This window comes from Brachyistius frenatus, unplaced genomic scaffold (assembly GCF_029030835.1).
Source record: "Brachyistius frenatus isolate BFR_SWC_R1_liver_20210118 unplaced genomic scaffold, ASM2903083v1 Contig_7, whole genome shotgun sequence".
Taxonomy (NCBI): domain Eukaryota; kingdom Metazoa; phylum Chordata; class Actinopteri; family Embiotocidae; genus Brachyistius; species Brachyistius frenatus.
The window spans coordinates 8751237-8895415 of record NW_027210606.1 but is presented as its reverse complement, the minus strand read 5'-3'; the positions used below and the strand labels follow the sequence as shown (position 1 = coordinate 8895415).

Genomic DNA, 144179 nt, shown 5'->3' with positions numbered 1-144179 from the left:
CGGTCGATAAAGTGGATTTGAGATATAAATGTTTCCCAAAGCCCTCTCCATCACTTCGAGACACCTGCAGGCTGGTGCACGGTGACACAAAGGGAGGCTCTATTCTGCTATCTCTGTCACCCCCCTCAGAGCATGCTGTTTACAAAGTTAGTCCCATAATGGTGCTTACTACAAGTACAGCGTGTAATCTCTGACTGCTTTGGTACTTAGTTTTATCTCTCACCAAATTTCCCGAAGTAATTGAAGAGCTAAAAAAAAAATCCTTTGAGGGTAATATGCTTGGGAGCCACTTGAGTCAGATAAAACTTGAAAACTGAAAAAGTGTAGACAGCTTCCCAAATGGCAACAACAGTTCAATCCAGCACTACCTTTTTTGGGGGCGGTCAGATTATCAGTATCATTTGGTCCAATAGTCCTGAAATAGATGTGGTAAATCTGCTTAATAATAAGCAGGTCCAATTTTTGTTCGTGACTGGCTAATGTCATATTTAGCTGTAGTTTGTGACTTCTTACTGTACAGACCATGAACCTTTTTAATTACGTAACAAGATGGTCATTTTTCTGGCACCATCGTCACACCAAACTTTATATCTTGTTTCCCAACTAGTAGCAAGGATATAAGAAAAGTTTCCCTTTCTACTTTCCTTGTTACTACTTTGTATTCTGTTGTGTATTGAATCCTCACAGGGTCTTCACACTAACTAGTCTTTCACTCTTGTTTTTTGTTTTTTAAATTCATCTACTGTCCTGCTGCTCCTTTTTCATCTTTATTTTTTTGTGGTGAACAAAAAATGAAGAATATATTCTATTATTTACTCCAATTTGGTAGCCTAGTATCTATAGCCTTTTCTGCTGGCGTCCACCTCTCTCTCTCACACACACACACACACACACACACACACACACACACACACACACACACACACACACACACACACACACACACACACACACACACACACACACACACACACACACACACACACACACACACACACACACACACACACAGAGAGAGACTAGACACACACATGCACTCAGTCACCGATGCCTCCTGACCTCAGCTTGCGGTCGCTGCTGGCTGCCCAGAGCATATTAAAGGCTTAGATAAAGGGAGCTGGAAACTGGTTGGGGCTGGTCCATCGGCCCGAAAAAAGTGCTTGGAGCAGCAGATGCAGTGGCGGTTCAGGGAGCCCTTTTTCCATTAGGAGTCATTTCCAGGTCCACCCTCAGCCGGTGACAAAGTGGTCTCCGCGTCTTCATTTTCTGCTGATCCCGTGTGAGCCGGAGGGAGGGAGGGACTGTCATCAGTTACTCCTGCCGCCGCCCCCTAATTGCAGCCAACTGTCGATGCGTGCATTTGGACCTTTTTCAGGCCTACATTATTTATTGGGAGAAAAATATTGTATTGATTTTGGATGGCATCGTGAGCTATAAGTGATGTGGCTAAAGAGCTGACAAGACACTCTATAAACTTTTATAACAGTGTCATAGCTGTACTTCCCTCATATAAAATTAACACATTTGAATGTAATGTAGAACAGAGAATGACTGCATTGCAGGGAATCACAAATGTGAATCTTTTGTACTGCTGCCAGATTTGATTTCACCCTGTCTGGTCCTCACAGCACCGCTGGTGGCTACGCCTTCTGTTTTTGAACTCTTCTTGAGCAGAAAACACCAAAATAGAAAAAAATAAAAATAAAACACGAGCACAAAAAAAGCAGGTTTGCATGTTTCGTTAGTCTGTGGTCACAATTTTCTGTTCATAGCCAGAAGAGAAATTTGACCGAAAAAAGCCACCATTTGAAAATTAAAGGTAAATATTAATGACAGCCCAGTGAGTAAAGGATGAAACCCACTAACCGGTCATCTTTTGTAAAAACTATGCCCCTGATAACCTGTTAATACAGTTGCTCATTCACTAATTTGGCCACTCAGGTTTCCTCAAAGCACAAAGACTGAATAAAAACTTGGGGCTTCAGCCCACACTGATGCACAAGGTGATTTATGTTTACACTTCAAAAATGATGTGGTTATGGTAAGGAAAACATCATGGTTTGGGTTAAATGTAACACGGTCACTGTTTGGTCAGGTTTGGGAAAAGAAAGGCTAAATCTGCGTTGACTTTTGCTTTTCGTGGAGTTCAATGTGCACCGGTGTCCTGTGTGAAAGTCAGGTGTTTGAATCCATTCAACCACTCACGACCTCCTCCCTACACAGACATTGTGCGTATCTCTTTGATGTCAACAGCTGTGACTGGTATTACTAAAGATTCATTTTCCTCTGTGTATGAGTGTTTTGTAAAGGTTTTGGCTTGTTTGCGGCAGCATATTGTAGGCGATGCTGGTTTAAACATCATGGAGAGCACGGCTTGAGCAGTTAGGTGTATACTTGACTTGGGCATGGTCATGGAATAATTCATTACTAAAACAGTCCTATTTATTGAGAATTTATAGAGAACACATTGCCTTTTTTGTACAATCTATCTTGGGCACGCTGTTCAATACCGCTGCTCTTTATAGTCTAACAGAGTGCTGTGTTTCACAGATTGATGAGATTGGCTGTGAAACACGTTCTAACTATACTGTACTGGTCTCACCACCTTATCATAAACCTGGCTGCCATTTTTATATTTTGTGAACCCCTCAGTTTGCACCTTACCCGGCATGTGAGTGTGAGGTTTTCTTGTTTTTCACTGTACGTACTTGCCATACCATTTAATTCCCTCCAGTTGGGTCACATTATAGAAATGTGATCCTGATCCCTTTCCAATGCAGTGACCTCATTACCTGTAAAGGCTCCTGGTAGATGTGTGAGCACATTAGAGCTGTTTAGTGGTGAAGGGGCAGCTAGGTACAAGGCTTTATTTTGGCACCAGCTGTGGGCACTCCAGGAGTCCCGGGAATGATGCAAATAGCTAGAATGGTGCTCTGCATATTGAAGACCAGTCCAAGCTTCATAATGAAACACATGCATGTGGGGAGTGACACGTATAATCCAACTCTAATCTTTTCAGACATTTTAACAAGGCTGACAAGTCGCATAAAATCAAAGCAACCTCACTATAAAATACAGCATATAATAGTTAGCGCTGCTTCATTAAAGAAAAAAAGAGAAGAAATCACATTGTTACTGAAAACACAACTGTTTGCCAAACTACCACTTTCTTTTGTTTTACAATAGTTCTCAAATAAAACAAGGCCAGCTTTCACAGGCGAGGGAGGGCAAGGACTTTGTAAACCACTTTCTCCCTCCTTTTCCCTCTTTCAATAAAGACCCTGTGCCTAGCATACCTGCAATGTTTGATTCTATGTAATTGAAACAAGGCGAGAGTGGTTCCTTGCCAGCACATGGCCTCACCATTTAAGGTAATGTTTGCGCTGCTAAAGCCGCTAATGAATCCAAGTCTTGGGAGCTGGCACAGCGACTCCCCTCACCAGCGCCTGAAAGCGCCTCAGGATGCTGTCCCCTTCCCTTCCACACAGCTGTGAAAAGTTTAAAAAGCCCGACCCCATAACATGAAACGGTGAGGGCGAATACAACTACAATTAAAAGGGGGGAAAAAAATATTACTTTGGCATCCTGAGGTCATTATCCGCATTTTATTGCCATTTGTACAGTGCTTTTATTTTGCTTTATATGAGGAGGATTGGCCTTTAATTGCTGCATTTGCTTGTTTTTCCTTGCAGTGTTTTTAATTTCTGAATGCTTGTATGCGTCAGGGGGGAAAAAGACTGTGTACCTTCAATGACCCCACAAATTCCCAACAGAATGATGTGTCCTATCTTAAAAACTCTGATCTTGGGATTCTCCACAGAGTTGATGACACAGGATGCAGCAGAATATAAATAAAATATTATACTCATTGGGGAACAGCATGTTAGTCTGAATGTGTACTCGCTGACCCTTAACAGCCCCACATTGTATAAAGTCAGATTTCCATTTCTGTTTTTGTCCATAAAACAGTTCTTGGTGCTACAGAAATACTGGGATTAAAAATGCTCAGTCCACGTAGAAATGCACAGAGCCTGTAATCAGCAGTTGTTTGGACTTCAAAAAATTTTGTGATGTCACAAATTTGTGCTCATCACATGTCCGCCCTCAGCACAGCCGCCCACTGTCCAACCTTTTAGGCAGAAGAAAACGCCAATCGGTTGTTCTGTCCCAGAGCTTGCGAGCGACAAGACTGAAAAAAACCTGTGGTTGGCCTGGACGTGCGTCACTCAGAAAAGAGTCAACCAATCAGAAGAGGAGGGTCACTGATATCAATACGCCTTAAAGACACAGACACAAAATTGCCTGTTCTTGGTAGAGCTCCACAGAGAAGCTTAAGAGAGAAGTGAGAGAGCTGTTTTTTAGGGATGGGAATTTCAAACAAAAATACAATTTAATATTTGCTTGGACATTTTCTGACAATTATTCAATCGGCCCTCTCCCGTGCCACCACATGTACACACTTACAGAAAGAGAGTCACTAACGCTGAGCTCAGGCTCAACAAATGCCATCAAACTTTAAAAACCCTTGCCTTGGACAAATTCGATGGGAAGCATTACTCTGCTTGTTTAATATCAAACTTAATTAATCTGGTGACAAAGTTAGTCACTGACTGTGGATGGACTGTCTGCTCAGTGCTTCGCTTTCAAATGACTGTTCACAGTTGTGATAGTCTAATGGTATGCTAGCTTTACCAGGCAGAGTTTGCGATGTACCTTATTTCCATTTATTTTTTGAAGTAGTTCCACACAGAACTTTTTGACGGCTTTAGTAGTCTTTGCATAATTATTCTGTTTGTACTGTAGCTTCTTATCTCAAACAGATCCTGCTAGTAACACGTTCTTCTTGTCCTTCATTTGTTTTTTCATGGCGGTTGGTAAACAGCTTTTTGGTGCATCACTGCCACATGTGGCGGTAGTAATCCATTACTACCAGGTGCAGGTAAAAAAAACTGGAAAACAGGATAATAATTAGATTATCTTTTACAAGTATTGAAAATTCTAAAATCATGACTAATGCCAAATGGTTTTTGGTATGTATAACCACAAAAATATATTGTTATGAATATCAAGCATGCAAATAAAACACCAGAAAAGTGTAAACGATCGAACATTTAAAAGAAAGACGTTTTCGTTTTTGTTAAAGTCTTTTTTTTTTTTTCTTCTTTTGAACAAGTCCTGAATTGTTTATTCCACTGTGAGATGCAGGAGACAGGGTGAACTGTTAGCTGATATGATGAAGAACTTTGGATTATAAAGGATAACAGTTCAGGTTCAGGGGTCAGACCAGCATATCAAAGTTTCTGGTATTTATTTGTAGGATATATGGAGAATAATTGGAATTCTTCACATTGCTTTAATGTGATTACGTCCAAGAGGAGCAATGCTATATTATAAATACAACTCATTTCTCCCAGCTTTTCTGTGATGAAATGTAATACAACACAGGCTCGCTCCACACAGGACGAGACCACACTCACCCAACAGTACAACAATTACATCTGTCCTAGAAATTAAGAACACATTTGAGACCACAAGCCACAAATGTGTTTCAGAGAAAACACTACTTTTCAGCTACGCTACCTTTCTTGTGTGGCTTTCTCAATTGAGCCTTTTGAGCGAGGATCTTAATCCACTAACAAGACCAGAGAACACCCTAACTGGCGTAATCCAGACGCTCTCTCGGGCTCTCCCAGGTACTGACTGACTGATTGTTGGAGATAGATGTTATCTGGTGTAATGCAGTTCCACAGGGCATTTAAACAACATTAACGTCGCTGGATAGGCAGAGAGAAGCAACACATTATGAGCTATGAATGATGGGCTCATGACTAATAAGAATGTGCCGTGACAAATGTGCATTTTTAGACACTCTGGTCGCTTCTGTCAGCACAGATGACAAATATAGCTGCTGTGTTTGTATGTGGGGAGGTTGATGCATGAGTGTTGACTGAAGTCCTTAGTAACCGTCCTGTAATTTGACTGGTTCCTTCACATATGATGCACCGATATAGCCAAATCTTATTTTAGCCAAAATAACCTCTATTTACAGGATCTGGGTCAGCTTTGAGCATAGAAGTACAAAGCTGGTGAAATGTTATGATTGCTCACTCTTTCAAGCCCATTCTCATGTCTGAAGGGGTCATATACTGTAAGGATATGTGTTACCGTAGTTAATAATGATTTCTGCTCATACATTATAAAATCCTGCAGTCTCAAAATTGTATAGAACATCAATTTGAAGTAATGTTGCATGTTAGTTAGATTCACACAAAATTTATCCAAATTTTGTTCACATCTTTGTGACTCCCTGAAACATACACTCGCACTACAATTGCATATATGCCCTCTGTGTGAAAGTTGCATCCATATATTACACCAATAAAAATCATAATATGTAATACAAAATTTGTACAGATTATTCTTAAAGAATTTATAGTTTTTTGTCATAGGTTTAAAATTTTAATATTACTTTGAAATCAGGATGGCATATTTTGTTGTAAACATTTATCCATTTGTCCTTGAATTATCAACTATTTTTTGATTTTGAAACACTGAATTTGGAGAACTAAAACAACTTTTTCCTGTTTGTCTGATACACTGGGAATCATAGTTTGAATCAAATCTAAGCTTTGTGGGATTATATCCAAGAAATTCATCCCTCCAAGGTCTCAGTTCCCTGTAAAATATGTCTGTATCCTGTGCTCGGAACTCATTAGAAGAGCGTGTACCCACTGGAGTGTGCGTGCCCTCGCAGAGCTCAAGTCTTTGGGAGCACCACTGATGTAATTAGAAATAGGTTCACATCGCACATTATGGCAGTCTTTCCTTTGTGAGCAAAACAGCAAATGCAACTTTGTCTGGCATTATGATCCAAGCAATTTTACTCCCAATTTATTATTTCTTTTGAAACATCACAACATTTGACTGATTTGAAACAACAATTGAGATAATAAAAAGGAACATAAATTGCTGCAGCACAATTCAGCAAAGCAATATTGGACCCTAATTAAATTATACCCCTTCCCTTTCATAGCTAAATGATAATCATCACAAAGATTCACATGCCCATTTGCTAATAGATACGTTGAAGTTATTAAAGTAATCAGCAGCAAAGGAAATCCATTCAGAATTGATTGTGGAATATGCTGATTGAGGCTTGGTATTATTTGGAGGTTGAGTCCAGTGTGGGAGTGATCATTAAGAGATCCTCCAAATGAATGGGAATTATCCTTATTCTGGAGAGGGGGCTTACAGGAACGAGGGCTTCTCACTGAAACAGACCTTAATTAAGAGCTCCGATGTTATTATCAAGCAAAGGGTCTGTGCTATAGGACAATTCCTTTCTGAGTCAAGTTACCGGGATACAGTAATAGACAGATAAGTATTTCACTGGGCATTGATATCAGTTTGAAGAAAAGGAAAATTTGTATTTCCAAACTTGAAACTTCAAGTGCGATCTGTCCTTCAGGTTCCCTGTGTACACTGCTCTTTTCATGGTGAAAACGCCTCATTTTATTTGCATGGAACCTTTTCTATGCCTTGATCTGGGTAAAAATCAATGCTGATTAGCCCAGTAATATGATTATGTGCATCTGGAATTGATGTTTACTCTTAAACCAGTCAATGCCAGTTAGGTATGAAACCGTGCATTCCTTCACACTAAATCACATTAATACCTAATCATCCAGAATGAGGGAGAAATTCAATTGGTGACAAACTCTAAAACTTAAGGTTGACGTGATATTTCTAGGAGTCTAAAATATATCATATATTTTGGTTTTATTTGCTTCTACGGGGTAAGAAAAGCAATATCTCCAACAAAATTATCCTCCTTTACATTAACTTGTTATTTGTCTTCTCAACTTTGCATTTGTGGTTTAACATTTTTAAATTATATAGGGGATTCAAATGTCTCTGCTTGCATCCGTAGTGGTGAAAATTAAAAGGAAAAAAAGGTGGAAACATGCAAAATAACTAAGAAATAATAATACATAAATTCAGTAATTTTGATATACTTATTAAAATGACATTTCATAAATCAGAAACAATGTTTTATCATGTTTAAAAATAAAAATAAATAAACAGAGCAAACACAGTTACTGTTCTCAGTTTCTATTGTCTGTGCCTCATTTTTATGTTGCACTGTCTGAGCCACGTAGAGAGAACTAAAGACAGGGGTACAATAGCATCTCAGACCTATCGTATCTGCTTTGCATTACAGTACCAGAGAGCACAGATGCCTTTTTAACGTTTTGAGCGCAGAAGGTCCAGAAGAGCAAAATACTAAGAAGGAAGAAAAAAAGCGAGTGTAGGCACACAGTCCATTCTAATGAGATCTGTTATTCTGGCCCATTTTTTACCCACCTAATCACATGCTCAAATAGATTCTGTGAAACCCCTTCTTCCTTTGAAGACACTCCCACCACTCATGTGATCTGATTAGTATTTTACATGAGATACCAGCCCAGGCCAATTATGAGAGCTGACCAGAATGTTCCAGTCATTTGATGGGGTGGAGATTCACTGAGGTGGAATCATAATTTAGGGCAGTTAAAGACAGACCTCTGGATCAGTGGCTCCCCTAATGCACTGTAAAAAAAAAAAAAAAAAAAAAAAAAAGGTGGCCCAATTAGTGCCTACCCAGGAGAAATTTTAGTCTAACCTGGCTGTGCCTTCTCCCACAAAATGATTAGTCACCAAATCTTATATGGGAGTTTTTTTTTATTTTATTTGATCTTTTTTTAATCTTTTCAATATTTCCCTTAAAAACTTTGTTTTAATTTTTTATGATTACTACAAGTTGCAGTTATTTTTGTCCTTTTTTGGCAGAAAAAATAGTATTGATTGCAAATTTCTTGTAGGTTGTGATACTGAATGATCACATTGCACATTATATAGGTATATTTTAAAGAATTATAGAATTTGTCTTTAAATAAAAGAAAAATACACTTTGCTTATATTTTCTGAAAGACAGTTTATTTATTGGTGAAAGCTAGGGCAATACAAACCACCACATCACCACAATATGCTTAAATTTTGTGGCGCTCTCTGTGGACAGGATAGGCAAAGATTGTGGGTCCAGAAGAGGGTGCCATAGATCAGAATCCAAGCACGCTCTGCCTTTTCTTTTTCTTGCGTTTCTATCCGCTGGGTGCTGTTGGGCAACACACACACACACACACACACACACACACACACACACACACACACACACACACACACACACACACACACACACACACACACACACACACACACACACACACACACACACACACACACACACACACACTTGCAGATCTGATCAACTAGGGCAGCACGCTTCTAGGTAGCTGCCTGTTCTTCTGCAGAGTTCATAACTGTCAGCTCCTAATTCAGTAGAGAAGAGCAGTGTTAATTATCATCCAGAAAGGCTGGAGAAACGGAGGCGGCGGAGGGAGCACAAGAGGAAGAGCTATTGAGAAAACAGGAAAAATGTATTTTAGCTGTGAGGGAAGTAATTATGCTTTTATCCTCAACAATATATTTTTCTATTTTTCTTCATTCTATCCTCTCTGTCTCTCTCTTTCTCCTCCAAACCAGTGTGTATACTCTCCCGCAGGACCAAGGTGAGGAGTTATTTCTGCATCTGGCTTGAGGTTCCACTGAGCTTTTACATAATCAAATCAATATTGCTATGATTCACCCTCTGGCAACGACTGCCTCGTGCAAGTTTCACTGGTGATGTTTGGCAGCTTATGAGATAAAAAAAGACAGAGTGAGAGAAAAAAAAAAACCTTAGTTAAAAATCTCTCGGCTATTGATTTCTTGCCTTGTTGGTCCTCTACCTACCACCCGGCTTCTCTTCGCCCTGTTTTTCCCTCCCTCCCTCCTTTTGTTGTGTCCTCTGTGTTCCAGGTGTAATTTTTCAGTCAGGTAAATAAAGAAATGGTCCGACAGTGAAGTGCGGCGATGGGCCAAGGAGGGGCCTGAGGTGTGGCAAAGTTTTTTCTGTGAAGAGGAGAAACAACTCGCTGTATGATCTATCTTGATAGAATGACGGGCCACGGACAGGAGCAGCACACCAAACGAAACCTCCCCCAAAAAAAGCAAATATGACAGCCAAATGTTGAAAAGAAAAAAAACAAAACACCCACCATTATCTGAAACACAAAGACAAAGCTCTTGAAAATACACCAGTGAAGTGGAAGATCTCGGCATTATGCTCCTTATTGAACTGGGTGGTTAAGAAAAGCTGCAGAATGCAGTGCTGCAACAACATGATGAGGAGCAATGCAACCTGCTGCATTCACAGCAAACATCATACAAATTCAGAGTTGCAACAATGCACAAAAAAATGTCAAAGAGTTTGCATTTAATAACCACAAACACAAACAAGACTCATCAAAGTCAACCTCTGAGCAGTGAACAGCAGATTCACCAGAAAGTGTGCTTTGGTTCAGTAGAGTGAACACATTCAGATGTCCTCGAAGATAATACCAATTTTTTTTCTTTTTTTTTACTCTCATATCTTCATAAATCATGCCCAAATATGACTTATTTAAAGGTTTGAGCTTGAAGCTCCTCCACCCTTTTCATCTTAATACACTTGTGCTGTCTGGACAAGTTGAGCACAGTCCTGTTATTTGCCGCACCAGAGCATAAATCCTTTCCCTTTGTCACTTTGATCAGCCTCCCTTCCTTTCCTCAAGTGTCCATGTGGAATGTGAGAGGGTGGGGGACAGTCAGTGGAGAGGGAGCAAGGGGTGAGGTGACAGGAGGCGAAAGGAGGGAGGGATGAGTGAGTGAGCATGTGTGTGTGTGTGTGTGTGTGTGTGTGTGTGTGTGTGTGTGTGTGTGTGTGTGTGTGTGTGTGTGTGTGTGTGTGTGTGTGTGTGTGTAGGGGGGTGTGTATATAGCACATATCGCATCGCATTGATTCGGTCCATTTGGTGGACTGAACATGAACCCAATAATCAGATCTTGCTTAAGCACGCGCTTCCTCAGTAATTGACTCTCGCGTATTGATTAAGATGTTGATGTGTCCCAGTCCTGCTCCTGTGCTAATGCAACTGAGAATGAGCCTGACCCCCCCACACACACATCCCACCTGCACACTGACACCAACCCTGACACACAGACACATGACACACACACACACACACACACACACACACACACACACACACACACACACACACACACACGCGCACACGCACACACACACGCACGCGTACACTGCCGGAACTAGGCTGTCATTGGGCTCAGTCTAATAGATAAAGCTGTCATGCCGATGCTGCAGCGTCTCACCGGGCTCGCAGACCAAATTAGCCGGTCAATAATTTATGTAGAATAAGCAAAGAGAAAGAAACACTGACATAAAAGTGAACACCGGGTGGAAATGGAAGCGACATATACAAATTAAAGGCCAGTTTGATTGTTGCTATAAAAAGCTCAGTATTTTTGGGTCAGTGTTCATTTTTATCCTTTATTTTCCCCCTTCATCTATGAGGAGCTTGTTAAAGCATTTTACTTTACCAATAAAGATGCATATACACACTTTTATATTGATATATATTTAAGTAATAAACTTGAGATGGAATTTTTTTTATTGTTAAGCATTGGGACTGTGCGTGTACACAGTGTGTTGCAGGATTTGATCAATGGAAAATAAAAACTAAAAATGATATCCTTATTTATACCCTGAACCCTTATGATCTGACTATTTTAGTAATATTTATGCCATGCTAAAATATTATTTTGTCACAGTAACCTAAAACATATATTTGTTCACTTTAGGTAGATCTATATCTAATGATAATTCATTTAAAAAAAAAGAGCAATTTAGAAATCAACCAGTTAAAGAGGATGATTAGAGAAAGTTAAGGATTTTGAAGCTTTTCTGTAGCAGCCATGATGTACACTTTACAATTATTTCAGTGTTTTGCAGTATTTCTACATTCAGCAGTCTAAATCATATTTTCTTAACAGCTGTGGAAATTGTTTTTCTTTTACTACAATAAAATGAAGGCCCAAATCTGTGCCAGTTCTGATCAGGTGTTATTGCGAGTCAGTGGCAAAGCGAGAAAGTAAAAGGTATGCTGGCACAAGCCCCAACATCACGATTTTCCAGCTACAAAACAATTCTGTTTATACTGTCGCCATCACATAACAAATTTCCCTAAATTTGTAAATTATCGCCAAAAATGTAGCTCAAAATAACACCCTCTTCTTTTTACTTTCCTAATACTTCACCCCAAACCCTTGTTTTATTTTTCCTCAAAAACGTCTGCCATTGGAATTAAATCAAACACCAGTCATAACATATAAATAGGTAATTAGTATGATTAGGTGCTTTCTTAGTGAAGTATTTGTACACATTATTTCACAGTATTTCTCCAAACAGCTTGGAGGAAGTATGATTGGACACAGAGGTTTAAATGTATTTTTTATGACTGCTTCTATCCATAGTGCAGTGGTGTTTTTGCACCTCAAATAGTGCAATAGTCTGAGTTACAGGATTTGTGGCATTAAACATTATGTCACATTCATGGGGTTGATGTGTTTGTCCAACATGAGTTATATTTTGTATTCCATACACTTCTTTGTGTAACAAAGCTAACAGGTGACACAAATACTTGTGTACACCTTGTATTGTCAGATATTTTTCTCCTTTTTGACATTTAGAAGGAAGAAAAAAACTTTTGTTAGAGCATTGATAACTTGTTTTTATTTCCCACTTAGTTGATACAGTCAGACTGCAGCACTGCACTACAGTCTTTGCTTGGTGATAAAGGTTAAGGCTATGAAAGTAATACAAATTAAAATGTTACCACATAATGCAACTGGCAATAATTTAAGTTGGTCTGAGATACTGTTACTTGTTTCTCATTGCTTGAATTCATCCACAATATAAAATACTGCGATGCTGATAAATGTTATGACTGCATTTTACCAATCACACACAATCAGTACAATTTTGAGTGAAATGCGATCATCAACTACAAACTGTTCTTATAGGATTTGAGATGAATGTGAAGCAGTTTGACTCCTCGCACATAAAGCGTCTTTCTCGCAGATAACCGAATATATTACCTTCGCTCTGACATAGTTTATACAGATATTCAGTGTTGATGCCCCTCACATTTTACATATCTCCCATAAGACCATTTTGATGAGCTCTTGAATGACAGTAGTATCTGCTTATCCACGGTGTTGTTTTGTTGGACAGCGTAAATGATTTGTGATTTCCATCACCTTTTGAACAGAGAACACACACACAGTTAGCAGCGGAGCTAGTCAGACTTAACTATTCAACAATGCAGGGTTACAGTGGCAAAGCATACGAGCACTCTTGTTTGATATTAACCCTTATCTTGTTGGGACTGCAAGTCCCATGACAAGAAAAATGTTGCCAAGGATCTGGTGGAAGGATGTGTGTGTTTGTGTCTTTTGAAAAGCAAAATGCAAGTGTGTATTTCTGTGTGTGTGTGGCCTTCAGGCCTCTCCTAGCCTGCTCCTGCCCCAATGGGAGGGCTGCCTGTAGCGAGGTGAACCATCACTCTGAACCTCCCACCCCCTCCCTCCTCTCTCCCTTACTCCTCCATCTCTCCCAGGAGTGGACCGACACCTCTCCGCTGGCCAGAGGGAAGACCAGTGCCTCTCCTGGGCCTCCTTCTATGTCTCCAATCTGCCTGCGCTACCATGGCCCTAGGGCTGCTGCAATGTGATAATCTCTGCCTTTTGCGTTATGCATTGCCCTGATGAATTCATCTTGTGACCACCTGGCACTCGCTGTTAGGAATTCAAGTGTTGTTTTTGCAACAGAGGCTGGGGCGAACGCTGTGAGGGACTGTTTTCTGACTGTCAGAGAGACCCTCTTCTCCTGCCTCCCCCTTCTCTTCATCTCTCCTCCTCCAACATCGGCAGAATGTTTTAACCTCTCTGAAGACCTTGGCGTATCTGCTGTTGTGGTGGCAGGAGTGGGATTCTTCACCTCAGCAGGACCTGTGTGGGAAAAAGCCCTGCTTGGTATTTAAAAACGGAAGGGCTTTTTGCTGTAAGACAAATTGAAACGCAGGAGGCTAGAGAGGAATGTGGCTGTCAGAGTCAACAGCTGCTAGTTTTTTCCTGTGAATAATCACTGAGGTTGACCCATGGAAGCTGAGGATTGTGTAACACACATTTCACAAAATTAAAGGTCAATGCAAACATATGGCAAAGCTTGTGCCCCATAACTTTTGACTTTCTTCAAAGCTGCTTTTGTGACCTCAATTAAATTATGGAAATAGAAACTTGAGGCAGACAGAATCACTGCTGTGTTTCAGTGTTGGGTTTTATAATACAGGTTCAATCAAAATAATGAATTAATAGATGCATTTTTCATAAACCTTCAGCGAAAATGTGCTCCCTGATGCTAAAGAGTACAAATTTGAATATGGTCTCACACGTACACTATGTAGTCACACTGCACTTGAAATAGCTTGTGGCTCAAAACATTAGAATTTCATATTTTCTTCTTGGTTGCGTCTGTGTGTGCATGGGAAAGAGAGAGAGAGAGAGAGAGAGAGAAACAAAGGGGGAGTGTGAATAAGCAAGAGAGCAAAAGATTGTCCTTGGCATCACACCAAATCTATAATTTACACTTTTACATAATTGGACTTTGCCTTTGCTGCTTATTGATTGTGCATCCTCGTCTTTTCATTTTCTCCAAGTGACAGAACTGTGTGGGTAAATATTTAAATAACCCATTTGGACAAAAACATGCGACGGACTCCAAGATTTGTTTCATGTCTCAGAACGAGAAACACAATGAGAGACCACCAGGTGATGGCAGCAACCAGATATGTGTCAGTATTTTTCATTTCACATTTAATTGTATTACATTTGTGCCAGGCCGTGACACTAAACAGAGATGCGGTTCTCACCACTGGGTCTCTCAAAAGGACTTCTTTTTTTTTTTTCCAACCCTCAAAAATATATTTTTCCACAAAATGAAAAATAATCAAATGAAGGTTTGCCTTCCTTTTAATGTTCCGTTATGTTGTGCTGTAAGTGGATATAATAAACTTTGCTATGCCAGACACGCTCGCCAGGAAAATCTGATAAGAGAAATATTTACCTCCAGAGTTCTGCCAGTAAACCACCAGTGATGGATGAGCATAAGACAGAAGGCAGCATTGATTTGCCAGACACTGCAAATATTGGGCCCTGAAACACACAATGAAATTGCCTTTTTGTCTGAATTTCCAGACAATTTTTAAACAGTGTATATTTCAATTCTGTATTCCCACAACATTGTGTCGTTTGTGTGTTTTTTTTATTACAATGCAATATCCTATACACCAACAAAAGCAGTTATTTTGTTGGTGAAAACATTTGACACGCCAGCAAAAAAAGAGTTGCAAGAGATTTTAAATGGGGTTGAAGTCCCTAGTTTTTGTAGTCTCAGCACTAAGTCATCTAAAACTTACACAAGTATGATACATCTTTGGGCCAAAGTTCCAAGATGAAATATTAATCAGAGAGAGGTAGCTTGCCAGGCCGCTGTCACTCTCCTATCATCCACAGGACTTTGGACTTGTTAGCCAGGTAGCTACAGGCGAGGGCCCATGGCTGAAACTGTACAAGGAGTTGCTGAGTGGGCAGGTGTCTTTGTGTCAAACCTCTCACTTGTTTTCCTGGACTAACTGTTTGTATTGCTCTGCCTCTGATCATGAAGGGTAACCTTAATCGTGGAGTGTGAAGCCAATCTTTGTGAGCTGTCATTAAAACGGCCCCCACAGGCATGGTAGTGCGGTAGTAATTTTGTACTCAGGGCTATTGAAGTCGCCATCTAAAGAATCGCTCCTTTTTTTCTTTTCAACAAGCTAGCTTCAAATCTCTCCCATCTTAATCCTCGGAACAGTGTTTGATTGAACATGACAGCACTGTAACTAAACTTGAAAGGGGCCTCAGAATACATGCTGCTGTGGCTTTCTTTGGAAGTATCATCAGCTGCTTTTCAGGAAGTTTGAGGAACCAAAATTTACTGTTCAGAATCCTTGATGTTGGAAATCTACTCTTTTCATCGTGCACAGTCAGATTTCCAGAACAGCAAGGGCCAACATTTTGTTCAGTTTTTAATCATGCCTGCATGCTGGCGACAGCCTCAGCCAGAGGCAATATGTTTTCAAGTTGTCCCCCTCATATGTCAACGTACATCTGTCTCATTCTTGTGAACGTTATACTTCAGGATGGCCTTGAGGGAAATTCTACAAACTTGGCACAAATTCATCACAATAAATTTAATCAAACTTGGACTGAAGAATGAACTGATTAATTTTGGTGTTCAAAGGTCACCATGTGACCTCACAAAATACATTCGTGGCCATAACGCAAAAATTAAGTGCTAATTATGACAACATTTCCCACAAATATCTAATAGGATGAAATGATTTTATATCCAAAAGGTCAACTTCCCTGTGAAATCATAGTGTTCTGCAAAAACAATTTTCTGGCCATTATTCAACACTATAACTTTGGAACAGAAGGGAAGATTATGACCATGTTTCAAATTTGGTCAGATACTAATCTGGTGATGATCTTGGGTGTCCACCTTGAAACTGTGCTGATTGTGTTGATCTTTTGGGCTGTTAGGTTGAAGATGTGTGTGAAGTGTCCACATTTTTGAATTTGTAGCTTCTTTGCAGCAACATCCATGTTTGAAGCATCTGCTACGGTCATGGCTACAACTTTGTGTTCTAGCAGACATACAACCATGAGGTGTTAATTCTTCTTTATATTACAGTATTTCCACAGAAGCTACACTATATTCCCAGCTTGTAACTTGTATTTTTTATGACTCTCTGAATTACAGAAGGCTGTACGAATTCAATGAATAAGGTGGAGAAAACAAAAGTAAAGGCTTCACAGCAAACTGTGATTGACTTGGGCCAATTATATATAATTGGGTCCGACTGGTTCCCTTAAAGCTTGTCCACTCTCCTCCCAGTTGAGAGTGACTTGGCCGGGATTCAGGACTGGAGTGATGCCATTGCTCCTGGCATCTGGTGAACTTTCACTGAGCACTTTTGACTCGCATGGTTTCTTCTTAACCAACCCTCAGACTTACTGTGACGACTGCCTTTATGCCTCCGAGTTCACAGTTACAGCTGTGTACCTTTGGAAAGGACAGGGTGGACTAAGGAACATGAATTACAGCAAATGTGTGAGGTGTTAAAACTGACATATTTTGCCAAATAATTTAAGCTTTAAGGTCACATTATGAACTTATTAAAATGTTGTAGTTATTGGTCTTCAATTTTATTGACAGCATACATATAACATGATCAAATATGGTGAGGTTGTAATGTGTATTAGATCAGACATGAACAGTCCCACTGTGCTGCTGACTTCTAGTAATCCCCCACTATTTTGTGTTCTCATTTAGGGTCTTCCTCCTGCTCCTCAATGCTGCTGCAGACTAATAAGCTTGTCCTGTTATCACGTTAGCCGCCCTGTCGGCCCCAGCCAGGGGACCTAATTGGGACAGAGCCTTGGACAAAGTGAAAATTAATAACTTTTGTCAAGCTCCTGGTGCATTGTCTTATGAAGCAGCACAGGTCAATTAGAAAGCGTGATACGATAAGGTCCAAGCAGCAGAGGAGAGCTGACTCAATTAGGACAGGGACTGGACTGGTGAGCCCAGAGTCAGACAGGGAGATAGAGAGATTTCATCTCTAAACTGCAGGTTAATGTGCTGCAGAAATGTGCTGTTAGCTGCATTTAAATGTCTTTTATAAGTTAAGGGGACATGGCATCATGCAGATCCACTGGAGATGGTCTGGAAAAAAATGTTCTAGTCCACACCTGACAAGACGTAACGGTTTTGACTAGCAACCTTACTCGGTGTGTATCTGTGTGCATGCGTGCGTGTGTGTGGATATGTGTGTGTTTGTATAGAGCTTGTGGAGCTGTCACTTGGATAGATTGTTCCCATGCAAGCAGTACAAGCCCCTGAAGCATGTATCAGTGATGCGCATCAAAGGAATCGTGTGAAAGCCTTTATAGTCATAATAGATGGCCAGACGCCAAACTGGAAAACTCTTGATGTTTTCCCTTCCCTCCTTTATTTCTCCCTCATGAAAATGATGTGTGGGACTATATGTCCACAAAATATGTCAGTGAATCGGTGGCCAGGTTTACTGGAATCACTGGCTTCTTTTCCTTTATACTGTACACCACTATCATTAATGGTTTGCTTGTCGTTAAACGTTATTATCCCACCGTAGAAACATGGAAAGCTTCAACTGGATCAGAGCGTGCACACTGTCTCTCACGACTTCCTCCTTCCTCCCTCTACATGTGCTAATGATTCAGACTATCTCAAGACTGACACAACACATGTAATTTAATTATCAGCTTTACTTTGTGTCAATAGTGGCAGCAAAACACAACTGGCTCAGCCGCCAAGAAGCCAGGGCTGCAGATAGTTTTCTCCAGAGAGGAAGAACACACTTATCTTTGATTCAACATATTGTCCCCATGTTTCCTCCCTTCCCGTTACCTGCCTCCCTTGGTGCTTCCCTTTGTTCAGATACTGATCTTAACCTCTCCCAATTTTCCTGAATGTGCTTCTGCATGGTGACAATTCATTGTAACATTGCAGTGCTTATTGTGCCGGTGTAGTTAGGTGAGAGAAGCCATGGTATCTGGTTTGAATCTAACAAATGTTGAAATCTGCTTTTGAAATATTTCTAATGGAGGGAGTTTTTCACATGAATCACCTCTGGAGCTCACTGCTGCATTGTTATAGGCTTTCTGAAACCTTTCAAGGGTCTTCATTGCCAATTTCCTGAGTTTGACATAACATTTTTTGTGCGCTATGCTCAAATCCATGATGACATCACATACCAGTGGTCACAAAAAGACTTGTAACTCAAGTGCTGATGTCGAACAAGCAACATAACTTAAAAATACTTGCGAAGGTTATAGCTTTCCTCTAAGCAGTCTCTAGACTTTTTGATCCACCCTAGTAAAATTCAGGACTTTATAATATGAAAAAGCAGCAAAGGGAAAATACTTCAAAGGGTTATGTGTATGATCACAACAATATTTGATAAAGCAACGTGTTTCCTTAAATTAACAACTTGTTTCCCCTGGAGGGTGTGTGTACTGAGGGGAGTACTAAGGGGACGCTATGGCTGGCATTGCTGAAGTGTTGTGGGCCTAACTCGACCAAACACTGATGAAGGGAGGTTAGGGTGCCAAATCCTCTTAGAAAACCTGCAAACAGAGGCAAAGTGTATATGGCAAGGGCAAACGGTCAAAAAGGGATTAAGCCAAATAAAATATTTACCAAATTTACCAAACTGTGCTAAATTCAATTGAAATGATAGAGTGACTTGAATGATTTAGTATTGTGAGCAGAAGGGGATTGGATATGGTGGTATTGAAAATGTTTGGCAAAACCAATAGGCTGTTGATGTTCAGTCACTGCAGTCGGTGCTTGAGGCACTGCTGCAGCACCTAATCCAGCACCATGAAACTGATCAAATCGCCAGTACACGGTCGCATAATGTGATACTGTACGCATCACGCTGTAACATGAGGCAGATGTCTCAATCTGTACTTTCCAAGTATCCGAATTGTTGGCAATTCAATCTTGGGCTACATCTGCGTGTAACCTAGTAAGCAGTCCCTCCTGCCACCGCATTATTGTTTTCTCCCATCACTGTTCCTTCTCGTGCAAGTTTCAGCTCCCCTTCACACAGGTAATGCAGACAAATGGGGCTTTAATGCTATTCACAGTCCCATCCTACATTCCCTCGCTTTGTCATCAGTTTGCCTCGCCTTTAAACGCATTTCTCGACCTTAAGCAGCACTTTATTGTGGTGTGTTATTTTGGCCAATTGGATTAAATGGACAGCAACTAGGAATCCATTTGAACCTGATCCTTGCTCAGGCTTCCTCGGGCAGCTCCATTAACTGTCATACTTTGTCCAGAAGCCCTGCAGTGCAATGGCCAAATGTGTAAGTTGATGCATCATCAATAACCATGCAGGGAGAATTGCAAAGTCTTTAAAAAGTAAAACCATATATTTTACGTCTTTCCACTGAGGCAGCAGATCAAATCAGCAACAGTGCAGGCCCCGCTCTAATTTGTTTAAACACCGATGAGACGCAACTCTAGACTCCCCTGAATGGGACCACGGCACTCTCACTCTGTGTCTTAGCGTAAAGTGGTCTCATCTATGAAGTTATGAGTGGAGACACAGACACCAGTGCTAGTTCACCCACATTAAAGACTCCTTATTGGGGCTTTTGAAACCCATCCCCCTTCTTACATCCTCACTTTTCTTTTTCGATTGGACTGGTCTCCCTCATGCAGTTTTGAGAGGGGAGAGGCAGGAGCTCGGGAGTGTGAATCCCAGCGGTGAGCGCTCCTCTCTGGGCTTCTTCCATGGATCTCCCCCTGCTGTCTGTTGGGAGTCTCTCTTGATGCTGAAGAGTAAGAGGACATCAATGCCCTGAGCAGCCTCTCAGATTTATTGAAACTTCATGTCCTGTCCCGATAGCTCATTTGTCAGGAGACCTAATTTACACTGGCCCTTAAGACTAATTGCAAATTTGCAAAAAAATGCTGATGTCGTTGGAACTGAAGAGGGCTTCTTTTGCTCCTCCCTCAGTGTCCCTTGCCATGCATTCGCTAATGCGTTTCATCTGTAGAGCATAAAATAGACAGTGTGTCTTTCCTCTCTCTCTCTGTGTGTGTGTGTGTGTGTGTGTGTGTGTGTGTGTGTGTGTGTGTGTGTGTGTGTGTGTGTGTGTGTGTGTGTGTGTGTGCGTGCGTGCGTGCGCGCGTGTGTGTGAAGGAGAATGAGAGAGAGAGAGAGTGTGTAAAGAGAGACACAGGGGCAGCGTGTGTGAGAAGGAAAACGCTCCAAGATAAACCCCTAATAGTACTGCTAACAAACAGGAAATCGTGACAAAAACACAAACAGTATTTACTGTTTAATTCAATTCTGGGAGACCAATGCCCTGCCGTCTTCCCTATCAAGTTATCAAGGCCAGAAACAAACCCCAAGACACCAGGCCACATGGCACTGTCTATTCTTGGCAACCGGCAGACACCACATGACAATTAGCTGTACAATTATCCCAGCCACTGGGTAGCTTTATGTGCAGATGGCAATTTCTCCTAATGAGAGGACTGATATAAGGCAGAAAATATGCATGTAAAAAATACACAGGGATCTGTAATACTGCTGTTGAACACATTTTTAAACAAAGGTCTGTATTTCTGCATTTTATTTCTGCTATATAACTTTGCAGGTTCATCAACACAGATGTAGTTTTGGGGAAATGTCTTCATCATAGAGGAACAGATTCCTGAGGTTTCTGTAAATGCATAATGTTTCAGAGGGTAAAAATCCTGAGAAGGAAGGTCCGTTGTTAAAAACAGATCATGGTTTCACCCTGACCATTAGATTACATTTCATTTATATGTCTCCCAACAATAATGTTTATGTCCTTAAGAGGGTGTGAAGTATTCTGGGCTAAATGGCAGAGCTGTGGTGTGGCACAGATTTGAGTGTCCTGGGCAGACGTGAATGCAGAGCATATGCTGGTTGATTTGAGGGATAATATGCAACCACATGACTCAATCAGGAGATCTCCTCCCTTCATCAAGGTTTTGACACATTCAGCACACTTTGTGGCCGTTTTCACATGTGAGTATTTAGGAACTGACAGATTCTTGTCATGGAGAATGTGTTTCAGGAAATCTCCTCTGCATGTGTGCACACTTTTGAACGTGGCGGCTGTGTAAAATTTTGATTTGTGGGTTTCCAGTAATGTTTCCCATCTCTCATCTACAGAATTTATTTGTAGCTCTTGCAAAGTCTTGATACTGTCCTGATAGACATGTTGCTTAAAAATTAAATACAGCACACGCATATACACACATTTAGAAAAAAAAAAAACTCCTTCCCCTTTTCAGAACATGTTTTGATGAAGCAGTTTTGGTGCAACGCAGCAGTAACTCACAAACGCAAAGAGAAAAAATAAAACAGTTCAGGGGGATTTTGAAAGGTTGAGCAATTATCTGATTACGAAAAACATTATATGTCAAAAAGAACAACAACATGTAATTGGCTCTGTGTTCGAGCTGCAGAGGTCCAGATGTAGAAATGTGTGCATGCATGTCAATGTAATGGCTAACAGCTTGACCACATAGTCCATAAGGCTCACCACGAGGGCTCAAGTAGCAATAAAATCCAATGCTAGCATTTGTTAGTACTAGACACTCCAATTTGGTTGGTAAAATTCACACTGTAATGGGCTTATAAAGGATTTCTTGGGCCTAGAACAATGAGCTGGAGGGCTAGAGCAGTGCCAGGTCATGGACACCCAGCGATTCACAACATCCCCCCCTTCTGGGCATGCTTAGTTTCCTCCATATCCACCAGTTACCCTCTGCAGCTCTGTTTAAAAGCCAGTCGGGATGTTCCAAAGGTATTTAATAGTAGTGGTGGTGGAGGTGGGAGGGGGATTTCTGGACCTCCCACACTTAGGTTCAACCACAGAGCCATGGCTTTTCTGTTTTGCCCCACCCCATCTCTGCTTCTCTCTCTTTCTTTCTCCTGTACCACATGTGTAAGTGTAGAAAAAAAAAGCTCTTAAAACTAGAGGCACCTTTTTCTTGCACCTTGCTTTCTGGTGGAGACAACACAGAGCGATAGCGAGCCCACACATAGGGAACACATTTATCCAGGCAAAAGGCCAGTGCATTGCATTCCCATGGACATGCTAGAGGAAAGAACTGCAGAACACATTTTACACGTAAATATTCGGAATTGAATGTGGCACATCTCCCCCTTTTTTTTTTTCCTCTGTCCTCTTTTCTCCTCAGTTTCTCACATGTCTCATCTCCTTCACTCAAAACAGTCTTCCATGTTTTGACTGACCATGTTGGTCATGGTGGCCAAGACAGGAGAAAAGCCAAAGCAGAGAAGGGCTTTGGATTTGATTTTGATGTGCTTTGCATCAGAATTTTGGACTTAAATTTTTGAGCTGTTGTTCACAAAGGACAGTCAGCTTTGCTTCGTGGTTCTGATGTTTGTGGGATGCAGCAGGACAGCATGTTCAACACTACTTCTGTGAAACAATCATGTGTTTTGTGTGGATTTGTTTTTTGCTAATTTGTGCATACACGGTGTGTCGATCAAACTGTCAGGTGTGACTTAAGATCATTGTATGTATTTGCATGTCCAGTTCCTCTTTGAGATACTGATTTTTGTTTTTATTGTTATTCCTCCTTGTCAGTGACCGAAGTTATTTGGGCTGTCCAGCACAAACAATCACTTGGACTCAATGATGAACTGATTAAATTTTGGTGATGAACAACAACAACAACAACAAAAAATCACAAAACACATTTGTGACCAAAGTAAAAAAAAAAAAAGATGTGTTAAATATGACAATGTTTTAGAAAAAAGGCTAATAGGAAAACAAATTATTATGTGCTGACATTTCATACCCAAAGGGCCAAAGGTGAACTTCACTGTGACATCACAATGACACTTTTCTAGCCATCAATACCATAATTTAGGAGCAGAAGGAGAGACTGTGGCCATATTTAAATTTGGTCAGATACTGAATCTTGGGTGTCCACCTTAAAACTGTGGTGAGTGTATTAGGGATGGGCATTTCAGGCAAAAATATACTATTTAATAATGACTTGGTGATAGTCACTAATTGCCTAGTAATTGGCTATTAAATATAACTTTTACATTACTGCCATCTTCTGACAGGAGTACAACAGGAAATAAGGAAAGATGATATTCGCGTATATTAATTGATTGTTTTATATTTGAATGACTTTTCAAATATTCAAAAATCATGACCCATACCCAGGTTGTATAGATATTCTGTGTTGTCGGGTTGGAGATGTGTGTGAAGCATCCATGTTTTAGAATTTATAGCTTCTTTTCTACAACATTCATATTTGAAGCATTGTCTACTGTCAATTCATTTTATTGTCTACTGTCATGGCTACAACTCTGTGTTCTTTCAGAATCACATTTATCTGCCAATTTCCTTCAAAGTCATGTTATATGAGTTTGTACAGACATGGATGTATCTGCAACTTGACTGGTTGGCAGAGGCAAACAACCACGAGGTGGTACTTCTAGTTTACATATGGAAGTGGCACTATTGACTGCTCAGTTACAACTGTGTGCATATACAAACTCATGTTTTATGCTCCTTGCCTCAAACTCTCGATCAACACCTTGCATTCGTGGCTGTCAGCTATCTATTGTGGCTGTTTTGGACAAATCAATTTGCCAATAGTTCCAATAAAGTTTAAACTTGAACTTCAGCTAGGACTGTATCATTGTCAATGTCTATGTCTGCTTGTAATAGCAAGTTATTGTGTGTGATCTCAATTTCAGTGCGCAGTTCTTTCTCTTCCCCTGTGGTGGTGATGGTGGCATTGGTGGGATTATGGAGTGGGTGTTTGCTCCGTTTAAACAGTCTCTCCACATGGCCTCCTGCCTCTTTTGTCTTTTTATAGCCTCCTTCTGGGAGATGCTGCACTCTCCCTGAATGCAACACAAGCCAAAACACCTCTCTGTTCCTTCGCCAGAGCCCGTTACCCAGTGAATACTGCTATTCCTCCCCTACTTTTCTACACACACCTTCTCTCATCTCTCATCTGCCCCACCTCAAATCCTTCACTCTTCAGCCTGGGCTGGACAGATTTTAGTTTTTTGGAGCATGAGGGTGATATTTGAGTCATAGCGTTACACTTGAAACTCAAGCCTTCAGTTTCTAGTGTGACAAGTTTAACCTTATGTGTTCCTGAATTATTACAGTCAACTTTGAGTCACCTTCATTTCATCACGTTCATTTAGCAGTGGAAAGAATGTGGATTGTTCTTTTCACTATGAAATCGTTCAGACAACGTTGCTGATTTATTGTAAAAGTATGCTGACCAGCATGTGTGGTTCAGCATTAGTCTAACAAATGCAATGTTGTCAGCTCCACATCACTTTGAGAGAAAGCTTCTTGTCAAGTCGTCTTTACTGTGTGTGTAACATAATGTCGCATTTTGCTTTAAATGTCACGTTTATGTCAAAGAAACATAACAGAAACAACAAAAATGACACAAAAATGATACTTTTTGAGGGTGTGCCTGTTTGATTGACAGGCCTGTGCTGTCTTCAGGTTCCCCGTATCGGTGGGCGGGGCTTAGTGTCCTCGATCAAATCATACCCATCGCTAAATAAAGATATTTGTTAAAGAGCATACATTCAGGTGTTTCCAGAAGATTAGAGCTTCGTCCCCTGCACATCAAACAGTGAGCAAATTAATTTAGTCATTCCTTGCGTCATCAGAAAAAAACTGACCAGCATGCAGTAATATAGCATATGTATGTGTTGTTAAAGATTCATAACAATCAAAAGCACTTTTATGGGCTGTGCAAGTACTCCATGTTTTTGTCTTTGTTTTCCATAAAGTCCTTGTTAGTCACATTATCCATGGCTTAGTTTTGTTATTTCATGTGTCAACAGTTTAGATAACTTATGGCCCCTTGCTGGCAGCTTTGCACACCCAGCCCATTCCTAACCAGCTCTGGCCTTCTTCCTGTCTCGGTCCCTCACCACACCCACCCTCCACCTCCTGTGTGGCATCAGACATACAGGCGAGCCACTTCACTGACATGGTCGTTTGTCTTCTGACTGCCATGGCATATGGAGAGGGCTGGCACTGCACAGATGTCCACTAAGTGCTGATGAAGGGAGTGAGGAATGGATGGGCTGGGGCTAAGAGGATCTTTGCCGGTGCTGCTGGAGCCTGGTACTGCTCTGCCCTGCTGGTGTTATTAACTTTACTGTACTGAGGAGGGGGGCAATGAGGCTATTTAATAAAGTATGTGTTTCCAGATATCTAGGAACGTCAGTGAGCATGTGTTTGCATTTGCTCTCTCCCTCTCTTTCCCTCTGTGTGCCTGTATACCTCTACCTGTGTGTGTGTGTGTGTGAGTGCGCAGGGAAGTGGGTGCTGTGTAAGAGGGTGCTGTCTGGTGGAGCTCTAGTGTACTGAGGAGGGTGTGGATTAAAGCTGTAGGTAGAGCAGAGAGAGCCTGAAAAGAATAATTTGCAGCTTAAGGCCAATAGCTTCAAAGTCATGAATCCTCATGGGTGAGCCAGCCAAGCTCTGAACCTGTCAATGGTAACTTACTCCTCGGATAGCACGCCAAAGACTTCAATAATGACATCACCCAGGAATGGGGGTAGGCTAAGGGAGAGCTGAGAGACTGGCCAGTTTTCAGGGGTGCGAGCGCGGCCCTCCAGAGCACTTTGAAGTCCCGCTTGACGAGGGCTTTGCAGCTGCCTGATACCGGCCATGTTGTTCTCTGCGCAGATTGGCCACAGAAGCCACCAGGGTGGCTTATCAGATTTATTGAGGCTTAGCAGTTGATGTTCAGAGTCTGTATGTGTGATGAAGTGTGTGTGTGTGTGTGTGTGTGTGTGTGTGTGTGTGTGTGTGTGTGTGTGTGTGTGTGTGTGTGTGTGTGTGTGTGTGTGTGTGTGTGTGTGTGTGTGTGTGTGTGTGTGTGTGTGTGTGGAGGAGGAGGAACCGGGTGAATAGGGAAAGGGTCATCCCTGTAACAATCCACTCGTCCCAGTTAATTTAGACAGCACCCTGGGGTCTGACAGTGAAGAGGGAAGACTTTGCACCACCCTTCACTGGAGTCCTGAGGACTTGAGCCCAGCAAAGCACTTCTGTAGCTTCCTCTCCACCACTTTTGCCTTTTAATAATACTGTTGTGTTCATAGTCGTGAGGTAAAATTATATTTGACAGGGCTGTATTTATCACCCCATGTAAACCTACTGTATTTTATACCATGGGCAACATGATCAAATTCTGCACTGCTTAATACCACCATCTGCCTGTGTCCAATTGGTAAGTTTACCGCGAACTAATAGGATGTGGATAAGTTACCTTGAATCGCGGTGTTCTCGGGGAAGAAAAAGCGCACCACAATCTTGTCTCTGTCAGATTTCCCAAGCTAAGGTTTCAGACACACACTTCAAAGTCCCTCTAATGAGTGGAAAAACATTTCGCCTGCACGACATTAAAGTGTGCCATTTTGTGTGTGTGTGTGTGTGTGTGTGTGTGTGTGTGTGTGTGTGTGTGTGTGTGTGTGTGTGTGTTTTATGTTTCACAAGCCTTTCCTTCCAAATGTTAGCAAGTCATTTTCACCTCCAGCACAAACAAACAATGAAGTATCGCCTTTATGCAGCCCGTATCAAAGGCAGCATTTGTTAACAATAAAATCCTGGTTTGAAATAGTTCCAACACAGATTTTTGTGCTCAAACACCGGCCAACATTTTTTATGCCACAGAAATCAAAAAGGAGAGAAAAGGCTGGGAGAAAAAAGGCAATATATAATGCGTGTAAAGGAAACTGCCAGACAAACTACACGTAACATACTTCAGTTTTATTTAATTGCTCAATTGTGGAGGCTTTGTTCGTGCCGTTGTCATCTTTTTTAGTTATTTTTTCTATTTTGATTGGTGCTGTATTGTTTGGAGAACTTGGCCCCTATTAACAGCATATCGAATTTGGGGACGTGCTTCCAAGCCTCCGTAACAGATATGGACAATCAATAACAGCATTACAAGGATGCGACAGAATGGCCCCCACCACTGCTTCTCTCATGTCTAAAAGGGTGGCTGTGTGACAATGGGTCTCTCTCATGGTCATGAGATCCCATCCCGGAGAGATCACATTATCTGTCGGGTGGCATCATCGGTCATTAACCCTTTGGTGACAGTGTGGGCAGAGCGCAGTGGCTGTCGACGACATCTGACCAAAACCCCAAAATAAATTCATCCAGTGAGAGATCTGAATACACGGCAGTGTTCTGTTTCTGTTACAAGCTATTTTGACAGCTAGTTTCTGGCCTCATCAGTATCTGTTTCTCCACGGTCTCAGTCGCCTGAGCCGCATTTAGCTCCTTTAGCATCAGTACCAATTCCATTTAGGGGTAAGAATGTGAAATTCTTCCTCGACTCATTCCCAGGTGGTGTTTGTGAGAGAGAGCAAGAGGGGAATAGTTTAGAGAGACATACAGAGAAGACGGAGAGGATAAAAAATGAGCAGTGGGGTTTGTTCAGGTTCAAGATGCATTGTGTCTGTTGGCAGCCTGTTGGGCCAACATTGTTTGACGTTCTACCCCTAGTGCATTTGTGAGCCTTTGAGGGCTTTATGGCTTGGTGTGACTCTGTTGCCAATAGGTTCCAGATGCCTCCGGTGTGGGAACCGGGGAGTAGAGTGAGAGGGGAGACAGGGAAGAAGCATAACCAGGTGTGACCCATTGCAATCTGGGATGTTCTCCATGGATATTCAGACTAATACGAGTATGCACGTGTGTGTTGAAGAAATGGGCGGCTTTGCTCTCGATCTGACACTGGACCGACAAACACAGGTAGACATAATTGTGGACACACAAACTTATTTTTACGCAATCATTTTTTGTGTAACTTCTCCAGTCATGCAAGTAGCCCATGCACACACCCTCTGCCAAGGCACGGAGTTCATGGTTTGAGTCGCATTGTTCAGCACATTTACTGCTGGCACCGCTGAGGTCCAACATATGGCAGCACTCTGAGCCTTCAAGCCCAGCGTTGGGGCTCCGAACAGAACCTGCCAGCTCCACAGTGGCCTGCTATGAGGGAAAATTGTCAGCAGGAACATTTAAGGCCCCAAACCACAAGCGCTGATAAATGTCTGCATTTCTCGATGTAATTACCTTAAATCCGGTGTCCCTTTTCCAAGAGGCCAGAAACGAAACAACAGAGCTTACAACGGCAACAAAGCCTAACTAGCACAAAAAAAAATAGAAAAAAAGCAGACATGGTCTGAATGTTGGCTAAATGAAGTATTGTTTTGCTGTGAATGATTTAAAAGAAGAAGAGGGTGGGAGGAGGTGTGAAGAGGTGGACCTGAGTTCAGCCAATGTGTTTATCATTTAACTACTACTACTTGAATAGTAGAACTTTAGTAGCGCTTAAAATGGCACTTACTGATAGCACTTTGTAGTTTGGCTTTCTTGAAGAAATTGTATTTTCTTGATTCTTGTTGTTCTGGGTTTGTACCCTCATGGTTGAAATGCACTTATTGTAAGTCGCTTTGGATAAAAGCATCAGCTAAATGAAATGTAACAAATTTAATAATATACTGTAAAGGAAATTTACACTGACGTATAAATCTATGGCCTCAGAGGAGAGCATAAGTTGTCAGTTGAAGCTCATTGGATTTTGCTTTTATTGTTTTTATGTCAGTGGTCATAACATATACACCTAATGTGAACAAAACAAACAGCGCTGAAAAACACGGGTAATTTTGTTTTTATCCTAACATGAATTCACAGATAACATTTGTAGTTTAAGTGCAAAACAATACATTATTCCTTTGAAATGTGTTCTTTGACGTCTTCTTGGTAAAATGATTAGAAAAGATGAAAGTAAAAGCTTGTTTGTTCGATCAGACAAACCTTGTCATGAGGCATTGACTATGCAAGCCTGAGTCTAGACAGCAAATTAGAAAAATTATATGGTATATAGTATACTATGAACGTCGACGAGTTAAATCATCATACAGAAACCCCTTGGTTGACTGAAATGCCTTATTCATTCCCTATGTGACAACACATGTGATGACACAGTATTTCAACAAACAAATATTCCAAATCAACTCTCTAAACAGGTTGCAGGAAAATTGTAATAGATTAATGTCATGAGCCTTCAGTCCATACATTTTACAATAGCGAGAAAGTTCTATCTAAAGAAAAACTTTTCCTGTTTAAGCCTTTTTATAGCGAAATAGTACCTGCTGCTGTTCTTCCAGGGCAGCTACTGTTGTCGATAATCCCTTCCTCTTCCATCCATCATCTGCAAAATAAACACAGGCCACCCCCACCTGTGTCTGACTTAGAGGGGTGAGGACCCGTTAACCTGCTCACGCAGGCCACCGGCTCGGGCTGCCGATTCCCTGCATCTCTGTTTAGATTATTTCCACGGAGGCGGGTGACTCTCCTGTGTCACTGATAAGAGCACAGTAGGGTGGTGGCAAAGAGGGTCAAACCACAAGGGGAATAAAAACTCTGGAAAATACTGAAAAATATCTTTATCCCCTGGAAAAAGTGCTTTTTCCCCCCAAACTTCTTCACCATGGCACAAGGCTATTACACTGATAGAAATTCTTCTCCCTCCTCGACAGTCTGGCCCCTCGTGTGCTCAGGGCCAGAGTCTTAGCCACATCTCAAGCTAATTTACAAAGATCCCGAATTATTCTCTTATCTTGGGCTTTAAAGGTTGTAAGGTTGATTAACAAGGTCCTGTCCTGTTTATCAGTTTGGGGCTGGGTGTGGAAAATAGCCTGCGATAAGTGCACAGACCATTAAACATTCTATTTCCCCTAATATTTGTCGGCAACCATCTGCTTAACTGATCTCCCTTCACTTTAATTAAAAGGGATTCCCGTCTTGTTGGGGTCATTATGTGCTGGCGGACGCCAGGAGAGGGGTTTGTGATGAGTTCAGCGTTCCCTCTGTCCCTGGGTTGCCAGAGGGCTTTTTTCATCCTCCCTTCCACCCTCTTCTGAGTTAACCCCTTCCTGTCCCGCTGCACTTCCACCTTCTTATTTAGCGGGTGAAGCAGACTAAAGCGTCAGTAAGTCCAACAATTCTAAAAGACATCCAGTGTGTGCTGGTGAAAACTTTTCTCTTCACTAGGGAAGTGTGTAGATATTCACACTATCTCCCTTAACTCCAGGGCATGAGAATCTGGCTGTAATGGTTTGATTTGCCCAACACTAGTTGGATCGATGCGGCTGTTTACAGTTTCTCCCTCTCTCATCCCTTTTGTCTTTTTTCTAATTTAGTGTTCCCAAACCATGGACAGGGGTCTGAGTCTGTCTGCTGTGCTTGCATCTTCGCCCTCCTCCCCACTCTCCATCACTGTCCATTGATGTTTTTTCCCTCTCTTTCTTTTCTCTTCGTCCTCTCTCCTTCCTTGGTTGGTCTTGGAAAAAGAGCTGCATGCCTCCACACTTCTGGACAAGACTGATGGCTCGTCAATAGCATTAGCCAGCATTGCAGGCCTCACTGGTGTAGAACCAAATCAATAAGGCCCAGTAAAAAGTCTTATACGTGTATGCAGTCCATTTCAGCCAATGCTCATGTTACCACAGATGAGTTTTTATAAGAATCCAGGAGTAACTATCTATTTTATTCCCTTTAATTCCACATTTCCTCAGCCGTTCACTAAAAATTGCGTTGCTGCTCAGAGTCATCCAGTCTCTTTTAGTATGATTATGTATCCTGCCCTTCAAAAGGTGAAAAGAAATGTTTCTGTTCATTGTTACCTTAAATATGGATATTTAAATTTCGTAACTCTGCAGTGACATGAAATCTTTTTTTTCTGCTCTTACCTTCTTAATTCTGGTAATTTACTCTGCAATTACAATCAATTAGTCCTCAATGAAAATTGATTTCTGCTTTCAGGGAAGTGTCTGAATGGTGTGTGGGTATGTGTGAGTGTGCATAGCTACATTTTTGAAGATAAAATCACATGTTATAAAAAGATATCCTGTGTGCTACAGATTGGAAAGCTCCTTAAGCCAAATTGGTGATTGTTTTGCTTTAAAAAGATAGTTGAGTCGTCTTGACTTGACTATCTTCAGTTTGAAATAGAAATCAATTGAACTGTAGATACAGACTGTACTGTATAAAAGTAAATGATATATCATACCGTGTCATATACTTATATTATTATTGTTATATTATTAAGTAATTTAGCAGTATGTAGGATTTAGTAGCATCTAGTGGTGAGGGTTGCAGATTGCAACCTGCTGAACACCCCCTCACTTCACCCTCCACTGTCAAGCGTGTAAGAGAATGGACGATCGCCGTGAAACTAACAAAAAACATGAAATGTTCTCTCTAGAGCCAGTGTTTGGTTTGTATATTCGGAGCCACTGTAGAAACATGGTGCACTCTGAAGAGGATCTGCTCCCTGTAGCTATGAAGTGCTCATTCTATGGTAATGAAAACAGAATAATGGTTAGTTTCAGGTGATTACACGCTAATGAAAAAATAATTACAGATATTATTTTTCAGTTTTACTAACTGATTCCCCTAAATCCAACTGGACCTTTAATAAATGAAAATTTAGTTCTATCATTATAACTCTATCGCTTTAGTGTTTAGCATGCTGCCTGCACCTTGTTTCTTTTAGTAGAGTTCCAAAGTAGTCTTGAAAAACTAAAAAACTAAAATCTAAGCCTTAACCAGGAGAGTGTCATGACAAGCCAGGCCTGAAGTGTGATTCTTTCTTTTTCTGTCTGTAGCATGATTGGAGACAAAAAGCATTTTGCACAGTGGAAGTGTTGAACATATAAATAAATGTAGCAGGATTTTCCAATAACAACGTGAATATCAATTTCACTACATGTACAAATATATTAGTTGTCATTTTACAGAATCTAATAGTGATTTCTGTGGCAGTGCACATGTTTATGAGCTAGTCACCTCACTACAAAAGGTTGTGCACCGTGATTCTTCTACCAGCCTCTTATTGCATGGAGTTTGCATGTTATGTCTGTGTGAGTTCCTCCTGCTAACACTGACCTCCCACAGTCCAAAAATATGCACATCTTTTAAACTGAAGGTTAGATGTAACACATGCAGACATTTGCAGACAAAAATGTCACATTAATTCTTCAAATAACCTTTTCTTTGGTATTTGTGACTAGAAAAGAGAGTTGTGTCCTATTTATTTGTCCTTATATTATATTTTTCAGGGGATGTGGAGGTTGATGTGTTAATGATTTGTCTTTTTCCTGTGTAATGGTCTGCACTGTTTATGAAGCTTAATTATCCAGTCTCCTGTGATATTGTGGGTAAATCCTACTTAACACTTATAAAATGTTTACAGCATTGGAAACAGCATTCAAACTTTATTTTCAAAAAGAGAACCAAAAATCATTGACAGGACCTCCATGCTCAGTGGACTGATGGTGGACTTACTAATCCGGGAAATCTCTCAGGTCAGACAGACAAATAGTCTGATGGACATCCTTACTGTGTCAACCACTCCACCCTTTCCAGCTCACCCTGGCTATGTCTCAGTCTGTTTGTCTGTATGTATTCTCCCATGGCAGAGAGCTCCGGTGCTCAAAGGTCAGCAGAAGGCCAGTGTGTTTGTCAGGCCAATCAATGACTTGACGCTGCCAGAAATACGCTCAAGAGGAGGTTAACCTAGTCGTGGACAGCGCCCACCGCCCACCGCCAACTGCCCACCGCCCACCGCCTCCCACTGGCAAACGCAGGGAGCACACGCACGTGTGTGTGTGTGTGTGTGTGTGTGTGTGTGTGTGTGTGTGTGTGTGTGTGTGTGTGTGTGTGTGTGTGTGTGTGTGTGTGTGTGTTTAAAATGGCCAGCTATCTGTTAGAAGTGGGGGAGTATCTCTTACTAACCGTGCACATAATTCGGGAGGCTGTGGCTCAGATGGTTAGCTGTCCACTAATCAGAAGGTTGTTGGTTCAATCCCCGACTCCTCCTGTCCATATGCCTCAGTGTCCTTGGGCAAGACACTGAACCCTAAGTTGCGCCCGATGGCATACCGTGAATGTACTCCTAATGGCGAGCACCTTGCATGGCAGCTCATTAGTGTGTGAATGGAAAACAGTGTAAAAAAGCGCTTTGTGACCGATAAGGTGATAAAGTGCTGTACAAGTTCAGACCATTTACAATTTACATAATCAATACGGTACAGAGTTATCATTCTGAAGAGTTGCATGTGTTGTGCAGTTATTAACAACGATGGGATCAAAGAGCCGGTGTGTGACAAAGAGGATTGTGTCTAATTCAAGGTCAATAAGGGCCATGCCACTCCTTCACTTTCACAGAGGAGGAGGCATTATGTTACTGTTGGTTACCAGAGCAAACATGAAGTCCCTGCCGGAGCTCATATCAAATTGTAATTCGACCCTCGTCACAGCAAAAGATGTCAGCACAGGTTTCTTTTGTCCAGTGGTGTCATCACTGTCTGTCTTCAATGTCATGTTCTTGCTTTGTAATTGGACCATTTTATCTTTGACCAGTGTTCATAATCACAGATATGGTCAATATTCTTCTTCTTTCATGTTGAGTCAGCAATGAAAAGATTGATGGTTTTCTACCACTTCTAGCAAATCTTTCATAGAGGTATAAAAATGCTTTTACATTTTATAGCTGCTGGGCTTTTTGTCTTGTTCTTCATGTTTTTGATTTGAACTTAAACTTTAGGCTTGTTTTAAGCACATGTTTTTCTGAGCAGTTCCTTTTTTAATTTAATTTCAGCATATGATCTGACAAAGGTGCTGTATGTCCTTTATTTCCCCCTTTCAGTGACCGTCTTACTAATTTGCTAACACCAGCAGCACCTTCTCCTCATGCCAGTACATCTTTAATAACTCTATTAATCTAATCGTCCACTAATTGGTCAAGATAGCCTTTTCCCTGATGGTTTTTTTTTTTTTTTATCATAGGGTAATTAAAGAGCCCAGTAAAACCTGCTGAAATCTCAGTGTCTGGTTAGAATGGCTTGATTGACACATTGTTTCTCTGCTGTTATTTTTTTACATTACAGACAATGATCCTTTCAACTGCTTTAATTTAATAACATTTTCAAAATGACACTATTTAGAGATTATTATAAGTCAGGTTTCCTCGACTTTTAAATGAAATGCAATGACAAAATGCCAGTGACTGATAAATCTTTAATATAAAAATTGTACAAGAATTCTGATACAAATTACAAGAGGTATTTGGACAAAATATGAATAAAATTCCATTTACATCCCAAAACCCTTATGCATTTTATGCAAAAACCATAGACAGTTATGATACAGAAACAAATACAAGAAAGGCTAAAAAGAAAGGGGAAAAAAAAGAAACAAGAGTCTCTTAAAAAGGATAATTTTTTTCCTTCTGTCTGGGGAACACCTCTTTAGGTAACATACAGTATTCATGAGGCTTCCAAATCACCATTTTGACACAAAAGTGACGCAAGCTCCTTTGCTCCGTTTGTTCTTTGCAGTGCGACTATGTAGCCATGCAACGCTGTCAAGTGCCAGTGCCGTAACACAGGCTTTTTTAAGACACAGACACAAATGCATTGGATACACAAAAACACAAGTGAAAATAAAAATCTAAGTTCACCAGCTCTTCAAGCTATTTATACTTTAAGACTGTAAAATATATTTGAAAATACAATGAAAAACATTTTATGAATTTACAGCATTCTTTTTTCAGGATCATTGACATTTCACAGGTTCCAGTTCAAATTAATGAGGGTATTCTTTTAGAACATAAGACATGAGACTGAAGCATCTATACAGTCCCACACGTGTGTATTTTTCTTCTATCTGCATATTTCTAATGATGTCCCATCAAACGTTTTAACCTCACTTTGTTCCATTGGCTACATTAACTGGACAGTTTGCATGCAGTGTCACCTCTCATCCTCTCTCCTTTATAGCTATTGTGTACACTCCCTCTCTCTGTGACGTGAACAAAATGGACAGCGGTAAACAGGTCAGGCGTTTCAGCCGTTTGCCATCCCTTTCTCGCTCAGTATGCTGCGTGGAATTGCAGAATAATTGATGCCTGACGCTGCTCTAATCAAATATTTAAGATTCACTCCAGTGGTCTGGGCCGATGAGGCGCTCTGAGAGACGTGTTCCTGCCGTCCAGAAGCGCGGCCACTGGGTAGCAGAAAGCACCTGGACCCATGCGGGTGGAGAATTAAGAAATGCGAAGATTAGATTGGCAGCTTTCTCGGAGGAGTGGGAAATCGGCGGCCATTTCTCGTCGGAGAGGGGTGGAAATTTGAGGGGTGTCTCGAACGCTCTCCAACAGGCAATCGAGAGGAAGCTGGCGATGAGTCGTATGGAGTCCTAGCCCTGCTGCTTTCTTGTTCTCTCTTCAACCTGTGTTCCTCTCGTCTTCCACTACATCGTTAAGTGACTGCTGCGAGGCTAAAGCCAGACCACTTTCCAAGCCCAATCCCTTTCTCTCACCCTCTCTCAGCTGTCTTTCTAGTTATGAACAGTCGCTCTGCTGGCATGAGGGAGCCTGAAGTAGGTTGCAGAGAGGTGTTTTTTAAGGGAACCTCTTCCACAGTTTTCTGTCTCGAACACACAAGTACATGTGACATATCATGCTCTGCAGCTGCTACTTGAAAAAAGGACACTAATGAACAGGACATAAGGAATGTGTTAGACTGAAAAAAAGAGTTACGGCTTGAAAAACTGATGTTAATGGATAAAGCAGACTTACGTTAGGATAACTTTTGATAATTTGGGTATTAACAGGTCTCTTAATTCTAAAGATTTCAAATTAGTCAGTGATCTTTTTTAATAGATTTCCTAAGTTTATTCACTGGCTTTTTTGGGCAAAATGTGTTGAATCATAAGCTGTTGCGCAGGTTAGACTATTCAAAAATAAAGTAATATTCGTAAAAGCTGTGGATTTTCCATGTCTGACTCAATTCTCGTGCACACCATTCCTTATAATGGAATATTAGCTTTCTATGGAGTGGCTGGAGCTATAATGTTAATGCTAGAGATGGAGTTTCATTTCCTGCCTGCCACTGTCTCTTCCATCACCAGAGGTTAACAAGTCATCTAGGTCTTGTCATCCTTCTGAGTGTGAGCCACTCTCCTCTGTGTGTGTGTGCGTGCTCGTGTGTGTGTTTGTATGGTTGTGTGTTAGAGAGACAGCTGTCAGCAGGGTTCCTGGAGTAGCACTTTTTTATTTCTGCCAGAGCGAGGGCCGGAGGGATTGAATGAGTGAATGAGGCAGCGAGCGCCTCAGTGAAACCCACTCCTGGGAGAAGGCAGGGGTTCCTGTACTCAATTTTCCCTTCACTTGGGATAAACAGGCAATTACCCATCCCTTTTTCCTATGCCATGGCCGTCCGGTGAACTTAAGCATACACTATTAGCGTGTGTCCCTGTAGGATCTGCACTATGGCGTGTGGAGGTGGTAAGTGAGTGGCGGGTTGAAGAAATGGGTAAGGCGGTTGTTAAATGACTGTGCTCTGACAGACAAAGAGAAAAACAGTGAGAGAAAGGAATTGTATTGAATTACCGGCGACCCCGACTAAGAGTAAGCGCACATAGAAAATGAATAGATGAATTGAATTCAACTTAATTGAATGAGTCAAATTAAATTGTTCAGCACGCACACTCTCATTCCCTCTTTTTCTCCGTCTGTCAGTGTCACAGTCTTGTCAGCAACCTTGGCGTCTGGCAGTGTAACGAAGTGACAAGTGAGTTATTAGACAGGAGAAGCTGGAATGGCGGGACGCCTCCAGGTAACAGAGAAGCAGCACATTTTTAATGATCGTTGCTGTCATCCTTTCCTCCCTAGTCAGCCTTCCACCTCCGCAACCTTTCCATCAGCCTTAGCTCCCTGTCTCACCCTCTTTATCTCAGAGAAGAGAAGACTAAAAACTGCATGTGTCATATAGGTGGAGTCTTAAAAAAAAAAAGACATGAAGTATTTCAATAGAATAGGTCATGTCTGTATTGCAAAATGGCTTAAGTGTGAAATAAGTGGAACTGAACACTGTTATGGATGTAAGATGTGAATACTGTACAGCACACCTCATAACACTGCATATTTTCCCACTGTGTGTAGCACCAGTCAAGTAAGAGAAGATCTCCTTGTATAGTAACACATGGCATTGCTAATACATTGATAAACAAGTCAAACTAAGGAACAATCTCTATTTTTTGTCTTTTTACAAAAAATATTCTCATACTGGACAAAAACATCTCCGTGAAGATACATCACCCGCTAATAAATACCCCTTCCCTTGGCTACTTTGCCCAATTACTGGAAATATTTGTACCGTAAGACAGTCATGGACATGTTACAAATCGCTGCAACCAACAGCCAGAAAAATGGCAACATTTTTTTTATAGAGTATATTTTTAAGCCAACACTCAGCGATGGAAACCAATAGCGAAATATCACAGCAAAAGTTGTAAGACTCAAGTGCATCATATTAATCAAATGGGGCATGATTTAAGTACAATTTCACACTGAAAGAGTTTTTTCTTAAGCAAACACTTAGGTTTTGGTCACAGTTGAAGGACTATTTTCATCTTTTTTCTCTCCTTTTTCAAATCTGTGAGACAATCATATTTTATGAAGATGCCTTTTGTGAGAACAAACACCAGTTCTTGCATTTCTTTGCACAAAAAAACCAGCATGCTTTAGAGAGATTCACCCACTAAACCCTGGAGACTTTATCAATATTAACTTCTTGTGTTTCATATTTAGTCAGACCTGGGTTTGTTTTGAAGCAAGACACTTTGGAAACACTCTCTGAATACATTGTTCAGCAATGGGGGAAGATTTTGTTCAGGGTGGCAAGATGCTTTGTTGTGAACCTGTGTTTGAAACTGAGCGTGTGCAAAAAGAAACTGGCACAAGTATGTTGAGGGTACACTCACTTCCCTTGGCGCTGTAGCCACCAATGACCCCAAACAAACACCTAAACTCACCATTGCAAAAAATCCTCATTATAATAATATTACACATCCCCTTGTATAGATGCAAAGTGCAAAAACTGAATTGGTATACGAAAGCTCAAACATAACAGACAAAAAAAAAAAAATCAATAGAAATACAGAGAATGATATCAGTGTAGGAGCCTAAAAAAGCATGCCGGCAACCTCTGAATATCTAACAAGTAGATAAAACAAGTCACATGATATTCTTTTTTCCCTAGGACTCAGTTTAAATCTTGTCTTTGAAGCTAACATAAATGAGTCAAGCTAGTAAGATGCTACCTCTTTCTTGCCTATAGCTGGAAGTATTGTACTGGACTGTAACATAAAACCATAAAGAGAAGGGGAAAAAAAGAAGCAAACAACCATCAACACAACTCTTTTACACCAAAAGCCTCTTGGAACATTATTTACAAAATGAAGCTGTCATGCTTTTGTAAGGGGTTCATTTAAAAGCTATCATTACACAAGTACAACAAGAAGATTTTCTTTTTTTCATTTTTTTTTTCAATACTATTGTTTCTGCAGGCAAAGTCACAAATAAGAGTTTGAATGGATTCTTTGGAAATGGACATAAACGCAAAGTAGGGAGGAGTTAAGAAAGGAAAAAATGCTTATGAAAAAAAAACATCTGGAGTTTTGTTATAAAGCAAACTCCATGCTCAAGGGTGTCATCCTGTTCTTCCAAAGAAGGAAAAGTCAAAGGACACGATAATAAACTGTATTTGGAGTCAATTAATTTCATAGATGGAGATGGAAATGTCTTGCGATGATTTACAGAGGACGGGCAGGAGGCATACAGGCATTTAGCTTGTATTTGATGGCCTTGGACTGGGGGGGTTAAAAGCTTATCTGAGGAGGAATAAGGATGAAGAATGAAGGGAGGAGCGGGCAGACTGACAGGAAGGTCGAGTCACAAGTCATTCTTTAGTCTATTATTGTAGAGAAGGGCATGTTTTTATGGAGGTTGGGGTTCTGAGAGTGTCGGTTACGGCTGCGCACAGAGCTGAACACCATGTTGCAACCAGGGATTTTGCACTTGTGCATCTCGCGCAGGTGCACAGTCTTGTAGTGCACACGCAGGGTCCCTTTGTTGCTGTACATTTTGTGGCAGATGTTGCAGAGGATCCCACCGCTGCTGCCATTACTGCCCCTGGTGGACGAAAGGAGGAATGGTGAGGAGGAAGGGTCCAACCCCTCACCGTCTTTGAGTTCTCCAGTCTCATCCCGATGTCCCCCTTCAGCCCGCCCCTCGGCACGTTGGGAGTAGTCCTCTCCCTCACTGTTGCCTTCCTCCTCATCCTCTTCACCCTCCTCCTCCAGGTCATCCAATAGGATGCCTACATCGCTGCCCTCGTCTGACTCATGTGAGGAGTGGACGCTGCTGCCGGATTGAACACTGGATGTGGTGCTCAGGTCCAACACCATGTAGTCGTCTGGCTGGCCCCGGGAGAAGCCGTTGGTGTGGTGGTTTTTAAGGTCTTGGTTGAGGAGATGGTGGGGATAGTCATTGCTCATGGGGGAATGGGCATTGTGGTTCAGGCCGGTGAGCCCAAAACTGGCACCTCCGATGCCCATCCCGGCCATAGGGTCCAAGCCCATGTGGTGCCCAGCATAGATCTTGGCCAGAAACTCGGCTCGCAAGTCCTTGGGCAGTGGCGTGAGTTGGGGGTCCAGGACAATGTCGTCCAGCTCTTTGGTCAGCAGTTTACGGTGCAGGTTGATGTTGGAGCTGTGCCTAATTTGGAGAGACAGTCACAGTTGTAAATCAGGATACTGCCGGGCTATGAAAAAATAAAGATTACATTTCAATTACAAATAGTCACATTACTGAAACACATGTATTTGTATCTACAATCATTAATATTTCATATTTTCAAGTTATCTTACTACTGTTATATGGTACCAGGCTTTAAAGATTCAATACCTGAGAACCACTGCATGTATAATTATTGTTACTATCAGTCCAGGTACAAAAACACTCACACAGAGAGAAATCCACCCCTCAGCTCTCCTCAGAAAAAGTGCACTAAGATAGCAGAGAGAGAGAGAGCATCCTGCTAGTGTTTACCACTGTCAGCATGTCTGCACTGCACAGCCCTCAAATCCAATAGACTCTGACTCAATTAAATACTCCACCATATTGAATGGGAGTTTATCAATTGATTCGAGCTGTGGTAATGTGATAATCGAGGGGAACTGGATAGCATATTAGCACTAGACCCTGACAGCATTATCACATTCGTTCCCTATTGGAGGTGGCTTAATCGAGCACCTCAATGAACATGTCGTTATGTAGCCCTGGATTTAATTAAGATGGGCATTTTTCCCAAACACAAGGCAAACTGTATCACACAATGTGCTACAGCTGATAAAAGAAACTAAGTAACAAGTGCCATGCTTAAGCCAGGATACAATTAGTGAGGACTTCAGTTAGCACACAAAGCCATGCTAAAGGATGCAAAGTGAAATGGGCTTGCAATTCAAATTCAATGCCTTTTCGCTCCAATTTCACAGCTGCCTAGTAAGACTAAGAGAAAAGGGACCCACGGTACACGTCACAATAAAACTGCAAGACAGAAAGGAAACTTAAGCAACCAATGACCATTGTCAGATATGACCTACTCCTCTCATATCAGGTCATCAATTTAAATAAAAAAAATATGCAAACACTCAGTGCCTTTAATGTGAAGGGTTTCCATGCAGGGAGGGCACGTGTGTGTAAAACAAAACAAATATAAAAATTAAAAAAAAATAAAAATAAAAAGGGTCATCCTGAGCAGGACGGGCAAAAATGGAGTCACAATGGATAGTAGAGCTTACCAGCAGTGGCAGGGTTGATGCAGTCAAAAAGGGTCCCTTTCCTTTAATTATTTACTTCCCTATCCGACATTGTCCTGCAAGAGGTAAAAATACATTCATTTGAGGGACCCTTTTCTGTGAACCAAGCAACCAGGAGCCCGTCCACTCGAGCATCGTCAGCATTGTGGGGAGAGCGTGGCAAATCGATTGGCCATGTCTGTCACTGCATGTGTGTTTGCACGTGCTTATGTCTGTTTGTGTGCGTGAAAACATCAAATATACTACTTCCATATAGTGAGCCTTCAATCAAAAAGACTATATAAATCCTTTGTTCTTTTTTATCCTTTGATGGACAGTTGCACTCATTTGGTGCAAACTTATGGTTGAAATATGGGAGTCGTGATTAAATGTCTGTGGTGCTGTAGCGTTGTCTGTGAAATACATGTGTGGACGCTCGGCTGTGAGAAACCAGAGTGTCTGAAATATGTTATGACCTGTACTTAGGAAAATGGGCACAGTCTCTGCAGGGACACCAACCGACACTTTTTTTTTTTTTTTTTTTTTTTTTAATGTGAAGAGGGGCCACAGATTTGTTCAGTTAAGCCTGAAGTTCAGGATGCTGTTGATGATGCTCAGGTAGGCAGGTCCTTTGGAACATGTCTCCATCTCTATAACAACACCTTCTCACTGCTAATAAGCTCTATATTAGCCATGGCTATCTATTAAAGTCAAACATGCTAAATAGCATGCAGTAAGTAGTCTGCAGAGTAGCTACAGTAGCCATTTTAGTCAAAATGCACACCATATTGTTAGAAAGTTACAGTATATAAATATTCACAGTTACCACTAGAATCTTTTTTTTAATTTATTTTACAGACATATGCAAACAAAATAAACTAAAGAAAAAGTCACTTTATTATGTATAATTTGTAATCATTTAGCAAGTTTATGGTCATTTTCATAGACATTATCTAACCCCCATGTTAGCAGTACCTCCTTAACCTAAATAATCAAAATAACTCCCCTGAGTCCACACACAGAGGTCATAATGCCCCTATACCTTCATTTATCAGATTTATACTTTATGCCCCATTTCCCACTCCTCTCCATCCCTCCACCTCCGTCCCTCCTCTTCAATATGCTCTATCTTTCCTCCCCCAACCCCCCTTCCCCTCCTCCACCTCCACCCCTCCTCCATCTCTACCTCCCTGTTGGCCAGTAATGTGGCTGGCAAACCAATTTGACTGTCTCATCTTTGCCCAAACGACGGGGGAGGCCTCCGGAGAGCCCATTTTTGACTGTGCAGAGGAGGCAGAGCGAGAGTGTGCCGGTCCCAATCGGCGTTAATCATCTTTAGGTTCATCTGATGGCCCTTGCCCTTGCTTTTGTGTCAGTGCGTACGTGCGTGTATATGTGTGTGTACGTTGTCTAAATGGCTCATAATGTGTAAATGAGACGGAGGGCTGAGTGGTATTAAACTGACACCAGTGGTTCTTTGTCTTTCCTGTCATTCGAGGTGCGTTATGAGGTTTTGGGTGTAAGTGGGAGGACAAGAGTTTGAGGAACATTTATCACCCTCTGTCACTGTTTGATCTTCTTTGCGTTGTTTCAGCCTCTTGAACAGCATAAGCTACAAACAAGGATTTGAGGATGCTCAAACAAATGAGCGAATAATAATTAAAAATGCATTTAATTTGACATGAAAAACATTTTTATGTACAAGTTTTGATTTAAAATTAATTAAAATGACTTGCTGTTTTACAGCTAGAATTCTGTTGGGTGTCTATACGTTATTCATCTATGAATAGAATAATTTCCTTTATTCTCCTAAAAATGAATCACAATTAGGCTGTCATGAATGGATGTTAAGTTTCAAGGATTTTCTTTTATTCAGCAGATAGTTCAAACTAGGGTTGAGTGGCTTTTTGCTAACATATTCTCTCTATGAGCCGCATGCCCTTTGTTTATGAGAGACAAACAGAGAGCTGATTGTGGAGCAGAGGAGCTGGGCCCACATGCCGTGAGGGGACCGAGGGAAAAGGAAGGAGACAGCGAGAGCAAGGAGAGGGGAGCAAAGAGACTCTCCAACATAATTAACCTTCACTCTCTCCGTTTGCAGTGGCCCATGCAGGGACCACGGGCTGCGCACGGCTGCACCATGGGAATGTGGAAGAGGGAGGACACCTGCTTGCTGCAGCGACATAGAATGAGCAGGTAAAAATGTTAAGGGGAAGGTTAAAAATAAAAATAGAGTAGGCTGATAGAAATAAGATAAGTTAGGCTAAGTCTCGTCACCAGTTTACAAATGATGATGAACAGGGCTAATAATGGTGATGATTACTGGTACGCGGCTTTCCAGCCGTTAATCGTGCAGTTTCAACACTTGGCCGATGCTGCTCACTCCTCATAATAAATATGCAATCATTTACATCCGTGCAGCAGGCAGCCAGGAGGCTGGGGGGAAAGCACCCCTTTGTAAAACCACACACACACACACACACACACACACACACACACACACACACACACACACACACACACACACACACACACACACACACACACACACACACACACACACACACACTTATCTTGCTCTCTGTTTTACACTCAAAAACACACTCATTACATACACGCTCAAAGCCAAATTAAATTATCCTTTTTTTTTGTATGTCTGTGAGAGTATGTAAAGTATCCATGTGAACTTGTGTTTTGATGTGTGAGATCTGCTGTGTGATCGGAACTGAACACAAGCGATACTTTTGCCTCTGTAGTACATTTGCAGTGTGTCCTACTCTGACGGTGTCATCGGCTCTTGGTTGTTTTTCTCTGTAGATGAAATGACCTCTCCTCAGTTTTCTTCTTTACTTTGATACGCGAGCTTTTGATGCTGGTGTCTGATGGTGTGTTTACGTGCCTTTGGCTTTTCACTCGGTCAATAGACTAATCAGATATGCAGAGGACTTTCCCGTTGTTTGATGTCAACAGCTGTTGGAAGGAGGAGACACCAGGCAGCCCTGCATATTATACTGCTGCTTTACAATATATTAATCAACAACAATAAATCACCACTGATCTACCTTCCTCATATGCAAATTCCCAGTGGTTATTATTTTAATGGTTCTTAATATATATTAAGGATCATTACTTTATGTTTAGTGTTATAAAGTATTGTTAAATTGTTTATGTCTGAGATGAACCCCTGGAAAGAGCTGCATATAAATTGTTACTGCCAATACTGGCAGAAAAAAAAGAAAAGCATATTAGTAGAAAGACTGTGGTTTGACATCAAATTTACTTGTAATAAACATTCAAGACATTATTTTGTGCAAATAAATTTGTCCATAATGTTTCTTAATCCTATCAGAGCAAATGCTCTGATGAAAACAACTAAATTATATTCCCATTTTATTGTTACCCTTCCACTCAACCATACATTACGTTATTAGAGGATTATCCAGGGACAGATTTGATGAGAGCATTGCTTGTGTATCAACTCGCCTCAAAGCCCCAGGATTTCTCGAGCTATACAGTATTCTTCTTTGCGTAGTTTTGTTCCCGGTTTGAACCTACGGTAGAGTAATATGTCCCATATGCTATCAGGGCAAAGTATGGAAACAATAGTGTGCTTGGGTCTCAACCACACAGAGCTGTATTGTACAGCCCTAGCTTGAAGATGCATTATTTTCATAGTAGCGTGCCCCTTCTTAATTCAAAGTTATCTCTGTCTTCCATATGTCCTGCCACATTATGTGTTTGAATGACATTTACATGCTGGTGTTTTTCATCATTGGAGTCAAACTGTCACACACACACACACACACACACACACACACACACACACACACACACACACACACACACACACACACACACACACACACACACACACACACACACACACACACACACACACACACACACACACACACACACACACACACACATATCCAAGCTGATGCAGGAAGAGAGTGAGCATAGGAAGAGTTCATGTTGAGGTGTTACTTTTTCTGTGTGCGATATGGTCTGATGTTTGAACTGTCTGTGACTGTATAACTCTCACCCCTGGCTTCAAATGTCTGGCTGCATATTTGTGAACTTTTCTACTTTTCTTTTCTGGTGATTATATTTTTTTCCTTACTATTGTCACCTCATTTAGTTCACAGAAACTTTCTGTGAGCCAGGATATGACAACAGATTCCAGGATGAAGGGATTAAATTACATAACTGACAAAAAATCAGGGCAGCTGTATAAATTTTACTTTCTGATGCACTGAATCCATTTTAGCAGAAATAAAAATCTGAGCAATATCTGCAGATTACCAATGGCACTTAACTGTGTGAGCTAGTTTCAGGAATGTTTTTTTTTTAAATAATTTTTTATTATTTTTTTATACTTACTCCTATTTACTATTCTCATGTGAAATTCCCCAATACACACACCGTGAAGTTACACATATTCAAGCTGTTTCAAAATTCTGATAACTTAATTAATTATTTATATCAGTAAACTGTTTTACAGCATTAAGAAGCTGTTTATACAAGAACAAATATTTGTCTCTTGTTATCTATTTGTACACATCCCTGTATGTGTGCCAGTATGAGTGTTTGTGAATGTGTGAAATGCATGTATATGTGTGTGCGCACACATGTTGCACAGCAGACTGATCCTGCTTTCGATATTTACTATTCCTAAAGTCTTGTCGGAAGAAGGAAGCTAACACACTCACTGGTGGCAGCACACCACACGGAGGCAAAGCATGCTATAATAACACTGAGTGTCATCTTGCTGCTGTTGGCACAGCTGTGCCGGGTGAGCAGCAGGGTTGCACTTTCACGGACACTAACTTGTCTCCTGTTCTGCTCCCCCTGTTCCCTTCTCACATCCATCCTAATAGAGTCCCAGCATCACCTGCTCTATTTACATGCTGCTAATGAACAAAGTGCTAACAGCAGATGCCACAGAAACAGCACATGGAATAAAGGGTTTAGGGTAGGCAAGGAGAAGCGAATTTTGGTACAGGGAGGTAGAAGTGTTAGAGGAAGAGATCAGGGGGGCAGAGCCAGTGTGCAAGTGATACACAACACTGACAAAAATTACAAGACTTCCTCTGGAAAGGATTTTTTTTTTCTTATTGCAGTATGTTGCAACTTTCTTAAATTGAAGTGTGATTTGTGATGCCACAATCCGTGTCACCGGAAATATACATTTCCCCACATCTGTTACTGATAATGAATAATATTTGTAACTTTATATAAAGGATTGTGAAAGAGAAATACTACTCATTAAGCATAACTTAACACTGACCAATTTAAAACTTAAATGTCGCTCCCAAGAAAAAAAAAAAAAAAAAAAACCCCAGTTGTTTTACTCCCTTGGGGAGCCTGTGTGAACCCAGGGGACTAGTGATGTTATGTACATCCAGCATGTGTTGTAGCATCAACCTGCTGCTAGTGCTGCTACAGAATATATATTCTGCAGAGTGAGTGTGTGGGACTGATATGTGCTAACAAGCCCAGGTGAGTATGGCTAGCCTCACCTCTTAATGCGCTAATAAATGCAGTGGTTTGACGAACTGCTGTCTATGTTAATGTATTCGCCTTCATCTCCCTGTGACAAGGTGAGCCAGAGTGAGGGCAGGTAAACAACACGCTGCAGCTGGAGGCTTGATGGGTAGAGCCTAGTGCTTGTTAAAACGTGTGTGTATGTGTTGCACCTCATGGCACCCTCCTCTTCTGAACTTGACACAGAGCAGATGTCCCTGAATCCCTTTTTTTAGTTTTCAATTAGCTAACAGATGTGAAGTGATAGCATTTCCACATAAATGTTACACAGTAGTGAAATACTGCAGTTAAACCTTATTTTATTAACATGAGATTTAAAGGCATATTTCTCCCAAAAAGTGAACTATGTTTTAACATGGCTTTTATAAAAACAACTACATCCTAATAAAACAAAAATATTATGTTTTGAATTATAATAGATGATAGAAATTAAATCAAACCTACCTGCGACTGTCGCAGTTACATTAAAATAAAAATAATGATGTTGTAGCACTCACCTGTCTCGGCTCCGCCGGGAAGGGAAAGCAGCGTTGCAGCCAGCCACAGTGCACACATGCATCTCTTTGAGGTGCACATTCTTGTAGTGCAGTTTCATGCTATAGGAGCTCTTGAAGGTCTTCTTACACACGTAGCAAATCTTGGGATCAGGACTTGAACATGGATCTCCCTCTGGTGATTGAGAAGAAGGAAATTTGGGTGGGCTGGCACCATAGGCCATTGAAGAGATGAAGCTCTCGTGCAGAGCTGCCATGCTTGCAGCAGCGGCAGCAGCCGCTGCCATGCCTCCGTTGTAGAGCCCATATTGGCCCATGCAGAACATGTCGTAAGTTGGATCATTCAGTTCTTCCTTGATTTTGATAGGGAGCTGGTGAGGGGAGGGCGAGGAATGGCCCTTTCCTTCCATTTCCTTTCTCAAATGAGCTTCCTCACAACCCTCATTGTCTTGGTCCCTGTCCAAACCCCTTCCACCTCTGCTGTGCTTTTGCTGTTCGTCCACATCCATCAGCTCATCTCGGTAGAACATTTTGGAATCTGAGGTTTCAGACTCATTCTCAAAGTCTCTCTCATGGTCCTGATCCTCAGAGGTGAAACTGTCCATACAACGTAGTTCGGAAGCTCCACCTCTGCTCTCACTACCAGTACCTTCCCGGCACTCATCTTCACTTTGTCTCATCATTCCTCTCAGAGCTAAACCAGGACTCATCTCATCCTGGGAAGGGGATTGCTGCCCACTACCGCCACTGTGATTCCCGGTTCCACTACCACTGTTGTTGTTGCCGTTACAATTTCCATTAATTTTGACATTGTTGTGAAGCAGAGATGACTGGTGGTGGTGGTGATTATGGTGGATGGCATCATCATCATCATCATCTTTGTCATCATATTCATCCGCCACATCAATCACTTCCTTCTCAATCTTAACTGGCATACTTGATTTACGAGGCTTCTTTTTGGGCGTGGGGTCACTGCTGCCAGTGGTGAGGTCCTGATTGGCACTAGGTGTAGGCAAGCGATGGGACATAGGTCCTGTCTCTGACATATGAACATTATTGTGGGAAGCCACAGCTGCAGCAGCGAGAATGTGTTGTTGCTGGTCCATCAGGGTGGTGCTGTTGGTGGTGGTGGGCATGATGGGGCTGGTGGGCAGTGACACTGGAGGGCTAACAAGGTCCGCGGGGGACAGTAGTGTTCGGTAGAATGGGGGCACCGGCTGGACTGGCTGCACTGACTTCAGAGAGGGGAACACCAGTGGACTTTGCAGGGGTGATTGAAGCATAGGATCTATCGGTGGAGTCGTGAAGCCCAGTGGTGGCCTTCCAGGGCTGGTGAGTGTGAAGCCACAATTCTTGGTGCTTGAGATGACAGGTGTACCAGTGGTTGAATGTGCACGGATGAGGTCCTTGTCCCGGTTATTGCGCAGCATGGGCATGTGCAACCGCGGATTGGGATTGGCACTGTGGCGGTTGCGGCTGCGTAATGAGCTGAAGACCATGTTGCAACCCTCAATGGTGCAACGATGTTTAATCTTTAAGTGTACAGCATTGTAATGTATCTTAAGTGTGCCTTTATCATAAAAGGTCTTCCCACAAGAGTTGCAGCACACACGACCCTTGCGTGAGGTGGCTCCCATACGGCGCATGCGATGCATCTTGGAGGAAAAGGAAGCATGGGTGATGGTTTTAGTTTGTTCATCCTTTACAAAGTGGTGGTGCACCTGGTGGTCACTCAAGCTGTTTGGTTGTTGAGGTTGATTTTGGGACTGTTGTTGGCCCTGCTGCTGTTGCTGCTGAAGTTGTGTCTGCTGTTGCTGCTGTTGAGCCTGCTGGGTGGAAGGGGTTGGCGAGATGGGTGATGCCCGGTTGTTGGGTTCTATCTTGGGCTCAGTGTTGTTGTTAATTGCTCCCAGTGCACCACGACTAGGGCTCGGACCTGTGCGGAAGGGTGATAGAGACACTTCTGATTCACTGGTTTCCACATGTTCTCCTTGGTTTGGTAGGCTGGGCTCTCTGAGCCGGAGAGCAGACTGCTCCATAGGGAGGCCATTGGGGGGCAAGCCAAGCATGGGGGCAGATACTGGGTTGATGTACTGGAAGGGCAGAAGGAAGGCTAAACTGTTAGGGATATTCTCAAAATGGTGAATGCTGGATGGGCTACTGTTTTCCAGATGTGTCAGGAGCCCCGGGCTGCGGGTCCTGTTGTTACTTTCAATGAATGTCCTAATCCCGGAGTCTGTCTTGGAAGAGGGAACTGTAACTGCCTGACCTTCCTTCTCCTGAATGGCCATCAGCTCCACAATGGACTTGGTTTCCCCAAAGCGTAGGAACTGCTGCAGGGTGATGATCTCCTCTTCTCGGGACATGATGGTCCAGCGGTCCAGCACCTTGCCTGCAGTATCCTAGATACCCCAAAAGAGACGAGAGAGAAGACAAAAATACCAACCTTTATTGATCGTGCATAATCAGTGTGGTCAAAGGAGAAGAATGAGCAGGGGTTAGTTTGTAAGGGCGAGCTTTTTTGCTCATGAAATTCAGAGGCCCCTGGAGCGACAAGTAACTAACAAAGCTTTGTTGAAACACACCACACACACTTTCACTGTCCCTCTTTTCCATTCACTCTTTACTCATTCATTTATTTCTGTAATCAGTCCCGGAAATGTTTTCATTAATCCCACAGTGATGAGAGTAGACAAGAGTTTAATTGGGTCTCACGCAAACAAATCAAAAGCACTGAGGTGGGGCTATTAGCTTACTTCAAGCATTGGGATATTAGTCTGTGAGACTGATAAAAACAGCTTTGTAAAAGATGTGAACTCTTACTGGGACTCCCTCTGTACACAAACTGTACCTAGGGATACTTGAAAAACTGTGTGAGCCATAGAAAAAATGTCTAAAAGAAATAATACAATGATTAATACATGTCAATAATCGTACCTTGGTTGGCAGGCATTTTTCTCAGTGTGTTCTCTATCACTAAGGCAGTGAGAGAGGACACTATGTAGGGAGTGAATGATTTGATGTTTTTTAAGGTTGTGTTTGTGAATGCCTTGACTGTGGCATTGAAGTGGTGTCCCTTTCATTGGACAGGTTAGATATTCATGCCCTTCTGTTTGTGATATCTAAATTGATGTAAAACTTGTGTTATGTTAGTGAGGTCTAAAGAATACACAACTTTTTTTCATTTTTAAAATTCATGGACAAATCTTTCTAAATCAATAATCATGTTGTTTGGGACAGCTAAGGATGAACGTTCAGTTGACAATAGCCACCCAAGAAAATGGCGGAAATGTAAAATAGGTTTTAACAATAGATAATTTATTATAACCCTTGGTGTTTTCAGTTCTTGTAATCTTGGAGACTTGGGAGTTATGAGGAACATGTTTCCATCTGAAGACACCAAAACTACTCTGCTGGTACTTGGGCATTATTCGAAGCAGAGCGATTTACTTGGCTAGTGTCTTTTGAAAATATGCAATGAACGGCTGAAAAATAATAAAAAATAAGATTCCAGGCAAACGTACACATTATCAAACATGAAGCGATGCCAATGAATTCTGGGTAAAGAATCTTAACAAATCCTCAGAATTGATATAATAGTTTAGCTGTTGAGGTTGAGGCAGTAAAAGTTTGACCCAGAACTTTTGTCCTCTTTTATGAAACCATGTCTCTCCCTGCTTCATAGCACTTATGACAGTACTTTTCACAAAATTATCATTCAGTAATTGCTATGCCTACTGTTATTACATGAGATGGTATTATGTGAGCAACATTGGAAATAGATGAGAGAAAAACAGACCGAAAGACAAGTGTAAATACTAAAATTCACATACAGATTCCTGGGGGATCATGCACGTGCAAGTGACATCATAGGAGTAGCACAAGTGATGACAATTAGTCACTCTGAAGTGGTAACATTTCTTATGGGCTCCTGGCTGCTGGCATCTATAAATGATAAATGGCAACTCTGGTGAGTAAAAAGCTGTAAAAACCAACATCACAAAGCACAAAGGGCCTGTAAGGAGAAAACAGAAGATAAATGTTTAAAGAGAGACAGCAAAAGAGAGATAGTACGGGAGAGACACAGAGGAAGAAGAGCAGAAACACAGAGAAAATAAAAGTGTGAGCGGTTTCATATCATGCCCTCAGATATACTGGAGAAATAGATTCTTCTGAGACGAAACATCAATAGTCACTGGGGTATTTGTTGTTAAATATACATTAAAAAACATTTTACACTTTCATTCTGTGTGCGCTCTGGAGTTTTAGCCTGGAGGTATGACTTTAAATTCTAGCCTGGACACTATTATTTCATGCTGCATGGCCATCTGGGCATTAGTACTTCCATTTGATTTAATTGAAACAAAAAAATGAAAGCAAATTAGAAAGTGAATTTTTAAATAGCTCCACAACCAGAATATTTCTTAAGAAATTGTAGTTCTAAGAAGTCCAGCAGTCTTTTCATATTTCCCAGTGACAAAAAAAAAGATGTATTTGTGTTACACATTTAAACACATTAAGGTAGCCTACAGTTATAACTCTGATTAAAAGGAAAGATTTTAAATGCAATTAAAGTGCTTTATTCTTATGAATAGTGTATTTTTATATAAGAAGTAAATAGCTTAATTTATGAATTAATGGTTAGCCATCTTTAATAAAATGCAAGCCAGTTTAAAATAGCCTAATATCAGTTTGATGTTCCATTTAAGATTAAAATAGGATTCCTAAGAACCACGGGCTCTTAAAAAGGAGGTAATTTCCATGGAAGTCCCACTAATATGTGCTGGATAGTGCTGAAGCTATTAAGTGATATCACTATATGAAACTACAAAAATGTTGAAAGTTTATATACATCAACACAATGCCAAAAGAATACAGTAAAGTAATCACTGCCAGAGTAAAACAAAGCCAAAACACAATGACACAGTCCAAACTGCAACCCATTAATGTTAGAAAGGGCCAGCCAGCTGTCAGAACAGGTCAGCAGTTCTGCTATGCACTGGACCCTGTCTGAGAGGAGACTATTCAAGCACTCCCTGTTCATTGGTCAATTGAGTTCTGGAGGCATGTCAACAAGCGTTTGGACTGGGGTCGGACTTGGAGCAGAGAGTCAACACAAATCCCAAACTGGAGCGAGTCTGTCCATAGAAGGATGTGAGGGGACAAATGTGTTTAAAGCTCAGTCCAAGTACTGCTGTTTTTTGTTTTGTTTTTTTGGCCAAGAACCATGGCTGTTTCTCAAAAGCCACTGCAGTAGCTATAACAGATAATCCCCATTCAAATTAATAAACAATCAAAGATAGGAACAAATGTGTTAGTAATATATTAAAACGAGTGTGTAAAGTGAACTGGCACACATTTGTGGACAAACACAGGCCCCTGCAGCCCTTACTACAGTAGGTCTCACCACTCTACTCCCCTGCATTAGCCTTGCGATACTGTGAGAGAAACAAATATGCCATTAGAAGCACTTTTACAAGTAGGCACTCATCTTCCAATTAGCTTAATGTGGCCCTCTTCCCCCTATATTTTCCAGCCGTGCCCCACCCCTTCTTGTATCCTCCCTCCAGTAAAATCTCATTAATCCACCCCTCCCCCATCTCCCCTAATGCTATGACATATTAGTCTGTCATTATGCATCCCTGAGTCCTTTAAACAATGCAGCTAAACCTCTGTTTGCCAGGTTAATGACTATTAGCCAATAATTACAGCAGAGAGACGATGGGGTACCCACTTTATCTGGTGGACAGCTTCTGCTGTTAGTTTATTTTATCTGCCTGCCTCCATGTCTCCCAGAATTAATCTAGCAATGGCTGTGTTTATTCATCTCTTTGCTGCTGCATTGCATTCTTAATTCACAGCCGTCTGTAATACTGTGGTGTCGGATGGTGTGTAGTGGGTGTGTAGTGGGGTATCCACCTTGCAGATTGCTGACAATGAGGATGAGCAAATGATGGCCTTGTCATGGGCCAGGGTACCACTGTCAGTTAAAACAAATCAGGCAATTATGCAATTAGGAGGTTATGTGCCGAGCTGTATTAAGAGCCGGGGTGTGCAGCGTTGTTAGATTGCACGGTGTGCATTAGGGATTAACAGCTTTACATGTATATGCTTTTCACTAATCATCACCTATCATACTCAATGACTGACTATTTTTGGCAAGCAACAGAGAGAGAGAGATGCCATGCTATACACAGAGTAAAAAAAAGGAAAATGTTATGAATACACAGTATTGATTGGTGTTTTTTTTATACAGTAACTCATAGAGCACATTGTGTTATATACAGTATGTGCAAGTTTATGGCTACACTGGTTCCACATGGACAAAAGAGCAACTCAACGGGTCATAAGACAGTTCACTTCCAATAGGAAGGATCAGTTCTCACAATGGCAAAGTGAACCATGGGAACCACATTGATTCACCAATCACCTTGCAGTGAATGCGATCTCCACTAAGCCTCAAGGGAATCCCCATTGATCTCCAGTACTGCTTTCAGATCCACTTCCTTAAAAAAAAAAAAAACATCTCTATTCTTGTGTACGCCACTTCAAGGGAGGTTAAGCAGAAGTTCCTTGTGATCTGAGAAGGTCTTGAACCTTGATGCTTCCTTTACCATATTCTTTTTCTCTCCCGACCTCATATTGGGCTGTATGAATAATGCAAAGGATCTAGTGGCGAGCGGTGCCATGGGGGATGGGTTCACGCCAAGCCCACTGCCTCCAGCCATCACATCAGAGGGCAAGAGCTCCCAAGACACAGGCTGCTCCCCCATTGGCTCCCCAGTGGCAGGTCAGAGGTCATGTGTGAACAACCAGCTCTACTTCTTCCCTTGTGATGGACCACAGGGAAATCAGTAGCTACGTCCAGACGTGGGTGGAGGACATTTGTAAGCATCATAGAGGCTGAAATTTGCACTCTCTGATCTTGGTAAATTCTTTCTTTATGCTCTGCACATCAGAAGAATTTCTTTTGGATGTGACCATGTGTGTGGACCTCCGATGTTTTCTAACCTGTAGAAGCATTAATGTGTATCTTTAGAACGAGTGTAATAAATGATTAACAAGACAACGGTTATAATGTGTCCTGTCATCAAAGACAGACAGAGCAGGATCGCTGTGGACTTATCGGTAACAATTTTTTTTTTAACTTTGTTGCTTATTACAGGGACAGATATTTCACATATCAAACCATCATGTAGTAAATTGTACATTTTGAAACATATACAGGGAAAAAAGGAAATCTATGGTAGCTTACTGCGTTGTGTGGGTTACAGCTGTCTTCTGATAGACCAGAAAAAAGGAACAAATAGCAGCCAACAAATAAACAGAATTATTCAGAAGCTTTCCCACACTGTCTCTCAGGGATACACGGGAGAGTATGGTACAAAGAATAGAATATTGGTGGCATCATTTATGTCAGCAAATATTTAAAAAAAAAAGCTAAACATACCAAATCCTGTTTTCCGCATCACATCATCTCCTTTAAAAGACAACCGACGTGGAAATACAGGTGATTCAATGAAGTCAAGGCAGGAACCTCTGCACCAACTCAAACTCCTGATTAGAACTAAGAACAGACCCATGCAAGTTTGATTCCTGCCTTATCATTTAATTAACAGCCATGCAAAGGGCATTGGCTTGGTCAATATTATGCTCATCACTGCCAGAGAGGATTGTTTGCTGGTGCTCCGGTGTGAGTAAATGTGAAGAGGCCACAGGGCTTATTTCGCTCTACCAGACACACTGATCAGCGAACAGGCCACAAGACACCCTGCCTTCACCTCTCAACCTGATTTAACTCATGGCTTTGGTTAAAAATTCATGACTGTGTGGTAGTTGTTGCTAAGGGCACACTAATCGACTGGAGTGAGATTTATAGTGCAGTTGCAGACTGCAAGGATAGAGAGGAGGGGTCGGGGGGTTATTATAGAAGACTTTAACACAGACGGGTGAGTCACAACCTGGCACATACCCGGTTCCAGGTGGCCTTTAGTAAACAGTTTCCATTTCTTTCCCACTGACTTGTCCTTTTTCATTATCTGTTTTTGAAAACATATCCGTCATTTTAGGTCTCCTGACCTCCGATTCATCTCAGAATTCCACCACCACTATCACCCCTATTTTTTGTTTTAAAGCTGTCCCTCAGCATCTTTAAAAAGTGAAAAGGACAGTCCTTTGGCCACAGCCCAGCAGAGGTGCAGATGGGGCCGCACATGGAAGCCATTTCAGGCCCCGGTGCGCTGCAGAGCGAAGTCGGCTGTTCTCTCGAGTTCAGAACCTCTGAAGAACCGCCTCGCAGCACTTACATGTGAGCAGCATTTGGGTCTGGACTGATGTATTGATTCCTTGTCTCTTTGCACAAAGCGCACAATAACGTCGGACTGCCTCCCCCAACTGTGCCAAGGAACCGTAGCCGTGGTCATTGTGTAAAACTCAGCAGACCTAGCACTGAGCTAGAGGGGATGCCTCAGAGAAGAGGGGTGGGGTGATAGAAGCAGCAAGGGAATGCCTGATGGTTCACATTAATTGAGGATGATTCGTGTGATCTCCTGGGTCTGGATACGGCAGCCAGGTCTGTCGTGGGCCTGGGAGACAGATGTGGGGGCCTCTGTGCTCCCTCCAGGGCCAATGGAGAGCATTGAGGCGGCTGAGAAATGGTCTGTCTGACCAGTGTGTGTGTGTGTGTGTGTGTGTGTGTGTGTGTGTGTGTGTGTGTGTGTGTGTGTGTGTGTGTGTGTGTGTGTGTGTGTGTGTGTGTGTGTGTGGGTGGGTGGGTGTGTGGGTGTGTGTGTGTGTGTGTGTGTGTGTGTGTGTGTGTGTGTGTGTGTGTGTGTGTTGGTAGAGATGCTTTTCTCTCCCTCTTATATCACATCTCCTTTGTCTTGATTACTATTTTGGCAGGAGGCCGGAGCGGAGAAGGTGCATTAACATATGCTCACAATTTACTCTTTGGCTACATAGTTATGTGGTTGTACTGTGTCTTGATGTATCAGTCATTTCTGCTTCTCTTTTGTGTAACACCCGTTATCACATTATACCTCATGGCTTGTAATGAGTAGTAAAATACCATTTTTGCTATGTAAAAAAAAAAAAAAAAAAAAATAGGTGAAATAAGTGCTACTACTTATATGGTTCATAAAATGTTTAATAGTTGCATTCTTAATTGCAGATTTGTTTTATGCTTTTACTAAATTTTTCACTATACTACCTGGAACAGAGCACTGCGCTCTGGCCAGTCACAATACTCCACACATCACATTGAAGTTACTGTGTAGAAGGAAATAGATGTGAGTGGATAATGGATTGCAGTGTAAATCATAACGCAAGTCATTTTGTTTTGGTCTAGCTGGGAACAGATAGAGGTGTCTGTAACATGCAGACACACTGCATTAGAAGAGCTTTTCAGCTTTCTCCTGTGCTTTGCTGTGGAGCATACAGGAGGAAGGAGAATAAGCTAATGGACTCTTTATTTAATGTGATCAGAGCCATTATTGACATGCTGCCAGGAAGATGCAAGACCATTAACTCGAGCCTCCCTCTCTCCGGTACCTTCCCTCCACCCCACTCTTTTCCCCGTTGTATTTCACTGCCAGACTGAATCACATACGGAGGAAGGGCCGCTAGGGGGGTCTGGGTGCCCCAAAGAATCTGTCTGTCATGTTAACTAGGAATCTATGATACAGACTGTTTGGAATTGGCAACAAAGTGTTGCTCAGGATTCGGCCATTGCAAATTTCTCATGATGACAGTGTGTTTTGTTAGCTTTTACCTTCAAAAAATACAGGAGGAATAGTGTTGGACAAGGGCTCCAAATTTTGATGCCATATACTTGAATTGTTTAGTTGGCTTGTAATTGATACAATCCACATAATACATGCTTTCACTTACATTTCTTTCTGTTTATTGTTACTTTGAACAGTTTATTAAAGTAGTAGGACCTACAATTAATCTTTGACAAGACAAATAAGGGCCTTGCACTCCTATGATATTTACTTGTATTGTATGTATTTAAAAACAAATTTCTTGCCTATTTTGTGCAGTGTCACACTTCTTCAAGAGACATAAACTATGAAAAAGGGGGGAGTGTGGTGGCTTTGCATGAAAGTGTAAACTGCAATTTCTGCTTTCATGCCCAAATTCAATATGAAAAGTAATTAGAAATGTATTTTTAATCAGGAAAAAATGCTGTAATCCAAGTTGAAAGTAGTTATAGTATTTATTAATTGTTTTAGTTTAAAAATTTAATAATTGAAATAAATGTTTAAAAATTCTTAAAGTGACATGACATGTTTTCTCTGTACAGATTAGATCAAAAAGGCTTGGAGCCTTATAGTGAGTGAATCGAGTAGCACCTCCATAAATTACACATATGGCTGGGCTTATTATGAAAGACACATGTGTTAAGAATACTGTTGTTTTACGTTTGGACCTGCTGATATCCATGTGGTTAGGGTGCGTACCACGTGGGCGCAAACGCCATCAGCAGTGAGCCTCTGGTTTGATTGACCCTGGTTGGATCTTTACTGCTTATCACTTCCCCGCTCTCTCACCCTGCATTTCCTGTTTGTCTCTACTGCTTTTATCTAACAAAGGCAAAAGTGCCAAAAAAATGTATCTTACAAAAAAACCGATTTTTGTTTTTGTTTTATCAAAGTGAAATAGTGCAATGAGTCCATAAAATGTTTCCAACTAGCAAACAGTGCAGGCGCCGTGTTTTAAAATTCCCTCACTGGAATTGTTGCCTGGCATGTAAGTTGGCTCATTCATCTTAGATGCGGATGGTGCCAGTGTGGCTGCAGTGTAATTTACACGACCCCAACCTACTGTATGTGCCAGAACACATCTATCCCTGTGGCCCAGGGGCTCATAGCGCCAGTGGCCCAGAAGATGTTCATGTTCATGTGCGTGTGTGTGTGTGTGTGTGTGTGTGTGTGTGTGTGTGTGTGTGTGTGTGTGTGTGTGTGTGTGTGTGTGTGTGTGTGTGTGTGTGTGTGTGTGTGTGTGTGTGTGTGTGTGTGTGTGTGTGTGTCTGCGATCATGTGGGTACAACAGGAAGTGGTGCTCAGGTCTCTCGGGGCATGGTTCCAGGTCCCTGGGCCTGTCTACTGTCATAAGTTCCAGGATGGTGATTACCTACTGCAAAAATAAACACCATTACCATCTGGGGCTGCCGCTTTGTACTGTAACTTATCCACCAAGGAAAGCTCTAGACCATCAAAACACACAGAGAAGAACAATAACAGAAAAAAAACAAATTCGCATTGTAAAATTTCACTGCAGATTTGTACATGTTTGGGAATATATGCCAAATAACACCTCAAATGAATTACTTTCATTTTGGACCATCAGGATGAAATCAAACTGTTAAAAAAACTACTTTTACTGTATTTGTAGGGGCAGATAGTGAAAAATGAAAGGTATACCGGGACACATGGTGAGAAAGGTTCGATGGTGGGGGTCGTTCTAGACTGTTGAGGCCTCGCAGAGTCAGCAGATGTTTGATCCATCCACGGCAACATCTGGTCCTCAACACACTCAATCCATTTCACTCGACTTCTCCTTTTTAGATTTTCATTGTTCCTCACGGTCCACTAAACTCTGCGTTTCCCCTTGCGGCCCACAAATATTCATTCGCCATCATTCATACTGGCCACTTACAATAATTTTGCGTTTGCTTGTGATTTGTATTGTTAAGATTAGAATTTTTGTCCCCTATATCAAACATAGTTATGCCCATGTAGCAGCAAGGAAGCCTCGTTTTCAAACGAGTTATAAGCTGTAATTCCCAGCAAGGAACTTCAAACCCAGTAGCACCAGTCAGGGAAATGAAAGCTGTCATTCTCACTGTAGTGGACCCTAGAGGGGTCATACAGTGCTTAACAGCTTCATTGTTTCTTTTATTGTTGGAAACGGAGGCAGGCGTGTACTGCACCAGTGTCTGAATTCTGGAGTGCAACGTGACGAGAGGACTGTCAACTCCCCGTAACTCTCCATGCAACTTCCTTTAATAAATGTCAACTCTACGACCCAGCAGCAAATCCCTGGCAGGCTGGGTGGCCGTGTCAGGCGGCCGGCGGGGCCACACAATGTCTGTGCTTGGCCCCTGTGACATCAGGGAAAGGGAGCAAACCGCTGCTCTGTTTGTTCAGATAGGGGGATGCGGGGCCACCTGGAGGCTCTGGTCCAGGATCACCAGACAAAAAAAGCAACCTATGTCTGTGTCAGATGTTGGGACAGACCACGCCTTTGTCCAATACTGTTTGTATAGAATTTGTTTAGAAAGGCAACATGATAATGCATCAGAAAATGAAATACTTCTCTAAATTTGAGTGCAAATTAAATGTGTTTATGTTGTGTTGATAACACTATAGGCTCCTCCTGATTTAAGCCTCTGTGTAATGCAATCTTCCCATGTTTGGGTCTACCCTGGTCTGGTAGTGCTGTGCAGTGCAATGCTATTGATCCCTTTAGCCTTGCGGTCTGCAGGGTTCCTGTCAGTAAACGCAATGAGCCGAAGCCCCTTCCATTCCCCCTCTCTTCCCTGTGTTGCTGGAGCTAAACAGCTATCACTGAAACTCAATACAGGCAGGCCAGAACCGAGTCGTCAACTAGCAGCAGTGCCCTACAACATCCCATGAGGCTCCGGCTAAGTCGATTTAGTGTCAGTGTAGCATCTCACCTCGTAGACCTGTGCCAGCCTAATATGTCGCGCTAATATGTCTCTCCATATGAATTACAAGGCTGTGAGAGGAACCCAGATGCAATAAGTATGGATTAGGTAATGTCCAGGTTCTGTCTGCATCTTGTTGGGATGAAGGGGGGAGCTGACGATAGTAATAGCCTCTAACCGGGTGTCTGGCTGTGGCTTGGAGGTGAGATGGGGGCATACAGGCCTCTGGGATTTCTAAGGAGCTCTGGGAAATAAAACTTTCCTTTCCACCACAGAAGAAAAGCGGGGAAAGTTTGAGAGAGGTAACATTGAGAAAATGATTAGTGCAGAATGAGAGAGATGGAAAGAGCGCGATGGGCTGTTAATGTTTTTTTTTTTCTGACTATTGATCAACCTGGAGGGCAAGAGGTGTTTGGGTTAGAGGTCTCAGAGCCCTTACCTTGTCTGCTGTGTGTCTGTGTTAATGTGTGAACCCATTGATTTGTATTGTACTTAGTGTAGCTGCCCTGTGTGTAGGCCAAAGCGCTTGACAGGGGGAGAGTGGGATGGGAGCAGAGCTAGGAAAGAGAAGAAAACAAAAAGGTGGGAGAAGAGGTGAGCGTGTGGTCAAACGGGGGCGTAATTAGGAACCATGTTACCACTAAACCCTTTATATTGATCAGGGATAATTCACACACACCTTATCTTTGCCTCAGCAAATGTACCTATAGGTGCTTTAATAATTTATGGTGCATTTAACTGTAGTACATTACCCACCCTATAACCATGTATAGTACCTGTTTGGTTGGTTCCACACAGCTTTTAAGCATTCAGTTTCTTTCCTGCTATGTCAGGGTAAACTAGGATTGAAAACACATGTTTGATTAATAGTTAATAACGGAGAATGTCGGGAGGCGTCTCATCCCATTCATTACACTGCCTGTGCTGTAAAATTATTAGAACTTAGTCTTGGAATCTATGTGATACACTGATTAAAATTTATGTTTCTTCCCGAGTGCTGGACGCTCGGCTGACTGAAAAGAAGTGGAAATCTGGGATTGTTTAGCAGAACTTGTAGTGATTTGAAACTTATAAAAGATAGAAGTCTTTTTTTTGTTGTTGCTTTCACAAAATGTGTCGCATCAGTCCTTGTAAACACTTTTTCAAACAGACATGCACCAGACAAAGAGCATATGTTGTTTTTTTCCGCTTATAGACAAACACACTAATACACACACGCACACACATAGAGGCAATAGTTGCCATTGGCAATCCCTGCAGGCAGATGTGGAGTGTGTGCCAGCGGCCTGCTGAGTGAGTAGGCAAATGTGCCCCTTACTCAGTACTGGGTACTATGCTGAGCCGCTTTGATGTATGTGTGTGTGAGTGTGAGTGTGTGTAGGGAGGGAGGTCAGTAAAACAGCAGAGGGACTGTGTAATCCTCTGACATGCCTGTGGAAAAATACAAGGATCCCTCTGACAGTGGCTGAACTAAAGGCTCAGAGGACCAGTTAGTGTGTCCACAGGTTTGTGTGTGCATTACTCACTGCAGTCTGTGTGGCGAACAGACACACAAATACACACCGCAGACTCATGTCATACACTGACACACAATTAAGATGCATTGCAGTGTTCAGAGTCAGCCTCCATTGTGAGGTTTCTGGCTTGGTGACACTAATTCTTTAAAGGCTATGTCACTGGCAAGACCATGGTCGAGCCATGTAAGGTTTTGCCGTAGAAATGCAGGAGGACAGACGGAGAGTTTTGGCTCTGCGCTCACTATACTTTGCATAATTGCATCTTACATTTCCTTTAGTCTGAAGGGATGTTGAATCCTAAACAGTGATGGGAACCAGGTCTGTTGATCGTTAGGTTTTGGCAGCGTAACCTGCCGCCACATGTGAGCGAGGTATATAGCATTACAAATAATGTGCGTGTCCGTGCGTGTGTGGCATATGCACACAATAAAAGGACATTAAGCTTATGAATTAGCCACAGGTCTAATGTGAGCTCTGCGAAACAATAAGCAACAAAACAATAGTAGCCATTTCATCTTCTTATTGTCTAATCGCCCATCTGACTGCCTGTGCATTTCCCCTCTTAACCCTTGAGATGCTCTCTAATGGCCCTCACAATGGAATTATTTACTACCCATGGGGGGGCAAATTGTGTGAGTGTGTGTATGTGTGTGTGTGCACTTGTGCCCCTTGTAGTGAAGAGTGAATGAAAGGGAATGATGGAATCATTGAAGCACGCAGTGACCGAGAGATGAAGAGAACGAAGAGGGGGACTGAAGGAGGAGCACTGAGTGCTGCTTGCTAAAGTGAAAAATCATGCCATGGTGCAGAGGGGCCTGCTTTTGTCCACTGGGAGAAGTGACTACATCTATGCTGGCACTCAAGTGCTCTTAAATACTCTCCCTTTCGCTCTCCACCCCACCCCTTCACCTCCCTGTATCTAGACCCCCCCCCCCCTTTTTTTTTTTTTTCCTCCCCCAGATGTCCCTTGGTCCAGTCCAGGTACAAATAGCTATTTGCTGTACAACTCCCACAACATGTTAGTGACTGCTTGTACTTGTCCCTAACAGCATGTAAAACAAAAGAAGAAAATGGGGCCATTTTCTTATTCACAATGTGCTCCCTATTGAACTCAAAAGCCTCCTGAATGGAGTTGTCAAAGTGCCATTAGAGACGCCTGCGCTGCTTCTCTGTCAATAGGCTTTAATTCGGTAAGGAGCCGGGAACAGTCGTTGTGTGGGTCTTTGTGTGAAGTGATTCACATCAGCAATCTCTGCATCCTCCTCAGCATCTCACCACAACAGGTCAATCCTCATTAAAAACATAAAGGTTTTACAGTAATTATATATTTTCTCAGTTTTTCAAATTCCTGATTGAATTTGTCATCAAGAATTATTATTAAATGATTTGTATGATAGTAAAAGCCATTATAATAACTGACTGACAAGGAGAAAATGATCAATTTACAGTTTCATATCCTGTTCATCCCCTAATTGTGTCACGTCGAGACAAAGTACTCACTTCTTGATTTAGCTGTGCTAAATCAAGAAGTGAGCGCTACGGAGATGAAGGCTGTCTGTGTAAAAGGAATCAACAGTGCTGCTAACCGTCACCTGCTGGGCATAACCCTGCGGTTGCCAACACATTCAGAACGCAGATGAAACACAATAGCAGACGAGCCTTTCATTCTCACACCTACAGTTACAGCAGCCTCTCTGTCAGCGGCGCAGGAGTGTGTGTGTGTGTGTGTGTGTGCGCGCGCGCACGTTTGTACAGGAGTGCATGCATCGTAGACATATTTCCCCCTCTAATTAGCACGAGGGAGTCCTGGGGGCAATCAGACTTGAGGTTAATGAGAGGGAGAGAGAGCGGAAGAGACGAGGTAGGGGTGGCAAGTAACGCGTACCATGCTGCGCTGGTGCTACAGTATAATTCGCCCTTCTTATCACGCTGTCACCCTGAAGGGGCATCATCCTCATGGCACCCACATTGATGTTCGGGCCTGTGACATTTCATGTGTGTGTGTGTGAGCGTCTGTCTCCGCAGCCCTGTGATCCCTGCGCCCATTTTTGCCTCACATTATCTCTTTTCTTCACGTCTCTTTTCTCGCTGGAAGGCCCAGATGTGACAGCATGTTTCCCATAGCAAAACAGAGCTGCCACAGTGGTCTTGGCATCTGTCTGTTCTCAATTGGTGCGAGGCGGTGCTGGTGGGAGAAAAAGCACCAGTCTACCAGATGTCATTGCTGAACATTGCCCAGGCAGACTGAGCACCGGATCGCACGGTGAGGCACGACTGCCAGGACAATTCGTCCTCTCAGAAGGATCCACTTTAGATGATGATGATTTAGATTTTTACACTGGAAAAAATAGAATCATTTTTAGCTATTAAAAATATCCACTGGATCTATAATTTCTTTGCCAGACTGTGGCATAGACTACAGTTCTGTGGTGCCCCTCAAACTCAAAGCACACTCCTCACACGGCTTATTATAACACTGGATTGTGGCATATTGTGTGCTGTTAGAAGACAGCTCATTTTGTATTTCTTTGCATAGTTAAATCTTTTTATTTACTGCTTGCTTGAGAGCATGCTTTCTCTAAATGGACAGCTTTCCTCATTATTTTTGCTGCTTTTTAGATTTTATATGTTTTAATTGTTTTTACTTTATTGCAACTGTGATGTCCCAATTGAACTAGAGACATTATATATTATGGTTTGTGTACAGATCACCTAGATACTCCAGAGAATTTTTGTTTTCTAACATTTTTATTATTATATTAATACAACACGGTTTTTCACTAACTGTTTAACCTTGCAAAGGTCTTTGAAAATAAACTAGTCATTTATAAATGCACCTTAATAGTACTGTAAAGGGCCCATCTATGTTTAGAAGAGGAAAAAATGTAAGTCAAATCCAATCATTGAATCTGTGAATCATGATGCCATAATAGATCTTTGTTTTCAGCCGCCTTTGGTACTCTTTAAAAGAATTAAAGAATTTCTTTAATTGTAAAATTACTGCAAGTAGCTTATTGTCTTTCTTCTTTACGTGTAACTCTTTGAGCATCATATAATCATCCTATGGTCATCCTTCCCTCCCCTCTCTGTTTATCCAGTTGACCTACTGTAAATGGTGGAAGTGGGAACGGTGGCTCATGTGGCTGTCACTCCACACATGATGTGAAGAGGACGAGGGACAGATAAAAGAGGGATCCTGCATTATTAAAGAAGACTGCTGCCATTAGAGACATTTATACAGTAGAATGACTCGATCAAACTATAGCACAGATACACACACACACACACACACACACACGTCATGTTGGTGTGCACTCAGGTTTGTAGATACACACACACTCAACATTGTGCCTCATAGCCTATAGGTCATATTAAACATTTCTCCAGGGAGAAAGGACAGGAATTAGTACTTTTGTGGATGAGAGGGCACATATTTTTAAGAGATTGTCAGGTTTTGCGGGTGATACTGTTTTTATATTGTTCAAGTTGCATTACAGCTCCCTATCATTTCATACTCTCAGCATTGCCAAAAGACTTAAGGGTCACATTCATCCAAGCAAAACATTGCTTTTATACTGAGATTAAAGACATTGGCCTCAGATGGACTTCACATTTTTTGTCTGTCACTATTTTATGTCACACTGGGGGAATACAAGTAATTTTCTCTCATGTCTGTGCGTACAGCTACCTCTTCCCCCTTTTAGTCTCACTGGCTTGTTTTTGTATCTCTCACCCGTTAACAATAATGCTCGGGGCGGGCACAGATGTAAAAAGTAGCAGCTACGCAGAGAGGAGAAAAGATGAGCGGAAAAAGATAGAAGATGAGAGAAAGGGAAACAGACGGGTAACGCTGCTCGCAAGCATCACTTGTCAATTTACAGCCGTTGCTCCCTGAACCGCACCATATAAATTTTCAGTGTGACATCCGTTTCTACTGCTTCCAAGCCGACGCAGGCTCCGTCCCACCAGATCTCCTCCCCAGACACATACTTGGAAAACTTAAGTACAGACATTGTGCCAGATGTAGTCTGCCTTTACTTTTATTTATTATTTTTTTCAGGTTTTGAAATGTTGACTTTTTTTTTTTCTGTTTTGGAATCACTACGGGGGGATGAGAATGGATGGGGTAATGTCTCAGAGGAGTGCTCCTTTAGTGTATTTGATGTGACTGCTGCAAAGCACACTTACAGTATGCACATGCACATTTACTCACATCCATGCATACAGGCACACAGACAAGACTTTATGACAGTAAATCATGGGTGTGATGTGTGTGTGTGTGTGTGTGTGTGTGTGTGTGTGTGTGTGTGTGTGTGTGTGTGTGTGTGTGTGTGTGTGTGTGTGTGTGTGTGTGTGTGTGTGTGTGTGAGAGAGAGAGAGAGAGAGAGAGAGAGAGTGGGTTGTGGATGAAGAGAGGGGCCAAAGAGCACCAGGGGATGTTGTGTATTCAACGGATAGAGAGACAAAGAGAGTGAGCAGGAGAGAGAGAGGAGCTTGGCACTGCTCATCTTTGAGTGATGGCAGTTCTTCAGGGTTGAGACACGGACTCCCTTTAATCTCTCTATCCTTAGACATAAAAATGGAAGGAAAGGCGGAGAGGCGGGTGGCTGAGGGGACCAAAGCAGAAACCTTCGCTGGGTCTTGTGCCAGATTGATTTTTACTTTATATCGCTTTTATTTTAAGGCAGACAGTAACACTCACCTACCTGCTGACACGCACACAGCGGATGGAAAAAGCAGAAATAATAAGTTGTGACTCACAGTGGACATGACTTAGGCCTTGACTGGTTCACTGTGAGCACATGAATTCTTCATTGCATTCTGACAAGACTTGCAACAAGTGTATCTGACCCCTAGCAAGTCGACCTTAAAATGTCACCCATATCAAAACAGCTTTAATGTTTCCTTTCTTTCTTTCAACGCAGATGAAACAAGGTGTAGGCCTCGCAGCCAAGAAAGGAATCTGCAAAGAAAACAGCCTCGGAGGAGTATGAGCTGAGGTGCTTTCACTAATACGAGATTGTGTTCTAAGTGCAACACCTGTTTTGACTTAAAACGTACAGGCCAGTAGCAAGATTAGCAAAACATGCCCATAAAGGGAGAAGGTGGCTGGCCTGACGCTCTGATAACAACAGAGAAAAAAATGACTGCGTTTATTTCAAAGAGCTGAAGCAATTGATGTGGTCATAATGCTGAGGAATTCATTCCACTGCTACAAGGGCGAGCTTCTGTCACTCAGCCAGAGAAAAGTGCCTGAAACTGTCTATTTATAGCAATGAAATCATACTGTGTTGAAAAAAAAGCTGATTTTGTGTAAAATATTCTCCATATAAACATTTATAAAAGGCAAGCTGACTCATAGAATTCACTACTGGCAAACCTTTACAACACTTTGCCTGATAAAAAAAGAAAAGAAATTTCACCTCACTCAAAAGGCAAAACATATATGGTTTTCCTTATAATTGCAAACTGTAAAGATGAAACAATGGGAATCTCCGTGACATGTTCAGTGTTCGAGCCTGGGAATCTGGGAAATCAGTGGAATCTGGACATATGCCTTTCCTGGGGGACACTGGGTGTTCAGCTCACAGTACTAAGGAGACTTGATCTAGGACTGATCCCTGGAATTTTACCACGGTAATTAGGTTTGTCAGCTTGGCAAAGTAGGGAAAACGCTTTGTACTGTGTCACCTCAACAGGCTGGATTTTTGTCTGGGATCAAGATGGAGACGGCACACCCCATACCTAAGCAGGCCTCACTGCTCGACAAAGGTGTGATTCAGTGCTTACGGTGAGGCACATGCTGACAAAGTCATTGTCAAACTGTCAGGGCCCTTTGGCACATTGTTCAGTGACTTGCTGTGATTATATTGTCAGATCACAGAGTCTGTGTGCTGTGACGGCTGGTGGCAAAGATCCTGACAGGAAATCAGAGAGGAGTTTAACACCTCACGCCAGCTTTGTCTCCCGTCACGAAGTTAGGAGTGGTTAGTGCTGCACCGCTGGCAAATGGTGGTGACACACAAAACTCGGAGCTGCTGTTCGAAGAGCTCTGCTCTGGAACTGACACACCGTATACACAAACACAACTACACACTCACATACACACAGCCACGCGACTGTGGTCTCCCAGTAATAGCTTTGTACCCCTTGAGGCCTTGCACTGAGCGTTCCTACTCTTATCTTTGTTTATGTGGAGGGCAGATCATCATGTACAACTGTGTGTGAGTGCCTGTGCACAAACTCTTGCAACAAGGTTGTTTAAAGTGCACATTTAAGTAGGAATGCATGTGTGTGTGTGTGTGTGTGTGTGTGTGTGTGTGTGTGTGTGTGTGTGTGTGTGTGTGTGTGTGTGTGTGTGTGTGTGTGTGTGTGTGTGTGTGTGTGTGTGTGTGTGTACCAAGGAGGTGATAAGGCAGTGCCTGGCACCAAAGCACCAGTTGGCACTGAGCCTTAGATCCTGAAGATGAGAGAGTCATACTTGGTTGTTTCTGAGCATGCACTCACTCACACACACACACACACACACACACACACACACACACACACACACACACACACACACACACACACACACACACACACACACACACACACACACACACACACACACACACACACACACACACACACACACACACACACACACACAATGAAAGCCAGAGGTTAGGTGGAGTTAACACAAAGGAGAACATACCACAAGTACTCACTGGTGCATGTGCCTACGCCTGACTGTGCGCAGTGTTTTTGGTTATCTTGCATGCATGTGTCTGTGCTCACTGAGGTCAGTCACCTGTAGCAGTCTATTGATCCTCCCCCTTCATAAGGCACTGTTGTCTTGGTTGATTATTGCCTTTCCCTTCTAACACACTCACACACACACACACACACACACACACACACACACACACACACACACACACACACACACACACACACACACACACACACACACACACACACACACACACACACACACACACTTGAAAAGCAGAGCTGTGGGAGGCAATAACTTAGATCTGCATCTTTTGCAACAAAATCCGGGACTAGAAAAGTCTTAGAAATGCCACTGGCGGGCCGAGCAGTGTGTGCTGGGAACCAATGTATCATCAAGTGTTGAACCACCGTTTCTGGTGACCCTATATCATATCCTGTCTACGCCTGCGGCACTCAGCCCACAGAGAGCTGTGTGCCAGTGACAGCACAGCTCACTTGGTGGTCCCAGCACTCAGCCACTTACCCATTTAATAAGACAGTCTTTAAGAGGACGGAGCCAAGCTTGTGCACGGTGCTGGTAGAGATTTTTATTTTTTTCCTAAATTTTACAAGAGCCGTTTTGTAGGCAGCCCAGGGGCTGGCATTCACCAAGGCTGCCTGTGTGTGTCTTTCTCTGTTAGGTATCCATTTATTATCCATTTATTACAACTATTAGTCCCCTTTTCTCGCTCTCTCACTCTCCTTCACCTTAGTGAAATTCTAATAAACAATCAGGGTAGCAACATGCTGAGTTGCTTTGTAATGGGCTCCTAATTAGCCACTCCAAACATAGAGAGCGGCTGCTTCACGCCTCGTTTTCTGCATTCATCTGCGCAAAACTGGATGAATTGATTCCATTTGCTCGCCACTTAATGCGCTGATTGTTTATTGGCATGGCTGGGAATAAAAACAAATAAACAAACAAAAAATGTCTTTAAGCTTGCAATGCATGCTAATACTAATCACCATAAAAAAAGGTTGACCTATGATGCAGTTCGACTTTGAAGTTTCTTGGGTCCTTCACAGTGAAGTGCACAGCTTTGCTTTCACACTGAGGCTTCACTCTGCTTCCCTCCCATCCTCCTCCTCCTCCTCCTCCTCCTCTTCCTCCTCAACCCCTCTGTCCACCTCGTCTCTCCTGTCTCAGGTGAAGTGAAGCCAGACCAATTGGAAGAGGAGAGGCAGTGTCTTTCTTTAGACCAGTAGCGGAGGGAGAGAGAGAGAGAGAGGGAATGAGGATGTGTGGAGGGCAGGGGGCGAAGTCATCACCTTCTCTTCACACCTGCATGACAGGTCATCCTGCTTAATAAAGGCACTCAAGCACATCACGTCAGAGAGAGAGAGAGGATAACGAAAGAGGAGGAAAAAAAGGAGGGGCATAAGGGATAGGGCTTTACAGCAAGCCACTGAGCCGGTAAGGTGCTGACCCATCTAAAAATTGGCAAAAATGTCCTGTTTAAAATAAGTCTAAACTCAGAGAGCCCATTATTATTCAGAAACCACTCCACATTATTTTGTATTCTGTGGTGAACTTCCACAGGTGTCTTAACTCTGGTGTTGGTTCATGATGGGGTCAGTTAACCGTTTCACCACACAACACGGAGGTACAGTGCAGGCTGTGTCCTTTCTGCCAGTGACACCACAGCACCACGTAGAAACACAGGAAGTCAAACACAGCTGGATCCATCGTGGGAGGGTGGGGGTGGAGGGCAGGGGGACGGACAGTGATAGACATGGCGCAAAGCACAACCACAGTAGTCACCGGTGTGCGGTTCACAAGCTTGTGTGTGTCTGCCTGTGTGTGTGTGAGGTCCTTCAGTGTGTGTGTCACACTGCTCTCCCTCCACCAGTCTGCCTAGCTCATTTCCTCCACAGGCTGCCTCCCCGCTACTTTATGAGTGAGAGCTTCTACAGCTCTCACCTCAGGACACACTTCGTGTCTAAATGTTTCCATTTGTGGGGGAAGTGACACGCATTCACTCACACCGCAGGGCATCTACCCATAACTAACCATCGTGCATACAAGCAGCAGTGAAATGAAAGTGATTGGTTAAAATTCTCACTCTCTGTAGGCCTGTGTGAGTATTTGTGAACATTTTGGCTCCTCAAGTGGTGTTGAGAGTGTATGTATGCAACTGCTATATTAAGCATCAGTACACTTGTGTACTGTATCTACTCATCTGCATCATACGTCTACTCATTTCCAAGTGCTTATCCATCTGAAAACTTTATTTTTCTGTCACCAAGTACTGAACCCAGAGAGTGTCTCCAGTCCCAAATCACTGCTTATACTACACAAGTAATTTCCACAGCACTCCTAAACAATTCAGCGTGACAATCAATGCAGGAGTAGAATCTCTTGTGTGGATCGATACGATGGGATGCTGCTAGACAAACCAGTGCTACACGAGATCAACACCTTCCCACACCGTCATTAGTGTCGCTGACCTTGAAGTAAAATTCAATTTCCCTCTGCAACAACAACCTGCCCTCGGCCCCCTGAAAAGCTACTTCAGAATTCCGAAGCCATTTCCTCCTTCCAGCGAAAGCGAGACAGGATATTATAACTTATGAAAAGGATATGTGGAGCGAGGGATACTGACAGAAAGAGAGGGATTCTGTTTGAGGAGGTAATTATTACATGGGCTTCTTTGAAAAGTAAAGCGGACAGAGCCCAGCTGAGGTAAATAAAAATTCCTGATAGGCTGGCAAATCCCCAGTTTCAATTAGGGTGTACGGATGACTATGGGAGGCTCTCCTGGGGAGCTCTGGCTGCACCAGCGCGGCACAAGGACCTGTTGAGGGAAGTTTCCTCGGGCATGGACACTGGGTAAAAAGAGAAAGGCAAATGTGCACTGAGAGAACCAGAGATCCCATTACACTGATCAGTGTAGCGCATATCACATGCAGCAGGCGAGAAGGGAGGAGGAAGTGGGTGTTCAGAAGGGATGAGGAGACAGATGGCGTGCCATAAATACAGGCAGAATATTCCTTTTTTTATTATAATTATGACATACCAGTAGAACTTAGAGGGAGAAGAAAAGCACTGGTGGCCCTTTTTCTTTACTTAAATTTGGAGACATCGTGAAGTGGACGGAGATGACTGCTTTTCTCAGATAGAGAGTGGATAGAAGGGTGTGTGTGTGTGTGTGTGTGTGTGTGTGTGTGTGTGTGTGTGTGTGTGTGTGTGTGTGTGTGTGTGTGTGTGTGTGTGTGTGTGGTGGGGGCCATGGGAAGAGATGCAGCCAGGGAATCAAACCAGCATCTCGGATAGAGCTGTAGGATTGGCTACAAGGCTTTGAAGGGAGCCTTTTCACGGGGATTTGAGAGGGAAATGGGTAAAAAGGTGACGCTCATATACTCTGTGTGTAGCTTAGCTGAGTGTAGTTTGATAAAACCCTTACTGGAATCCCGTAGGAGCCCCTAGACCTGACCATGTATGTTAAATGTATCATTTTCACTTCCAATGTTTGCCCCGCACAGCATGGTAACTCCCCAATCAGATTTCATGAGAGAACCCCCTCCCATAGAAACTCACACACATGCACGCACGATGCACACACACACACACACACACACACACACACACACACACACACACACACACACACACACACACACACACACACACACACACACACACACACACACACCTGCCACTCCCATGTTTCGACATGGAATATTCATGATTTCTAAATTTGACCGTATACCAGGCCACCCATCCTTAAGTTAAAATAAGGTTTTGAAATATACATGTGGCCATCAAGCATGTAATGGATGCATTGAAGGGATTTCCAAACATAGTGTAATTATTTAAGTGCCTCTCGAGAGGAAATTTCAGCATGTATTGGCTCTTTATCATGTTTTCCTATGCAGCATGCATGATTCTAGACCACATGAGATTAATATACTCCTACAGGCCTGCTTTGCATGTAATAATATTCAAGACCAAAAATTATTTTTAATCACTGAAATACTGTGACACTGTGAAACAGAACTGTATTTCTGCTAGCTGACAAAAATAATGCTTGTCTGTCAACATTTTCTGTCTGCATGTGTCTGCATTTATGTGTGCGTGTAGTTAACAGGTGATTTTAAACATTTATAGGACAACTGGGATTGTGATTGTCAGCGAGAGAGGAGCACATTGCAGTCTCGGATACTGTTGCTGTGGTTTCACTTTGAAACAGTGATGTAAAGATAAATCATGCAAGACAGCACTAAACTATAGTTATAAACAGCTTAAACCAGAATACACACACTATGAAAACATCCTTAATTCACTGCTGAACAAAGATTTTTGACTGGAGTGGTGACAGTGAAGGCAACAGTAAAGATATCAGAGCAGTAAGGAGGTGAAAATGGTCACACATGGACAGAACAGAAAACATGAAGGGAATGATGACATAAATAACTGAGATATGGTGTAAATATTACAAAGCACAGTCTAAATAAATTGCAATATGATCATGCACTGCAGTCACAGCACACACTTCAATCTTGCCATTGTAGCCCTGATATTAGCTAAATACCTATAAAATATCTGACAAAAAGAATAAGCAACATTTGTTGCTTCTATGCAGCCAAATAATCAGATATATGTGGATAATTAAAACCACCTCTGATTATTAAAGGGGATCCATTCTGTTAAACACATTTTTTTTTACTGTCTTTAATTCTGAACGTTCACTTGATGTCATACAGTGGGCAAATGTGGTATAACAATGAAAACCCAAATAGAAAAACTGGTCATATCATTATTTACCACCATTATTATTTTCTCAGTTTTGACCTTGTGCAACAGCTTGTGGGGCCTCGTCGAATCTATGGTAAAATTCGGACTAGCTTCCAAATCCAATATAAGGGGAATTATTTCCCAAATTCCTGCATACAATGTAACCTGCTCATAACCTTGCTTCTCCAGCTTGAATTCATTTGAGGCTCGGGTTTGGGATTCGAGAGTGAGGGACAGAGGATTTGGCATGGGCAGGACTTGTGTAAGGAGCTGGCTGTGAGCTCTGCAAGCTGTGAGAAAAGTGACAGTGAACAGGTTTACCACTTCTGCAAACATTACAGGATTTTTAGATTGTTGATTATGATATAACGCAAGCTGGATTTCACATTTTTTGTTGATAAGTATTTTTCTTTAATAAAAAAATTGGTTATGTTATCAAATGGTGGGGTTTTAATGCCTTACTGATAACGCTGTTCTACCTTCCTCTGACTGATCCTCTTATCTGAAATCACGTCCTTTTATCTGGAGCTTACTAAGAGGTGAGCGATTGAGAATAAGAAGGAAGAAGACACCCTTAACAGCACCAAGGAGGACAAGTGTGTGTGTGCGCATGCAGAGGGGGTAAGAATCACCTTGATCCAGTACACCGGCCTTCTTTGAAGTGTTTGGAGCCCAGCACGGCCAGCACAGAGCCAACCTTAAGCCTTCCAGCAAAAATCGAGCCTGACCTCCCCACCAAATCATAACCATATGAACATAAGAATTTCCACCTTAGGAGAATGCTTTCTCCCCCGTCCATCTCCCAGGGTGAGGCATTAAGTAGTGATAACAGAAAACAGGTTCAGAGAGAAGGGGGAGGTGATGGAGGGTGGAGAGGAGGACAGGAGGAAAATAGGGGTTACAAGTGTGCCGTATGGAGGGGATTGGAGAAGGAGATTGTGTCCAAAAAAATTTTGTTGCACAGAGCCTGACTACCTAAAATGGAAGTTTCTCAGGCGAGGATCAAGAGATATGGTGACCTTCACAGTTGACAGAGTGAGAGACAGAAAGCGGGGAGAGGGGGGGCAGTGGGGTGGAATGAAAAAAAAAAAAAAAAAAAGAAGACAAAAATTTTGAAATGTGACTCTAACTCAATAAATACCTTTCTAAACCACTACAGAGAATCAGTGGTACCTTCACTAAGGCCTCAGGACCCACCTGCAACTGGAAATGGTTTCCTGTCTTACACAAACAGTTGTACCCTAATCCATGTAATTACCTCCCATATTCCACATGTGTAAGTACACACGTACAACATTACAGTCACAAGTTTTTTTGTTTGTTTAATAAGAGCCCCCCTGCAGCTCTCAAACACTCCCAGAAAACTCCACCCACCTCCAATGTTCATACTTATTAGAGAAACAATATATTTACCAAGTAAGTAGATAAATAACAGAAAAAAATTAAAGAGGATGTTTTACTGTATTATTAACTTTAAACACATCCTCATGCACAGCCATCTGCCACTGAAACAAAGGCTCTCGTTGGAGAGCCGTTGGGGCGAATGAGTGTGATTTTGTGGCTGTGTGTGTGTGCACGCGCCCGATAGTTTGAATAAGCACTCCTGCGAGTTTGTGTGCAATTAGGGTCGAGACTGTTTGTGTGTGTACAGTATGTGTGCGTGTGTGCGTGTGTGGTTGCGTGGCGGCGGTGGGGGTTGTTAGCGGTTCCATCTGGGTCTCCTGGAAGCCGTGTGGAGTCAGGAAAACCACATCTCATAAAAGCGGAGGCAGCCCAATGTTCTACAAGGACAGAACATTACTGAGAATGTCGCTCAGGAAAACCCTGGGCTTTGGCCCACATGTTGGCTGCAAAGGCTGCATCGCTCTCTCTCTCTCTCTTTCTTTCCACTCATTCTTCCTCTCTACTTATTTTTTTACTTGGTAAGGGATAAGAAAGAGGAAGACAAAATATACAGCGTGGAGTGTGGGAGACACAGGCTGAGACAGAGAGAGGCCAGTACTGATAGCAATTCCATCTGTCGGTATCGAACAGTGGAGTGAGCAGTGACAGGCTGTGGGATGGGGGTGGTGGGGTGAGGGAAGGGAGGGGGAGGGGGGCATCTGGTGCACATTGGCCGTGGGTATGTCTGGAAACAGCCATGGGAGAGGAGGGAGAGGAGGGAGGGAGAAAAGGATGAAGGCCTGAGGAGTTGAGAAGGTAAAAGTCCTGCCAAAGTGAAGGGCAAGGGATTCTGGCAGCGAATAAATGTGTCTGTGTTGCTCACATATTGCCTTGGATTGAACTTGAAGTCGGGGGAATATGTGAAATATAGCAGAGAAACAAAAGCAGTGTAAAGGGCAAAAACAAAACATTAGAGATGCACACGTAACTTTGAGTTGTCACTGTCTGGAGAAAACCTCTTAGCTCAAAGTTTTGTGATTCCAGGGACATTTTAAAGTTAAAATTACTGGCTGTCAACAGCAAATTTATATTTCCTGCTATTTACTATTTATGTTTTTAGTTTCATCTTTATATGTACTGTACCAATTGCTCAGTTATGTAGAATTCCTCTCCTTTAAGAATTATTTAATTTTGAATAGGGTTGAAACATTTCTTCAGTTTAAGGAGCCTTTTAAAAAGGTCAATTACACTAAACTAAAAATCTTTGATGGAGCAATTGTAATGTTGAAAGAGAGTTTGTTCTGCTGGGTAATCTAACCTTGATCAGAGCACTTATATGACAGTCAACCTAAATGCACTGATGGTATGTGGTGTGAAGCTGGACAGTGCTGAGACAGCACTGATGCTTCTGATATGAATGAACAACACATGAGCGGTTGTTCCCGGCTATTCCTGCGCATCAGTGTATACTGTACATAAGGTATGTAGGTGTTTGGCTCACTCGCTGTGCGTGCCGATCAAACCGGTTGAGTCTTGGTGAAGCTGTGATCCTGCACGGAGCTGCAGCACAAGTGCAGCAGGTCTCCACCTGAGAGCACATAACTCACATTACTCTACATCCATAGAGAAAAGCACTTATAGAGACAAAGTTGGTTTGTGTGCAGGCATGTGAGCTGTGCGATTTACACTTGAGGAGCATAAGATGATGATAAGGAACCAGCTGGGGAGTGATTATGGGTGACTGCTGCCTCGGCTGGGAGGCGAGTTGGACTCTATGGGCCTGCTAGGGAAGTGGTCCACTTAAAAATAGTGCCACAAACAAAGAGTTCAGTTGGACAGAGGAAGACTAATACTGAAGCAATGCTACGTGTGTGTATCCAGGGTCCTTTCCATGTGGTAGGATGTAATCGTGTGGTCAGGAGTCAGAGGAGCTGCAGGTACAGTTGTGTATGCTATCAGTTCATGGTCCTTGTCTTTACGGTGCATCACAGACATCCAGCAAACACAATGCATCTGACACACACGCACAAATATTTCACTCATTATAAACTATTTTGTACTACTGGGACAGATTGGCACATAAAAAGAAGGACTTATAAAAGAAAAACAAAGACAACCATATGTGTTTGAATAGCCCAATAACAGTGTGCCGACCAAAGCCATCAAATAAATTGTAAAATGTAACAAGAGGCCTCATTAGAACATATTGGTTCAGAAATGGTGATTGTATCGGCTGGATAATTATGGTGATTTATTGCGTATCCCATTAAATTAGAAATTAACATCATTACTCCTGTGGCCTAAACACTTTTGTTCAAATCCTAAATCAGTACAAGTGTTTGAAAGCCCAACTGCTAGGATTACGGTAAAGTAACTTATCATCAAATAACGTCCCCTGACATCAATATAAAAAAAAAGACAACTTATTATCTATCATCAGCAATACTGTTCTCCTCATTTTATCTCTCATTTAGCGCGGCGTAGTGGTGGGGAACGCACCCCTGACATAAAGCGTTGCCCGGAGGCTCGGGGAAGATGATTGAATTTCATAGCTACTTACAGGCTAATAGGGCCGTACAATGACTACTTACTGTCCTTAAGTGACTGGCTGCTTCTCTGTGGCCGCGGCCCCTTTGAAGCCCTTCTGAGGAGATCTAGAGGATTTAGCCAGTAGCGTGACATGAGGTTGAGCAACGGTGCTCCCACCAGCTGACTATTAGAACCAGCTGATAAAAACACAGAGGCTACAACTATGGGAACCACAGTGCTCCAATCGTTACTCAACACAAGGCTTTCTCACACTGCAGATTTTCAAGGAAATATATTAGGATTAAACAATGAAAATGTTAATTTTATTTCAAGGTGAAACAGCTGGTGATTGACAGAAAATTAATCACTAGCGACTCTGATAAGTGATTAAATCAAGCATAAATTGCATGTCACTGTCATGTTTTCCTGCTTGTTGGTGGTCATGTTTTTAGATTATATGGGTTGGAGTCACGCAAAAAAATTCACAACAGAAAGAAAAAGGATACAAGAGCTTCTTATTTAAATAAGAAACAAACAAGAAATAATTTTAATGAACAAATAAAAATGTAATGTTTAAATCAATACAAGAGCATACCAGATTTTGAATAGTTTATATTATATCATATTGTATTGTATTATGACATATTATAATATATTATGTTTTTTTATTTATTTTGTTTCTGAGACTTTAAAGACGCTTTTATTTTTTTCATATACAATATATTTTTATGTTCTGTCCTTGAAATACAAGATAACAGATCGTAACAGGCAAAATTAATTTACCATATAACTGACTGCCATATAACTGCGGGTTGTTGTTGTTGTTTTGCGTGTGCTCTTTTAGAGAAACTGACTGGACGGGTGAGCGCTCTACTCACAGAAGCTGTTTCCACATACAAACCACCTTCTCCTCACCATGCTGTTCCACTTACACTCTTGGAAGACTAACCCATATATGCATACAGATAAGCACATGTGCACACAGACACACACATATACACACACACACACACACACACACACACACACACACACACACACACACACACACACACACACACACACACACACACACACACACACACACACACACACACACACACACAGCTAACCACATGCACATGTTCACTCGCTCTTAACTAATTCATTCAGGAACACTTTGGTTTGGGTTTCAACACCAAAACCTCTGCATCTTTGATTGAGAAATGTGTCTGACTGCAATTATATGGGAGGCAGGGGTGGAGGAAGGGAGGGATGGATAGGAAATGCTCTACAGTGGTTTTATAGTTTGCTGGCATGACATTTTTCTTCATTTATTTTTTATTCCATCCCTTTTTCCTTGCAGAGGTGCATAGTGTTGACAGGTCAGGAAAAGGGGGCACACTGAAGTAGCAGTAACAGCAGGGAAAATGTGAAGAAAATGGATGGGTGATGGGACTGAAGTGGCCTAAATTGCCCCTGTTGTGCTTTGAATCAATACCTCTGAAAATAATTGCAATGTCGGAGAAATGTGTAGATACACTTGGTGAGAAAGGGGCATTTGTGATCACTAGGGGCTTAGAATTAATTGAAAATTGTGGGCAAAAATAAAAGCATGTGCAGGGATGGATTCATGTGTAAATAGAGACTTAAGTACCACTAATATTTGAACTTGACATTTACTCTAAACCCATACGTTCTTGACATGTGGTTGGCAGTGTAGCATGTGTGTCGGTGACTGACCTGCAGTATGTAGCCCCTGACGTAGTCTCGGAGGGTCCAGCCCAGGCCGTGCAGGATGTGCAGCACCTCTTCCTGCTTTAGCACAGAAAAGAGGCGGTCGAGTAGGATCTTGAGCCTGACGGGTACGGCCTGGGTGCCGTACAGCATCAGGCTGCTGATGTCGAACACCACATTGGACTGAACGATCTCCACCTGGGTCGGGTGGTAGAGGTGCTGGGTGCTGAGCTTGTCCAGAGCTGCAGGAAAGACCAGGAAAAGAACACAAACACACAGGCGGGCACAGTTAATGACTATCAAGTTTCTCTCTCGTCTCAAATCTTCCCTCACATAGGCGACTGCATGGTCAGCCCTGTCCAATAATAACACGTCTATCAGATAAAAGCAATGTCATTAACGGTACGTTTAGCCATTCTTTCTATTTCATTTAATCTTTTGCTCTTTCACATTCACACGCCTTTGCGTCTTTATTTTTATTTGCTTCCTCTGTCTCCACCTCCACCCCGGTCAGTATTTCACTGTTTTTTTTTTGCCTCCAATCTTAATACCGTTATAGGCTTGTTATCGGACTGTCTTATTTATATATAATCACACATGTCCTATAGTTTATTGAATGTACTATGAAGTCAAAGCTGGAGGATTGGACTGGCGACATCATGGCCAAATGGTTAGGACGCTAACCACATGGGCTAAAGTGCCTTTAGTGGAATCGAATCCCACCCGGACAGACCTTTACAGGATGTCGTTCCCTTCTCTCCACACATTTCCTGTCTATCTCTACTTTGCAGTACAAATAAAAGCAACAATTCTCACCCCCAAAGAGAAGTGAGAGGGACACATTTTTATCACCCAAAAAAAATTACTTTATGTTTCGTCATATTCTAGCTAATAACATTAAATTGGTTAATCTGTTTTAATAAGAAAGGAAATTAACGTAGCAATTGCATGTAAATTATTGTGGCATTACATAATGATATTAAATATCCTCTAGAGAGATACACTGTCCTTTATAGTGTATTTTTAACTGCAAAACATACTTTAAAGATTTTTTTTTCAGCCAAATAAAATGCAGGGGAGAGTTGTCGCTCGAGAACACACTAAGTTAAGGGAACCTGTATCTTGCATGAGGGGCAAAAATCGGGGCATCAAAATTTGATTCACTCGCTGCATCTCAAAAAGCTTAATTGTCAACGTAAGGTACAGCGTGGTTGTTATCACCCCCACTGTTGCAACCTCTCTGGCTGTCTGGGCGACACCTGGTCGACTCTTTATCTCTCCTTCTCCGCCTCAGTCCTTTTCTCTTCCCTTACCTCATAACCTCCCCCCTCCCCCTCTCCCTCCCTCTTCCCTCCTCCTCCCTCCCTGCCTGTCTGGGTGACACCTGGTTGGGTCTCTCTCTGATCCTGGGACGGCCTTTTCTTGCTGACGAGGGCTTTGCCTGACAACACGGCGCAGCCAGACACGAACATAATAAAAAATGAAGAAGTACTTGTCAGAGTCCCTGCCAATGCAGACATGAAATGAAAAGTGGGGGAGAGGAGAGACGGGTGCCTGACAGTTCAGAGGGAGAGATTAAAAAATAGTCAATGGGGTCCTGTGCGATCCGCTGAAGGGCCCATGGCCCGCTCTTGTGCGGACGCAAGCCAAACAGGTGTTTTCTTTTATCTTTTCCCCCCTCCTCCTTCTCTTTGTACTTTCTTGCCTCCTCTCCCTTTTTCTTATACCCGCGTGAAAAACTCATAAGGTGTGGTGTCTCGCTTCTCTATCTCTCCTGTGGTTATGTTTTTTGTTTTTTGATCTACGATGCAAAAACAAGACTTTGAAAGCAACAAAAAAAAAAAATACAGAAGCAAACAAGAACAGCAAAGTTACTTCTCGTGTAGAAAATGTGTGAAAACATTCAGATTTGAGTCCTTTCACAATAGTAGCAGCAAATAAAAGATAGTATAAAACATATAATTGCGAGATACAAGAATAGTGTTCATGCTACAGGCATCTAGGATACTTTTCTATGTAGAGTGTACAAATATGTAGGTCAGGACTTCCCTTTAATCCACAGCAACAACAGACAGTTTTATAGGTCAGAAACTATATTTACTTATTTAAACTATTTTTACATTATCATATCTAACATATCATTTTCTTACCATGAGCTACCCAGCCATGTTTGCACTGGTCACATGTTCGTAGGTGAATCTTCCCTGGCTGGAAACACTCACATGTGCAGTTCACCAGTGTGCAGCGAATGGCCTGTAAAAACACAGAACACAAAAAGGTAAAAATCCATATCAATTACAGCTTAAAGCAGGACAATCAAAGAGCAGTTTTTTAGCTAACAGTCATGGATGCAAATAAAAAGCAAAGGGACAGAATATTATACAGACAGCTGAAGAAAAACAAATCCTTAAAACTGATCACATAAATTGTCTAAACCGTTTCTTAAAAATCTGACAACAATGGAATACAAAATGTATCAACAGCTGCATCCACTGTCACAAAGAATAAGTCTCACCACCTAAATTTTCCAACCACTATGTTTGAATCTGCCTCTCCATGTACTGTAATATTGCTGAATTCATGAGAGCCAACAAAGGACTTCCCTTCCTGAAAGCACAGAAATGTAACTTGTTTTGACTGAGGCTCCATTACTCAACACTGGAGCTGCACTTAGTCTGACCCCGGAAAGCTTTTAGTAGTGAGAGGTTAAGTGTCCAGACTTGACGAGGGCAACTCAGTACAGCACAATGTATCGTCTGCTGCGGCCTACTCCTTCATGAAGGGCTGTTAAAAAAAATAAAAAAAACGACTAACTAATGTTCAGGTACACTTTACAGGAGTTCACGTGATCCCGTGAGATGTTTCCCAAACAATAAAAAGATGGAATAGTATGGAGAAAGTGTGTGGTTTACACAGAAATCTGCACAAATGCATACAGCTTCATCATCCAAATGAGCACAGCAGCTGCAAGCTGTAAATTTCACACCGACACGGAGAAACAAGAAGACAGAACAAAAGGAGGGAAAAGAGGAGTGAAAAGAGAAAAAGGAATTAGACATATGATTCTTAATAAGCGTTGGCGGCCCTTTGTTTCTCAGACATTTTTTTTTTACATTATCAAGATGAATTGATGAGTAAAGATAGTAACACAACCTTAATTGCCTTGATGGGAGGACTGGTGCAGCAAACCTTCCTTGTGGACAAAAACATTTAACTGTTTCACTCTGGAGATTTTATTAAACGGAACACGTAATACGAGAATAATGGCTGTCGTGCAAGTTCCCCAACAGAAACTGCAAATGGAGATAATAATTTGTTTCACATTTGGTATATATGGTGTTGACTCAGAGCTAAACGACTGAGAGTCTTTTCCTACGAATTCATTTTTTAGAATGCAAAGAAAATTAACTGGAATAAAATCTTACAGAGAGAATATTCAGGTGACTGCTGCATATTTATTTAAATGAACTCCTTGACCTCACACCAAAGGCACACTTATCAGCTCGTGAAACTTTATAGTTTGCTATCTCGTATTGTCTTAAAAGGCAATGCTGTGACAATTATGCGACACAGACATGCAGACAAAAGGTCGTGGGTTGGAGTCCATGTCTGCGCCGGCAACCTATATTTCACAATATCAGAAACAATCAGCACTTCAAGATAGAAGAGGATCAGCAACACAGATCAGCCTTTACATTACACAACTGAAGTCTATATCACTTGCTGTAATGAGAGAATATTTCTGCTCTTTGCTGTTACCAAACCAAAGTGCACATCCTGGTGTTAAACGGGAGAAACATTTACCTAGTCTGTGGATTAGGCCAATATCCTGTAATTCAAGGTATAAAACTCAGCGCTCTCATAATCTACTGAGGGACCATAACATCTATCAGAATCCCCCCTTGCCTGCCCTGAGGTGTTGTAAACCAGATTAGTTGCTGGAGGTGTCAAAATCAACATGGGCTAATCCAAGATTAAACACAAAATTACACCACTTCTAACCATGTCACCTCACAGTTTGACACCGAATGAGACAGGAGACAGAGATTATTTGACTTTACACCATTTTTAAGCTCTCCAGGTGCGGGCATGGCAATCCTTACTCCGTGTGAGGATTACACGTCATGTGTCAGATAGAGCGTACATACGTAATGCACTGAGCTGACGTTTTAATCCAGAACAACGTACAGTAAATGAGTTCAGTGTTCCCTCCCTCAAGGACACATGCTAAGCAGACATGGCTGCGATGTCCAGGGTCAGTCTGTGACCTCTCAGATACACGATGGACTCAGATATAAGTCAATATTCATACTTTGAATCTTTCACAATTAACACTAGCTCCTTCAGCTACATTGTGTTTTTGTGACTTAATGGACGTCTTTGCAGCCACATCTGTGTTCATAAAACCATTTTATGAAGCTACTCTTTACTTTCACACACAATTTCTCATGTTGTCAGTGTAAGTTCTCCACAAATGAGCCTACAATCTGTTAATGAGATCTAACTCTACGGTTAAAGATGCATATGCATGTATTATACATTCTTATGCCATTAAATGTAGCATTTTTTCTGTAATTTAAATTAACACGAAGCCACTAATTACACTGAAGTGCCAGAAAAATTATGTTGAACTGCTCTCTTAAAATTCAGACCTTCAATCATGTTTGAAGTTAAAATAAAATTTTACTTACAATAGATTGATGGGAACTTAATCATCAAAAGATTTGATGATTGACTCGATCATTTTCAAAGAAAAAATTACTAAACTCCACTGGTCCGAGCAACCCAAATGTGAATGAATGCTATTAGAAGACTGCAGACAAAATGTACAATATTTTATATGAAGACTTCACTTTTGACTGTTGCAGTTCTCATTATTTACTGATATTTTAAAGACCAGAAACAGCTGAGCAGATATTTTTTCTTTCTTTGCCGCATGTGGTACACTCGTCACGCCACCTCGAATTATTAGTGATATTCCACACAATCTTTTTTGCCGCTGAAGAGTTTCCTTCACACAGTATGCAACTCTCCTTACATAGAGATTTTGCAAAATCTAATTTTGAGTTGCCAAATTTAGCACAGTGATGTCACACAACACAGGCCTTTTCTAATTACCTCTCTGTGCAGTAGCGCTAACAGCAGAGGATGGAAATAAACAAATGGAAATATCAAATGCACCTCTGCTGTTTACGAGCTGGGGTCTGACAGCTGACAAGATAGTTAAGGGGCGTCTAATACGGCAATTAGAGCATGCCACTGTCTGCAGGGCTGCTGCTGTGACAAGGCGCCCTCTAATCACTGACTTATTACGCTGGCTAGCAGCACCTCTCATATCTGGCCCATTAAGCAGACAACAGCATTAAGAAGCATTAAAGCAGCAAGCCCCCTCAACTGAGGAAACACTGACGGGAGAAAAAGGGAAGGGAGGGGACTTACTGTGCCTGGTATTAATTTGTGCATTGTTCCACATTCAGTTAGGAGCGAGTAAGAGACGAGTAACAGAAGAAATGTTTGTGATAAGACGGCATCAAAGCTGATCATACACAATACGAGAAAAGATTACAGACTGGAGAGGCAGCAGGCGGATGTGTCAAATATGGCCATCAAAAACAAGATCATCAAAGTTTGTCTGTGTGTGTGACTTGTCAGAGGAAACAAGAAAGACAAAGCCATCATGATTCTTATGCGCACGACTGTACTCTGCTTCTGTGGCCAGCGTGGATCTGGGCTGCATTTGGCCGTGGTTTAACCCGTGTCTGGCCTGGGTTGGGTCAGGGACAAGCTTGGGCCCAGATCCCACCGCTACACTCGCACATATTTGTCACAGCAGGCCGGGGGAGGAGGCTGTGTTATCTGAGGCCCGGCCAGATAGACAACATTAGTCACTGTGCTAGCGTCTCGCCAGGGTTTCCTCTTTGGCTCACAACTAAAGAGGACGATGGTGAGCGAAAGGACAGAGAAGTGTGTGTGTGTGTGTGTGTGTGTGTGTGTGTGTGTGTGTGTGTGTGTGTGTGTGTGTGTGTGTGTGTGTGTGTGTGTGTGTGTGTGTGTGTCTGTCTGTCTGTCTGTGTGTAAGAGAGACTTTGTAAATCACTAGAAAATTGAGCAGCTAGAAAGTGAAGTGAGGAAAAATCCCACAGTGCTGCAACAATTAGACCCAGACAACAGTCAACACTCTCTCACAGCTTCTGTCTTACCGCTATGGTCAACAACTTAACCTAGCTGCGTTCAGAAAGCATCATTTTCAGCTCTAATCTGGCTCAAGTGTGTATGTCTCAATGCTGGGTTTTGTTTAGCTGGAGGCTTGGATGTTTCATGGATGTCTTGCTTGGCTCGCAGTCCCTGTCCTAGCCCTTTTGTATAAACACTGATAGTCAGCAATGGCCAGCATCAGACAGGGGAGGGTCTCAATTAAAAGACTGTTAGTGGGACAGATGGACTGAAGAACTGCAGGAAAGAGGAGTTGCAGAACAATATGGCTTCATCCTGGATTTCAGTAGTCAGGTCCAACTTCATTTCAAACAGAATGGGAGACGGAAAGGCTACGCAGTCCAGGATCAATGCAGATACATGCAAGTGAGTCTAACTCTGAACCAAGCACCATAGAGACCGACAGAGACACTGCTTTGGCCTCTACAAGTCCGGTGAAACCATAGAACTGATGGTGATCCTAAACTAATATCCTGTACAACTCTATTACTGGCCTGTCATTTATTAAGGTTGACATTGTAACTATATGCCACCAAAACACCACAAAAACGCCAGTTGCCTAGTCTGTTTCAGCCTCTCTGTATCCCCTCTAGACAGCATACAATAGAGCCAACCCAGACAGCTGCTGGATGCTGGGTGGGTATTGTTCCTCCTACTTTAATTGAAACCTTTACCATGTTCAACACGCAGCCACAGACCACATTTCTTGTTTGGTGAGTTAAGCAAAGCCGAGATTTAAATGAAAACCCTGTGTGTACGTGCGCATCTGTGTGCATGTGTGTGAGTCTTTGCAGCAGCAGCAGCTTCAGATTTAAATTTGTCTCTGCTTAGGGTCACTGTAAAACACTGGGAGCATCTTGTCCTCTCTTCCACCCACAAGATATTATCTCATCCATGAGTTAGCTGCTGAAATGCTGTCAATTTCCTGCCAGAAATGTGCAGCCAACGTGTGTAGGAAAAGAGGCACAGCAGCTTTGCGTGTCATAAAACGGGCCCTGACTCCGTCAGATAGTTCAGGACTTCACAATGTCCATATTGGAAACAGGTGACAAATAAAACACGCCGTGTAAAGAAACTCTTTGTAGTCAGACACAGCATACAGGGGAGCAAATACCTCATGCCAAGGCTAATCTCTGCTTGTTTGATTTTATACATTGGATTTGACTTGAAACAGAACTTCCTTGCCTTACAAAGTGGTACAAAATAAACAACAATTAATCACTTGTGCACTGACTTCAGTTTAAAACACCATTATACTACACAGATTGTGCACAGAACAGAGACTGTTTTCCCGCTGAAATCCCCACAGCGCAGGGCCCATCCTCCATGTCAGTTCTCGTTTTGAGCCGAGTGGCTGGCAGTCGCAGAGCCAGAGGTCCCTGTCCTTTGTGCAGCTGTGCGTTTGGGCTTTGACACGGGGCAGAGCGACCAGAGCTATGCTAATGGGAACCAAATGGGGCGTGAGTCCCCGGTGGATTACAGAAGGAGAAGAGAAGCATGTGTTTTCATGTATTCATGTGGAGACCTGGGACCCCACTCTTTTTCTCCCTTTCTCTTTTTCCTCCTCTCTTTAAGTCAAACAAATGGAAGCAGCCATGTCTGTTGTTTGCACGCACTCTCAATTAATGTTCTCTGTGACTTGACAGATTTTAAGAGTTATTGTCAATCAGTAGATGGATCTCAAATCTGATAAAATACATGCAAAAATCTATTAGCATATTTGGATTTAGCCCTTTTTTTGACAGCGTCTTTGTGACATACTGTAAACCACTTCTTCTGAAGTTGAAAAGAGCCCAATTTGAAAATGAAATTTGGAAATGAAATGAGCAAAGTAAATAAACATTTAACAAAGACAAGTGAACAATGAAGTCCATCTGAGCTTCATACTGTGCCTGTTTCAGATTTAAGCAGAGCCTGTCAGTTTTGCTTTCACCTGCTTTTCCTTGCTGTGGCAGCGTTACAACTTGGCGACCCAAAAAATGTAAAGGTCATGATTCCGTCAAGCTTTCAAACAGCCAATGGGGAAAAAAATTACGTGTAGAAAAGGAAATAATAAGTAAAGTTTAAATGGGTTCAGATTACTGTTGGGAGATAACGTGACATATTGGCATGGGTCACTGTTTTTAGAGTTTCCAGGCATTTGTCATGTGATTTGTCATCATAACCTCTCCTAAACCTTTTGTGAATACATTCGCAAAATTTTCTGAGCCTGTTAGTCATGAAATTACAATACTGTTGTCACTGATAAGAATCATTAATCAAGAATTTTAACTTCACAACTGGACTAACCTAAACAACTGAATAGTAAGTGATGACATCTGTCATCCGCTGTCCTTCCAGATGACGTCCAGTTTCAGCTTTGACCGGAGCTCTGCATTCCTTCACATTTACAGACACAACACCCATGTGATCACTCCCGAATCAAGCACGCACCCAGTGGAGTAAAACTTCTGCTTCCAACATTCCTACTTATGGGGATCGACACAGTCACAGAAAGTAAATCTCCCCGTGATTAGCACCACCCCAAATTGTTCAAATCAGATCAATGATGAAACTCTCAGTCTGACTCACTCGCATGATAAACAGCCTTGTGCGTACTTCTGGACAGTCCTGCTTGTTTATGAAGTGGACGGATAAAGGACCCAGCTGGCTTTCATATTGTGAAATAGAGAGGAAGAGGGAGTATAATATAACAATAGTCGATCACAAACACAACCCTGTGATCTCCCTATCATATGCCATGCTCTCAGTCAGTGCAACCGATGTAGATGGAGAGATGTACCACAACGTTAACACTGGACTATACTGTCAGTTCAAATACCGAAGCATCAAGGGAGCAGCAGTTTCTCCCATCTTTTGTGTAGACAGCAGGTCTGTGCAGAGGCCTCCCAGTCCAGGCCCCTGGCCCCTCTCAGCTCTCCTCAAAGCATTTCCCCAGCCAGAGATCAAACCATCTGCCCAGTGACAGACCTCTGGGCCCACAGACACAAGGCCAGGTTCAAAGAAGGGTGCAAGGGGAGGCAGGGAGGGATGGAGGGAGAGGGAGAGAGAGAACGTATGGAAAGTTGGCAAAAAGGTAGAGAAGTAAGATAGCAAGGGAGCGGGGGGGGGGGGTGTTCAGGCAAGCTGGTGTGTTGGAAAGGTGGGGAAGAGTTGTTGCAGCAAAGGTGGAGCTGCCACAGGAAAGCTAATGAGGGGAGGTAGATAGGCAGAAAATACTGTGCACAAGATGCTTAAACTCAGTTTTCTCCTGAAACACCGCTTTTTAGCTATACACACATTTTATATGATGAACTGAAATTCCATGTTAATGTCACTATTTAGCTAAAAAGCTAAACGGAATGAAGCTGCAAATAACTTTATATTTGAGGTCATCTTGACAGCATGGGGAATATTATCAGCCATTTATTTTCTCTGTCAAAGCACAGCAGATGTCAATTGTAGTCCAGAAATTATGTATGTTTATGTTTCCTATTTTCAGTTTATTTTTTTAAATAAATAAGACAAACTTAAGACATGTTGTTTTTAATAGGCAATTATGATAGATCATTATCAAAAATAATTTTATGCCTTAAAAACATATATGTGTTATTGGATTTAAAAAATTAGGTTACAATTGGTGGCAAAAATGCAGTCGAGCTTTTGTAATTCTGTATAGATTTCTTTTTTAAGCCAGCATTTATGACATACAGTGATGTAAAAAAAAAATAATCTTCATATCTGAGGTGGCATCTATCTGGCATTTTAGTTTAATAAATGTCTTTAAAAATGTATCAATAATCCAAATTGTTGATATTAATATATTAATATTCTGTTGATTGACTGTTATTTCAGCAATGAAATTAAAACCCAGCGACACCTCCACAACTTATTTATCTCTCTACTACTCAGACACACACTTCCTTATCACTGGCCATTGTGTGGGCAGGAAAGGAAAGAAAATAAAGAGGCCATTGTCATCAATATATACTAGATCCTCTCTGACCTTCGCCCTATCAGAGGGAGCGACCCACAGCCGATAAGGACAACTCCCTGTCAGACTTGACACCTGCACTTGCTGGCCCACTGATTGCTCGCACCGAATGCAAATATCACAAAGTGACGGCCCGCACTGCAACATCACGCTTGGTTTCAGTCGGGACACTTGAAGGAGTGACATGACCACACAGTGCGACCATACACATGTTTGGGTCAGAGAGAGAGAGAGAGAGAGAGAGAGAGAGAAACAAAAAAGAGTAAAAGGAAAGCAGAGGGAGCAGCAGAAGGGGTGGGTGGGTTGGTGAAAACAGAGAGAGGGGAGAGAAGATGACCAACATCCTCTGCTCTTTACCTCCCTCCTGATCAACACCCAAACGCAAACAGAAAGTATTAGTCAGAGCCCAGACATATTGCTGACCCCTCTCTGCGAGGGGACATCTCCATGGTGATCATGGGTTGGTGTGGGCAATGACACACACACACACACACACACACACACACACACACACACACACACACACACACACACACACACACACACACACACACACACACACACACACACACACATGGCATGGGCTTGACAGCAGCGCGACAACAGGAGGCCAGCACTGCAGAGACTCCCCCCAAATTGGCATTTAGTCATCACACTAGACTACAGGGTGGGACTCCACTACTACCTCTTGAACTGCACACACACACACACAGGCGCCCACACACTCTTCCCACATTCCCTCTCATGCAAACATGTGTACACACACACACACACACACACACACACACACACACACACACACACACACACACACACACACACACACACACACACACACACACACACACACACACACACGCATGCAGTGAATTCCCCTAGTCAAACTAGCTCCTAGCCAGAGAAATCTTGGAAGAGCTCCGAGATTTAATCTCGCCAATAACTCTTTTATTTTCTTTGACCATTTTTAATGTAAAAAAGCATGCACTAATTGTGTGTAAGCAATCTCCAAATTACGTATATGTTTTTTTGCAACCAAACTGAACACTACTGTAGACAGATTGGCTGGTTTTCAAGACACACGACTGGGCAATAATATTTGTTTCTTTCCTCTGAATTTTGTTGAAACAGTGTGTCAGCGATGGCGGTTTACTTGTAAACACCTGAGACTGCACACCCAACAGCTGTAGGAATCCAAAACTATGCTGAAACACAGATAATCGCACTGTTCTGATTATGTGCGACCAAATACTTGCGTCCTACTTATCTATACAGTACCACATTTTAAATGCCAAACAAAGTGGCAGAACAACAAGAAAAAAAGACTGATTTAAACAATCATTTACCTCAGCCAGCATAGCGAGACAAATTCTCCTGAATCAGTTTTGTAGTTTTCGATACAACACTCCAAGAAAATGTTGAAACTTCCATTAGTATTTGCAGTCCCAAATGACACAGAGAGATGTGATTCGAGAAAGAGGTACAGACAGCGAGAGGGAGGGAGGGAGAGAGTGTTTAACCAATAGCTACATTACTGCAATGACAAGTGTGTCACTCCCAAAGCCACACAGCGAGGGAGAGAAGTGAGGAGTGTCTTTGCAAGACTGTGTGTGTATGTTCTTTGGGACAACGAGAGAGGGAGGGAGATGGCAGACCAAAGGAAAGTCCATCTGGGTGTCTTAGTCTTTATCAGTCTTTCAAAGTTCACAGATAGAGTGGCTGAAGTGGAGGCTAGACGCTGTATCAGAGTCACAGATCACAAAGATGACACAGAACTTAAACGGGTGGCGGTGGGGGGCGGGGGCAAAAGGAAGAAACTCATAATTGCATGAGGAGAGCAGTGCCAAGCCGTGGTGATTGCCATTCTACAATCGACCTGACCAAATTGCAAATTCCCTCTCAGGACCCTCTAAGTCCGCTTCATTTGGCTAAAGCCGGAATCCTTATTTCTGCAATTATAAAGCTATTGACTAATTCGACATATGCTAGCGTGTCTTCCAGCCCTTGAGTGCTGGTGTGCCATTGAGTCATTAACTTTGACAAATTGTGACAGACTTTTTTATTGCCACCCAATCACGGGAAACAAGGCTGTGGCAGAGGAGTTAATGAGTGGCGTGTTTCTCCTCTTCCTCTCCGCCACCACCTTGCACACACACTCCTCCCCAGCCCTTAGATTCCTGCACCCCCCAAACTCCCCCTCACCCGTCCATATTTATAATTTTACCACATCCTAACAATAACACGGCCGGTACTCAGCGCAAAACACGCGGGCCCTGGCCTAATGAATCTCATGCCTTTACCGCGGTAAAATGGCCAGTAAGTATTACCAGCTGCGACACTCTCTCCCTCACTCTCCCGCTTTCTCTCTCCCCTTGGCAGTGGCATTGAGCTTGGGAGTGCAGGGGTGATGGGGGGAATTTTGGAGGGGGGACCGTGCAGACACATCTGAGTGCAGCTGGACCAGGGAGAGGGAAGTGGGGGGGGTAGGAGGAGGAGAAGTGTTGCGAGGGGGGGGGGGGGCGGGGAGACCACAAGTCTCCGTGTTTCCAGCTGCCTTTCTCAGGGGCTCGGTTTTCTCTCCCTCCTCTTGGTTTTTTTGCAAGGCCCTTCTGGTCCCAGCTTACTTGAAAAATCACAAACACACACACACACACACATACATACGCATGCACGCCCTGATCCACCTCCCCTCCATCCCTCACATTCGGCCATCTTTGTTTGGACAGGGCTCAGGAGTTCCAGAAAAGCTCTCTCAGATGTGCTGAAGTAAGGGAAAAACAAAACAAACTGGCCCTCACTCGCGCACGCACGCACGCACGCACGCACGCACACACACACACACACACACACACACACACACACACACACACACACACACACACACACACACACACACACACACACACACACACACACACACTAAAAATGTATGGGACCGCACAAACACCAACAAGTACTTTACACTCACACATAATAGCGTTGTAACAAGAGATATTCACACACACTCTCACACTCACATACATGAACAATTTCACATGTGAGAGGAGCCAAAATACCAGCTTCAACCAGAGAACAAATTTGCAAAGAGATGGAAAAAAAAAAGGGGATACGTTTTTATTCATGGAGGTAGGCAGACTACCATTGAAGGCATGCATTCCTTTACACAGTGTATGTGTGTTTTGAGTGTGCGTGTGCTTGTGCGTGCGCCTCGATCCAGGATCAGAGCACCAGGGCAGGGCCGAAGCATACCTCGACATGTGTTACCTCTTTGTAATATTGACTTTGTTACAGCTATACGAGTGGGAGAGTGGAGCCAAGAACCCGGTCCTTGCAGTGGTGGGGCCCTCTGAGGTCGCTTGAAAACAAATACCCGAACGAGCGTGAAAATAGAAAACACAGTACCCACAATATCCATCTATAAAAAAGGATTCAAATAAACCATAAAATGTCCCTCACTCCTGTTCTTGAACTTTACATTTTCATTTTCTAAATTAAGCATATTATTCGTCTGATTCCATTTTTGCCGTGTGTTGCTTACAAAGCCGTGGGATTTGGCAACTGAGAGCATCTTGGCCTGGCGTCCTGTCTGAGCATGTGTACTGGACCAACTGTAAAAAGTCGAAAATCCTTCCATACCCTTGACTTTCTGTATAATTTCACACAAATACCAAACTGCTTCCAGGCTCGTACAGACATGCTGCCAAGATTTCAAAATCTCTTATTTTTTATATTAAATAATTAAGTATCAACAGTGCAACATGGCACTCAGTGAAAATATTACAGTATATACTGAAATAAATTCCACTTTCGAGTAGAAAATAAGGAGCACAGATGTCAGAAGCCCTCAAGTTTTAGATGACACAAACAAGAAAAGCCGAGATACAGAAAAAGCACATGTGCTTTTTATTTGATTGCTTTGCAGAAATTAAAGATTGATTATCATTTTCTTGTTCCTACGAGTGTGAATCCCATCTTGTCTCTTTCCCCAGTGATGACTTTGCTTATACATTTGAATAATGAAGGCAAGTCATTTGAATATTCCCTCTGTATTAAAAAAAGAAGAAGATGTTTTTACACGATGCAGCAATATTAGCCATGTTAATTGGGCTCTTTGGACTTTCCCAATAGAAAGACTAAATTAATTACTTATGTCGACAAAATGTCAGACACGCCGATCTAATAACTACAACTGTTTCCAGCAGTGTTGTTTTCCGTGTGTGCCTTTTTGTCTTTGTGTGTGCATTTGTGCAATTCTGAATGAATGAACTTAAAAAAACCTCGGAGCGTCCAGTAGCCTGAGTTGGTGCTAATGAACGAGATGAGAACAAAATGCTTTGACATCCTCTCCATGTTTCACGGGTGGCTCTTGAGAGTCCTTCTCCAATATTCATCCCCTCTTCTCATACTAATCAGCCACTACGGTATTGACTGTTTGTGCTTGCAAAGTGACTCGAGTTAGTGTGTGTCTGCGTTGTGGAAACACACCAACACACACGTTTTTACTCTCAAACATGCTAATCTACCATCCACTTTTTAATCAAACTTGTATGAGAAAGAGCGAGTGAATTATGTGCAGGACGTTATGTATGTGTTTGTGTGTGTGTGATGTGTTCATTAGTGTGTGCCCACCACCACAGGGGGCTTTGAAGTTGGACATTTTTTTTTTTTTTTTTAGCTTTTGGCTGTTTTTCAGTCTTGAAGAAAAACGGTATCAGCGCATTTTCCTCAACTACAAATAAACATTAGACTTTGGGAAAGAAGGCGATGGGGAGAGATTAGGAGTTTCAGTGAATATGAGATGATCGGAGGGTGTGTGCATGTACTGGTATTAGTACGCGCACGCGCGCGCGCGCACACACACACACACACACACACACACACACACACACACACACACACACACACACACACACACACGTGCGAGTGTACAGCGAGCACAAGAGCTCAGAGAGACGCCTGCTGATGCCATGTTTCAGACGACCCCTTGAAGTGGAAATGAGCTTCCTCGCTTTTATAACTAGTCCGTTCTCACAAAGTCAGCAAACTCTGCCACCCCTCCACAGAAATGCAGACACCTCCCCACCCAGCCCTGTGGTCAGCATGCAGGATAAATTCACCGGCAGACCTCGGAAACAGTTCTATCTTGCTTCATGTGCTTTTGTTTTTAAAGTATGGAAGGAAAGCAGGGTAGAGGAGGTAAAGCTTCTTCAGGTGGCTTTTGACCTGACTCATGCAGCTTTCAAAGCCTTGCAGCTCCCAGTGTCTACTTACTGCTGTAAGTGAGAAGACGGAAAGCAGATTTCTGGTTGTAGAATTTGCTATGTTTGTTTTCTTGCACTGCTTTGCAGTATCTTTTTTTTTAAAGTGTCCCCATTTCTTTGGATTATTTTAAATGATAAATTGTTTCATCTTTAAAATGCCACTCCTATTCAAATTTGGGAGAACTACAAGTAAGATTCAACACTCAAACACCCAAAGACGCTCAATTTATTTAATGGAGATTCTTTTTTCCATTTCAGATGCCAGTAAATGTCTGTAAGTGATTATTCAGATATTTAAATATAGTCAAAGATTAATATTCTGATGATGGACTAATTGATTGATCAACTGTCTCTGAACAGTCTCGCAGCAAAACCCTTTGATAGATTTCTTAAGACCAACCAGCTCAATCACTGATCTGTTTCTTTTCATCCCTGGTTTAAAACATTTATTTTGTCAGTGCACTTCAGCGAAATATTATTGGTTTTGGTCATTTTTATTTGATTATGTTCATGATTCTGTGTTCAACGTATCTTTATTTTTTCATCTCCTTCTATCCCTACCATTATGCTGCGTATATGCGTGCATTCGGTGTACTATGGATGCATGCATGCTGCTGTTTGAACCTGTGTGAGCACCTGACGGTCCATCCCCAGCCGTCCTCGGCGCAGGGAGCGACAGCTGTACAGTGATGCTGTAGCGATAGGCATCATCGGCTTGCTAGAGACTAATTGGTCCACAGCGCTCCTCTGAGTGGCCTCGCTAATTAATTAGAAAGGCAGTGGAGCTGAAATTTTTAATCAGGACACCAGGCTCTCCGGCAAGCAGGAAAAAAAGACACATCACCCCATCATTCCATGTAATCCACCTGACAGTGATCTCCCATGTTGTCATACCAAGTGTGTTGTGTGTTTAGGTATTCATATGATCTGACCAGGGAATAAGAAATACATTTATTACAGAGCTTGTTAAATCATTTTAATTTGGGGAATTTCAGAAATTATGTGTGTCCTAATACAGTATGCATGACATGTATTTGGTTTGGACCCCTGAGAACGATATGGAGGTGGTCTTTTCCTCTGTGTGTTTGTGTACCACATGTACATATCATGACCTCCACCGTTAAATCGTGTAGAGAAGCAGGATGCAGAAAATGAGCGATAGCATGTTTCACCAGAGAATGGTAATGGTGCTGATCAAACCAGCAAAAAAATTGTGTGTCCGTATGTGTGTGTGGTCAGAAGTGCGTTAGCTCATGTTACAATCTATAGTTTCAACAAATATAAAGATTTTTCTTTCGCTTTTTTTGATTGCTTTTTCAAAATTCCCTCTATACCATAAAAGCTAAATATTATTTTTTTCTTTCCTCCCATCTGTACTTAACTAATTTAAAGCAGTCACTCAAACAAGCCCTTTCCATCATACTAAGGGGGAAAAAAAGAAAATCGGTAGCTTGTTAAAAAAAAAAAAAAAAAAAGAGAGACCCCCCTGGTTTTGTATTTCCTCCTTAAAAGGGAAAAATGAATCTGAAGAAGGATGATTTTGGACCACTTTGGGGCCATGTTTCTGTCCCAAAGCTGCACACAGCACACCACAATGATTTGTGGTAAAGGACCCGAGTCTGGGAGGACTCAACCAAAGACCAAGAGACTAGAAGCATCATACAAAAAAAAAGAGAGTTCAGCCACTTCACACAGAAGACAAGGGAAACAGCATGTGCTTATCATCGTACCATTGGGATGACAAACTTGCACAACTGACTGGAGTTACAGTCAGAGGAAAATCTGTGTGTGGATGTTGAACAGGAAATTATGATCTATCCATCTCAGAGATAACAAGCCTGCTGCAGTAGAATGAATACATTTCAGTAAATACCTCACACAAAAAGGCATTAACACTGACAGAAAAGCTTCTGAAAGGCACACGCATGCACTTTCACCTCATGTGGTGACATTAGCTTTATCTTTGTGACCGTCTTGGCTTTGCTCGGCGCTAATCAACCCGCAGGTCTTATCAGCCTATCGCTTTGGCCAAAATAAACACACACTGCCTTTTTATTGCTTTGTTTTCACAGGTCATTAGGGGAAGGAGAGAAGACGCATTGATTAGTTTTCCAGACCACTGGATTATTGTTGTGTTATGACTATCATCATTAAGTTTCATTAAGCCTGTGGTTGTTCTCGTTTCCAGAAAATGAAGACGTTGCAGGAAAGGCGAGTTGGTCGGAGGGCAGACGGCACGCCATACTAATATGGAAGGTAAGCCAAGTTGCACACACCAAACAACTGTTTATGTGAGATGCTTGTTTGAAGGAGTGAGTTGTCAACCGCCCCAGGTTTCAAACTGAAGACTGAAATCTTACCCCCTTTTCACGAGTAAAAGAATCACTCTGGCCCCATCAGTCATATTTTTCAGGCCAAAACTAAAACTGTAAACTGATTCTCCACATTCCACATTTATTTGAAGTGCATAAAAGAAAACTTAATGAAGCATCGGTCCCCGGCCACGTCCTCTCCGCCAGCTTTGCTCTGGAGTTACACATACGCTCCCAAAGCAAGGGGAAACCATCTCTGTCGCTAGGCTAATTAGCATGTGTTAGATAGTTAGCAGAGGGCGGCCCTGTGTGATGTGTACTGAAGTGGAGTAAAACGGTGGGGCAAGGACTGTACTAATGGCCCACTTCCTCCCCACGGGGACCCTCCCTGCAGCTCTGCACGTGCTGGCATCAGTGCAGCCACGGGGCACTCACAAGGCCTCTGCAGCGCCAGGGGCAGAGGTGGGCTTGACTTGAATCATTTTCACGGCAGCACTGAGCTCTCTGGGTGTGATGCTTTGCGATGTAACAGCAGGTGACAATGACACTCGCTCGCACGCACGCACACACACACACACACACACACACACACACACACACACACACACACACACACATGCACGCACGCATGCATGCACACACACAGGCAAACTGAGAGTGACGTGCAGACTAACATATTTATCAGCCTATGAAATAGCCCAGACGGCTCGGGCATGCGGCTCTTTTGCAAGCTGCCTGGCATTGTCGGATGCATTATTTACAGGAGCAGCCGGGGCATTAGCAAGCTCTTTGGCACTTGGGTTAGCAGGCGTAAGTGGCGGGCACCATCACCAGGCGAGTGTATCTCTGTCAGTGCGAGTAAACAAACAGTAGGGACATGGTGTGACAGAGCAAGCGGCGTGCCACCCAGACACAAACACACACACAGGCACATGAAAACTCATCAGGGAGCTGAGGGGGAGGGTGGCATCCATATTTATAGGCCCTTTCTAGCATTTGTCCCCAGGCCAAATGCTGTGACTACACTCCGCTAATGTCAGAACAGCACTTAACCAGGCATTTCCAGTATATCACAGGCAGTGGGGAATACGTGGGATAAATACAAGACAAGGGGGGTTAAAAAAAAAAAAAAAAAAAGGAAGAAAAACACACAGGATGGAAATGAAAATAAATTTAATTTAATTGTGAATATAGTCTCAAAACAGATTCACCGATCTCAACAGGCTCCCTCAATCGGTCTCTCTTCCTCACTCTCTCCTTTAAAGTAGACCTTTGAATTCAACAGCAAACCTTAAGTAAACTGAAATGTTTCTGAAGTGAACTCTCAGCTCAACATTTTTGGGACTGTTTTGTTAATGAACATATATTACAGATTACATTTAAATATAATTTTAGAATTACAGACATTCTCAACTTCATTTAAACTCATCTGTTCATAGAAAATAAAATGTGTTTCTTCTGGTTTGATTTAGAGAACTAATGTGTTTTTTTTCTGCTTTTATTGCCCTAAAACCTGCACAAGGGCTGATTAAAAAGAAGAAAAAAAAAGTCCTCCTGGATTATCAGCCATAACATCAGCTGGACTTGATGTTTTGTATTCATCCATCCAGTGATATTTTCTTCAACATTACTTGCCTAATCCCACCCGGATGTGAAAGAACTGCAGTCGAGAGTGAAAAAACTGGCACAGCCTCTGACAACAGGCCAAATTAGATACCGAACTGAGGAGCCTCACTGAGCTCGGCACAATGAGAAAAAAAGAGCCACAATCATATCATCAAACCATCCAACCTTAATGCTCCCTTGTTTCATCATACCTGTTGACACCAGTGAGAGTGTTGACCTGTTTTGTCCTGCCGGATTTAAGAGGCGATTGCCCTGTTGACATGTCCTTACTCTGAGGCTTGTCTGGAATGCAAAGAATGGCCTGCTTCGCTTTGGTCACCTGTCCCCATGTTTATCATGTGTCACGCAGGGCATGCGCTTGGCATTTTGCCCTCTGGCACCCAGGGAGGCTGAGGGGGCCCACAGGCCTCAGTTGCTTGTCCTTTTTCATAATTAGTGTGATACCCCCAAAGAGAGCTGACTGAGTGGGTAAAGTAGCTCCTTTTAGCACAATCTGTCATTACCTCCAGTGGCACGTATTCGTTTTGTGAGGCAAGATCCATTATAAATCCTCTGAGAACAAGAGTTAATTGTGGAGGCTGACATTTATTAATTTGTTTGCTGCCAGTTGTCCCACTATATTTTTTAGGGAAGTGCAATAAATGCCAATGTTTGTGTTTTTAAATGTTCAGAGCGCTCATGGTAATGTGGCAAATGGTTATTTGTATGCCCCCAAAGGATGCTGACAATCAACATGAGGCAATATTAAGATGTTAACTACAGCCTGAGTCATTTTTAACACTTTACTGATCAGCTATGATGATACATTATTTAAGAATGGAGTGCTCTAGACTGAAAAGTTGATTAAATAGGATTCAGCGTAAGTGTGTGTCATTATTTAATACACTTCTCCAAAAGCATAGAGTTGTACTTTTTATAAATCGTGTTCTCAGGGCACGGTGAGGTGAATATCGACAGCACAGAGAGCAAAGTGAAGAAGACAGATGAAACAGATTCATTAAGTTTGTGTAGAATGTGTATGTGTACATGCAGATGTGTGTGTGTGTGTGTGTGTGTGTGTGTGTGTGTGTGTGTGTGTGTGTGTGTGTGTGTGTGTGTGTGTGTGTGTGTGTGTGTGTGTGTGTGTGTGTGTGTGTGTGTGTGTGATCAAAGAGTCTTTCTTTCTTTTGGTGAGTAAAGATTATACGGCTAAAGCCCTTGGATTTAACGTGTGGAGATAATGAAAGCAAGTGTAATTAGCAATTAGATTTGACCAAATTAAGGCAGACTAACAGAGGCAAAAATCAGCATCAAGGCTACTAAACAGTATTATGGCCAAAGGTGTGCTTAATCTGTTTTTTTCTTCCTTTTTATTTCCTTCAAGACATGTTTAAAGAGGATTGAGAGCAGGAGGATAAAGAAGGTTGCATGTTCTTATCTTCAAATGGAACAATAACTCAGGATCTGTTTTTCTGTCTGATGACACCCTTTGTACTTCTAAAGAATCTAATTTTAATCACACCCGTTCCACTATTTATCCTTCGTCCATAAATGACGAATGCACAAGGCTGTAGCCACCGGGTTCAGACACGACTGTGCTTCCCAGGCTCGGCGGTTGAGGTGAGAGAGCCACTTAAACCCTGTTGCACACATATTATTAGCATTACCATATCTGGGCCTAACTGCAGCTAAGGGGAATAATGTGTGTCAGGAGAGTGTAAAATTAGAACCAAAACCAACACTGCTCTTTAAATCCACTTCCCAAGTCCCCACTTCCTTACTTATAGCCAAGCTTACAATGTCAAACACTAATAAGCCAGCTAATTCAATTAGGACCCTGCTTCTTTCAGATGCACTAAAAAAGAGACTTTGTGAATAGATTCCCTCACAACTCCATGCAGAACTCTTCATCATGAAAAAAGTGGCCTTTATTCATAAGCCTCAGTGTACAAGAGAGGGAGCGCGCTGCTGAGCTTGTTAGAAAAATGCCCTGATCTGAGGCAAGAGATGTGTGACTAAAGCTGGGTCTCTTAAGTGTCTGTCACCCTGATCTAACCCAGGGAGAGCTCTTTGTAGGCTGTGTTTTCTCCGTCTCTCTGCGCTGCGCTCGGCAGTGACTGGTGGGATGAGCCCCACCGTGTAGCTGCAGGTGACAGGGAGCCCTTTTTGTTGTCAAATCCTGATGGAGCTTCCACATGAAACATTTCACTTCAGCTGCTGCCTTTTTCCTTCTTCCTTCCTCTCCGTCTCTCTCTGTAGATCTCAAAGGCTACAACTGCAACAGCAATGCAGAGACTGAAGGAGTCAATCTCTTCCTCCTTTCTCTTTTTGTCAGGCTTTTCCTTTCTTCCAGCCTCTTCTTCTTCTGTTTCTTTTTCTGACCAGCCTTTTCTTTTCTCTGGTCTTCTAACACACTGCTCCCTCCCCTCTTCCCTCCCTCCCTCCCTTCTCCTCCCTCCCTCTGGTTTATAGATCTGAGTTTGGTCTCAGGAGTAAAATACAAGTCAAGCCATTGTCATTTCAAACAGTGTGATAACCAGACACTGGGCTGCCCACTGACAACTCAGGGGAACTGGCCCTGGCTTTGACTGTTAGCTCCTCTCTCTCTCTCTCTCTCTCTCTCTCTCTCTCTCTCTCTCTCTCTCTCTCTCTCTCTCTCTCATATTCTTATTCTCCCTTTTTTCTTTCCTTTCCTTTTTTTTCTGGTGAGCTCACCTCTTTTCTCTTCTCTTTCCTCCTCCACCCCCGCCCCCCTGCAGGAGTCTCGGTAGCTCGTTGTTGTTTGTTGCTTGATGCTGCCGTGTCTTGCATCTGCTCCTCTCTTCTCTCTCTCTGTGCCGTGGGGGGCCGGGGGGAATAGTTGTCTTGGTGTGTGTACCAAGGTCAGTGCTCTCCACATGACAGTTCTCTGCCTCTTGACAAGGCGGGAAATCAATACTTTCGGACTTGTGGCGCTGCCCTCGGTGTAACAACAACACTGCCCAGCACAGAGCGCAGCTCAGGCACCTGACACATCCCCAGCCGCCCCCCCAGGCCCTCACCAGGGAGCCCCTTCCACTCCTACTCTGACCCCTTCAAATTTCACCATGGCTCTCTGTTTCACTTTACAACACCTTTCCCCTTTATACTTTTTCTCTTCAAGGCCTCCAACCTATACTGTAGATCAGATTCCTTATTTTTTTTTATATTATGCAATACATGTTTCTATTATATGTCAGGATGAACTGGGTCTCCTGTATCTCTTGCTACAAGTGTATTGGGAAAAAGTCTGCACAGAGAGTGTGATCAGAGATCAGTTGATCATAGAGGACCACAGACAAGTCGGTAAATGAGAGACATGCTAATTATAGAGGAGCAGAGGATGCATACGCGCACAAAGCGGTGCCATGGGCGACATTTTTAATGCGGCACTAAAGCCTAACATGCCTCCTTATGCTTTTTCACCGTCAGATTGACACTCTGAGATTTAGACAAGGCACTGGCATTGCGCCCCTCACCAATTGTTAAGCTTGCCTCTTGGCCTGCCTCTAATGGTGAGGGAGAGCGTGTGCGAGGCCAATCACGGCTCCCGTCGTTCACCAGTCAAACAGAGTAAAACTCCTGCACTCAGCCCCCGCAGAGAGGAGTCTCAATCAGCCGGAGTCCCTGCGAGTCCCTCCGAGGGGCACGCGCAGGCGCACACTCGAAGCACTTTTGGACATCCATCAACAGGACCGGCTCCCCTTATCCCCAAAGCCCGGTCCCTTGGTTCAGCTGGAGTAAGGAGAATGCATCAAATAAAACAGCCACTTTAATGAATTAGATATTGAGCTGTTCATTAAAAAAAAATCTAATTCCCCTAAGTCAGCAGGAGATCCATAGCAACACAGTGTAACCTGGGGATGAAAGCGACCTGTTTAGAGGACTCATAAAAGAAAGGGAACTGATGACTTTACTGAATGTTTGCCAGAAATATCTAATGTTCAGGAACTAGGTAACTTGTGTGTGTTAAGGTCTCTCCTGTTACGTGTCTTATAAACTGGTTGTTCTCTTGTTTAACAAATTAAGTTTGTTATATCAAAAACAAAAAAAGACCTGTGATTGGAATCTCTGCTGATAAAGACATCGATGACTTCTCAGCTTTATGTGAAAAATCTAGAATAAAATTCCACATCTGTGCAGGCAGATGCTGTTTTTTATTGGCCGAGAGTCCAGGTAACACTTAAAACCTTCTCTCAACACTGCTAACATTGTTTCTATGCAGACTTTAAAGACAAGAAACACACTCCTGCTCCCAAAACAGTCCACTGCTTTCCGATAAAGAAAAAATGAAATCTCAAATATTCAGCAGTCAGCCTATTCAAGACCAGACTAACAAGTGGCACTGATAAAGGTGGCAACAAAGACTCTATTGTTTTCTTTAGTGGTTTTATCTCTGGCAAGCCACCATCAGCCTTGCCCTCATTTGATGGAGAGATTTAAAAGATGCTGTCCCTCCTCTCGCCTCCTCCTCCTCTTCTTGCTTTTCCCCAGATGAATGTGATCCAAACAGCCACATCTCCCTACTGTTTTTTCACAGTGACAGCCTTTCTCATGAATTAAAAGAGGAACCCATTGATTTTCCCATTGCTTAAATTTGCAACTTAATCCCCCGATATGTCTAGAATCTACTGCTCTGTCAATAAACGGCAATGCTGCTGACAAAATGCAGCCCCGATGCTCACTGGAGAGAGGAGGAAGAAAAGGACGACAAGACAAAGGAGAGGGAGAGAGGGCAGTGTTAGCAGGGAGATTTCTACAATATGCTACCAGAAAATGTATTTTTACTATCAACACTGACTCAGATGAATTATCACAAATATAACACGTCGTCTAACCGAGCCACCAGGAGAATAAGAAAGAAGAATAGCCCTGCCATTTTACAGCTCCTTTAGTCCGCTTTGCCAAAAAGGCAAACATATCACATCGTTATGTTTATAAGGCCAATAAACCAATCAACATTGTACATCTGTATAGTGTAACCAGCCATCCAGCATGGCCTTGCAGTGATCAGATGTCGTTATATAACCAAAAGCCAACATCCTGGAAAGAAGTTGTCTGGGACTGAGATGGAAAAAGCACACTTGTCCCCTCTGAGTGAGGGGTTTGAGGAAGTAAGGGGATATCGCAACCTCTCCCCAGGAGCGAACAAGGCAGAGAGCCCATGCCCTAATTCACAATGAGCACCATAATGTTCTCATCTGACTCCTAATGTAGTCTATAAATCTGTGGTACTCTGCTCTACATCAGTGTAATGCTCGGTATTAATAGCCTGATTCGTACAGCGAGTGTGGGGTAGCCTATAGGCCGAACGCTGCTTTTTATCTCCACGTGTACAAGATGAAAACTGAAGTCATTATAAAGAAATGTAAGAAACACAGAATTCAAGGAAGGCATTTGACAGATTTCTGAGGAATAACTGGACACTATATACAGTATAACACAGGGTGACCCGTACAGATTTCACCCTCCTACACTCCATCTCTAGTTGTAAACCCTATCCCATAAGCCTCTGGGGTGGTATGGCTCCTTGCCAGTAGCTGTGCTGTTGTTGGCAATGGATTTCCTTTGTGGCCTCAGTACTTGTGTAGGCCATAACATGATACACACAAAGACCGACAAGCTTACACCAGTGCGCACAATATCACACACACATGATGTGCACTGCGCATGCATATCAACACATGTAATTAAGCTTTAAAAAGAAAATCACTATTCTCACTGCTCATCCAGAGAAGACCTGCAGCCTCATAGGAAAGAAGGAGGGGAAAAGAGCACAACGTATCCTTGACGGGGTTCATCTGTTTCCAGTTTGGTGCAGATGCTCTGGTTTTATTGCTGCAGTCTAGTATTTCATGGCAGATTTAGCCAGTGGTTTGGTTATCCACTCGCTGCAGCTCTAATGATGGCACATCTCTTGTAAACTGTGGCACACCAATAATCAACAACAGTTTGTTGCTTGATTCCACCGACACTACATTCCTCTGACTGTGGTGATGAAAAAACAAAAACAAATGCAATGTATTCACTGCTATAACAGGGGAGAACACAGAGTTAATGTACAGGTAGTGCCTGGACTAGATAATTGACCTGTTTTTGTTCAGACTGTTTCAGCAGGCTTGCTGCTAAGGCTGGAACATGTACTGTACTTTTGTTCTCATTTGGTGTTGAGCTTCTAATGTTTTTTAGGCCTGTGGACCTCATGTCAACGCATTCGGTCTCCATTTGACTGAAATACGCAGTTTTCAGCAGAAGGCATCACAAGTTTTAAGTGTGTGTTCTGAATTTGAACTTTAGTGATTGTTGAATTTGTGTTCAAAGTTGTGTGTGTTGAATTGTGTAAGTCACTAACACTACTTATCATTTAAGTTACTCTTCATATACGTCTGGTTTTACAGTTATTGTGTCTTTTCTGCCTTCCGTTTACTTTCATTGTTGCCAGATGTTGCCACAAGCTAAATGCTGAATTTAAAATTGTGGCTTGTGTAGTAGTTTCTTTTACTTTAATGTATGATGCTAAATTTGATACTTAGGATTTTTAGAAAACAGTTTCCCGAACACAGTGGCATAAAAACATCACATAAGTCTACATTAATACACTTTCTACACCGCGACAGCTGCCGCGCATGCACACATCTATTTTCTCCCTCACTGTGTTTCAATGCCAGCAGCGCACACGGGCAAAGACTCTGTCTCAAGACAGAAGTGTAGCGTTGAGTGTCTCTTAACTGGCTCGTTTAGTCCTGATGGCTTAAATGATTTCATCACTATTAATGACAGGGACCGCGGCTCCCTGCGACGCGTTGCCAGATGCTCGGGGACCGCTGAGCTTCCCGCTCACTTCCTCTAACACCCAGCAGCCTTTCCTCATCCCTCCTTCTGTGCAGTCTAATGATTGTCCTCTACATGCCCCCTACCATTTCTATTCTTCCTATTTTCCTCAGCCACTGTGCCCTCATATGGATACTAAAACATGGTGTAAGAGAGACAGTGTTGGCACTCGCACTGCATGAGCGCAGGGTCAGTGTGCTGCAAGGCTGTAACATTGTTTAACAAGTCATCCAACGAGTGTGTAAGTGCCACGAATATCTACAGTACACCAAGTGCTGAGAAGTTCAGTGAAAATACGATTTCCAAGAACACACATACTGTCTCTCTTTCTCTGGGCTATTGGGCGAGCCAACAAATCAGCTATCAGCTCAGTTCCCGAGTTACTCTAGAGGTCAGAGGTCAGATAAAGAGGGTCAGTTGGCACCAGACCAGGCTGCCCTCAGAGGTCTTTCCTCCAAATGGAATCAAAAGCCTTTTGACGGCTGCGAGCTATCGCCACACAGAGCCCCTGCCTTCATTAGCTTCCTCGTGTAATTGTTGAGCTAATTTTGAGACACATTTACGCCTTTGTCTCGATTCATTGATGTGATTTTCATTCATTTGGGTAATGAAATAATTAATTACCATTTTTGTTTCTTGTTTTCTCCTTTTTCCTGTCTCTTCTGTCTTGTTGAGCTCCTCTGCTGCAGCTAACTAATGACAGTAATTCTGACCATGTGTGTGTGTGTGTGTGTGTGTGTGTGTGTGTGTGTGTGTGTGTGTGTGTGTGTGTGTGTGTGTGTGTGTGTGTGTGTGTGTGTGTGTGTGTGTGTGTGCGTGCGTGCGTGCGTGTGTGTGTGAGCAGGAAGCTACAACTGCTCTTTGATAAATGCAAAAGAACATTTGTCTTTCCTGGTATTGGAAACAATATGCTTGGTAATAGTTACTTACACACAAATTGCTCACTCCTAAATAAATGAGACCTCTTAAAAAATAAAAATAAATAAAAATAGATCTGCTCCATGATCTAAGAATCCTCAAAATGTGCAGTTTGTGAACTGGAGCATATTAAAGTAGAATTACTCCCTCAACATGTGTTTTCACTATGTAAAGTGGAGGTACAGTTTCCCCTTGTATGTGGCCTTTGGATTTAATTCAGTAACTGATTGCTAATTTTAAGAACTACCAAATGTCATGGACTCATTCTTGTTTCACAAAGAATTTAGTCTGGAGATAAAATTTAATTGAAATTCCTCTCAGCTGAAAACAAGTACATTCATTCCAATTTAACAATTATTAATGCTACATGTTGTCAGCTTGTGCGATCGCATAAAAAATACATACTTTCTTGCAATGCGTCTAGCCTAGCAGGTCAAATAAAACTCGGTGTCTGTTGTCCCGGATATAAACCATGTGTGCGTGTCCATGTATGTGTGCAGTTATAATTTCCCAGATCCTAAACCTTCATTGATCCTGTTGCTCATGTCTTCCCAGGAAACAGGGAGAGGATTATGCCTTTAAAACGTGCTTTCTCATTGCAGATATTAGGTCATTAATTTCACAGGCTTACATATGAAAATATTGACTCTTCCCAGACACCCCACTATATCCTCCGTTCGAGCCGCAGCCTTGCATAAATACATTTTTTTCAAGTATGTAATATTGACATGCCATTGATTTATTGTTTTAAGGATTTGCTAAATAAGCAAATTTATTTAGCTAAACTTCTTAATAGATTTGTTTGGGAAAATTGTAGCTTTGTATCTGACGTACAGCAGAAAATCCCTCCATAAAATGCAGACTTCCATGACAAAACTAGGAATCTTGATTTAGAAAAATCTCCAGTGTATTTTTCTAGTTAAGCTATTTGAAAAGACACAAGTGACCTTTAATTTGAAGGTGGCTCCAAATTGCTCTACTTTACTTTTTACGGGCAGTTCCTAAGGCCATTCCCTTTCCATGGGAATAAATGATGTGTCTCAATAAAATGCAAAAGCAATTGCATGACACAGTTATTCTATGAAGCCATGTTGACTTGTCATTCCCATAAATTAATCTCTGATTCATAGGATAGACTAGGGACCCATAAAACAACGCCAGTCTACACACGAACACTAAAATTATTCAGGTCATACAAACAAATATGAAGAGGCAATTTATCCAGAGGGAACGGGTGGGAGATGGGTGCAGCTTGCCGGCAAGGGATGGGCAGGCTTCGGTGAAACAAAAGAGTGGGGAAGAGGGAGAGAGTGAGAGAGCAAAGGTTGTCACAGACCAGTCACAGGACAGGACGAGGGGAAGGGGAGAGGGGAGTACGTGTTCCAGCCTTTCACATCTGTTATTCGTTTGTACCGAGCTGGGAAGAAAATAGCAGGAAGCGTTCTGGTGGTGGCGGAAGATGAAAAGACAAGAAGATTGAATAAAAAAACATGTGTCGCACATGCACTGTGCCTGATTGGATGTGTCCCGTGGATTATCCCTGGGAGGGGCTGCCAGCTTGAAAAACACGCGGTGGCCGTGTGCACACACACAAGCAAGATGAGGAAGATTCTCCTCATTCATAAAGCAGCTTGGCACACACACCCTCCTGCTGTCTACACGGCGCGGTGTCCAAGTCAGATCTGTGCCTGTGGCCTTGACATGCTGGTGTCTAACCAAAGCTCCCAGTTTTGTTTTGCCCATTATTCCACTTACTGCTGCTCCAGCTCCTGCTACACAGCCTACATCAGCTCACATCTGGGCCTCCGTGCTCCAACATGCTTTACTCCAAAAGCTAAAGCTTGTATCATTTGTCAGACTAAGTGGCGGTATTTTGCTTTGTTCATTACAGACACACCAGGTGTGTACAACAGATGCAAAAATAGAAACAGATGCAACAGTCATCGAAAACGCGACATGACAATGCCAAGTGGCGGCCATTAAAAGCTCGTCACTCGCCCACACGGTGGGACCTCCCATCGCTAACGAGCTGAAATGTGGCGGGACACAGACAGGTAGGAGTAATGCCTCTACAATTATGCAAAGCATGCGAGTGTGCATGCAAATGCACATGCATGTGTTGGCGTGTGTGCACGTGCGACATGCCACTTAGGGCCCATCCCACAGCTCATTAACAGTAATAAGTGACTGCCGCCACTTCTTTTTTGTCAGTGGGGATGCAAGCCAATCAATAGGGTCATTTCACATCATAACGGCTTACCAGAGCACATTATGGCACTTGTTCATGGCTGGGAATGGCTGCCATTAGTGGCATAGCCAGATTAGATAAGGGCGAGGTGGGTGGGGGCGGGGCGGGGGGGGGGGGGCAGATGGAGAGAGAATTAAAGAGGAGTGAAGAGGGAAGTGGATCAATATATGGATAGTTATGGAGATAACATCACAATAGGGTGTCTGGGAAAGATAGCATTTTACAGACTCCTGATTTTTCCTCCTTGTGGGAGTTAGATCAAAAATGTGTGTGATGAAGTGGAAGGTGTGTGTTAGCTCAAGCCTCAAGCCTCAATGTGTATGACCACTTGTCTATGAATGAGTCCATTGAGTGTGTATGTGTACAAATTTGAGCATGTGTTATGAGAGTATGAATTACAGCGATCCCCTCACAAGTCTGCACCGCGCTCAGTGTGTGTGTGTGTGTGTGTGTGTGTGTGTGTGTGTGTGTGTGTGTGTGTGTGTGTGTGTGTGTGTGTGTGTGTGTGTGTGTGTGTGTGTGTGTGTGTGTGTCTGGGGGCGTGGAGGTGTGTTTGTGCGTGCTTTACCTTGGCATATGCATGTGCAATCCTGTTTAATTACAGATCAGGCTTTGAGGCAGAGGCAAACAGTGCTATAATTACAGGAAACACCTCCTTTAATATTTTATGGAAATCTACCCTGTGTGTGTGTGAGCTATAAGTTGCACATATTTATTCAGCGTGTGAGAGGAACAGAAGAAGAAAATTGGGAGAGAAAGAGGTGTGTATGCAGCGTCTGTTCTGAATGACTTCTGGTTCTTGCCTCATGATCTTGTGCCTTTTTTCCTTTCATCCCTCCTTTACTCTTCATAGTCTCTCATTTCACATTTGTGTTTCCAAATGGCTACGCTAAACGCTCTTTTTTCCCTACTTTTGAACCGCTCGCCTCTCAAATATTTATACTCCCTTTTACAGGGCCAAGACACAGAGGGGTGAAAAAAGAGGGAAGAGACTTAGATCTATCCATTAAAGATGAGCAACATCTCAAATGCATAAAGAGGGGTGATGAACACACTTGCTCGGGGATGGCAAGGTGTAAGCCGTGACTTAATGCTCAATGACATACTATAGGGTTAGATTGCTTTTGATTTTCTACAAGAGAGCAGCAGAGAAAGCAGGATATGTTGTAAAAGAGGGAAAACAAAATCAGATGAGAGCGATAGAGTAAAATACAGGTTATACTGTTTACCCTATGCAGATTTTTAACTTGTGCTGCATCTGTTTTTCTGCATAACCCTGCATTAAAAAAAAAAAAGTATATCACACTAACTGGCAACAACAAACAATAACAGCTGGAAGTATGTATATTGAACCACAAAAAAAACCAAAAAAAAAATAAAAAATCACAATTTCCGTTTCATAGTTTATGGTAATTTATTTGTTGATTTTTCTTTTCTTTTTTTTTCTTTTTTTTTTTTTTTTTTGGGGGGGGGGAGCCAGTCAGAGGCCAAGCTGAACACATGTTCCTTCTTAGCCACGCAGTGACACAAATGTATTCACACACACATTGACACACACAATGGCAATATGCTAACACTCCAGCGCTAAGCCAGTGCCCCCCGACTGTGTCTGACACACTGGGGGACTGGGAGCAGGCTTTTGCTGGTAGCATGCTTTACTATTTTTTGATATGCACCAGTCATTAAAAATAGATGGCGAGCAATCATTACAGGCATCGGAATTAATCTAATTAGCCTCGCGCGCGAGGCCTCTCTGGCATGGAGGGGGGGGGGCATTCTGCAAACAGAGCCACCCAGCCGCAAATACTGTGTAAGCAGAGAGGGCTAGGACGCTACAGGGGCCGCGGTGGTGGGGGCATAATCCGCCTTGACTTATTAATACGCGCAAACAAGATTTAGCTCCTCAAAGCAAACAAATGAAGCAAGTGCTAAGAGGAACGGAGGGGGGGGGGGGGGGCAACAGAGAGCGACATGGAGAGAGAGAGTGCAAGATCGAGAGAGAGCAAGAGATAAATTATTTAAGCCTGTGTGGACTGTGTGAAGAGCTGCTGCTACTGGTGGTAAAAATGGACTTAGGGCCAGAAAAATGTTGGCTCTTCAGTTCACGGTTTTACCTTCACAAACACTGACACTGTCAGGAAGTCCTACTGTACTTAAAACCCCTCTTTTTTGTTTTTAAGCTTCAGTGAGACATGGATCATAATCTGCTGACTTGTAATCTCCTCAGAAACACCAGCAACATACAAATTCGTATTGCTTTCTCGCTTACATAGATCACTATAAGGGTCACTGTGGACAGACACGAGTCCTTTATTGACTCTATAGTCGATGGGAGTGCTCAGGCCACAACCTTTCTTGACCCCTGTCACGGGTAATGACTGCTGCAAGGGGGTATGGGTAATATGCACTAAGGACTAGGAAGCAGCCTTTTATTTATTTCTTTTTTTACCTATAGGCTAATAACAGCCAATACGTGGGTTCAGCTAAACAGGGATAGGTCATAGTACCATGATTAAACATAACTATTTGCACAACTCCTGGGATCTCTTACCAGTCTGCGTGTTTGCTTTAGAAAGTTTTTAGCAGGCGTTCAGACCAAAAATAGCACTGTGTTAAAAGAAGGCTGTTGTGTGCTGTTGTTGTTTTTTCAGATGCCAAAACTGGATTATCATATCATATCCACTGTCTTGAGAGTTGAGTGCTTGCATTTATTTGATTGCTCACACAGGATGAAGTTGCATTGAGGTAAAACTTGAGTCTGAACTCCTGCTGTGCCGACGCAGTGGTCTCATTGAAATGAATGAGAGGGATGTATTTTTGACACAGTGTTGATCTAAACATGGCCTTATTAAAGAAAAGTCTGAAGGGATCTCAGATGCTGATCTCCATACAGATATACATTTTGTTCCGCTATCCTTCTTGAATATTGTTCTAGATTATTGTATTCGAGGTCAAATCAAGCCTCAGTCATTAGTCCCCAGGACGGGACAGGCGAAGGTGGCAGTGCTAGCTGTGGGCTCGAGCTCAAACTCTCCTCCCTCAGTGGGTTTGTTGGCCATTCTTTCATCCCAGCCCCTCTAATGCTAGCAGACGGTCATTACCATCTCTTTCACTGCGGAGGTCCCAGCTGTGTGCGGGGGTCTAATACCCATCAGCCTCTGTCCCAGTCTGCCCCCTCCTTCCTTCACCCATCCCTCCATCACTCCCTCACACAGCCGGCTACAGCTCGGTTTGGAGGTGCATCTGAATAAAACCCACAGGAGAGAGAGAGAGAGAGAGAGAGAGAGAGAGAGAGAGAGAGAGAGAGAGAGAGAGAATACCAATTCTCAAATGACCCGTCCCAACGAAAGTCTATCAGAAGCCAGCTCAGCAAACACAAGTGCCATACTGATGAGGAGAGAGCAGCGCAGGAAGGAGAGGTGGAAAGGATGGTAACCGAAAGCTTCGTTTATGCAGGAAAAGTGTTTTTCTGTGGCTGCAACGGGTTTCAGGGAACGCTTATCATCCAAACAACTTCATCTATATCTTTAAAACATGATCAGAAATAGGTCAGTGTTGACCAAAACTGTAAGCAGCAAAATTTCAGGGCTTGTACCTGCTAACAAATTTTACATGCCAAAGATATAATTACCTCCTAGCCTGAATATGATAGATATTTAAAATAAAAAAAAAAAAAAATGGGTTCAGTGTATAGGACATTTGTCTGTTAAACCCACAAGGCAACAACATGAGGAAAACATTGTCGAGTGTGGTATGCCGTTTCTTTTTATTTAAAGAAAGCTCTTTTTATTATGATCATTATTTGTCCCACTGTGCACACACTTACAGTCCCACAAATGGAAAGAGAATTAACAGAACTGTCGGTGAACTGTAGCTGTAGGTGCCATGCAGAAAGACACAGGCCAGCGAAAAAAAAACGACAGACAATTTCGCCGGCACCTCACTCGCACGAAAGACATAATAGCGCTGAAACCAAAACGACTCAATGAAACAGGAAAAGTGTATTTCTTGGAATCCACTTACACTCAAATTACAGTGACATTCTTGGCAGAGCTTGCAGCACGGGGGTAACACAATGTACTGTAGCAAAAATAAGAACATTTGGGACACTTATTGGGGCTACGACACAAAAGAACAAACTATTAACATGCAAAAAGAAAAGGCTGGAATAAATCAAGTCAACCAAAGAAAAGAAAAAAAATATTCTTGGCAGCAACTTCATGTGGTTTTTTTCTCTCTCTCTCTCTCTCTCTCTCTCTCTCTCTCTCTCTCTCTCTCTCTCTCTCTCTCTCCCCCTCCTGCCCTTCGTCACCAGGTTAAGTTACAGACATGAGGTGAAGGAATGAGGGAGGCTGCGCGGTAACATACTGTACCATGAGGAGCGAGACGCCGGCCCTCCCTGACATGGCGTGTACCGAGCAAGAACCCTTCTCTGGCCCCCACAGGCAAGCGCACACAAACACACACATGGTATTTGGACAGTATGCGTAATGTACATATACAGACCAATCTGCCAAATGCAAGCAGATGATAGGATTGTGTGAGGGTAGATACTGTACACACACACACACACACACACACACACACACACACACACACACACACACACACGCACACGCGTGCACGCGCGCACACACACACACACACACACACACACACACACACACACACACACACACACACACACACGCACACGCACACACACACGCTCCTTGCTTCACTTCCTTCCTCCCTGCGTGGTTCTGCATGTGTCCTGTCATATCTCCTTCAGCCCATAATTGTCCCAACTTATGGTGTTTCTTCCTGCAAGCCACAGTTTAGGGGAAGTGAAATCCTTCTAAGTGACTGTCACAGTGCATCAGCCTCAGGCGAGGGACGCACGCCGGCTCGCTCCTCTCTCCCCACCCCCCTCCACCCCCACCCCTCCTCAGTCCCCTGGCTGCCTCCCTCCATCCCTCACTTTAAGTGTTTTTCTTGCTGAGATGCTCCACTTGTGCTTTCACGTCGTCGCTCGCCGTCACTCTGTCTCCATTTTTTTTTTTTTTTTTTTACGCAGCCATCCTTCCAGTACACTCCTCCCTTCTTTCCCTCTCTCTTTTTTTTCTCCGTCCCCACCCTGCATTTAACCTGAAGAGGGAGAGCTGAATCAAAACATCACGCTGCCATTAGGCCCTGCCCGTGACCTGCTCTCCGCACAATCCCTGTTCCCCAAGACTACATGAGCAGAGGTTGAGTTTGTTCCTGCTTCCCATTTCCTTTGAAGCGACGGTCACTCCTTGACACACTTTCACACACAAAAGACACTCGATGCGGAGAGGAGCTGAGGGTGACAAAGGTCGTGACCCTGGCATGTCACAGCCCTGTGATGCATGTGTCACTTCTTCTCTGCCTCTGACCTTGTTGCTCATGCCTCTGTCACCCAGCAGACCAGAAACACCCCCCACCCTCCCACCCCCCATCCCCCCCACACACACACACACACACACACACACGCACAAACACCCTTTTTCTCTTGTTGCGCCACACTACACACATAAACAGTGACCGGTCCTTCCCATCAACCAGATATACTTTTAGTTTATTGAAGTCCACTGTGTTAGATATTTAAACAAGGGTTGATTATTGTATGTTATTTGATTAATCAGGTGTCTAATGTCTCAATTAATTTAACTTTTTGATCTATCGTATGCCAGAAAACAGTGAAAAATGTTCACTGCAGTTTCTCAAAAGCCTAAATAGCATCTTAAAAAGTCTCTTTTTGCTCAACCGAAAGTCCAAAACCCAAATACATTGAGTTAACTTATATATAGGTCTACCAACAACAGAAAATATTTACATTTTAAAAGCTGCAACCATATAAATTGCCAGGTTAGTTTCCAAAAAATCAATTCAACAAATAATAAATTACCATAAAAGTTGCAGATTCATTCTCTGCCAACAAACTAATTTAATCTAATCTAATAATTTAGCTCTAATATGAACACAACTGACTCTAAACAGATTAAAAAAGGACCAAAAAAATACCAGATTAAATTTACTATGACATAAAAATGTCACACTGATTGGAGGGCAAGGGGAGCAATGTAAATCAAGCAGACACAAGAAAAGCAAATAGCTGAAAAACGACATTGTGGTTTAAACTAGCAAGGAGGTATGTGCTTATTTTGGGCCACAATGATCCGTGTGTGTGTGTGAGTGTGTGTGTGTGTGTGTGTGTGTGTGTGTGTGTGTGTGTGTGTGTGTGTGTGTGTGTGTGTGTGTGTGTGTGTGTGTGTGTGTGTGTGTGTGTGTGTGTGTGTGTGTGTGTGTGTGTGTGCGCGCACCCATGTGCATTGTATGTGTGTGGGTGCTGCTTCCTTTTTGGTGTTTTTCTATTAGCCCTGTCAGGTCCGGGATTGGCGCGTTATTGAGCATTTTATTGGCACTGTGGACGGATCAGTCGCCCATCAACCTTTCATCGACCAATCATGTGCAGTGAGGGGAGGGACCTGGGAGGTCTGGCAGAGATGGACACTTGGCAGGGGAGGAGGGTGAGGCGGGTGGTCACTCACTCATCACTTGGATGCAGTCCGGATCACAGTGTGTGTGTGTATGTGTCTATGTGAGTGCATGAGACCAGGAGAAGGTCAGTCGCTGGTCACCAGATGTTAACTGTTTGGGCTGAACCACAGAAAGAAAGAAAGTGGGGGACAGTGTCTTTACTCCCCCCTCTTTCTCTCTCCCTCTCCCCCTCATACAGCATTAAAGTGATGGTGATAATGGAGCAGACACTAACAAATCTGCACCTCTTGGCCAGGGGCCTTGACTCGGACTCAGAAAGCAGACAGTCTGTCCGACTCGTAAGCCCAAGTATAACACACCGCTACACAGTCAGCAGACAGAGGGACCAGTGACCCTGACTGCACACCGCTCACTTTCCAGAGGCACTCATTTGTTGTTAAATGACATTTACACCGGTGGAATTCACTGCGGTTAGCTTGTAGATGTATAAGCCATTGCCTCGCTCCACAGGAGTTGGGCAAGTTTTAAATACAGCGAGCTGTTCAGAGCCTTGTCACTGTGTGTGGCCTTACAATGTGCAGGCTACTGCTGCTCTGGATATTAGCTCTTCTGCATGTCCAGCTATTAAATACCAATCCCAAGCCGCACACACACACACACACACACACACACACACACACACACACACACACACACACACACACACACACACACACACACACACACACACACACACACACACACGCACGCACACACATATAAGCACGCACACACCTCTTCCCTTTTAGTCTCAAAGTCAGGGACATAACAGCTTTGGCTGGCGAAAATTGTGTGGGCCACTTGAAGTAGGAGAGAAAAAACAACTGTTCTTTTAGGTGAAACCTTCCAGCTGGAGACAGAAAAGGGGGGAAAGTAGGAACAGGCATTTGCCAGGACGGCGAAGGAGAGCAAAGTTGGAGCACTTGTGACTGAGCAAAATGTGTTGTGAAGGGGATTTGTGATGGTTTTTTTGTGCTCCTTTGCACAGAAAGAGGAGAAAGAGGGTGCTTGTTAGCTCGCAAAGGAAAAACAAAGCAGAAAGAGAAGAAAACTCCATGTTTGAAACAACAAAAGTGTAAAAGAGAGGGAGGGAGAGAAGTTAAGAGAACAAATTGTAAAATACAGAAAAAAGGAAAGAAAGTAGAGAAGGGCCAGCAGCTGGACTGCTCCTGCTAATTCAGCACTTTAACAAATCAATGCCACTTGAGGAGTACAATCCGCACCCTGAGCTCAGCTAGATGCATCAGTGAGACTGTAGGCGTGTTTGTGTGTTTGTGTGTGTGTGTGTGTGTGTGTGTGTGTGTGTGTGTGTGTGTGTGTGTGTGTGTGTGTGTGTGTGTGTGTGTGTGTGTGTGTGTGTGTGTGTGTGTGCGCCTGGAGGGTTGATGATGTTGGTGTGGGGTCGTCCACAGTAGTCCACATTAAGGTCCAGTAATGTGTTAATTTATAACTCTATCACCCAAGACGCCTGTATTATCCATCTGTGTCACACGCTAGGCCTACTATATCTATCATCCAGGGGGGAAAAATGGCCAGTCCAGAGAGATTAAGCCACCGGTCGCACAATTTCTCCTTTCTTTCCTTCTTTCTTTTCCCTTTAGCCTTTTCCATTGCATCCTTCTATACCCCTCTCTTTTGGTCTGCGGCTCCCCAGGTCAGGGTGATCAATTAGGGCTTGACAGACTTCTCAGTCCTGTCTGACCACTGGAGCTCCAGAGGCCCCACTGACATCAATGTCTACCCAAAGACAGAGCACTTACACTTGGCTTTAACACCCTCCATCTCCCCCCCGGCCCTGGAGGCTTGCGCGGTGGCTGTTTGGATATCCGTGATCAGAGACTGAATTACACTTCAACGTAACCCTCGTGAACTCAAAGCGCGTTATCACTTACAGGAGATTGACTAAACAGATTGTAATAATAAATGTGTGCGTGGCCGTGTGAGAGCTGAGAGCGCAAAAAATTGGCTCTATTTGAAAAGACCCTTGACGCATATAAGTCATTGACACATAACCCAGTCCGTCATAATACTACTGGAGCTGTAATTTTACAGGTTTCCACCACCGGTTCTGGGCAATAATGTTGATATTTCCATTAAATATTATGTAGCAGGAAAGTACACTTTTTTGCCTGTTGACGCAATGTATTCCGGTTGTCAAAACATGCAAACAACATAATGTATTTCTTGAGTAAACATGGAAGTGTGTATATAAGTGTGTGCATGTTTGTGCATGTAAGTATTTGTCAGTTTGTTTTTGTGCAGGTGGCCCACACTCTCTTTGTCAGGAGCAGCAGGCAGTAATAACACACAGGGGTAAATGATCAATACTCAACCTCTCTATTCAATTTCACAGCATTACTGCTATCAGAAGACACACAGACACACACACACGCACGCACACAAACTCTGGCGCACATGTTCATGTAAATGCACCAACATGAATGTAAAACAAAAAAGCCTTCCACGAACAGATGTAGCCAGAGGGCTGGCTAAAACTGGAGAATTGGCTTTTGTTGTGAGTCCGAGCCAAGCATTAATATTTATTTTCTTGGAAATACTCCCCTCTATCCTGGGAGACGGGTAGTGAACATGAGATACAGAGGCGAACGGAGGCAGGGGGGGTGGGGTGGGGGGGGGGGGGGTGGGGTGTGTGATAGGAAAGACAAGCTGGCAGTTCCACCTTTAAAGAGTGCAACAGTCATCACGAGAGGAGAAAGGGAATCTGCCCATTAAGACTAAGTGGATGTCTATTAGATCATGGAGGTAAGGAGGTGGGCATTTACCATCAGTGCAACTCAGAAACAACCTTGTCTGCCCCTGGACCATGCATGAGTAGAGCCCACAGCCCATCATGTTGAGATCATTTAAAGTTTCTGATAAAGTTAAAATACCTTTTTGTTTTTAAATAAATGGTGCGCTAAACTTTTTAAAAAGTACCCAGTCGCTCTTTACAACTATTTATTCCGAGGATGTCTGCCAGCAACGTCACCTCTGAAATGAAGGCAATTAAAAGACTATCAAAGTCACCACCCAGTCCTATGAGATCAAACCAACCCTCTGCCCTCTTTCTACTTCTCGCTCTGTCCCCTTCACTCCCCCCCTCCATCCCTCCCTCTCTTTCCTCTTCTTCCCTTGTGTAAAACCCCCCATTCTTATCACTGCAGTACAGTTAATCCTCCCTCTCTCCTCCTCCTTCCACTGCGAAGTCCCTCCGGGGGTACGTGAAAGGCTAAAAGGAGGGAGCACATTTGCCACTTGCCTGCGACACATAATACGGAGCAGGCAATCAACTTTGGCTTGACATGTATTTGCTCATCCCTGGAACACACACACACACACACACACACACACACACACACACACACACACACACACACACACACACACACACACACACACACACTTACGACCCCCCCACCACTGCTGGGAAATTGAGGGGTGAGGTTGGGGGTGGGGGAGGTAGCCTAAATTAACACTTGACATTCAATATGGTCAGGTCCTTAATTGGCCAGGGCCTTCCTGAGAAGGCAATTTTCTATTCCCCAAACTGCCCCCACACTGTGCCATGTGCCAGTGTCATCTGTGTATGCATGTCTGCGCTTCTGTGTGTGTGTGTGTGTGTGTGTGTGTGTGTGTGTGTGTGTGTGTGTGTGTGTGTGTGTGTGTGTGTGTGTGTGTGTGTGTGTGTGTGTGTGTGTGTGTGTGTGTGTGTGTGTGTGTGTGTGTGTGTGAGGCAGAGAGAAATTGTATCTGTGTGTCAGTATGTGCCGGAGAAAAACTAAAGTGTATGCATATATCTGTGTGTGGTTGTGTGTTTGAGCGCGGGCCCTGTCCTGAGAGAGGCCCTCTGGTCCCTTCCCTTTCTCTAATGAGGCTGGATGAATTAGCGCTACGTGACATGATTTGAACAGCGGTGGCCCCCCCACCTCTCCGCTCCACTCCACACCCTCCCTCGTCTTTGTCCTTCTCCCCTCCTCATCCCCTGCTCTTGTATTATTATTTTTTTTCTTTTTTCTTTTCCTTAAAGCAGTGACAGGCATCTGGTGGCCGAAAAAATGCCAGGAGCAACCCCGCGGCTCTCGCCTTTATGCATGCTGCTGCTGTTTTTACACCACACACGCACACACAAACACACACACCTATGTAATCTACACAAAATGAAACTCCCCTTCGCCTTCCTCTCGGTCCTTTTCCACTCACTCACGCACACGCAGACTCACTTGCACTTCCCCGCGGATTCAGTTACAGTTGATGTTATTACAGCTTTCAACCTGAGAGGTATTAGGCTTCCTTTAACAGATCTGACAGCATTTACAACACCGGCAAGTCGACGCCTCTAATCGCCTCTGTGACTTCAGCCTATTACCAATTGATCTCAAAGAGAGCCTCCTCCTCACCTTCTGACTGATGCACAAGCTGTCGGCTCCTTTTCCTCTTCTTTGTCATAATGCGCTTTCTTTTTTCGCTGCTGCATCCTGTAAACTTGACTGCTCTTTAACTGCTCTCATTTCACTTTTTCTCTACAAATATCACCGTCGTGATGATATTTGATATTATTTGATATTTATATTATTTATGTTTTTGAGATAAAATATCAACTTTCCCTTCATGACGCTTCGTTTTATCAACAAAAAAGATGCTGAATTTATGACTTTGAAGCTTGTGCATAAAATAGCCGTAAATCTAGGTGATAAATTCTTTGTTGCCACCCTTTACAAATCTAAACTGATCAACAAGCTGTGAAGTAATGGCCTGGATAAAAAAATAAAAAAAAACGTGTAGATTTTTTTTTTTTGTATTTGGAGAAAACATATCAAATGGATTAAATGCTGTGAAATATTAAATGCCAGTCAGAGTCACACACGTCATGCAGCAGACGAAGCTCCAACAAAGCACTTATCGCTGAGTGTGTTTCCCGACAAAGGAAGAGGCAGCTCAGGCCATTTACAGAGAAAACATCAACACACACAAAGCAAGTGTGTGTATGTGTGGTCACATCGGTGCCTGCGCGCATGCGAGTCAACAACACAAATACATGTTCTGCTTTTAACATGCACAAAAGCGGCTTTTTCCGGACAAGAATTTCCACTTTGTTCTGTTGTTTAAGACCGACGAAGTCACTTCAAATGCACAGCAAATGTCACAACAGGTCAACAGTGTGTGGTGCCGGAGGTCACGCATGGTGGCCCCCTTTCCCCCGGCTGGTTGCCGCGGATGCAGGATCAGACCAATTGATGTCTATCACAGTCGGCTAATTCTATCATATGTGACTTAATTGACATTATAGATTGTTAGAAAGTGAAGCACAATGCTGGTCAATATGTGGTCGGTTCACGTGCAAAGGGGTTAAATTCAGCAGAGTGTGTGTGTGTGTGTGTGTGTGTGTGTGTGTGTGTGTGTGTGTGTGTGTGTGTGTGTGTGTGTGTGTGTGTGTGTGTGTGTGTGTGTGTGTGTGTGTGTGTGTGTGTGTGCGTGTGTGTGTGTGCGTGTGTCACATCTAAATGAACAGGTATGCTCAGTGACAATGCACAATGCCCCTCCCATTTAGTCCCCCCTCCCCCACCACACACACACACACACACACACACACACACACACACACACACACACACACACACACACACACACACACAGGGGTATTTCATTGCACTGCGTACACACACTTACACACATACAACACATCCTCACAAAAACAAAAGCCACCCAGAGTCTCAGCTTGCCAGAAAAACATGAGCTGTGGGATGCCAAGGCAGCTGCATTTTAACAGTGGCCATTAAATGTTATTAATCCAACAGCGCAAACATCTTTACAAAGTCAGCAGAGAGCACAAACAAACGCTTACACATGTTGCTTTAACACTTTGCTCGCAACAAAAAGTAGCTAATGGGTTTAGACTTGAGTTGAGAGGGTTAAAATGGCAGCATTGTTAAGAAGCAATTTACATAATCTGCATAAGGAAAAGACAAAAGTGTGTCCAAAAAGTATCTATGCTTGTAGGACTGAGTATGTGTAAGTGTGTGTATATTGGCTACAAGCCTACCACAGCCTGTACCACTAGCCTCCCTTCTCCAGAACCTCCCTAATAATCCTCCCTGGGCCTCTTGCAATCAAATCTCCATGGTAAACTGGAGACAGAACAGAACAGAGCGGAGAGATAGACGGAGAATAAAACATGGGAGCGAGAAAGAAACGGAACTGAAAATAGTGGGAAAAAGCCTCCCTCGCCCTCCCTTTACACAGACACAGAGTTCAATGTATGCATTAAGAGATGAAACATATTCATTCTTGCCCGAGTGCACCTGAATTCTCCTCACCTCGTATGTGAACTGTGGAGACGAAGACTGTGTTACCTGCTGGAAAACCATTTTCTTTGAACAACAACTTTGGTAATTTGCCAGCACATCTGAAATATACAGTACAAACAAACACTCACAGCAGTACATGTCGTATTAGCAGGAGAAAGAGACAAAGTCAACTGCAAGCCCCGAACAAAATTACCATCATTATCCATAACCATAAATAAGCCTGATGATGATGATGATGATGGTTTTAACAATAATAATAGCAATTCACTCTGAGTGCTTTTTCAAATAACAGTGACAGCATTAGCCTCATCGCCAACATAAAAATGAAAGGCTCTGTGCCTTGAGAGCTCTTCTTCATTGCCACTGCTGATGGGGCAAATTGGCAGGCAGAGCAAGCAGACAGGGGTCCTTAAAGACGGATGTAAAAATAGTAGGCTGTCGATTTGCCCGCTGTGCTGGCGCGGCTCCAAGGAAAACAAAATAACAGGAGTTGAGGAATAACAGGAAAAGGGAGAAGCCACAGTGAAAGTATGCCCAAGTTCCTGTCACTTAGCACAGGTCATACCTAATGTCACCTTCCTCTGAATACAGAACGGGAAAGAACAGCTTCTCACAACAATGTCTCTGCCATATGCTCCCGTCTTAAAATACCTCGAGCCACTGGAAAGTATATATGTTTCCTCCTCTCTTTTTTGTCTCAGTTAAGTCAATTATGTGTGATCATCCACTCAGCTGGTGGCCTGGGTCACCGAAGCCAACACTGGCCCCTCCCAGCTCTCAACAACCCCATGACCCCTGATACTGCCACTTCACCGTCACAGTCACACAAACACACACACACATATATATTTTTATATATTTATTTTTATTTTTATATATATACGCGAGACACAACTACACTTCAGCTCTTTCATAACTGACTGGACCTTGGTGACAGCTGCTGCATTCCTGCCGTGTGTGTGTGTGTGTGTGTGTGTGTGTGTGTGTGTGTGTGTGTGTGTGTGTGTGTGTGTGTGTGTGTGTGTGTGTGTGTGTGTGTGTGTGTGTGTGTGTGTGTGTGCGCGCGCGCGTGTGGTGTGCGCGTGCGCGTGCGTGCGTGCGTGCGTGCGTGTGTGTGTGTGCGTGTTGCTGCCCCTGGCCCTGTGCTTATGTCCCCCTCATTAGCCCGTGGCGGGGTGGTGACATCCTGAGCGACTGGCCCTTCAAACACACACTTCCTCTTCACACCGGCGACTTCTCCCCACTGCAGGAAAACTGGCCAAAGACAAACAGCTAACAGCCACGTTTTGAAAGAAGTGTAGAAAATGAAAGAAGGAAAAACAGAGCGAGAAGAGTGGCACTTAAACTGACATCAGCACGAGAAGAGAAGGAGAAAAAGCGAAAGTAAAACACTTAAAAGTAAAATTATAGATGTTTATGATGAAACAGAACCATATCAATTAAATTTGCAATAAAAATTAATAGTATTTTATAATGTTTATATTCTTGTTTTCCCAGTGCAGTGAGGATCACATGCCACACAGATGACTGAGTTTAGTTCACATTTTCAATTGCCACACTGATTTATTTAAAACAAATCAAACCCACATAAATATTTTGGTCACCCAACAAAACGGCCTGAAATATCACATGAATCTCCTCAGTGTTACGTGTCGACATTTTCTATTCACATTACCGGTATTTTATTGATTGTTTTGTCAGAAGCAACTTGCAATAAATAAAGAACAACAAAAGGAAATAAAAACTGTATTTCACATGCCCACACAGAAGTAAAAGAGGTCCTTGGGAAAGACTCAGCTCCAGTACATTTCATCACTCAGGCCTCTGATAACGGGAGAGCAGATGGCTCTGCATTTCTATCGTTCCTCAAATCACACAGCGCGCGCGCGCACACACACACACACACACACACACACACACACACACACATACATATGAAATGCACAGTTCCCTGCCATATGATAAACAGATGCTTTTTGACTTCCGTGATAGCATCTCTACACTGATCTGTATCCTCCACATTATTCGGGTATTCACCATGGCGGCGAAGCGGCCGTCTCCTCAGGACAAACAGGAAACAGCTGACATGGAGCTCGTGAGTGATGCTCACATGATGCTTATTGATCGCTGTTTGCCCCGGGTCTAGCACACGGAGCCGAGGTCAGTGCTTACCCATAACGCTGGTCCTGCAGGGTATTATTGCACGGCTACAAGAGGTTGCTGCATGACCCGAGACACAGATCAGGGCAATACATATAAATATAAATATAAATATAAATATAAATATAAATATATATATATTCACATACATAATTCTTTTTTGGGGGGGAGAACTAACGCATACACTACAAAGATGAATTACAAAATTGTAATTTCTTGAAAGCCTATTAGATGGTGAGTCAAAGAAAGGAGAGGAAATATGTCTGCATGAGGAGTCGTATTGACAGATTTCCTCAACAGCCTGACAAAAGCAGAGGAAAATGATGGAATTAAATACATAGCTATTGATTTTGTCCTCGTAAACATCCACAGAACGTAAAACAGAAAAAATATTTATTAACTATCATAACAGGGCAACAAATTGTATTAATGTAACTTTAGATTTCTAAAAGATGACAGGGCATGTTCGGTGATGCAATTATTGAAAAAAACTATTTTAAAAAGCCAGTTGAAACAAGTTTAAAGTAAAAATGTTGCGGACGTCATATCTCCCTGGTTGGTGCTTGGGTAAATATAGTGGGGACCACAGCATGAATGGGACCTTGTACATCCTCCCACTTCGTCAAACTAGATGTGCTCTTAATAGAGCACACATACAGTAAATATACAAGCTGTAGCCGCCTTCCCACTCAGTCTTACTCTCACATTTCTCTCCTGCAGAAATAATGCTGCCTTCAGGAAAACACTCACATCATCCTGAGAGATGGCTGCTGTCTGAGTGCCACAGTGGCCTTTCTCGGTGCTGCTCGTGTTATCTGGACCTTTTTAATGGGCCTGTTGCATTGGAATAATTGCATTAGACAGTATAAGAGCTGACCACAACTTTACAGTTAGGGAAAGGCACTATCAGTGGGATCTGTTCTTGTGAAACTTAAAACCTTTTCCAATCAGGTCCCAGACCAAACACTGATAGGGAGGCACGCCTAGTCACTTCCCCTGATTGAGGAAACATTGTGCTCCTTCTGACACTTGTCCTCGTGTCTTATTATAAGTATTAATCCTCTGAACGCACTGAACACGTGCAACGCCCCAAAGTTTTCCCGTTACACAGATTCAATCTCCAGAGCCTTTTCTATGAAGACAGTAGCTACATAAAACGATCTGATTTAGCATTTGAGGATTGGTGGGGAAGACAGAGTAAGAAAGACAGTTGAGAAGAGGAGACAGAACATAAAGGGCGAGGGGGGGATAGGAAGAGGAACAGGACCAAAATGTAACGCCAGAGAAGAAGAGGAAGCAGTGAAAGACAGAGCCGTAGAAGTAGAAGGAGAAAAAGAAAAAATAGTAATGGGGGAAGTGGTGCGTGTCTTTTCTGCAAATCTCCTCTTTCACCTCTGCTCTCCTCCAGCTCTCCAGCCAGGGCCAGCCAAGAGACACTTCACCTCGCACCCGCACACACATGGAGCCAGAGCCAGCACACAGAAACACACACGCAAAACTCGAAAGAGAGAGAGAGAGAGAGAGAGAGAGAGAGAGTCTCACTCTCTCACACACACACACACACACACACACACACACACACACACACACACACACACACACACACACACACACACACACACACACACACACACACACAACTGGCATATGAGTGTTTAGCCACCCACTCAGAAAAAAAAAATGTCAAAAGCACAGACACAAACGTTTTCACACACATAAACTTCAGTGTCAGAACACAGGTGAACACACAGTTGACACCAGATACATGTACGTATAGACATCCATATGCTCTGTGTGCAACGACCCATCAAAGACAGACATGGAAATAATAACAGTTGAGTGCAACCACACACATGCACACACATTCACCGACTGTGGATAATTCTACACATATGCATCAAATCACTGCTTCCCAGACCCACAATGGTAAGAAGCAATGCATATGCACCACATATGCAACACGCCTGTACCCCACTGTGTAAAACAAAACACACACACACACACACACACCGCTATAAGTCTATCAGTGTGTTAATAGGCAGATTAGCGTGTGCTGTGATCTACATGGAAGAGGATAATATCTGCCCCATTTCTTCGCTCAGACAAAACAAAGCAGAGCATGTTATTCCACAAATATGTCTGTCATCATGCCCTAAGAGCTAGAACAGCGCTCACTTTCAACGCTTTAATATATACAGACAAGGCTGAACAGACTGCTCAGTGCATTAACGAAATATATGGAACAAGAGAAGCATCTGATTGTCAGATTGATCGCAAACAAAAAAAGTTTAAATACGACACCAGAAATTAAAACAGGATAAAAAGAAAGGGAGATTTAAACTGATGAAATAGAGACTCAAATTAGTCATTCTTATTTAAAGTGAAGAAATGATATGATAGAGACAATATGTGATCGTTGGCAAAATGCCAGTTAGGTTTTAACAATTTGATATTATATTAAAAACAGGCATTAAAAACCAACCATGGCATGCTTACTTACTTTTTTTGTTGTTGTTTTTAGAAAGGAAAAATACCATTACTTATCAACAAATCTAAATTTATTATTTTGATCTATTACTGCCTTTTAATTAAATATTTTTTTCTTAAAATTGCAAATATATAACATGAGAAATTTAAAGGAAATTGCTGCAGGCATGAGAGTGAATATTTGATTGCAAAGAAAATTCACAGTGGCAAAAATTATTTAAAATGTAAAGAATGTAAATTATGCTTGCTACTATGAATAATATTGATTCGACTATTATTGCCGTTGTTTTTGCAGCTTCCTACATTTGTAATTAATATTTCTACATTGTAAAGCCCTGCTGTATTCATATGTCGATAGCAGTCTCCGTGTGAGATGAAGCAGGCAGTAGGCTACTGAGAGCAGACAGAAGTGAGGCAAGCTGTAATGCCACTGTACCTCTTCCAGGTCTCGGCCCATAGTCGACCTGTCGCAGTTCAAAGGAAGCCGCGTTACAGCACCCTTGCAAAAACAAAAGGAAGAGGCTATTTTAGAGAAAGTCTTAGATTGAAAATATTCACTGATTTCTTTTTTTTGTTGTTTTCCCTCGGAGCTCTGCACTGAGCCTGCATGGGTGGCAGCGTCAGATCCTCAGGTGGAGGTGAATTGGCCCATTTTTACGAGCTGTTCTAATCCTCGAGTTGTTCCCACGTTCCTCCGAGTTGAAGCGGAGGAGAAAATAAAAAAAAAAAAGACGCGGCCTCCGGCTGCTGTATTGTGGAGGAAATATCCCTGATGAGCCAATTAGGCTCGTAGTATCACTTAACTCCGGAGTTTTTAACTTGCGAAGGGTCGATATTCATAGCCACGCATGTAGAGCAGCGGGTCAATTAAGGCTCCAAATATTATCACTCCGTAATGCCTGGGAAATAATTACACTCCCAACTAATGTTTGTATTTTCCCTCCATAAAAGCAATTATAAAAGTTCCCTCTTGCAGTGTTTTGTAAAATGTGCACCGATTTCTGAACATTAGGAAGCCCAGAAAATAGGTGGTATTTATCGAATCCATTTCATTGATTTCATTTAAATTGCATGCTGTTTACGCCCTTTCCTGTTGACTCTTGCGTGGATTATGGAGGTTGTGAATCTCCTGCTATGTGGCCTGGAAAAAAAAAGTTTCTTAAAATCCCACTAAGGCCTTTTATGAAAGGTGTAAATTATTCGCCCACAGGAATGCCTCAATCTCAAGTGTTGTTCGTTTCGTTAGTTTAGAGAAATACGCAACAATAAAAAAAAATTAAAAAAAATAGTGCATGTAGATGAGTTATCAATATATGCATTCCCAACGCTCCAAACTTAATAAAACATGAGAAAAATGATATGATTATTTTTCATTTTTCATCTATTTCTTAAATTTTCAGCAGCATCACCTCTAGCCAAATATTTTAAAAGAAAATGGCCAAAACATTAAGTAAATATGAAAAGAAATTAATTTATTAATTACAGCCGAAATATAATTTTTTTTTTAAATACAACAGCCAATTAGATAGACATGAATACATTTAATGGTAACAATCGTGTTAAAATTGACCCCTATTTTGTTCAAGTAATTTTTTTTTACGTTGTAGGAGGCACGTGCTGCTTTTAATGGTTTGATTGCGCTGTAAAAACACGTGATGGCAAAAAAAAAAAAAAAAAAAAAAAATTAATATCAGACCTACTGATTCATAATTAGATCATCAAAATCGTTGCTTTACTGGCTATGCTTCCGTCGACCACTGATGTTCCTGCACCGTGATGATCAGACACCTGCTGTAAACCATAGCTTCTTAATTTAATGTGTGAATTTAAAGTCAGAAAAGGCAGGTGCCTTCGTGTTAAAGTAATATTCTCTCATTTCTTAAGTCTTCCTCGTATGAGGGATTCAGAATGTAAATGTAAAAAGTGTTGCCTAAATGTTTGGGGCTTGGTGATGCTCTGCACCTCACCACAGCCGCATCTGTCCTGAACGCACTGCGCACAGCTCTTTTGCGTCTCCATCTATTGATCAGATGGAGATATAATTTGGCCTAACCACGATAAAACACTGCATCTCTCGTGTCACCTGGTTTGTCTTTACGGGAGAGAGGGAAGATTTTGAAACACAAGCCCATAACGCATTTCTCTGCAACACCCCAGGGTGCGCCAGCCTCGGCAAACACAAAGTCATTATCGGTTAGATTCCAATAAGGCGAGTCTGTCAAGGAACAGGCTTCCTTCGGAGAATTTATGTCATGCCTACTAAACATGGGAAGATGTCTTCTAAGTGGTGCGAGGAAGGATAAATAACAGCGAGTCCCACAGCTGATTATATTGAAACAACGGTGCGCATTTGTAAAAAGGATTGGGGATGCAAACGTGGGGTCCCAGCAGATGCTGAGCGCAGGGGCCCATCCACCTGCTCATACCGGGAGAGGAGGAGAGAAGACCCTCGCTGGCCTCTGCAACCCACCCATCGATTATAATGTATGTATCAATAGTTCGAAGGATGGTTTCTTTACGAAAAATTCAGGAAAGAAAAATTCAAAAATAGCGCAGCATGATGTGTATGAAAAGTGTGAGGATACAAAGTGGTGATTGATTTCGGTCTCAAATTAAAAAAAAAATTGTAAAATCAGGCCGAGTGAAAATTAAAAAACGTTTTGTTTTTTTATTACAAGAAACCTAAAACAGTTTCGGCAACGCTGCTACTCCCCAAAGTTAATCCGGGATGTGATTTGGTCTCAACACGTCAGTTTCACCTTCACAATTAGACCTCTGAGGTTGAAAAAAACAAAAAACAGAACGGGCTGTAAGTACCGTCAAGGTGACAGAATAAGTTTCTCATCATTTACAACACAGAGCCGCGGCGAGGCTATTGCGCAAGAGCCGCTGTGGTCCGAGTGCGTAACAGCATGTGCATGGTACGGAGAAGCTGCAGGTCCCGCTATGATTAACTGCAACATAACAACCATCCTCTATCTTTACCGTCTCCCCCTCACACACGTGCGCGCTAACGGACACACACACACACACACACACACACACACACACACACACACACACACACACACACACACACACACTCTCTCTCTCTCTCTCTCTCTCTCTCTCTCTCACACACACACACACACAAACACATGCGCATACTTAACTGGACTCTCATTCCTCTTCCCTCTCCGTACCTGATATTTATCCAACGAACAACTTAATCCCTGTAAAATAACTCTCTTCTTCTAACTCATGGAGGCTACCTGAAAAAAAAAAAAAACAACTAAACAACAGCTACAGATTAAGGGCGAACACCTGCGATAACAGGAGAGAAATGTCGGGAGGAAATGTGGACTTTCCTCAGCCGGTGCAGACAACCCGTTATCATCATTACTTTCCCAGCCGAGCCTGTGTTCACTCGCGGCACCTCTGCTGTTCTGTAGCCGTGGAAGGGGCTTCCTGCCTCGGCCACATGAAGTCAATTAGCCGGTCCCAGAGGGGTGCCCCTACCCGAGTCTTTATCGGCACTGAGGTTACCAAAACACGGCTATTGCTTGCTTTTAAACTCCACACCGCTGCTAGACCAATTACGGAGACTTGAGCATGTATCTAACGAATCGGGACAAGGGGTAAGCCATCAAATGAATTACGTGATATTGTCCATTTTTTTTAATTTTTTTTTGTAAAAATATGTTTTACAAAAAAAAAAAAAAAAACAATACGCGGATTTGGGATTTTTCATACAAAAGAAAATGACTCATGCATGGACATAGTAAAATAAAAGGAACATACACAGAGACATGAATGGGAATACTTTCAAGCATGGTGTGTAAAAGAACATCATAAAGATATTAAATCTGATATATTCTAAAGGGAGGGAGAAGTTACAAAAATGATATTGCAAATGATGATCCTCAATTTGAAATATCACAAACAAAACACCGCCAACAATCAACCCTATTGTCCCCAAGTGACACACACCCACTGACACACATACAAACACAAGAACACTCTCCTAAGAGCAAGAGGTGGTCAACATTATGGTAGAAAACATGTCAACACACACGAAGAGAAGAAAAATAAAAGTTTGTCCATTACAAATGGAAATGTGGACAGAGAAGGAGACAGTGCAGGCAGAGATGGAGGGCAATACATGAGCGGGTGAGGCTGAGCTGACGTACCTGCTGGGACATTCTGTAGAGGAGGTTGCTGTCAGTGCTCTGCTGCTGCCATGTCCCCATGAAGCCCGGCTGCTCAGCACTAGGCGGTCTGGTGCTGAACTGCATGGAGCTTTCGCCTGCTCCCTCAGCGCTGCTGCTAACGATGCTAATGCCACCCAGACCACTTCTTCTTCTTCTTCTGCTGCTGCTGCTGCTGCTGCTGCTGCTACTGTGACTACTGGAGGTGATGCTCGTGCAAACGCCAGCTGTGCCGGTGGGTCCGTTAGCCTTAGCTGGAGGTGGCCTGGGCGGCTCTGGGTCTCTGCTGGGCTCTGGTGGGACTGTGTCACACTCACTGCCTCTCACATCCAACTCTGCCTCCTTGGACTTAGACAGAGAGAGGGAGAGACAGAGAGGGAGGGTAGGAGGGATGTGGGAGTGTGAAGGAGGAGAGAAGAAAAAGAAGTCAGTGAAGGTGGGTTCTTTTGGGGTCGTGTTGCCTTTTTTTTTTCGTCTTGCGTGGGTCCTGCTTTTCGAGGAGGATCACAGGGAGAGGGGAGATGAGGGAGTGTGTGTGTGTGTGTGTGTGTGTGTGTGTGTGTGTGTGTGTGTGTGTGTGTGTGTGTGTGTGTGTGTGTGTGTGTGTGTGTGTGTGTGTGTGTGTGTGTGTGTGTATGAGAGGTTTCTTGGCAGCTCTGGTGGCAGAGCAGTGTGAGCGTGGAGTTAATTCTCGTGAAGAGAGAGAAAAGAGGGCTTGTGGTGAATTTCCTCGGGGGCCTCGTCTTGGACAGGGGGAAGATGAGCGGAGCACTTGAAGTGAGGAGGGATGGGGAGAAGGATGGAGGTGAGAAAGGGGGGCTGATGAGAAGGTGAGCAAGAATGGAGTAAAACAAAAAAGAGGGGGGTCATGGGAATTAGTGAGGAGGGTGCATGTTGTTGTCCGTGGCCTCAGTTTTTGCTGTAATCCATCTGTCAGTCATTTTTGTACTTGGATGTGGACTCAACACAAACACACTTACATGCAAACACACACACAGTGGAACATATTTACGTTTACCTGCATGCATGCACATTCACACACATGACCTATTTAAAAAAGTAGGAAAGAAAAAGTTAAACAACCTGGCAAGTGCCATCTGCCCACTCAACACATTGCACACAGGGCGATACTTTTTTTGGATTAATATTGTTTCCTGTAAACATCAAATTTAAAAAGTCAAAATCACACTAGATTGTACAGCAGATGTAAAAGTAAATGTGAAACGTAAAACTACAGTTTAACACCAAAAAAAAAAAAAAAAAAAAAAAAATTATCAAACAACCCCCCGAAAAAATGTTAAAGTCCAATTTAGAAAAGTCCCATAAAAACCTACAAAAAAAAAAAAGTAAACAGTTGAGCCACTACAACGCACGAATGTCTCTTACCATCAATTCTGTGCCTGTCCCAGCAAAGTGAAGATGAGGTGTGGGAGTGAGCCACCAGCTATCCAGCTCTCCTTGCCTCCCGCTCCACTCTCTCTCTCCTTTTCTCTCTCTCTCTCTCTCTCTCTCTTCCTCTCTCTGTGATTGTGTCCCTCTCTCGACGTCCGTGCCGCCGCCTGTCCTCTCTCTTTGCCTCTCCCCTTGCTTCTCTCTCTCTCTCTCTCTCTCTCTCTCTCTGACTCCTCTGTACTCCGCCGCAGCCACGAAGGAACTGAACCCCGAGCGTGTGTGAGCGAGAGCATGCGAGAGCGAGCGAGTGAGTGAGAGAGACGGTGGCTCACTGTGTGTGTGTGTGTGTGTGTGTGTGTGTGTGTGTGTGTGTGTGTGTGTGTGTGTGTGTGTGTGTGTGTGTGTGTGTGTGTGTGTGTGTGTGTGTGTGTGTGTGTGTGTGTGTGTGTGCGAGAGAGAGAGGGAGCCAATGCAGGCTCAACTGAGTCAACTGTGCCGTTCCACTCTGAGATGCTCAATGACATCGCGCTGCACACTTCTCCACAAACACACACACACACACACACACACACACACACACACACACACACACACACACACACACACACACACACACACACACACACACACACCTCCTCTGCTAGGGGCAGGAAGGTGGGGGCAAGCGCCATCGCGGAGCAGGAGAAAGAGGAGGGGAGTATTTGTCCCCCTGCCTTATTACCATTTGCCGCTGTAAGCGGCCCGGCACGTCTCAGAGCAACTTAGTTCTCTTGTGGGACTGTCCTGCCACACACACACACACACACACACACACTCACATGCAAACATAAGCACGCTGCTTAGCAAAGGAGCTCAGTTACTGACCTTCAATAAAAAAAAAAAAATTTAAAAAAACTAACATCGTTTTTGCACATGTTTCTTTGTTTAAAAAATAAAAATGCAGGTTTTTATTCCACAAAAAGGTTCTTTAATCACAGCTGATCAATATCGTTGTGATTTGTTTGGACAATTAATAAAAAAGAAAGTCACAAAAACAAAAACAAAATATCAATAGACTTGTTATGTCTCTAAAAACTCTGGTGCCTTTGTTTGATTCTCACCCACTCTAATGAAAGACTAATGGAACGCAAAGCAATCTGCCACCAGCACGCACATGAGCACACACACACACACACACACACACACACACACACACACACACACACACACACACACACACACACACACACACACACACACACACACACACACACACACACAGGCACCTCCTCTCCCCTCTCCTCCTCCGCTGAGGCTCTCAGATTTTAATTAAGAAAAAAATGAGGAAGAGGTTCCATTTTAGCCAAATTGGTCCCCACAGCAGCAAAGGTAAGGGAATAAAATGAGGGATGGAGGAGTAAAGGGAGGCAGACACGGAGAAAAAGACACACAGGAGGATAAAAAAAAAAAAAAAAAAAAAAGGGAGAGAGAGAGGATGGAGATCTATGCTTCCTTTGACACAGCATAGGACACATCTCAAACAATGAAGCCACCCCCCACACTTCTTGTTCCTTCTCCTCCTTTCCTTTTTACTTTAAATCGCCCATCTTGTCTTCTCCACCCCGTCTTTTCACCCCACTATCATTAGAAAAATGACAGACCAGGTGCCTCCGTCCACAGCGAGAGGGAGATGTCACAGTGATCTTCCCACCGCCGAGGAACAAAAGAGAAAGAGACAGAGAGAGAACTTCTCTCCTCGGCTACATTAAATGGCCTCTGATATATAAAGTCACTTCAAATTCGGTGGTAAATTGCTGCAGACAGCTGCTTGGTTGTCTGTTAAAAGCCTTTTGTACCATGTACTAATGGCAATACCCTGTTAACCTTTGCTGAGATTATCACACTGGTCGTTACTGCTCTGTACAAGGGATATCTGCTGGCAGAAAGAGGAGTGTACAGTGTGTGTCTTCCCACTTTGAAAATGTGCAATTGTGTCTTTTGTCTCAAGCTCAATTTACATCTTCACTCCTACCTCCCTCCCTGCCAACATCTTTATCCTGTGCTTTTGTCTCTTGTGATTCTTCCTCCACTTCTACATCTCTTTACCTTGCTCAGCCTTTCTTTATTGCACCCCCTTCCCTTTCCTTCCCTTTTCTTTTCTTCATTCATCTTTTGCATAGTGGCCTGTGCCTTGTCAGAAGCCACAAGCAGCATTGTCGTAAAAGGCATAATGTGTCACCTCTTGCCCATGTACTACCAGCTCTGCTCTTAACAACTTATTGAAAAGGTAATGCATGAGGCTTAGGCTAATTATATTAAGTGACAATTTAGCCGCCAAGGTTCCTTTTTGCTTTCCAGATTTTTTTTTCCTCTTCCTCTCCGCCGCTCTCTCCCTCCCTCTCGTCTGTAAATGTGCTAGTCTGTGGGTTTTTCGAGTGGCACTCAGTGTTTCAAGTCAAGCTGGTGGCTCAGCTTCTGACCTGGCTGGTTAATGGCTGTTATTTGTGGGAGGGAGGAGTGGACTCTGCCAATATTGCTCACTCTTCCTTCACAGTTTTCTCCCTTTTTTCCTTTTCCTTCCCTCTTGCCTCTGCTGATAGTAATGGCCATGATGACAGCGGACATTTAAAAAAAAAAAAAAAAAAAAAAAGACATAGAAGTACAAATACAAAGATGAAGAAATTTGGAAGGGAGACGGGGAAGGATGAGGAAATAGAAAGATGAAAAATCTGTAGAAGCAGGATAGGGTAGAAAAGGGATAGTGGAGATCCTCGGGCTCCTTTATTAAAACTATTATTGTGCAGGACTTGAGAATTCCCCCCGGGGCAGGGGTCCATGTCGAAGCCCATATAATTAACTAGAGGCTCAGCTACGGATCAATTACCAGACAAGCAAGTGATAGCCAAATCAATGGAAGATCATCAGGCTCGTTATCAGTGTTGCAACTCATTAGAGGAAAAGTGAGGTAGAGAAAGAGGCAGAGCACAAAGGGGGGGGGGGTGAGGATGGGGAGTGAGGGTGTTTGGGTGAGGCAGGAGCAGAGGGCAGGGTTGGTGGCAATGTGTTAGCCCACAGGCTGATGGGTGTGTGGTGTGTGTTGTGCTGTGTTCCTCCTTATAGCTGCCACTGACTGGTGACAGGGGGAGCACGGTGCGATGAGTACAGCCTGCTCTGTAGCAACAGCCATTGAGGCTTGTATGGATCAATACAAGTGTGTGCATGAGGTTAAAGCTCTGCCATAGCATCCCTTTTCCCCAGTGACTCACGCCCTTCGTCTGGGGTACAATTCTACAATCTGAGCAGTCCAAAATTGATTGTCAAGACAAGCAACCAAAGAACAAAGCTTACATTTACAAACGGGTAAAACTCTACCCAAAAATGAAGTAATGTCAGAGGTTCAAACCTCCCTCACGAGTAATTCCACATAAAAAAAAAAAAAAGATTTTAGTTTATATCTTTGTAGAGATTAGAAAATGCAAAGTGATTTTAAATTGTAGTCACTATCAATTTCTTTAGTTCTGGCTGATTTAATTAACACATTTCTTTAGAGAGGGCAAAAATATATTTAAAAAAAAAGATACATCAGCATGACCCAGGAACTTGCAGCTTCAACACAAGATCATTTTTTTTCACTCATCAAAACAAACACCATACATGTGGCACATGCATGTGGAATCCCAGTGGGACTTAATCTGCCTTTTGAGAATGCAATCATTTGAGAAACCATTGGTGATCCCAGTGCCAGCAGTGCTCGTATGCAAGCAGGTGTCCATAGATATCTTTACTCAAAATAAAATTCCTAGATAAAATTATTAATTTATTGGATCAAATAAAATTGGATTTTGTTTTGCACATTGTTTTTGAGAGCATTAGAAAAATCCTTTATATTTTTGTTAACCTAACTTTCTTCATTGTTTCATTCCTATTGTTGTCAGTTCTTTTCTTGACAATGTATAGCCTTGAGTAAATATGGAATATGGAATATTGGATAATATATATATATATATATATATTATCCAATATTACATATCCAATATTATATTTATATATATAATATATAAATATAATATAGGACAGTGCTATCCTCCTTTGGGTCATCATATGATCAGACTCTAGCCATCAGGAGGCAGTAAAAGTGCACTCTTGACCTCTGCCATTCCCCAAATAGGGCCCAGGCCTGGGGCTTGTTCTGATACCATTTCAGCTAACACAAACAACATACAGTAGATACATTATTTCACATTGGATAAAACTTTACCCCCTCTAAGGCAAAATCAGTTCACCTCATCATGTTATGCCATTCATAAATTATTTCGTCTTTTGGTATCATGCAGTTTATTTGCCTTATTTAAAGTATTTTTTTGATGGACTGTATGTCAAGTATTAATAAATGTGAGCCTATAGAACATACCAGGTCAAAAGAGTAAAATGAGTGTACACAGAGTAAAGTGAGATTTAAAATATTCTGGCTCTTTTTGTCCTTTAACTGTAAGCAACAAAGCACACTCCATCACTAAGCCCACATTATTACACCCATCAAACCTCTCAGCACTGCCTGTTTGTTTCCCTAACACTGACATCTAATGGGTCAAATAGCCCAGAAATTGGGTGCAGCAGCTCTGAGTTGTTAGAACAGTCTCAAGAGAACCAATTCTCCTTTCTATGCTCTTGAGTCTTAAGAGGCAAAGTACCTTGCTATTCATTTTCTGTGCACAGTGAGAGTACAAATCAGATGTGAAGTTCATCAACTGGTCATAATTACAATGCTTCACTGCTGTGTTAGTTTTCTATGTTTTGTGTTTTTTTTTTAAATTGTGTGGTGTTGACAATCATAACTGAGAAAAATCCAGCTCAAATTGTTAAAAGAGGTCAAATGCAAGGACAGCAGCAGAGAGAGAGGCAAGTGGAACAACATAATTTGTGCAGCAATGGTGATAGCGTGTAGCAGAACCAAATGAAAAGACCCACAGAAAAAGGTTGATAAGTGTCTGTTAGCTGAGGAGGCTACTGTTCTTTTCAGGTTGTCAGGTGAAAGCAACATCTAGAGTTCATCTTGTCAGATGTTTGGACATTCCAAACTTTCCCCCAAAAAAAGCTCTAAGATTTTCTTTCAATTCCAGACAGAATAATTCAAAGTAAACAAATCAAAGCAATAATAATGATATTTTTACACTGGTGGGAAGTGGCACTTCCAAAAAAAACTGAGTACAGCCTTTGTGCAAGCGCACTAGAGACATAAGCGGGAGCGCATGGTTCAGAGCTGGTACTGTCGGTGACCTGATTTATGGTCGTAGTGTGAGTGCATGTGACAAGGAATGGCGTGGCGATCAGATGGCACAGGGATAGAACTGTCACTGTTCTGCTACCACTACAGGGCCACAAGACATCATATGACACCAACAGGAACAGCCCTCCACTTGTGATAGCGGGAGAGACAGAGATTAGGAGAAAGACGTAGAGAGGCAGATGAGGGCACCGAAAGGTCTGAGAGAAATGAGAAAGAGCCACATGATTGCCTGTGTCACTGATCACTGCAATCTGGGCTCCACTAATAAGTGCACCTTTGTGAAAAAACATGAGGAAAAAGACACCAGCGCAGCGCTTTCCTTCAGTCTTATAAGTTATGTATGTTTTCAGCTGCATTTGTAGTACTAAAGAATGGCAAAAGGTTAATTGCTGAGAGCACAATCTGCTAATGCCTATTTGGCAATGCATGACCTAAAGACACATGTTGTGCATAGAAGCACCCCACATGCTAGTTTTATTTTTCCAAGAAAGGAAGACACTACTCACGAGGTCAGGAGACAAAACTACAATGTTATGTGCACCAACACACACACACAGACACACACACAGTGCACACACACGTGTTCACCTCTGGCCCTGCGGGCACTGAGCCGGCCAGACCTGTGTTCTTCTCACCGAACTACAGCACATCCTACAGCAACCTGTCGGCCTCCCTGTTTTCCCTTTTCTGCACCCCAATTTCAGCACACACACACACACACACACACACACACACACACACACACACACACACACACACACACACACACACACACACACACACACACACACACACAACAATTAATCTGCCAAGTATTTTCAACATCAATGATATGGTCTGTAAAAATGTTTTACTTTGAGAAAAATCCATCACAAGGTGACATTTTCAAGTCTTCAAGTCATCTTTTGTCCATCCAACAGTCTAAAATCAAAAATTTGGAAACAAACTAATAGTCACATTTTATAAGATGGAAATAAATGAATTTTGGACATTTTCTCTTTAAACAGACTTTAAACAGTTTAAACATTTCTTCAATTTTAAGCCAATTAATTTCCATTAATCAGTTAATTGATTAACCAATGAATTGTTACAGCCTACCCATGGAAAAAAATCTGTCCTTTAATTAATACAGACTTGTGTCTTTCGGTAATTTACTTTTACTGGCAACATTTTCAGTAGGTACCAATCAAAGCAGATACCATCCAAGACATTTTGGACTTTTTCTTTCTCATGTCACTTTCATTGACTCCACAAGCTGATCTGTCATCACCAACATTTTGAGAACTACTCTTTTGTCCACATTATCAATAGTTAACAGGGCTTTACATGGAGCTTGATTTAAACTGAAGTTCAAATAAATGTAACTTTGACCTCCACTGTGTCCAATGGGATTACTGGGAGTTTTAAAACGGCAACTTTACTATGAAGAGGAATAATTGAGAAGTAAACTTCTTTTGCGGTGAGTTTTGTAACTGCTCTCCAATCCAACCACAACTGGAGTTAAAAAAAAAATCACAGCCATATCAGAAAATATCACATAGGACAGGGAAACTAAAATTAATATAATGATTGTTGTGTTGTACATTCTACTGTAAGTAAGGTAAGAAAAGTTTGTGGCAGATAAAAGTTTAGGTTCCATATGACCCAAGAGGTGTAGGAATATTGTGCGAGAGAAAGAAGAGGAGTTCCATGATTTGCTTAATGACTAGGGTAGTTTCAGGGTATTTCACAGATGTGTAAATTGGGGCACCCTGAGCCCTTCCTTCTGAATTTGCTCCCTCTTCCTTCGTTCTCTTTCCTCCGCAGTCATCCACACTCACACTTGGATAATTCTCTTCTAATCATCTCGAGCTCTTCTACTCCTCCACCCTCATTTACGCTCCCTCATGTCTCCCTCCCTTTCTCCTCTCTCCTCACCTCATCAGACAGGTCTCTGCCTCACACCCTCCACTCCATCCCCTCAGTCCTGTCCTCTCTCACTGACCCGTGCTCCCCCCCAGTCACAGGGCATTGTGTCTCTACCTGCCAGGCTCCCTGACAGCCCCACGTCCCCCCCACCCCCTGAGAGGAGACCGACTGCCCATCCGGAACGCTGCCGTGGCAACCCTGCCAGCGCCCCCTTTGTACCCCCCCCACACACACACACACACACACACACACGATCTCCCACGAACCCAGCAATGAGAGTTTGACAAAGTCCTCCTCTACAGTGTCTCCCTTTTCTTATCTCCTCTTATCCATGCTAACTTTCCCCATCTCTCATTATTCTGTTTTTACCCTTCCTCTCTCTGTTTCATAACCCTAAGAGATTTGTTTTCCCTTTTGACCTGACTAATACGTCTTTACCTCTTTTAGCTTTCTGCTCTCTTTGACACTCATTGAAACTCTTTCTCCTTTTCTGAGGCCCAGATAAAAGAGAGTTTAACGTGAGCGGATGTTACGATGACCTTCATTCTGAGTTTGCTTGAGGGTTGCTGTTTGTTGTGGTGGGAAAAAATACTGACAGAAAATACAGCAGCAGAGAAGCATGATTAAATTGTCATAGAGGCCAGAAAATAAGACGGTAACTTTTAATTTTTTTTTTAAAAAGTGGATTTATATGTTCAAGGACTAGATAAATATGTATGGCCAAAGTTAAACATTTTAGAGTAATATGGTGTCGCAAACCTTGTCCAATAGTGGTGTAACTCGACCTCGAATCACAAGTGAGAATTAAAGTGATGAAAAAATACAGATATCCCGCGTGGAACAGACCAGGCAGTGACGCAAAAGATTGTGCACATGTGCAGAACGAATCGGGCACTGACACCAGCTCTGGCAGAGTATTGCATTATTACTTATTTATAGCCTTAAACCCAACTCATGCTTGTCACATCTGCATGGCCACAAGGTCAGTGTGCCTGCGAGTAATGTAGCGTTTGTCATCTGCCCAGTGTCTTTAAAGGTTCTGCAAGCAACCAAAGAATGTCAGTGTACACTAAAAGAAAAATGGATGCTTGTTTAGAGACACTGTACAGGGAGATCTTAACTCTAGATCTTTAGTGGTCACACACACACACACACACACACACACCATATTTTATTGGCTTTTCTTTGTGAATAAGACAAACAAAGGAGGACTTCTTCATGCTGTAGTGAGATCTCCACCTTGTTTTCTTGTGCACAGTTATATAACACTATTCCAAACATAGGTGCTGGTAAAAAGTGGGTCTTATAATCAGCTGATAATAGTCTTACATTTCAAAATTACAGCTAATTTATATAAATAAACTTTAGTCAAATAAAGCCATCCAACTAGGGAGTCTTCAGTCTTCTGTCTGGGTATGACTGTGTATACAAATGTGTTGTGAGAGAAGTCACCAGTAACCAGCTGCGCATCTGCCGGGATGTAGTGAAGTAATGGGAATCACTGGGTAACCTTTGTGAGTAACAGGGAAGTCCACGTCTGCTTTTGATGTAAAAAAAAAAAATTAAACAAATTCAATGACTTCACAAAAGCTGAGATGTGGTCCAAAAGGGCTGTGTACCATCTGAAAACTCCCCCAAAACAAATGCTGAGCTTGGAGGGAGGTGGGAACAAAAAACATGTGGGTTACATTAGCTAGGAGAGTCTTTATTTATGGCACACACATGACAAGGAACATAACCGCTAACACTACGACAAACACAAACACTTGTGACTCTCTTCGCCAAAAAAAACTCCCAAATAAATGTCACACAAATCATCCTGTGGTAGTAAAACCATTCAGCGAACAAGCTACAGAATTTTGGTTCGGGACTTCACTTCAGAGGAAAAAAAGTTTAGGTTCAATTCTCACTCAGGGCACATCCTTCTTCTCTCTCTTGTCTTTCTTCTTCATCTTTTTTCAATCGTGTGTATCAAGAAGAGAAAAGTAGGAAGTGCAACTTCAAAAGTGATTTATTTTTTATTTTGAAAGTTCTGCATGACGTCTGCTCCAACCAAGCGATCGGCACATTAAAAAGTCATTTTAGCTTCTCTTCCAGTGAACCCATGAAGGGGTCCTAAGTGTAATGCCCATCGCTGCCCTCCCCTCCTCCAAACCTCTTGTAATTGAATACTATCCCACAGCCTGGGCAAAAATCAGCTTAGTGAATGCAGAGAGAAGGGGGAAAAAAATATGAAGAAACGATTATTATTCCACCATCAGGTTTCAATTACAAGTAAGAGGGGGGGTTAAGTGAACATCAAGTCATATTAAAGTATATAGGAGGCCACTGGCGTTGGGAGACTTTGTTGAAAGCTCTGGTGTATTAACACACATTCTTACACGTGGCCAAGTTACATTATTTGATTATTACAACCATAGCCACAGGTTTGGCATGCCAGTTCTCGCTCTCGCTTAGAACCGTTTCCACTGAGAACAAGAACCTATTAGTCTGAAAACATTGATGAGAAAGAGAGAGAAAAGATGTCCTGTCTACATCTGGCATGCACAGAGGCCAGAAACCCAGCTGGCTGGCTGTGTGTGTGTGTGTGTGTGTGTGTGTGTGTGTGTGTGTGTGTGTGTGTGTGTGTGTGTGTGTGTGTGTGTGTGTGTGTGTGTGTGTGTGTGTGTGTGTGTGTGTGTGTGTGTGTGTGTAGTCTTAGGCGCAGGCGTGTATCTTGCGTGTATGTGTTGCATTGCTTTAAAACTTTAAAGCTTTAATACTGTAAGACATGTAGGACAGATTTAATCAATGTGACACTATGTTTAATGAACTTGTATTGCAAAAATTAGAAGCATACACACTGAAGTTGAGATTCAAAATAAGTGTCTGCTGTTTGTTTCCGTCCAGTCACACATAAATCTCCTTGACATCCTTTAATTCTTGTCTCTTTCATAGCACAGTATTCACACTGCTGTCTGCCTCTTTCTCAAGTAGTCAGTCTTTCTCACTTTGTCCTTACACGCCAGATTCTGTCACCTGTCTCTGCTCGTTCAATCACTCCCAGAGAGGCAGAGGAATGGCCTCCACATTCCCAGAGGCAAGACATAAAGGGCTGTGAATGGATGGATGGATGGCGAGGGGGACGAAACCAAAGACTAAATTATTAAGTGACACTTCGCTTTGAGACACACAAACACACTCATAAGGCAGGAGGGTAAACGCATTAGAACAGTTAGCCCCATGAATGCACCCGACAACTTGAGTACATGCTAACTCACGTCAAAATCATCAAACCAGGTCTGGGGCTCTTAAAATTTTTACGCTACTGCTTAAAGGGACGTCGTGAGGCCTGGAAGGCTTTCTGAGAGTGACTAGCCTTGTCATCGTAGCCATCGCTGCCAATAAATAAGTAAATATGAAAGTGCAGTGGCTGAGCAGCTTTGCCACAGATTTGACAGCACCTTACCACTGTGAGTTTGTGCCCCTGTGTGATCATCAACAAATACGTATTCGCACCTGTGCATGTGCATATGTGTGTGTGTGTGTGTGTGTGTATGTGTGTCCTCTCCCAACCTCTGACAAGCTCCAGGGGGGCCTTGGTCTCGCCACCATCTCCCCAGCCAGAATGTGCCAAAGTGGGGCTTCATTCACTTAAGTTCCACCTGGCCTTGATTTCCCGTGGACGAGGCTCTAGCACACTGGGAGAGCTCAGGTCTAATTTGGTACATAAGGAGACAAGGCGATGGGCCATTTGGCCACCATGGACTCAGACCCTATGTTTAAAGTCTAACTGGGAGAGGAACACAGCACCTCAGTTCTTAGTTTGTGGAGATGCAGCAGAATTACACAAGGGACTGGATAATCTGAGGTTCTCTATCTGTCCGTATCAGGTTCACTCACCCAGAGTCCTTTCATACACGTATAAAATTGAAGACATGAGACACTGAACATAGATCCAATGCCAAGAAATGGTCTTAAAGGGTTTATTCACCCTGAGTGCAAAACAACGCATTTAGATACATTTTCACTGATGTGAAGTGTATCTTGAACACCTTTTCAGTTGTATTTTTACAGGCTCTGAGTGTTTTGCCTCCAACCAAGTCTAATGGAAGTGAATGGGAATTAATTGATGTTAATCAAAGCATAGATCAATATAAAATGTTATTAATAATATTATTATTTTTTTTAAAAGCTGGACATTGTTCCTGGAAAGACGTATTGCCTCTGAATTGTTTAAATAAATTTCACATGCAAAAAATAGATTCCTTTCACCTCCAGATCCAAGACTCAGAAATCTAATACCTTGAATAAAACCAAATCTCTCTGCATGGCAAACCAAAGGAAGTAAGATTTGTTTTTAAATTTAAGTGAACTGACCCTTTAACTGGTAATTACATTTGATTCTATCTTAAAGACATTTCATAAAACTTGAAATAATTGGCCTGTTTAGTTCATTTCAGGGGTTTTCAAGAAATGTCTTTTTTTGTACAAACATATGAAAAGTATCTGGTTAGTCAAACCTGATCTTTGACAATTCCTGAAACAGATTTTTTTGTTTTTGTTTTAAACAGTTACAGGCACGTGACCATGTTAAAAGAGTTTTAATGTTTTAAGAAAAATATTTTTTACTAAGAGCTCCAGCTAAAAACATGTCACACTTTGTTTGACGTCATTACGATCACCAATGGACATCGAAGGCAGTCTGGTGTAGTTAGCCCGACAATAAATTCCATGGCTTAGTGATACTTAAGCAACTGTGAAGAGTGTTTGTGGGCTCGTAAATATCTTCACACTATGGATGTATCTGTATCAGTGTGTGTATTATGTTGGTGTGCGCACATATGTGTTTATCTGTGGGTACGCTCATTGTAAAGCTTGCTAATTGCAGTTGAGACTCCTTTAATTAACACAAAGAGAGGTCTCTGGGGTATGTATGGGCACTCTGAGTGTGTCACGAGTTTATATCGAGCCAACCTGTGGGACACAACAGCCTAATCAGAGCCTTTTAAGTTCTGCCATGCTTACACTGGAGGATTAACTGAAGACACACTTTAGTTGTGGAAAATGAGTCAACCAAGGATCACACTGGTCTCGCTGACAAAACAAGCAAGGAATTTAAAAGAAGAAAAAAAAAATACCCCAAATGTGCATTGAAAATGAACACTTTGAACTAAGTACACGATGATGCTGACAGTAAGAAGTGCTGTATTTTAAGGTTGTAATGGCTTTATTTCATTAAACTGTACACAATATGGTTGCCGTGCTGGTGTTGTTTGCTGATTGATGGTTTGTGTATGGCAAAGGTCGTCTCAGGAGACATGACACAGGATATGCCTACATCTTTCTCTCTTCCCTCTGTCCACCCACTCCTCATCTTCGCCTGCTCACTCGTCTCTCTTTTCTTTTTAAAAATAACTTCCTCTCTTTTTATTATCCCTGCCAATTTGGACAGGAGCCCTGGTCAAAGACAGATTACACCAAGTCGCATATCAAACCTAATCAATCTTCAGCCCCTGGAAGGCATCACTCTCGCAATGAATAATTACAGCAATCCAGTTATGAGCTGCCAGTGCCAAAATGTTGCCACCACCATCTTTTAGGATGCTGGAACCCCTGGCTGACTAACCAATGAACTTTGAGGGGGGAAGTTTGCAAGTCTGTGTGGTTCCTGCAAAGGAAAAATTCTGAGGAAACACAAGATGAGTCCCTCAGTTATCACAAGTGCTACTGCTTTTCCTTCGAGAGTTAATACAGTCGTTTGAACTACATTAAATCCAAGTGGCACCTGGGGTATGCAGAGGTTGG

At 42.6% G+C, this 144179-nt stretch overlaps 1 protein-coding gene across 2 annotated transcripts; it reads right to left on the bottom strand.

The window, feature by feature from the left end:
• Nucleotides 1-34784: 34784 nt before the first annotated feature.
• On the bottom strand, nucleotides 34785-131459 carry bnc2 (basonuclin zinc finger protein 2). Of its 2 annotated transcripts, XM_069689340.1 has the most exons (7): nucleotides 131213-131459; nucleotides 129809-130174; nucleotides 126076-126138; nucleotides 80922-81024; nucleotides 78778-79013; nucleotides 47469-49867; nucleotides 34785-40342 (listed from the first exon to the last, which is right to left on the bottom strand). In XM_069689340.1, exons 1-7 carry the CDS (start codon nucleotides 131213-131215, stop codon nucleotides 39532-39534), a joined length of 3981 nt encoding a protein of 1326 aa, XP_069545441.1. In that variant the 5' UTR covers nucleotides 131216-131459; the 3' UTR covers nucleotides 34785-39531. The 2 variants fall into 2 exon arrangements, with proteins under 2 accessions (XP_069545441.1, XP_069545442.1); XM_069689341.1 differs by lacking the exon at nucleotides 126076-126138.
• Nucleotides 131460-144179: the final 12720 nt, after the last annotated feature.

Bases quoted from the DNA above. Each gene is read 5' to 3' on its own strand.
- bnc2 (XM_069689340.1), bottom strand. The intron at 79,014-80,921 runs GTAAGAAAATGA...TCTTTCCTGCAG, and splicing joins ACATGGCTGGGTAGCTCATG to CTCTGGACAAGCTCAGCACC. The intron at 40,343-47,468 runs GTGAGTGCTACA...TCTCCAAATTAG, and splicing joins TCCCGGCGGAGCCGAGACAG to GCACAGCTCCAACATCAACC.